General features: G+C 41.4%; 1 protein-coding gene across 1 annotated transcript; it reads right to left on the reverse strand.

Annotated features, from left to right (window-relative positions):
• Positions 1 to 30,771: 30,771 nt before the first annotated feature.
• On the reverse strand, positions 30,772 to 97,885 carry AMOT (angiomotin). Its single transcript, XM_025373264.1, has 14 exons — positions 97,397 to 97,885; positions 89,201 to 89,278; positions 81,921 to 82,069; positions 79,108 to 80,041; positions 72,150 to 72,666; positions 68,010 to 68,154; positions 66,638 to 66,730; positions 61,143 to 61,288; positions 47,966 to 48,115; positions 46,704 to 46,894; positions 38,672 to 38,794; positions 36,769 to 37,001; positions 34,917 to 35,636; positions 30,772 to 34,588 (listed from the first exon to the last, which is right to left on the reverse strand). Exons 4-14 carry the CDS (start codon positions 79,977 to 79,979, stop codon positions 34,491 to 34,493), a joined length of 3,288 nt encoding a protein of 1,095 aa, XP_025229049.1. The 5' UTR covers positions 79,980 to 80,041; positions 81,921 to 82,069; positions 89,201 to 89,278; positions 97,397 to 97,885; the 3' UTR covers positions 30,772 to 34,490.
• Between the last annotated feature and the right edge of the window lie 46,294 nt (positions 97,886 to 144,179).

Raw genomic sequence — 144,179 nt, forward strand, 5'->3', positions numbered from 1 at the left:
GGCTCAAGTGATCTTCCTGCCTCGACCTCCCTAAGTGCTGAGATTATAGGCATGAGCCACTGCACCTGGCCTCTTCCTAAATCTTAAATATATATGTGAGTGGCTGCTGAGAGAATGTAATAATCAGAGGCAGTCACTAAAGGAGAATGTGACCAGCCAGGAAATTACCCTGAAAAGTAAAAATACAACTCTCTTTTCTGGCGATGGCTTAGCAGGTAAATATGAAGAGGGAGTGAGAGAAGTGGGAGACAAAAACAGATGAAGGAACAGAAGACAAGAGACAGAGCTGAGGCAACGGGGAGGAATGCAGGGTGAAGGACAGAGTTGAAGAAATCCAGCTTGGAGTCTTGGGCTTTAACATATCCAGCAGGTGCTTGATCCTGTAGCAGACATGGAAGAGGTGTATAGATTTTTAATTCTGTTTGTTAAAAGGAGAAAATAAGCATTTGGCTCACATGAAGACAGCTTGTGATTCTTTAGTCATCAATGCTTGCCTTGGTATGGACACCAAAGGGTGTTTTTTCTGCTGTGAACTGGCTGTACTCCTACTCCGAGTCTTTCCCATTCCCTAATCTTTGAGACTCTCAAAAACAAACAACCAAAACAACAGCAACAACAGCAACAACAAAAACCAGATGTGAGTTGGATGAGAAGGGACTTCTGGTCTCTACAATGGTTCACTGACTGGCCCGCAGAACATAGTAGTTAAGAGCATGGGCACTGAACTTGGCCAGACCTGGCCTTGCATCCTGATTCTGTCACTTACCAGATATGTGACCTTGAACTAGTTGCTTCCTCTCTCCATGCCTCATTTTTCTCACCCATCATGGAAATATAATAATAACTTCAATGTATTAATGTCATTGTGAGGATTAAATGAGTTAGGGCAAAGAAAAAGCCTGGCACAGGGCTCAACACATAGTAGTGGGCACTCAAAAAAAAATGCTCAACATTGCTATCATAATTTGGTACAAGAAAGAGCTGCCCCCGAGCCATATTTTGCAGAAATTCTCCATTTCATTCAGAGTAATTGCTGGAACCAGACTAGCCTGTACCTTCTATACTTTTTCAAATGCATTATCCAAACGCCGAAAAGACTTCCCTTTAATCAATCTCTCTCCCGCCTTAGTGCCCTCTCCAGCTCTCTCACGCTCTCTCATGCTCTCTGTTTCTCGTCTAACATCTCTCCTCCCCCACCATCACCAAAGAAGTCCCCAATGTTCCAAATAGATAAAAAGATGTGGCGGGACACAGGCCCCACTCCATTTGAATCTGGGTAGACTTGTCCGAAGGGGATGACAATATTGCTTTTGTTTCTCAGATACTAGAATCTCCCACAAATCCTTAAGTGGACATTCCAGTGCCTCTTCAGCCCACTCTTAGCTACTTCCGCCTAGGCTCTCAGGAATCCAACAGTGCCACCTTTAAGGCCTCTCTCACAATTCTGACACCTGCATCCTGGCTCCTATAGAAACCCTTTCCCTCTTCTCAATGTATGTGATGTTGAGAAAACTGGAGGATGAATAGGGAAGGCATAATCATAATGTTAATCAGACTTTAGACATGCAAATGTGTGTCCTGAGCATGGATGAGCTGAACAAAGTCGATGTGAGGAACAGAAATGGACAAGTGCCATCAAAGCCCCAGATGTGTGACACTGGGAAGAGGGGACCTAGAAATGATGACAGGAACACAAGGGTTATTTAGAAAAATGGGGCGTTTGAAGGACTTGGTGAGAGGTGTGTAAATGAACAGACAGCATGAGAAAGTAGGAGAAAGAAATCTAAGTGCCTGCTAGGAGCATAGATCACAGAGTTCTTCAAAGCCAGAGGGTAGAAGAGGAGGAGGCTGGGTGGGAAACTGCCAGTGACTGGGGGCTTTGTGCTCAAAGAGCTTTAGAAGAGGAGACTATGGGGGCCTTGTTTGGTTGAGCTACCAGGTAGAATCAGAGCACTTTCAATCTGGGACCAAAGGGCCCACCTAGCAATGAAGCTGAAAAGATCTCACCTCCCGTTGACGAATTAGGCCACTCTGTGAACTTGGCCTTCTTCCACCTGCATAGCCGTTGGACCTTGAATTTTTTCCCACTGTAATAACACATTTCAAACAGCTAGTTAAAAATCCTGACAGGGAGGTCCAAAAGAGACTGAAAGTATATGGGAAGGACCTTGGGCTTGTGTCTAACCTACATTAGTGCCTATACCTTAAGACATTGCTCTCCTCTTCACAATGTTTTTTAAACTATCCCCTCAGAAACTTTTGTGTTTTGTGAACTAAATAAGAGTATTCTGCCACTAAAAATGAAATGAAATGAAATGATGGTCTTTCCACCAAGTTTTTCAAGGAAAAGCAGTAAGTTTATGGATAGAATGTGCTCCCATAAATTTTCCTGAAACCCTTGGTCCCTGCTTCCGTGTGCCTATACTAGAATGAAAAAGTTAGCATCTGATTTAACATAGAATTATATTTTGTAAACATTTTATGATTTAAATATGACTATTTTATAGTTTTCCACGGAGAACTCTATGATTCCCTGTGCTGTGTTACTGGAACAAAGTGAGAAACTCTAGAATTAAGGATTGGAATCATTACCTTTATTCTTCATAATTACTTTCTCACTTTCATTTTTGCTCCCTTCCAACTCATTGTCCACACAGTAGCAAGAATGAACTTTCAAATATGTCAACCAAGTCATGTCATTTCCCAGATTTAGACTCATTAATGGCTCCCCATTGCCTTTAGACTGAAACCCAGACTCCTGTGCATGGCCCATAAGCTTTGCATGAGCTGACCCCTGCTCACCTCTCCAACCTCATTTTGTCCCACTGTCCTGCTTGCTCACAACATTCCAGATACACTGTCTTCTCGGTTCCTCAAATATGACAAGCTGGAGTCCATCTCAGTGCACTTGGTCATTATGCTGTTCCCTCTGCCTGCAATACCCTTTTTATCTGTGGGAGGCAGAATTTCGACTCCCATAACCTTCACTGCCTGATATCAAACCTATTGTCGTGTGCAGATATAATCACGGTTACTAGTAAACTGACTTCAAGATTGAAAGATTGTCCTGAATTAGCCAGGTAGGTCCAGTTTAATCACATGAGCCCTTAAAAAGCAGAAAAAAAATGCAGCAGAAAAGGAAGTCAGAGATATTTGAAGCATGAGAAAGTCTCCAGACACCCTTGCTGGCTTGAAGATGGAAAGAGCCATGTGGAAAACACAAAAAGGAAATGAGCTTGGAAGTGGATTCTTCCCCAGAGACTCCAGCAAGAAATGCAGCTGGCTTACACCTTGATTTTGGTCTTGGAGATCTTAAGCAGAGAACCTACCTCAGCCATGCAGTACCTGGACAGCTGCCCCATGGAAACTGTGAGATAATAAATCAGTATTGGTTTAATTCACTAAGCTTGTGGTGATTTGTTATGGCAGCAATAGAAAACTAATACACAATCCTTCCCTTTTCATAATTATCTCCTTTCAATCTTTTGGATCTTAGCTTAAATGTCACCATATATCAGGGTCATACCTTGACCATCCTGCTCAAAATGATTCTCCTCTCTCCCATTCCCCTTATTCTCCTTCTCTGTGTCCATTCTTTGCTTCCTTCATGGTCTTTACCATAATTTTTGCTATTTTATTTATAGAATTTCTAACTATTTTTTGGATGTCTCTCCCACCAAATTGCTATGAGACAAAGGGCCACATTTGTCTTGTTTTCCATCTTAGCCTCATTGTCAGCACAGTAGATCACATATAATAGGAAATTAATAGAAATGTGCTGAAGGAATAAGTGAGTGAACGAATAGTGCTTGTCAGAGTAATATTCACAGTATGAGCCACTGGAATGTAAACTCCACGGGACCAGGAATTTTTGTTCACTGCTCTATCTATGGAACATAGAAGAATGAAAGGCATTAAGTGGGCAGTCAATAAGTATTTGTTGAATGAATTAATATTTATTGAGCCTCTACTTTGTGCCAGGAACTATGTTCTGCACTTTACCTACCTTATTTAATTGGATCCTCACAATACCAACTCAAGTTGGGCACTGTTACTTTCTCCATCTTATAAATTACGCTCAGAATGGTTATGCATTTTGTTCAAGGCCACACAGCTAGTAAGCAGAAGAGCCAGAATTCAAAGCCAGGCCTTTCTACAAGCCTATGCTTTCCACTGTGTCATGCTGCCTCCTGAGTATTAACACAACCCACTACCTTCTGGCTTGATAAGAGCTTTACAATGTGTAAAAAATGCACATGTGGACATTCACATGAAACTCAGCATACAGTGTTAGGGAACTCATAGAAGCTACTTATAAACCTCAGGTTAACTCAATGAATGCTAATAACACATCAAATAATGCTCATGCTTTAATACAGATTAACCGGATTGGACCAGATGAACTTCATGTGTTTTTCTAGCTCTTAAATGGGCATTCTTGAAGATGGAAAAATAAAATCTTCAAGACTCGGGCATCCAATACCAATAATAAGATGACAAGTGTTGGTTAGGCCAGCATTTCAGGGATGAGGCTCTGTCTAATATTCCTGATGACTAAACACCATGTAAGTCTCCAGTCCTGGCTGCGGCAGTTCTTCTGGTGGTACCTAATCTCCCAAGTAATTGTGAAGTCATCAGAGAGTTGACAATAGCATGAAACCAAAAGTAAAATCTCCCCACAGAGCTGTGTACTTTAAGGTAGGGCATGCTTCATACCCTTTGACTAAAAGCCCCCACCCAGCCCTCACTCAGAGGAGCTTGCCAATCCCTCTCTGAGCACTATGTCTTCAAAACCAAGTATTGATGTTCTGTCTTAGCTTTATGTAACACTTAGAATTCCTTCCAGATAAACGACAGGATTGTGGCCAAGAAGGAGCCAATAAAGAAGTTAGAGATAAGACCTAAAGGTTTGATTTATGAAGGCAAATATCTGAAAATGCTCATACCCCTCGGTGGCTGGGCAGCAGTCGGCTGGCTTCTTTCTTCAAGACTTCCTGCCACCACCCCAGGGATTGCGGGGACTCTTCTAGTGCCCACAGCCTGAGATTGCTACTCTTCCTTTCCCTTATCTCCAGTCACCCTCCTCGCAGTGAGTCATTATGACAGCCACAGACTCTCAGGACAGGCTCCCTGAGCGCAACTGAAACTACCCTGGGACAGACAGCAAGGATAGCATGAGCACACCCAGTTCACATGCAAGACTGGCTTGTTCCCCACAGATACGGGCCACCCACCCCAAAGCTTATGTGCTTTAAAGCATCTGGACACTTTCCAGCTAAATCTTCTTCCCTTTTCTAAATAGGCTCCTTGCTCCCCAAGGCCTTGCCTGGGTTTTTATCTTCCAATTTGCAAGGGGGCTAGTGTAATGGTTAAGAGTGCAGGCTCTGGAGCCACACTGTCTAGATTTGGATCCTGGTCTACCATTACTTGCTAACTAAGTGTGTGACCTGTGGCCAGTTATCCAACCTCTCTGGATCTCTTTACTCATCTGTAGAATGGGGATAATGATGATAGTCCTGCACTCTTAGTGGTATAAGAATTCAACATGTTCATAAAAGGAAAGCACTTAGAATATCACCCTGACTCATAGTTAGGACTCAGAATGTTACCTATTATTCTTTATCTATTCTGGAAGGCAAGGTATCTTTTTGTATATTAAAAGGACAAAAGGCCTTGCCTGCTGCTTTTGATGTTATTACTATGTACTACATCACAGCAATGGGTGATGGCCCTAACTTGGGGCTATATAATGCCTTGCCGTGAAAATAAAAACCGATACGACTTATTGAACACTGACTGTGCTTCAGGCACTCCCCTAAATGCTTTACATGAATTATTTTATTTAATCCTCACTAAAAACCTAGGAGGTAGGTGCTGTTATTTTCCTCATCAAAGCACAGAGAGATTAAATAACTATGTAATATAAAACTTAAATAAGCTTTGTGCAAGGGATAATTATGAGTTGGGGGCAACAATGGAATGGTCCATGGAGGATATAGAACTCTAATTTGATTTTGAAACGTAGATTAGAAGTAGGGTAAACAGAGAGGATGAGGAGGGGAGTCCGAGTAGAAGAAACCACAGAAACAGAAGGTGGAAATTAGCCTGGTGTGTGTGGAATAAAGAGAATAGACTGACTCGAATGCTCCAGAGGCTACAGAATGGAGAAAGGTAGGAAGTTGGGCTGAACAATTGAGCCTTGGTACTGGAACAGCCCCATTCAGAGACTCAGACCCAGAAACAGCAATCTTTTGCCATCCCGGCCTACTCTGTCCACTTTAGATGATTATGTTTTTAAATCATACTTCAGGGCTCCCCACAAGATAACTTCATGGTATACCATCAGTTTCCAAGGTCGTGATCTCCCCTTCCCAACTTGGCTATCCCTTTGTGTCTCCCTTTGTGCACCCCACTGAGATGCAGTAAGATGTATAGGTTGGGTCAGCGGAGTGGGCATTGTGAGGTCTAAGCTAAACTTGGTCCCTTTCCTGCCTTAGGACTTCAAAGCAAATTCGATCTACTCCAGAATCTTACCATAGCTCCATACTTGTCCTGATCTAGATCACTTGCTTCACTACTGACTCTTGGGTTTTGTCCCAGATAAAAAAGAGTCCTTTAAGAATAATAACATTTAATTTTGCTATAAAAGCTTGTGAATTGCTCAGCCATGTCAGACTGTTAGTGAAATTCTGTGGGGTTATATAGAATCAGAAGAGAGAAGTAAGGCAAGTTAGGTTTCAAAGGAAGGAGATATAGCTAGAATAAATTTTTCCAGGCTGGGAACGGTTAATGGCAGCATAGTGTCTTATATTGCAAGTAAAATATCAATGAAAAGAAAAGCATCTCTGCCTCCCTCCCTCCCTCCTTCCTTCTTTCCTTCCTTCCTTCCCTCCACTTCAAAAATGATGATACTGCAAACAAGAAGGGAGTGTCTACTTCACCATCACCCCTGTCCTCCCCACAACTTGACAGCTGGAGACCCATTCTCTTGGAGTGATGAATCATACCTTGACAGGAATGAGTGGCCAGGCAGGATATTAGTATTATATCTTCTCCCTTGAGCCTGAAATGCATGCCCAGATGTTGCCATGGTAACTCATTAGAACACAGCTCCAATCTACACAAGCTAGCACAGCTTTTCTAGCGACCACCTGGTTCCACATGCTTTTATGTTTTGTTTCACTTTTCCCAGACATCAATAACATGCTGGAGTCTTATCAGATCACAGGCTAGTCTGGAAAATGAATATATCATCAGTAAACACAGAAAGAAGAGTAGTCTAAAACTGGTCTGTAAGGTGGAAGACTGGGTTTTATTTGGACCTCTGCACCAGTGGACTATGTGACATGGCAAGGTGTTTCACCTCTCAAGACCTTGTATTCCTTTTCTAGTGTATGAGTAGGGTGGGCTGGTTGATTTCCTCAAGCTTCTCTCTCCCCAAAATGATTCTGTGCATGTCTTTAACATGCACAGAAATGTCAGTGGTAACTATTTCTAGAGATAGAGTCCTGAGCATTTTTTAAAGTGGCTGTTTAATGATAGGCCTATGAAGGGAATAGAAGAGAGAAAATAAATGGGTTGGGAATGAGTGGAAGACAAATAGTAACTTCATACATTCCAGTTTGGTGGTACCTGTATTCCACGAGAGCACATTCAGGGTCAAATGTAAGGTGGAAATGGAGCCACCTTCACTGTTACTTGAAGGTAAAAGCTCCCTTTTACCTTCAAGATAGCTGGTATCCTTCTGCCTACTTAGTCTCCCACATTTTCAGGTGACAGTAGTTCATTCTTCCTTTATTGTCTTCTTATGGACGGCCTTCCGCATTTGAACTCCCTATCATGTCTACCAATTGCATCCTAAATATGTGTTAAGTCTAGCTCAAGTCCCATCAGCCCCATGAAGGCTGTCTGGATCTCTCTCAGGTTACAGGGACCCCTCAGACTTCTGTGGCTCTTGGGATATGCACCTCCTAATTCTTACCATAGACTGCTCTCCCATCATAGGTACTTTCGTTTTTATTGTTTTAAATGCACTTTTTAAAAATTTTAATTACTTTCATATTGATATTAAATATGGAGAGCGATAAAGGAGAAACTTCAGCCAAATGAAATTTGAAGGAGTTGAATTGAGCAATGAACGATTTGCGAGTGGGACAGCCCCGAGAATCAGAGCAGATTCACAGAGACTCCCTGCCTCGTGGTCAGAACACATTTATAGACAAAAAAAGGTAAAGTGATGTACAGGAATCGGAAGTGAGGTATAGTGAGGCCTTATTTGAATACAGTTTGAACATTCAGCAGTCTTTGAGAGGTTGAAGTATGGCCCCTGGGATTGGCCAACACTCAGCTATTGTTACAGGTGTATAATATTAATTTAGTTTTTCAATTTTTGTCTGACTATTAAGCTAGGTTACAGTACATCCACAAGCACTCAAATATAAAAGTACGGAGTCCTTTTCAGGCCATAGTTTGCTTTAATAAGAGATACAAAGAAGAAAACAAAGTGGACCATAATCTTCATCCTTATGACCCTGCTGAGTTGGGCGCGGTGGCTCAAGCCTGTAATCCCAGCACTTTGGGAGGCCGAGACGGGCGGATCACGAGGTCAGGAGATCAAGACCATCCTGGCTAACACGGTGAAACCCCGTCTCTACTAAAAAAATACAAAAAACTAGCCGGGCGAGGTGGCGGGCGCCTGTAGTCCCAGCTACTCGGGAGGCTGAGGCAGGAGAATGGCGTAAACCCAGGAGGCGGAGCTTGCAGTGAGCTGAGATCTGGCCGCTGCACTCCAGCCTGGGCGACAGAGCGAGACTCCGCCACAAAAAAAAAAAAAAAAAAAAATATATATATATATATCAAGGTAACACATGGCAGGGCCTAGGGACTGGGGAGATGTTGATAAATGGATACAAACTTCAGTTAGACAGAAGGAATTAGTTCAAGATATCTATTGTGTAAAATTATGACTATAGTTATCACAGTGTATTTTATACTTGAAAATTTTTAGGAGAATAGATGTAAGTGTTCTCACCATGAAAAAAATAATTATGTGAGGTAACACGTTAATTAGCTTGATGTAACCATTCCACAATATACGTATATTTTGTAACATCATGTTCTACACTGTACATATACACACTTTTTTGCAATTTAAAATTTTTAAAGGAATAAATAAGTAAATAATGTGCATGTAAGGTCAGAAAATTCAAACTACAGAAAGGTACAAAATGAAAAGTAAAATCCACTCCCCAAAATTCCTAGTCCCTTTCCCAGAGATTGCTATAAAATATTTCATGCAGTATCATCCAGAAAAAATGAAAACAACATAAACTCACATACACACACACACACTCACACACACACACACACACACACAAATGTATCTGTACTAGACATAATTCCTTATTCCAAACTCTTGAGGTCAGAAAAATGTTGGAATGCAACATTTTTAGGATTTTAACATGATGATATAGTGCCTGTGACATTTAGTATGTCACCCCCTCAGCAGGGTTTGGGACAGCAAAGACGTAAATTAGACATGTTTAATATTAATTGAACATTAAAATTTATGGGACAAGGTGTTTGAATAATCACATTAGGTGTGATAAATGAAGAATACAAATACCTACATGTCAGTTCATACGAGGTTCCCCCACATGAGTTTGTGCCAGATTTTGAAGAAAATATTCAATGTTCAGATTTTTTAGAATTAAGGAACAGCAGATAATGGAGTGTCTTCATGTTCATCTTCTCTTTGTCTCTCTTTATTGCTTTCTCAAATATACACATGCACACAGACGCACAGACACAAAGAGAGCACTATACACACTGTTCTGCCCTTGTGGTGGACATTTTGGTAATTACCAGGCTTTTTTTTTTTTTTCTCTGAGACAGAGTCTCACTCTGTCACCCAGGCTGGAGTGCAGTGGGGCGATCTCCGCTCACTGCAAGCTCCGCCTCCCAGGTTCACGCCATTCTCCTGCCTCAGCCTCCCGAGTAGCTGGGACTACAGGCGCCCACCACCATGCGCGGCTAATTTTTTGTATTTTTAGGAGAGACGGGGTTTCACCATGTTAACCAGGATGGTCTTGATCTCCTGACCTCGTGATCTGCCCGCTTCAGCCTCCCAAAGTGCCAGGTTTTTGTTTTTATTTTTTGCTATCTTTGTTTCTTAGTTTTTGTTGTTGTTGTTGTTATTGTTGTTGCAGTGAATATCCTTCTTCATATGTCTTGGTGAAATTGTGCAAGTATATCTACAAGTGAAATTCCAGTAGAATTTGGTGTTTGGGTCTTATCTTTTTGGATAGCCTGCATGCTCCAAAGAACTCAGTTTATACCTTTGAATTTTTTGTAACCACCTCTGAACTTTGACATATAGGAGGTGATGGTAAATGTTTACTAAATGAGTAAAAATAATGAAGACGCTGAAATAAAATAATGAAGACAAAAAAAGAAGATCATTAAAACCTTCATGAAAACTCCCATACAGATCTTTAAAATCAGACAAAAATATTTAGCAATAGTTAAAAAATATTGTACCATTTAACCCTGTAGTTCTACTTCTAACTATATTTTTCCTAATGAAATCATTTAAAATAAAAGCACCACTTGGAACATTATTTCTAATAGCAAATCTTTCAAGCATGCTTAAATGTTTAACACTGCTGTTGCTGAAGTGCAGAGTGGGAGAATGGGGAATATATATGTATACACACACATATAATTTTCAAAAACCACGTTTGCAAAACAATTTGAATGATATGGAAAAATTTTTAAATCAAGTGAAAAAAGCAAGCTAAAAATCAAATACATAATTATCAACCATGTAGAGGTATTTTAAAGGCACTGGAATAAAACTGGACCAGAACATGAACAGGAGCTTCATCTAGGTGAAGAAATAATTAGTAATGTTTTTAACTTGTTTTTTTAACACTTTTCTATACTACCCATATTACACTTCTACAGTCAATGTGTGTTGTTTTGATCATTGGGACCAAATTTTTTTTTTTTAAGTTAGTTACAAAAAAGAAACCTGGCTGGGTGCAGTGGCTCACGCCTGTAATCCCAGCAGTTTGGGAGGCTGAGGCAGGCAGATCACAAGGTCAGGAGATTAAGACCATCGTGGCTAACACGGTGAAACCCTGTCTTTACTAAAAATACAAAAAATTAGCTGGGCATGGTGGCGGGCGCCTGTAGTCCCAGTTACTCAGGAGGCTGAGTTAGGAGAATGGCGTGAACTTGGGAGGAGGAGCTTGCAGTGAGCCGAGATCACGCCACTGCACTCCAGCCTGGGAGACAGAGCAAGACTCTGTCTCAAAAAAAAAAAAAAAAAGAAAAGAAAAGAAAAGAAAGGAAAAAAAAAGAAAGAAAAGAAAAAGAAAAAAAAAAAGAAAAGACCCCCATTTCCATCTCACATAGAGATGAAGAGACATCGAGACATCTTTTGGTACCTGCTCATATCTTACCCAAACTGGTACCCTTATGGATTCTCTGACAAGGTCCCAGGATGTGTTGTTAGCCATAAGGTGAGTTCTGTCGTCTACCCATTTTACAAACTCTAGCCCAAGTCAAATAATAACTTTCCACCTTCCTCAGAAAGCCTCTTTCTCCCCCTCCCCTGCCACATGCATCCACTCTCCAGACTCATTCTAATTCATATCAGTCAGGTTGACGTTGATCATTTTAACAGCTTTTTCATTATGTAGTAACATAATGAAATTTCATTATGTAACAAATTTCATTATGTAGTAACATAATGTCCCCACAAGGATTGGCTAGTCTCTCTCTCAGGTGCTTGCCCACCCAAAGTCCCCTAAGACTTGGGGAATAGTCATGCTATTTATCAAAATGAGGAAATCTGAAGCGGTTAACTAGAGGGGTTGCCTGATTTGGATTGCTGTTTGACACCAGCCTCCCTTTGCCTGATTGGTTTCAGATGGCTGTCTTTTTCTGGGTTCTTTACTCTTGCATTGCCTTTGGCACTTCCATAGTGAACACAACTCTTTATAAAGCCAGGTCCCACACCTGGCCATTCAAAATGATATACTCAAGCCAGTCTTGCCTTCCTCATAGTAATAACTATATCTCCTCAGTTCTTTTGCATGATCACATGTCCTAACTGGGGAAATGAGGCTTTTGGTTACCTAGGCTAGGGTCAGCAAACTACAACCCATGGGCCAAATCTGCTCGGCAGCCTGTTTTTGTGTGACCTATGAGCTAAGAATGCTTTTTACATTTTTAATGTTTAAAAAAATCATAAGAAGAAAAATATTTGATGACATGAAAATTATATAAAATTCAAATTTTACAGTCCTTAAATAAAGTTGTATTAGGACAAGCCACACCTATTGGAATACAAATTTGTCTATGAATGTTTTCACACTACAACGGTAGAGTTGAGAAGTTGTGACCAAACTGTATGGTCTGCAAAGCCTAAAATAGTTACAATCTGTCCCTTTACAGAATAAGTTTGCCAACCTCTACTCTAGTGCATGCTCATCTATTCATTGCTAATATGCTCTGAAGTTCTGTACTTGGCAAATGCGAGGCTATTGACATCAGTGATTGACACAGCCTGGAAATAAAGCAATACGGGAGGGTGCAGAAAATTAAAGAACACATGTCTATCTAAAGGTGGCAACCAGGATTTATAATCATTCACAGTGCATGCCCAGCTTTGCCAAATCTAAATTTTTAAAAGAATACAGAAATCCAGATTGTTATGTGAATTCTCCTGATTTTTATATGTTGGCACACACTGCTAAGGTTAAATAAATCACATCTGCCAGCTACCAGTTTACTACTGTTCTAGGGCTCTGAACACACATGGAGCCAGTTCAGATTTTAAGTCAGGGCCACGCATTCTACCATCCTTGTAAACCACGGGTGCAAGCAGAGAACAATTTGAGCTCATTAAAATAACTTGTTCCACTGCAGATGTCACAGTGCTTGGGGGTGAAGATCAGAAATGAAAATAAGGAGAAAACTCCAGCACTTGCCTCTGTTGCCTTATCTTATGTGACTTCTCTTGTGGCTTTCAACACTGATGACCAATCTCTTCTTGAACACTCTCTGGGTTGTCCTATTAGCCTGTCTTACTATTTATTTCTTTGGTTCACCTTCTGTTCTCTTGTGTTTTCTCTCTTCCATTAAACTGGGGTTTCTTTTTATCCTGTTGCCACTTTTTCAGGTACTGGTAGATAAAAGAGTCACAAAATTTGCTCTTGGCTTGGTTGCTCTTGCAGCTTCCTCCGAATTCTACCTAGAGAGTGATAGGTTTTAGCAAGAAGTAGAAGCACTACTTAACGCCTCTAACCTTAACAATGTACTCCAGGTTTCCTAGAGAGCCATGCATTGAGTTTTCATTTATTTTTTCTTTTTATTTTCCTTTTTTTTCTTTTTCTTTTTCTTTTTTATTTATTTTTTGGGGGTGGGGGCAAAGTCTCATTCTCTCATCCAGGCTGGAGTGCAGTGGCACGACTGTGGCTCACTGCAACCTCCGCCTCCCAGGTTCAAGTGATTCTCATGCCTCAGCCCCCTGAGTAGCTGGGATTACAGGCATGTGCCCCCACACGCAACTTTTTTTTTTTTTTTTGTATTTTTAATAGAGATAGGCTTTCACTATGTTGACCAGGCTGATCTCAAACTCCTGGCCTCAAGTGATCTGCTTCCCAAAGTGCTGGGATTACAGGCATTAGCCGCCACTCCCAGAGTTTTCAGCTTTTCTATTAAAGTGATACTTTGTTCACCCTTTGGCTACTGATCCTTGCACATCTTTCCATACAGGATCTTATAAGGGGAAAGGCTGGTTGGCAAAGCAAGGTTTTAGCATTCCCTGGTTTTATAGACTAATGCCATCTAAATACTAGCAAAATTTTACCCCAGTTCCTAACAGAAAGCTTCTCTCCTGGTTCTCTTTTTTATCTTAGGCTGTTCCATCCCAGGCCCCATTACTAACCTCTTTTTCTTTTGCTCACTTCTTAAGTGCTGCTGTTCTTTCCTTGTCCTTTTTCTCTTTGCACTCTGTATACACTTGATGCAATTTCAACTGGGCCTGTGGCTTTAAATACAACATACAGATGGATGAATCAAAAATCTTTATCTCTAGTCTAGAGCTCCCTCCTGAGCTACAGACCCATATATCCATCTACCTACTTGGCATCTCAGCTTGAATGTGCCAAAGGGGCATCGAATGTAATGTTTCCCGCACGGATTATCTCTACTCCTGACTCTACCAGCCTTCTCCTCCTGTGTACTTGTAGTCCATTGTACCACTGCCCCTACAAAGTGACTCAAGCCAGAAACACCGGGATTCATATTACATTTCTGTCTCCACTTTCCCCCACTACAGTCAATCATTCACCATGTCCTGTGAATGCCACCTCCTAATTGTTTCTGAAATTCATTCCCATTGCTAATACTTGCCCTAGTTCAGGTACTCATTACTACTCTTTGAAAGAGAGAGAGACAGAGAGAGAGAAAACTATTGTCACAACTTGCTTTAAGTCTGACCCTTTTCAATCAATTCTCCAGGATACTGAGAGAATTATTTTCTAAAATGCAAAGCTGGCCATGTCCCTCTCCTGCTTAAAATCTTCTATAACTCTCCAGAGGGTCAAGTCCAAATCCCTGTATGTGCAGGTGAGACTCCTTATGATGCGGTTTCTGCCTACCTGCCCTGCTTCCTTCAGCTTTAAACACTTTTTCAAATACATTCTATCCCAGTCATCCTGAGAATCTTGCAGTCCCCAACTCCAAACACACCATGCTACTTCTGAATTTCATGCCTTTGCCTGGAATGCCGTTTTTCATAACCCCCTCCCACACAAATCCTCTAGTACGTCTTGTCAGAGCTTTGCTAGGTGACAAGCTAGCTAATACCTGATAGACATTCATACTGAGATGTGTGGTGATGGCTTCTTTTGGACATATGAAGGAATAATAATAGTAATAGCCAATATTTATATAGCGATTACCATGTGGCAGGCATTCTTTATTTACTTTCTTATATTAATCCATTTAATCCTCATGACAGCTCTGTGAGATAGATACTGTTATCATCCTCATTTTATCAATGAGGACACTGTATCATGGTCACACAGCTTGTAAGTGATAGAGCAGGTAGAATTCCAGGCATTCTGGCTCTGGAGTGTGTGTGCTTTTAATCACTGCTCTCTTGCCATCGCCTTGCCTTAATTGTGTCACTAGTTTCTGGAAGGCAATATGATATAGCAGTTGAGTGTGGGCTCTTCAGACAGAACTTGTTTCAAATCAAAGCTTTACCACTTACCAGCTATGTGACCTTGAGCAACTGAATTAACCTCTCTGATTCTCAGCTTCCTCCTTCTAAAATGGGGATATTTGTTGTAAAAATTAAATGAGATAAGCAATATATTTAAGTGCTTAAAACAGTCCCCGGCACATACTAAGTATTTCACAAATGCTACCATTGTTGGTTGTTACAGCGATTAAGAGCAATGATTCTCTAATGGTGGGGATTTCAGACATCAAGGAGAAGAGACTGTAGCAAAGCGATTAAGAATAGGATTTTGAATCTTAGCTCTGTCTCTTAATAAATGAGTTAATCTCTCTGCGTCAAAATTTCTTCATCTGTAAAATGAGGATAGCAGTATTTCTTTCTTAGCATTATTTTGAGGATGAAATGAGTTAATAGATGTAAGACACATAGAACAAACCAGGTATTTAGTAAATACAGTAATCTCCCCTTATCAAGCAGTTTTGTTTTCCGTGATTTCAGTTATCCATGGTCACTTGCTGCCCAAAAATATTGAATGGAAAATTCCAGAAATAAACAATTCACAAGTTTTAAATTGCCTGCCATTCTGAGTAGCATGATTAAATACCTCACCACCCTGCTTTATCCTGCCCGGGACATGAATCATCCCTTTGTCCATGTAGATGTCAGCCACCTGTTAATCATTTAGTGGCTGTCTAGGTGATCAGATCAACTGCCATGGTATTGCAGTGTTTAAGTCACCCTTGTTTTTCTTTATAATAATCCCAAAATGCAAGAGTGATGATGCTGGCATATCATTATAATTGTTCTATGTTATTATTAGTCATTGTTGTTAATCTCTTACTTTGCCTAATTTATAACTTTACCATAGGGATGTATGTGTCGGAAGAAAACATAGTATATCAGTACTATCTGTGGTTTCACTGGGGGCATTCACTGGGGGCCTTGGAATGTGTCCCCCTCATATAAGGAGGGACTACTGTACTACATAACTGTTGGTGTATAATAACAAATAGATTTCTTTGAAGCCTTTGCCTCTTTTGCCCATATATATGGTTCACCCTAAATGCAACTTTGTTTTGGTAACATCTGTGCCAGACTGCTGCTGCTGCTTTATTTTTTTTAATCATTAGCACCCTTAAAGGCAGAGACTTGACTTTCTCATTATAATCCCATAGCCAGCACAGTCTGTGGTACATAATTTGATGAATGAATGAATGGGTCTGTATGGAAATATGAATACATAAACAAAAGAATGAAAAATTGGGCTGAAGTTCTGTGGCTGGTATAACATCTACAGATGGGACCAATTTTTTTTTTACCAAATAGTAGAATGGAAATCTCCCTTCTGCCCACTGTGGGGACTTATTAAATATTTAATAAATGTCCCTTAAATGGCAACATTCAAATGGCATATTCCATTTCATTTAGCTCAAAATGCTACTTCATATTTCTTCATCTGAAAGCAAGCATGACAGATCATTTATTTTGCCTTACATATCAAGCATCTCCCTGAAACAGCTGCTTTTCTTCAAAACCTGGCAGCCTGAGGGTCTGAAACTGATGTAACTAAAGAAAGGTGATGTGGACTTTTGCGCCACTCTGTCCACCTCTTCTTTATGGAGACTCTTGAAAACAGACAGGGCTTTTCAATCCTGACTGTGTATCAGAATAATGTGGGGAGTTTATTAAATATGCAGATACTCAGATCCCATGCCAGACCAACTTAATCATATCCTCTGGGAATGGAGGCCCAGGAATTTGTATTTTTAGATACTGCCCAAATGAATTTTAAGCAGTGCTTTAAAGAAAGTCAAGGTTGGCCAGTAGATGTCACTGAATCTTTCCTAGCCTATACCACCTACCTGTCCTGCTGTCCTAAACTTTACACATTTACTTGAAAACGATGACTATAGAAAGTAGTTCTGACTGTATTCTAGAGGCATCCATAGCTCAGGTCACATGGACCATAAGAAAGAACAAGTGCTCTGTCATACATAGCATCTGGAAACTAAATGTTTTCCTAGGCAGGTTGGTGAAGCAAGGACAGCAGCCAGTTTTGCCTGTGCAGGAAGCAGCCCCCAAGCCTGTGGTCTTTCGTTCTGTCTCCATGCATTGACTTGTAAGGTGATGTAGTCTGAAGAAGCCCCCGTTCCTCTGCATCCCTGGAAATAAGTCTGCTCAATGGAACACAGAATCAAAAACAGCAATATCAATAATTTACAAATAAAGAAAAATATCTTTTAATTTTTAAATTGACTTCAATTTCTATTTATACTTCCAGTTCTGGAGAAGCAGGGGAAGAAACATACCAGAAGAAGGTGCAGAAATAATCCCATCTGCTACAGAAGGCCTCCACAGAACTTGACCACTAAAAAAAGAAACAGACTGTTCCTTGCTTCAGCGACTCAGCTTCTCATGGTTCAACCTCGCCAGCTTTACCACAGAAGGATTCGGCAATTTGCTCAGAAATATGGCTTTGGTTTAAAACACAAACGACCCCCTGCTGGAAAAAAAAAAAAAAACAGTTGTGGATTCCACCAACCCAACACTGAATTTCAGCTATCCTTGTCTGGGGACATAGGCGCCAATTGTTCACACACCACACACCACTCCTCCCTGTGTTTAGGCACTGCAGATCAGGCTGGGGTTTCTGTTCCTCTTGATTTGTAGCCACTTCCTCCACGGCTCCTGTGTGCAAATCTGCATGTACCTGAAGTGTGATGGGATGTTTCTTAGCTCAGGATGCCATAGCAAATACCATAGACCAGCATACTTGCATCGACTGGATGACTTAAATAACAAAAATTTATTTTCTCACACTTCTGGAGGCTGCAAAGTCCAAGATCAAAGTCTGTCAGGCAAGGTCAGTCTTCTCACTGTGTCCTCACATGGTCTTTCCTCAGTGCATGCTCATGGGAGGAGAAAGAAACAGAAAAGGAGTGGGAAGAGAAAGAGATAGAAAGTGCTCTCTTCCTCTTCTTAAAAGGCTGCCAACCTTTTTGGATTAGGGCCCTACCTTTATGACCTCACTTAACGTTATTACCTCTTTATAAAAGCCCTGTCTACAAATGCAGTCACATTGGGAGTTAGGGCTTCAATATATGGGTTTGGGTGGGAGTGGACACAATTCAGTCCATAGCAGGAAGTACAAAGTAGGCTCACTGTGCACCAGTCACCAACTTGTCTGAGTCTGCTGAAATAGAATACTCACACATGCAACGAGTTGTATGAAGCAGATTTGTTACTTACAGGTAGGCAGCAAGGGACAACAGATGCCTAGAATTCATGATGGACTGGTCCTCCAAGGCTCGGAAAGCTGCCTGGGGTGGATGGAGTCTTGACTGAGTATGCCCTACTTTCACTGTTAAATCAGAGACCCCAGAAAGCAACCCACCCTGGGTATTATACCTGGAGTCACAGGATTCACTGGGCTAAAGCATCCCTGTTTCTTGGGGATAGGGAGGTGCTGAAACAGCATCTGGGCTGCTCCAGATAGCTCCCCACTTATCTCAGAATGTTGCATTCCTAGCACATTCTACAGTTTTTCTGGAGAACTATGAGTGAGAAAAGGGGAAGGAATGATTAGGTCCAAGGCTATTCAAAAAAAAACAGTCCTGCAGGAAGGCAGTGTAAAAACACTGAAAATGGACACCTAGGCCAGCCTGCAAACAATTTCTGGAGAGGTCCAACCAGGAAAGAGGAGCACATATTAGACAAGGAAAAGAGTTATCTGCCAACACGCCAGTCAGTCTGCACTCTGCAACCCTCACCTCCCACTTCTACACTCAACCAGTTGCCATCCCCAATGGATAGAGGTGTACCTCTGCCAAGGGGTGTCGCTTTAGCCCACATTTCAACAGGTACCCCAGGAAGTAGATGTATGCTCACTAGGGCTCAATTATCTTCCCTTCAAAAAGAAGGAGAAGGAGAAGTGGGATGATTTGGGTATCAATTATTAGCATGATAAGTAAGAAAAATGAGCATTAGCTAGGTATCACAAGAGCAGATAAATGAAATGCTTGTATAAGGATGATCATAATTGCATTTGTAGAGTATGGTTTACTTTGACTAAGTATATTCTGGTACATTACATCACTTGGTCCTCAAAGTAAACCAGGAGTTATTATTCTCATTTATCAGATGAGGAAACAGATGCCAAGGAGCTATGACAGTGTCCAAAGTCACAAATCATGTTACTGTTGAAGTCAATACTGAAGTCTTAAAGAATGTCAGCAGTCATCAACAAAGTAACAGGGCCACACTGGCCCCTTGGGCATCAGAAGTGCTGTATGTACACAGCACCACACAATTTAGCACTGGTTTCCTCCAGTTACTTTGTTTGCATTTATTTGGTTTCTTTGAACTGGAAGTTTCTCAAAATCAGGGGCCCGGGCTTATGTATTATCGTATTGCCCATAAGGCTTACTATAGGATTGCACTAAGATGATGAGCTTTCTGAAAATACCTAATGTTTTGCTTGCTTGCTTTCTTTATTCTTTTTTAGAGACAGGGTCTGGCTATGTTGCCTAGGCTGGTCTCGAACTCCTAGACTCAAGTGATCCTTCTGCCTTGGTATCTCAAAGTGTTGGGTTTACAGGGGTGAGCCTCCATGCTTGGCCCAATACCTAATGTTGATAATAACACTCTACATTTTGCAAAGGGCCTTCACATATTTGATCTTTATGGAAACTACAAGAATAGCATGTTTAAAAAGGTCACTTCGTCTACCAATCTTCATGATGCTTATTTTAATTCTATTTTAGTGTAGTCATTTTATAAAACATTTATTGAGAACTTACCATTATTTTTATTATTAACAACTAACACTCATTGAGCACCTACTATGCAGCAGGCATTAAATCAGGTACTGTGACAAATGCTGAGGACACCTAAAGAAATCACATATACTCTTCTAAAGGAGTGTGACTAAATAAGTACTGCAGTATGATGAATGTCTAGGAAGTGATTATTTGGCCTCTGGACTGTACTTCTCTAATAATGAGGATCTAATCCTTCTCTAAACAGCTCATTCCATTTTTGGAGCATTTAGACAGAAAGCTCTCACTGCAGAAATTTCACTCCCCTTTGGTTCCACCCGTTGCTCATAGGCCTAGCATTGGGAATATATAGTGTAAATCTTCCTTTTCACTTGACAACCCTTCAAATATTTGAAGATGACTGTCATCATCAGCCACCCCCTCTTCAGCTTCCCTGTCTCTGCCTCTGTCTGCCTGGACTACCCCACAGCTGGACCTACTGATCTACCCCCAAGGACTCTATCCCACCTCAGGAAGCAACTCAGGCAGCCTGCCTCAGGTTCCTCCATTGTAAATTCCAATTGCTGGGGCTTTGCGTTGGGACACTTTCCTTGTTCTATTCATTTCTGAATTGCAGCTTCTTCCCCATCCATGCCCTAGTTTGGAAAAGAAGGCTTCTCGGCCGGGCGCGGTGGCTCAAGCCTGTAATCCCAGCACTTTGGGAGGCCGAGACGGGCGGATCACGAGGTCAGGAGATCGAGACCATCCTGGCTAACACGGTGAAACCCCGTCTCTACTAAAAAATACGAAAAACTAGCCGAGCGAGGTGGCAGGCGCCTGTAGTCCCGGCTACTCGGGAGGCTGAGGCAGGAGAATGGCGTAAAAACCCGGGAGGCGGAGCTTGCAGTGAGCTGAGATCCGGCCACTGCACTCCAGCCTGGGCGACACAGCGAGACTCCGTCTCAAAAAAAAAAAAAAAAAAAAAAGAAGGCTTCTCGTTGGATCCCTCGTCCGAGCCTCTGGCCTTCGGAACGTGGCTGTGAAGAGAAGGAGATGAGGCTGCAGCTTGAGCACCTTGACTGGGGGAGGATCCAGGGAGGAGGGAAGAGGTTGCAGACAAGGGAAACTGGGAGCTTGTGGGTGGATTAAGGTGCCTGAGGAAGATGAGAAGGGGGTGAGGTCCAGAGCAAAGACTGAGGTGTGAAAATTAATCTTAGTCTGGAAGGATCCTTTATCCTCAGAGACCAGAGAAAAATGTGAGTTGGGTGAAGCTGTCAGTAAGTCTGCCATTGGAGAAGGTTGGATGTTGAGGTTATTCCTGAGGCAGATTTTGAGCTGGTAAACACCAGCACAGCAATAGTAGCTGTTTACAGCTGAACTGCTTTCTGATCGGCTCAACAACTGTGCTCTACCTATTGCTATATGTTTTTAATATGAGCCTCATGTTCCCAACTGCAAACTCTGCTTTCACATTGAAATGGGCATTGACTGCTATCTGTGAGTAAGGGAGGTGAATATTTGCAGGTTGTGTGAAAAGAATGCCATGTGTGGAATACTTGCTGAGGGGAACAGGACACTGGCCAAGGACAAGTACAGAAGGTCCCAGCTGAAATTGGAGCCTATGAATGTGTGATGGCACCAATCTGCACACCTTTCTCCAGCAACCACAATAGCTCAATACAGGAGTGGGGAATACAGTTTGCTAGATTAATCATTCATTCATTCATTCATTTGTTAAAAGCATTTACTGAGTACTTACTTTGCATCAGGCACTCTTCTGGGCTCTGGAGATACGGTAATGAGCAGATATAGACAAGGTCATTTGCAATACCAAAATGGCTGTAGAAGTCAGCATATTCCCTTTCATTTCCTGGAAATCATGCAAGAGCAACAAGGGGAATACAATAAAAAATCCCTACAAGTTCCATGCATCTACTAAGACAGATATGACGTACAGATTCAAAAATATATATAGTAGCTGCCAAAAGTAACAAAAATATGAGAAAAAAGGAAGAAACAGGAGGAAAAGGAGGAAGGGATGGGAGGCAGTGAAGAGAAGCACTGAGAATATAGAAAGGACAGCATAGATCTCCGAAAGCTTTAACAAAAATATACTTCCTGAAGATGAGGGATCCACCTGAGTTGTAAAAACTATACCCTAGTTTTCAACAAGTTCAGAAACTAGGATGAGTAGAGCAGGGGCAAATTCCCTCCCAGACTAAGTTTGGCTTAGAGTGGCTGAAGAGGTGGGACTAGACAAAGAACCACACAAAGGAGCCATATTTGCAGTAAGCAGTCTGTTTCTCTGCCTGTAGGGGAAGAGGTTTTTGATTGTGTTAAATAAAATTTATAGGAGGCTATTGATTTGGACTGAGCTCCTGCACTAGGCCCCAACAGACCAAACCAAAATGAAATCATCCATGCTAAAGATACACCAACAAGCTGAAACTAAGTTGTTTATCTGATCTTCCGAGAAATCAGGAGAGAAGGAAATAAAATAGCCAAATCCCCAAATAGGCCAGTTTTAGTCGGCGTGATAAGGAAGTCCCCTCTGCTTTAACCTTTCCAAGGAAGGTATGTTTCAAATGACCGAACTGCTTTTTGTTTCTTGTTCCTACTTTCTTCGGCCTTTTTCTGTCTATAAACATTCACTGACAAAGTTGCAGACTGGAGTCCTCTGAACCTCTTTGGGTTCTGTGTACTGCTCAATTTATGAATCATCCTTTGCTCAAATAAACACTATTAAATTTATTTTGTCTAAATTTTTTCTTTTTTTCAGATTGTGAAACATGGAGGACTACCTTGGTCCATTTGTCCATCATTGGAGCCACCTGTAAGTAGTTGGGCCAGGATAATCCAAATGATGCAAAGGTGGATAATGAAAAAGGGACTGGAACAATATTGATAAAACTACACTATTTTTTAAAAGGTGGAAAAGTGCAACAAAAACAAAACACCACAAAACTTTTGCTGCTCAGTAGATTAAAACATTTCTCCATAAAATTTAAAAAATAGTTAAGTAATTAACCATCTAAATGAAGAATACAAAGCAGAGATTAATGAACTGTGGAAGACATGTTGATATAACAGAAGAAGAGCTGGCAGAACTCAGTGGAAGTGGTCAGATTCTGGGTAAGTTGTGAAGGTAGAACTGATGAGATTTGCTGATGGATGGGATGTGTAGTATGAATTACATAGGACAATTTCAATATATATACCTATATACACATACACATATATGTATATATATAAACATAACCAAAGAAATTAACATATATATGTTATATTCCTGCCTGTATATGCTGTATTTCTTTGGTTATGTTTCTTGGTTATATTTCTTTGAAGATTCTTGACTAATACAAATATCATCTCTTTCTACTCTGATTTCCCTGTATTATACTTTCTCTCATGTTGGAGATCCACAAAGGCAAGGTTGAGTTGGAGACAGATTCAGTTTGTATTTAGTGAGATATGTTTATATGGTTTTCAGTCAGTCCTGTGTATAGATAAATCATTGCTTACCTATCCTGGTAAAGGAATGGCTTCCAGAAATATCCCTATGGTTTATTCTGCTAACTTATCCAGCATGGTAATTACAAAGGTGCAAAGCCAGAGGTCTTATCACTATATGAACGTGTCTTACGGTATTTGGCACTGAAAGTGTGTGGTATTGGAAAAGAAACAAGATTTGAAATGTATGGATTCAGATGCTAGTCCATGACTAATTCCTTCAATCACCTGATGTGCAAAATGGTATGCAGAGTATTCCGATCTCATTAATGCCTAAACACAGCGGAAGTTCTCTTCTATTAGGAATATACTCAATAATACAATGTATGCAACTATGAATTGTATTTTATTTAATCTGTGATGGGAATTGCATAAAGCATAATTTATCAGAATTCTTATGTTTGTAGAGCACAAACATGAATGAGTTCTACAAGCACTGAGAACATCTGTGTGTAAAGTTGTGTGCTTTAGCTTCCCAATATCAGTAATAATAATACATTTTTATCAACCATGCTTGTGGAAAGACTGAATTATCTCAGTATTGCAAAACCATTACCATATAAAGAAGGAAATGAAGAATATGAAACCAAATATGCCAGAAAAAAGTACTATGGAGGTGTGTTTGCTAGTTAATTAATTAAAAATTACTGTTTAGGGTTTTATATTGTGATGTTTGTGGTATTTCTCAGCTTTAAAAAATTTGTACTTCGCTGTGATTTCTAGTTTTACATAATTAGTATCTGGTTGTGTATTCATAATTTTTAAAATTATTTTTCTTAAAGAGGACCTCCCAAATTGTGTGAGCTTCAGGACTCACAAAGTGTGGATCTGCCCCGTGGGTGTGAAAGAAAGAAGAGTATTGAAAGATATGCACCACCCCAAGCCCCACCCCAGCCTTTTTCTATTAGATTTTATAACTTTGGTTGTTTCAAAGAATACCTAAGTTATATATCTGTCACACAACCAGTTTTCGACACCTGGCAGTTCACAAAAAAGTAATTTTCTTTTCCCCTTTTCCTATCTCTAGTTATTCCCATGGATATCATGGTGGCTCAGCAACCGCCACACTTTTCTTGACCATCTACTGAGATGACGAATGCCTTGAATATTTCCCTTTTACCCTCCCTTGTTTGTGCCACTTAGTCCTTATAAAACTGGATAAATGCAAATTACCATAGACTCATGGCTAAAAATATATACAAACTCTCCTGGCTTTCCTCTGTTATGATCTCCTCAGATTTTGGGGGTAAATTCATTCTTGTGGACCTGTCTTCTTTGGAAAATGATATACAAAGTAGGAGAATGGAGTAGGTATAGCCAAAATGGGAGACTAAAGTATCAAATACAGATACAACTAGTGAGGAAAAAAAATTGAGGCTTCATGGATAAATTTGCAGGCCTGTAGAATATTTTCAGTATATTCAGATTTTAAATTTTTTTTTTTATCTGTGCCACATAGCTAATTTGGGATCCGTGTGAAAGAATTTATGACCTCAAAGGCAGTATTTAGTCTCATGGAATCACGGAATGTAAGAGCCAGAAGGGACATTAGAGATCGTAATCCAGTGACCTCATATTACAGAACGGTCACTGGAGGTAAATGAGCTGGCCAAGATTACAAATGTGGTTGTGGTTGCCTCAAGAACTATAAGCCATGTAAACCAACAACAAAAGTAGCCAACAACATGACCTGTTTGATCAGAGCAGTAAATCCAACTACTTAGAGTCATATCTGGGGAGCTGAATAGGCAGCCATTTCACCATAGGTACTATGGGTGAATTAAGAAAATGAGGTGACTGTCCACTGAAGTACCGGGGTGTGTGATAGCTAATACCCACATCAGACTTACCCATTTGACAACATGCAATTGGGGTCTGTTATGTAGCAAGGGAACTGAAGAGATGAAGAGAAGTAGATAAATGCCAGGAAATCCTTGGTCAGTGTTTCTCAGAGTATGTGCTTTCAGAAGTAGTTACAAAGATCTAGCAATTCCACTACCGGGTACATATCCAAAGGAAATGAAATCAGCATGCTGAAGAGATAGCAACATTCTCGTGTTCATTGCAGCACTATTCACAATCGCAAAGATATGGAATCAGTCTAAGTGTTCACCAATGGATGAATGGATAAAGAATATGTGGGGTGTGTGTGTGTGTGTGTGTGTGTGTGTGTGTATGCAGAATGGAATACTAGTCAGCTGTAAAAAAGAAGGAAATCCTGTCATTTGCAGCAACATAGATGAGCCTTGAGGATATCATGTCAAAGTGAAACAAGCCAGGCACAGAAAGAGAAATACCGCATGATCTCACTCATATGTGAAATCTAAAAGGTTGTCCTCATAGAAGTAGAGAATAGAATGGTGGTTAACAGAGGATGGGGAAGGTAAGGGGAAGAAGAGATAATGAAAGATTGGTCAACAGATATAAAGCTATATAGTTAGATAGAGGGAATAGGGTCTGGTGGTCTATTGCATAGTAGGAAGGCTAGAGCTAACAATATATTGTATATCTCAAAATAGCTAGGAAGAGAGGTTTCTGGATCTTCTCATTACAAAGAAATTATAAGATGATGGATATACTAATATTCCTGATTTGATTATTATACAATTTGTACATGCATTGAAACATCACATTGTACTCCATAAATATGTACAATTATTTTATGTCTATCATAAATTTTTTTTTTAAATTCCCTGGGAAGCTTGTTAAAATGCAAATTCCTTGGTCTTACTCTAGAAGTACAGGATAAGCATCTCTGGGAGCAAGGCCAGAGAAAAGGTGATTTCAAGACAGATGATTTGGAGCACACTTCAAAAATAGTTGCCCTAGGTTAGTATCAGAGAAAATAATGATGTCATGTCAGTAGTATCCTTTGAGCATAAAGAAAAAAAGATATTCAATACATTGTGTGACAATGATTCTGATGGAATAATAGTTCAAGATATCTGCATCCTGGTTCCAAATTCACTAATTATAAAACTTTGGGTTAGTTGTTTTACCTCTTGTGGCACCATTTTACTCACACTGCAATTAGAAGCTTTTGATAGATTGTAAGCAGGGAAATGACATGATATTAATTATATTTGTTGCTGACTAGTGACTGGAATAAAAACAATGGGAAAAGATTGAGCATGGCAGGCTGGGTGCAGTGGCTCACACCCAGCCTGTAATCCCAACACTTTGGGAGGCTGAGGTGAGTGGATCACTTGAGGTCAGGAGTTTGAGACCAGCCTGGCCAACATAGTGAAACCCCATCTCCACTAAAAATACAAAAATTAACTGGGCGTGGTGGCGGTTGCCTGTAACCTGCTACTTGGGAGGCTGAGGCAGGAGAATCACTTGAACCCAGGAGGCCAAGGTTGCAGTGAGCCAAGGTCGCGCCATTGCACTCCAGCCTGGGCAACAAGAGTGAAACTCCGTTTCAAAAAACAAAAACAACAACAACAAAAAGATTCGGCATGGCATATCAGTGAATAGGCTACTAAAATAGACTAGGTGAAGGATAATGGTGGCTTAGAATAGGCTGTAGGCAGTAGAGTTGGAACGAAGTGAATGAATTTTGAGATTTATTTCGATAGGATCAGTAATAGATTGGATGTTAGCTAACAGAGAGAGAGAGGTGTCAAGGATGACTCCTAAGTTTCTGATTTTGTGATGAATGGTTGAGGTTCTTGGAGGGTATGAATTGATTGCAGGTTCAAGTGATCGAGTTTGAGGCCAAGAATAGATAGGTAAGAGCTAAAAGTTTGGGAGGAAATGGAGGCATTGAGGGATTTGAGGTCTCGTTGAAGTGAAAAAGTAGATAGAGTCAGAGCAGGCAAACTGAGAGGGTGGGAGACTGTGGTCAGAGAGTAGGGTACTGGTGGTATCCACAGTGGAGCAGTGCTGATTGATGATCAGCTCTGGGTTGGCCATGGGCACAGTGAGCTGAGGTGGAATGGACGTGGAGGTCAGTGAAGGTAGAGAGGCCAAGGAGCTGATGGGCCAAGATGCTGTCTGGGTTGTTTGGGGTAGAGAGACAACTGTGATCCAGGGCCCCAAACCATCAGTGCACTTGGGATAGTGACCAACTTAGTAGACGAGGGTAAACAAGGAACAACTGGATGACAGGGACATTAAGGGAGCCAGAGCTTTTTATATGAGTGAAGGAGAAATAATAGCTTGGAACCTATGCTGGGGAGCCTTTAAAAAACAATCCTGCCCTTTGATATGTGGGTTGTGAGAGAAGGAACCCCTCTGTTTTTGAGACCGTATGTTTCAATTTAAAGCAGAAGTTGTGGGATCAGATGAAGAAGCTTTGTAAGTGGCAAACATGCTGTCATTTTTTTCTGTGTGTTTGATGTGTTACATATTTTGGTTCCAGATGTAACACTTGACTTTTTCATTATTAAAAATTTTATCGTTATGCATATTGAAATATTTATGGACGAAACGCTATGATGTCCGGGATATGCTCCAAAATAACATAGGGTGGGTAGGGGTGATAAATGAAGCAAGATAAGCCATGTATTGATAATTGCTGAAGCCTAGAAATGGGTAAATGGAGGTGCCTTAGCTATTCGGTTTTTGCATATGCTTGAATTTTTCCTTAATAAAAAGTTAAAGAAACCACTTCATCTTTATAGATTCAGCCCTTTGCTTTGACTGGCATCTTTTTTTTTTTTATTTTTTTTTTTATTTTTTTTTTTTTGAGGCGAGGTTTTTGCTCTTATTCCCCAGGCTGGAGTGCAATGGTGTGCGACCTCGGCTTGTGGAAACCTCTGGCTCCCGGGTTCAGGCGATTCTCCTGCCTGCCTCAGCCTCCTGAGTAGCTGGGACTATAGGCATGCGCCACCATGCCCAGCTAATTTTGTATTTTTAGTAGAGACGGGGTTTCTCTATGTTGGTCAGGCTGGTCTCAAACTCCCTACCTCAGGTGATCTGCCCGCCTGGGCCTCCCAAAGTGCTGGGATTATAGGCGTGAGCTACTATGCCCAGCCTTGACTGGCATTTTCATATTCTTTGTTAGCCTCTCCTATCCCTTTCCACAAGGTTCACAGGGACAGGTATTTATCCCCATTTTACTGATAAACTTCTCCGACACTGTTAAGGAACTTGCCCACAAGTAAATATCTGTTTAGTGGCAGATGTAGGACTGAAACTTTATGTTCTCTTGACTTCTAGACTAGTACATTCTACCACCTGATTGAGTGAGTTTGTGTTTCCATTAGTAGGTTGTTAAAATTCAGAGCAGTTCTCTAGGGACTTTGATCTTGGAAACGGAGTCCTCATTTGATTGCAGGTCTGACAAAGTGAGATTGTCCTTGCACATGCTATTCCTTCTCATGGAATATTGATCCCCATCCCCTGGTTCACCTAGTTAACATCTACATACCCTTCAAAGCTCAGTTTAGTTCCTCTCCCTTTCCCTCTCCCTGTGCCATCCCAACAATCATTCCCTCCTTTGCATTAGTTCTGTATTCTTGTTCAAACCTTTGCTATTTCATATATCACAATGAATTATAAATGTGTGTCTGTGTGTGGTTTTCTGTAATAAACTAGAATCATGGACTATTTTTAAATTTTGTATCCTCGGGCCATCTACATAATGGCACCATCTAGTAAGTAGTTATTCAACAACCCACATGTGCCTGAATCCATTGGTAGAGGTTACTAGCAAATAAAAAAACATGGAGACGAAAATACATACCATGGCCTTGGTTAGTTTGTGCATCTAAAGAGTGGGCATTTGTAATGTGTTATAAAATTTTGGTGCTGTGGGGAACATTTTTCTTCTTGGAAACTAAGTCCTGTAACACAGGGCTCTTCACTGAAATACCAGGGCAGTTGCCAGTCAATGTAAAAAGTGATCTAAGACCAAACCATTTACATTTTTTCTCCAATAAAAACCTTCCTGCAGAACAAGATGGAGGTGGGAAGCAGGACATTTTTTTTTCTGCCACTGTGTAACTCATATAGGGTGTGCAGATCACTTATCTCAATAGGAAATGCACACAGAAAGGGAGAGATGAAGTACCATGCAGATGCCAGATCAGTTATATAACTGGATAATAATATCTAGAAATGCTCCTACAATGCAATCTAACACTTTTTTTTTTTTTTTTTTTTTTGAGACAGTCTTACTCTGTCTTCTAGGCTGGAGTGCAGTGGCAAGATCTCGGCCCACTGCAACCTCTGCTGCCTGGGTTCAAGCGATTCTCCTGCCTCCGTCTCCCAAGTAGCTGGGATTACAGGCGCCCGCCACCACACCTGGCTAATTTTTGTAGTTTTAGTAGAGATGGGGTTTCACCATCTTGGCCAGGCTAGTCTCGAACTCCTGACTTCATGATCCACCCGCCTCAGCCTCCCAAAGTGCTAGGATTACAGGTGTGAGCCACCTCACCTGGCCAATCTAACACATTTTTGAAGGAACATTGGCTTTTTCTTCCAACAAGTGACTGCCCCTTAAGAAATGGGCACAATACATTTCTGAAAAGAATGCTTTCCAAAGCTTTGTAAGAAGGTCTGGTGAACTTAATACCTTATCTTCTTTGTCCTGAAAAGGAGGGAAGGCTTTTATCCATACGGTTTTCAAAGCACTCATCATAAATATGGAGGGAATCAAGTCCAACTTTAAGAAAAATCAAATTTACAGTTGAATGAATTCTAGACCCCTTACCCTATCCCTTTTGCAACACCCATCAAGTCTATTTCACTGTGAAAACGTGTCATTTCAAAGTCCTTGGGGATCCTTGCCTCACCAGTCAGGTTTGGAACTCACTGGTAAACAGGAGGCACAGAAAGGGCAGTGTAAAGGCAGCCTTAACATTTTCAGTGAAGAGCCAACTCGTTTGTGGTTTTGATTTGTTTTTAATAACAAGCTCCCTCAACCAAAACTGATGAATTGGCATCAGAACAAGGGTACAAAAGGAATATCAAGGGGCCTTCCAAAATGCTAACCAAAGGATGAATTCTCTGCTTTGGGTGGCCATCATTTTATCCCTAGAAACCAGGAGATAAAAAGATGCAAAGCTTTTAATATATGCTGCCTGAGTATATAAAGAGACCGATTAGAGCATGTGGCCTGTGGTGTTGTCTTAATACTTTATAATCTATAATCACATTCCATACTTCAAGCAAATGCAAATTCTGCTGCACGCTGCCCTTGAAAGGCAATTTCACTGCATACTGAATTGAAAGTAATCACTGATACAGCACAAATAAAGCCTCTGTCGGGTAAACACCAAAGCATTTTCCACACGGTACTGCATTTTAAAATAGCTAACTTTATTGTCAGTGAAAAGATAGGCACAAAGTGGATTTAAACCTGCTTAACTTTATTGGAACTAGCTCAGTTGATTACAGAATGGGGTCACAATCATTAGGGGACCACATACATTTTAAACCAAAGGCGATTCTTCTCTAGCCATCTGCCAACCCCAGCTATCCATTTTACAAACACATGCCATTAATCACAAGGGAGGCCAGAAGGAGGTTTCATGGCTCCATGTAACCCATCGTTGCTACTGGAAAAAAATAAACAAACTCCCGACACTTGTCCTACTGATGATGGATGGCACTTGGAAGATACATTTCCAAGAATCGTGGCAGGCTGAAATTGGTGGCAATTAGCCCACAGCTGATATCTTCCTTAGAAAACATTTTCAGTAAGAATGCACGTTTTAAGTAACATACTCCATATGCGCATAAGCAATTGAGATAATAGGAGATTGTGTGGCTAACAGATATGAGAATACAATTGATCAAAGTTAGTGCATATGTATACACTTTAAGCTGCCGCATTATCAGGGTTTAGGCTTGTCAGAAAAAGTAGTTTGCACAATCAATCAGTTTGTTCATCTTCCAATTGTTATACCCACTCAACAGTGTAACAACAAAAAGAGAACATGACGGGTCTCTGGGTATCTTTCCTATGGCAGATGATGGCAGATATTTTAGGTTCCTGCTGTCCTATTACCTTGAAGCTCAAAAGCAGCATTAAAAGGAAATCCTTCATTAAATCAACAATCAAGATACATGATTTTAAAAGAAAGCTCAAGCTACTTTTATTTCAAAAAAGACTGTTAATAGGAGTTTCATATCAAGTAAAGTTTGTTCTAATGAAGTTTTTCTATACATGGAACATTGGGGTACAACTGACTTAGAAGGTCCTCAGAGACCACCAAGCAGTACAAGCTAAGACAACCTGGTCACCCTCCTTTCCTGAGGTGCCAGTAAAATGCACAGATAGGTAGGAGTCCAGAAAGAGCCCCCAAATGTTACATCCACACAACTGTGAAAAGGTGGCTAATTGAGATTTCTCCCATAAAGTTGAATTTTTGGATCAACAACTAGTGGAGATCTTCTGAAAAGGCTCTATCTATCTTCTGCATAATATACTGACATACTCTTCTTTCCTCTCTTAGATGTACAATGTTATTTTAGCAAATTATCCGGGATTGGAAACTGAGCAGAGAGGAACTGTCTCTGGTATGAGAGGACAGATAGGTTCTGGAAAGTTCAAAATAGTACTTAACCAAGAACTTCTTCCTTTCCCCCAAACACATGAGTCTACAGAGATGGCTACCACACAATGTGGAATGTATGACATTTGTCACCTTGCAGAATGTGATTAAAATCATGGTTCCCAGAGCCAGCAAAAAGTCTGCCAATGTGTTATAACCATGAAAGGAGTAGGTGAAAAGTGTTTTTAAATTATTTATTTGGATAGAAAGTAGCTCTCCTGAAGTTTGCTACTTGCTGCTTCTACTATTTGAGGTTATTTTTCTCCTTACGACTAAAGGGTAGTATGAAAGAGTCTTAACACCACTGCATTTTTAATTTCTATCTGAGATTCACTTTATAACTGAGGACTAATGTGTATGTAACATGATTACCTCATTATTGAAAATGTGAAAGGACTAGCTGAAAATCACATCACCCTTCCTTTATGTCTCTCTCTTTCTCTACACACACACACACACACACACACACACAGAATAATTCCTTTGGAAGATAATTAGGAAAGATATCATTCCTATACTCACAGAGGAACCCCAAAAGATTATCTAAGATACCCAATCTCCTAGTAAGAAGTGGGATTGGTTTCTTAGGGGGGACATTTATGTGACTCGATGTTGTAATGCAGATCAGAAAAGGGAAAACCTTTTAAAAGGCACTGAAGGAGAGGCAAGACAGAAATTCAGTAGTTTGTCAAGACTGGACAAGCTACTCCAGCCAGGGACATTTTACAAGATACATATTCCCTGGACCATGAAGATGTCTTTTCGTAAAATGGAATTAAAAAAAAGATAAGAGTTTCCCAAAATAAGCATGGTGATTGGCATAATGGTTAGCTGTGTTGTGTGACTTTTAAAAAGTCACTGAACCTCTCCAGTTCTCAGATTCCTCATCACTAAAATGAGGGGGTAGGGCTATATTGCTAAAGTTCTCTCCCACCACTATGGCTCATGATGTAATATAACAGGCCTACTCTTCTATTAATCTGGTTTCTAACTAAGACATCCCAAAATCTCTACCCCCCCACCCTTACCTAACACCCCCCCCACCTTCCCTCACCCTCCCTATACCCCTTAAAACTGATCTTAATGATGCTATCTGCAGATTTGTCACCTTAATGAAGGGCAGACAGGTGACACAGGGCAGGGACCTGTGGCAACTGGCATCCTTCTGTGTTCTTGGAGGCAGCCCTATGGCAAGGCTTGGAACCACTGCCTCCTTTGATCTCTACCCACATGCACATTTCCCGCTGCTTCCCAAAGGTATTCCAAGATGGAGTCACTGACAGTGAGAAGAGGTAGTTGAGGATACTGCTGCAATCCACCTCTCCCCCGACTGCAGCATAGTGCTTTGGGTTTCTCATGTTATTCCCTTGGAGATGATAGTCAAAAATGCCTTTTAAGACATATGCTTAGAATTTGACACACAAAACAAGTTATTTCAAAGTAGTCACCAGAAATTCAAAGCATTCAACCTGTCAACAAAGATCCTTCCTCACTTTGCAAATGATTGGCAATTTGAGACTGGAGCCCCAGCCAGTGAATCTGTGCTGTAGAAGAAATAAACACTAAGCTGATTGGTCTTAATAAATGCAAGCAAGCTATGTTCATGGCTACACACAGACCATGAAAGTCTGCATATAGCACCTCACGCAAGTCTCCATCGAGGCCTCTGATGGTCTAACTCCCTAAGAGAGAGGAAGTTGTGCATCACTCAGTTAATGTACTCTCCCAGCATCTGAAAGCAATATATTAATTATCCAAATGCATAAATTATTCCAGAACATATATATGAATGTATGAACCTCCAGGAGGGAACCAAAAGAATCCATTTCCAAAGCACCACTGAAATGAAGACAAACACAATTCCCTGGGGCAGGGTAGCTGGGAAATTGGAAGAAAAAATTAGCTCCAGCACCCTTCTGCACCCCAAAACTCCCTACCTTTTTTCCAGCTTACATAGCTCCTGAAACTATTCCCTTTTAGAAGCCTGAGGTGAGAGCTTTCTCCGGCTGCTGCACAGGATAGTAACTATACAAGACAGCACACACTCAATTCTCTCCAGCTTCCCGCTTCCAAACTACGTGTTACACACTGTCTTCCACACATACTGTGCTCTTCAATGAAAAATGATCTAGAATATGGAAATTTTAAACAAATTTAAGCACATTGAAAACACTGATGTATGCCCACCCGTTAACAGTCCCAGTATTGGTATAAATTCAAACAATAAGCTTTAGAGCACATTCTGATTAATCTGTCTTTAGAGGTACTCCCTAAGCATACCAGAATAGACTGGTGGTTCACATGGTATTACTCAAGTAGTACATTGTTCCAACAAAAAGTCCTGTTAAAAAACATCCCCTCCCCCCAACCCTTGTCCTCACCCCCAAAACAAGAACCAATAAAAGGGGGAAATGATTAAAAGCATTTTTGCTGAGAATCTGCAGCTCTTGATTTGGCCGTTTAGATGAGATATTCCACCATCTCTGCATCAGGCTCTTGTCCCAGGATCTGAATGGGAGTTTTTCTTTCCAGAGTATTGGAGTGGAACACAGGCCCATCTAAATGGAAATAAGGGTTAGAAAACACTTAGGGATGAAGAAAAAACCTGTATTTCTAGAACTAGACACCATCAGAGCCCTCATGAAGCCAATGGCAAAGTGAGACTTGTCACCTCCCTCATTTACTTCTGCTACGATAATGGCCTCTACTCATGCCTGTTCCCATCTTGGTGGATGAGAAGTCATTTACAGACTCTCTTCTCTCTCCCTTAGAACATGAAAAATTCAGTCCAAAGGATAACTCTGCCCAGACATCAGGCAACAAGAAATAAATCTGTATTTGAGAGCAGAACTAAACCAAAAGTTACCTGCTAAAAGGAATAATTACCTGCTTTGTCTGGATTGCAGGTCAAACTTGGTATAGACAAACGATGTGGTCCAGGACCGGTAGCTGGACTTGCAGGAACCTCAGCCTGAGCCACAGCTGGAGTTGGAGTTGGAGCTGGAGTTGGAGCCGCAGCCGTAGCTGAAGTTGGTGCCTGAGTCTGAGCAGGAGCAGAAGCCTGAGCCGCTGCTGAAGCCGGAACTGGAACCAGAGCCGGAGCTGGAACCGGAGCCGGAGCAGCTGGAGCAACCTGAACAGCAGCAGCAGCAGCAGCAGCAGCAGGAGGAGGAGGAGGAGGAGGAGGAGGAGGAGCAATGGCAGCAGCTGAGGCAACAGAGGCAGCAGCTGGAATCTGACCAGCAGCAGCTGGAGAAACAGCAGCAGCAATAGCAGCAGCAGTGGCTGGAGACGGGGCAGTAGCAACAGCAGGAGCAGTAGCTGGAGCAGCAGCAACAGCAACTGGAGTAGCAGCTACCATGGTGGTGGTGATAGTGGCAGCAGTGGCGGTGATGGCGGCAGCAGTGGCAGCAGCAGCAACTGGAGCAGCAACAGAGATGGGAGCAACAGTTGCAGTTTTGTTCGATTCCGTCCCACGTTCAGTTTGGGTACTGCAGTCTCGGCTGCCTGTCTTGGAGTGAGCTGAGAGCAGGGGAGTCGAGGGGGGCACAGGCGAGGGTGTGGAAGGGACATATTCAGCACGGTAGTCTCCACCCAAGAGAATGCCTACAAATGAAAGAGGAACAGACATTAGAAAAAAATAGGTGATTCAAATCCAGACATCTAATTACCTGTTCTCCCATTCAAATTTCAGAAGAAATTTGAATGTGTCTAAATTATTTATTTTTGCCTCCAGGGAACCCAGAAATCAGTGTGTGAGGCTCCTCCAACCATGGCTAAAAGTTTCTTACAGACTTCGAAGATCCCTTCTGGTCCTCATCCATCACCTGGCACAACATATTAAGCCTGTAAGTGACCTAGGTATCTGTTTTGATTTATTTTCCCAATGGTGATTGGGTTCCACCAAGTTGTCAGAATGCTCCTACTCGGCTCCACTTATAAACCATTACCACACATTACCAGGGAGCAAGAAAGGATTTGGAGAATAAGTCTATTGACACAGATTAAGTGTGGTAATAATTGTGTGATCTAAGGTTCTCACCATGACCATAGTCTCCAAAATGCTTATTCTAACCAAAAGATATTATAAGTATCAGAGGACCAAGAAAGGAATTAAAAGCAACAAAAAGGGTTAAAATAAAAATACATATAAGCTTCCTTCCTCAGGCTCTAAAAATGTGCCCGTGGTATCCACAATATGTCTGGGGTTTTGATTAGAGGGGAGGGAATGGACAGGAATGGAATGAAAAAGTACATTCTGTTCTCATCTCAGAACACTGTGGGAACAAAACCTGCTACCCAAACGATTTAGCGTAACTAAAACTCTGGGTTCTCCTATTATAGAGGAGGAAGGAACACAGAAATGCTGGAATTTTGAAATTCTGAATGACAAAAAGGCCACATGGGTTCTGGAGAAAGATAAAGGTGCCACATGGCAAAGGTCAAATGTGAGAATATTTTAGAGGAAATTAGAGTTACCTTCCTTCACACCCAAATGAAACTCAAGATTCTTGTCCTCTAGGCTTTGGCCTCAATCAGTAATCTCACCAGGAGACTTCAAAGTGTGGAGGAGCTCCAGAATGTGGAACTAGGGTCTCAGGAGGAATATGAACCCAAAACCCTGGTACACCTTCCTCTCCAGAACCTGGACCATCATCCCTTTTCCTTAAGCATGGGTGCTTGTCTCATGGCTCTCTTTGAACACATGACTATAATCTTCCTTATTTACTGTCATTACCTAGGCTCCCCTTCCAGCTCTTGTCATCTCGCTTTTCTTCCATGATGGGGGTGCCAGTCAGGGTGGATGAGTGGGAGAGCAAGCCTGATCCAGCATTGGAAATGGACATCAGAGACTTCGCTGGCCGCATGCACGACAGCTGCTCTGTCTTGCTCGGCTCCTTCCGGGAACGCTGTTGGAGTACTTTGATCATGGCATCCTTCTCAATAATCTGGGCATGTAGGGTCTTAATCCTAGGAACCAAAGACAAAGAACATATAAAGACCTTGTTGCGGCCAGGTGCGGTAGCTCATACCTGTAATCCTAGCACTTTGGGAGGCCAAGGCGGGTGGATCACAAAGTCAGGAGTTCAAGACCAGCCTGACCAACATGGTGAAACCCTGTCTGTACTAAAAATACAAAATTTAGCTGGGCATGGTGGCGGGCACCTGTAGTCCCAGCTACTCAGGAGGCTGAGGCAGGAGAATCACTTCAACTTGGGAGGCAGAGGTTGCAGTGAGCCAAGATAGTGCCACTGCACTCCAGCCTGGGTGACAGAGCAAGACTGACTCCATCTCAAAAAAAAAAAAAAAAAAAAAAAAAAAAAAAAATGGAAAAAAAAAAAAAATATTTATTTCAAAACTCCCAAAAAATAAAAAAAAAATTATGTTTTTCTTTATTAAAAAAAAAAAAATAAATTTTGCTAAATAAAAAAAAAAAAAGCCCTATGCCCTTTAAAAAAAAAAAAAAAAAAAAAAAAGATGTTCTTGCTACCTCTACATTTTGGTCTAATTGACTACATGACTACATAGAGTTCCCATCATCTTTTTGACTAAAGGTTGATCTAGTTAGTTCTGAGTTGGAAGACAAGGGATGGTGTGCTACAGTTTTTAAAACATGTTTTTCTTAAAGTATAATAATAAAAAATATATATAATATATATAAAAGATGACTTTTCATTCATAAAGGCAATAGTGTGAGAAAAAAACAACAACATGTTTTTCTGCACACCCAAATGGATACAGCAGAGCATCAGGAGCCGTTGCTTAAACCTTAGTAAGTCACAATAAAGTACCAGTGAAAAAAAAGGGCTGAATATGAGAGAATGAACTGATGTACTGGGTGCTGTAGTGAAGAATCTCAGTCAATGGAAACAATTTACTCAGTAAGATGAGATCTTCTATGAATGAGTGACAACCTTCAGGTAATAAGTCAATGATCATATGTTTATAAAAGGAATCAGGTATCCTACCTCCCACTTTGAGTAGATGTTCTTTTGTTGTTGTTGTTGAGATGGAGTCTCGCTCTGTTGCTCAGGCTAGAGTGCAATGGCACAATCTTGACTCATCGCAACCTCTGCCTTCCAGGCTCAAGCGATTCTCCTGCCTCAGCCTCCTGAGTAGCTGGGACTACAGGTGCCCACCACCGCACCTGGCTAATTTTCGTATTTTTAGTAGAGATGGGGTTTCACCATATTGGCCAGGCTGGTCTTGAACTCCTGACCTCAGGTGATCTGCCCGCCTTGGCCTTCCAAAGTGCTGGGATTACAGGCGTGAGCCATTGTGCCCGGCCAAGCAGATATTGTTTTACTCTTTTATTAAGCAATCTGCTGTACCACAGGGTTGCAGTGCAGTGCTAGAAAGAATACCCCAGAGTGCACATGCCAACAATTTAAGCTCAGGCAGAGGGCAGAGGAAAAGCAATTAGGAAGGCCAAAGGGACAGAAACCCTACCTGGAATTCCATGTTTAGTGGAGAGTATCAAGGTAAAAGTCATTGCATCTCACACCTTTAAGTGATAGGCTGGCAGGGGTGATGGTGGAGGGGGGAGACTGCATGATCAGATTTCCTAGTTGTGAATAAAGATCCTATCTGGTCTCTATATCAACGTCTCAGATTCCTCAGGGTCCAGAACAACATTTTACCTGCCCTCCATGTCAAGGCAACGCTTATTGGCCATCAAGATTTCTTCCTCTTCTTTCTGGATGCGAGCTTCTAGAGCTGTGTCATAGCTGGTGTTAGGAGAGTGACTGATGACTGTTGTGTCCCTGGGGAGGAAAATGGAAGTGATGAGATGGGAGCATAGCAAAATCAATGAATGTTATCTTTCTTCTAAGTCAAGAAAGGCTTTTCTGGAAAGTCCTACGCTGAAATCAAGCTCATTTGGAACAGATGGTTTCTGGGGAACTAATCCGTAAGAACCTCCAAAATAGGACAGTTCAGCGTTCAGGATAGAAGACAACGTTGTTAGTATAGAAGTGGCTGCAAAAGTCAGTGAGGGATGAGATAGGCACAGGCTTGCCTTCAGAACTGAACAGGTATCATCCCATGTTCAGTTCTGGCAGAGAGCCCCTTCAAGTTTTTAGATCATGGCCAAGCAATAGGAATATGTATATATTGGGCCAGGCATGGTGGCTCATGCCTGTAACCCCAATACTTTGGAAGGCTGAGGCGGGTGGATCACCTGAGGTCAGGAGTTTGAGACCAGCCGGGCCAACATGGAGAAACCCTGTCTCTACTAAAAATACAAAAATTAGCTGGGCATGGTGGTGCACGCCTGTAATCCCCGCTATCTGGGAGGTTGAGGCAGGAGAATCACTTGAACCCAGGAGGCGGAGGTTGTCGTGAGCTGAGATCGAGCCACTACACTCCAGCCTAGGCAACAGAGGGAGACTCTGTCTCAAAAAAAAAAAAAAAAAAAAAAAAAAGGAATAAGTATATATTATTTCCATTTTATTCTTATGCAAGTCATAAAGGGAGAAAGATCAGACTTTCAAGAAAGTCAGAGGGTATACTAAGTAACTTATTGCTACAGATGAACATTGGTAAATACACCTGAGTACTAGAAGCAAACAATAGACACATCAGCTAAGATCAGGTGGGGCATGTGAGCTAATAAATAGAGCCTTTGAGCCAGTCCCACTCCATTCCTAGCTAATCTACATCTGAAACATTCTAGCACCAATTCAATGGGTCTATCCCAACAAAGTGACTGTTCTCTTGCCAGAGTTCTAACTGCATAAAGGACCATGATGTTCCATCTGAAAGTGTCTCAGGCCATTAACTCAAAGACCAATTAATAAGGAAAAAAGGCGTGCATGTGTGTGTGTGGTGGGGGGCTGGGGGGGGCGGTATTAGGATTAGGGAGAATACTGATGCAATTATATTGGTCTTAAAGGAAATCAGACAATAGACCGAGAAAACAATGAACTGGCACTGCTTCATTATACTTCCTAAGAGAATGGGGATCTGCAGGAGAACTCCAGGCATGTTTTCTGTTGGCAGCTAACTATGTTCTCTTAGCTTCAAGATTATGTCCAGTGCCGATGAGGATGAAGTGGCAAGAGAAAGAGGCAGAAAGTTGCTATTAAGGTTGGGGATTTGGGTGAGCCTCTATAAAATTACTGTTCCCCAAAATATACATGTACCTTATATGCAAGGTTGAAACCATGTATGGAATGATGAAATAATTGGAGAGCAAGAAGGGGAAAGAATACAATGGCTTTCATCATTTGCTAAACTCAAAGTATTTTACCATCTCAGCATTCTATACTTTCTCTAGTGCAATTCACTGGCTTGTAGTCCTACTGGGTACCCAAGAGGAAGCAGCATTTGCATAGTGCTTGACAGCACAGGCTCTGAATACAGACAACTCAGCAGGTCCCAGCTTCTCCAAGTATTCTCTGCCCCTAACAAGCTTCATGACCTCTGAAAGTCAAGTTACCTGCTCTAAGCAAGCCGCTTCATATGCCAAGTGGGAACAATATTTATAACTTCATCTCATAGAGGATAAAATTATGCAGTAAGACAGTGTCGGTCATGGTAAAAACACTCAACAAAGCTATTATTAAGAGAGAACCACATAACTCAGGAGGCTGAGGCAAAAGGATTGCTTAAGCCCAAGAGTTCAAGGCTGCAGTCAGTTACGACTGTGCCACTGCATTCCAGCTTGGGTGACACAGCAAGACCACTGTCTCTAAAAGGAAGAGAGAAGGAGGGAAAGAGAGAGGTGGAGGAGAGCGAGAGTGAGAGCGAGAGCGAGAGCGAGAGACAGAGAGAGAGAGAGAGAATGAATCACATAGATGGATAGATGGAAGGAGACTAACATACAGAGATTACAAGAGATTCTGACTTGAAAGAATTCCAGCTCTTGGTAAAATCCTGGAAGCAATTCCTGTACTGCAGAATTCCAATGTGAAGGTTGGGGCTTTAGAGCCAGGACTGTTGAAAAGTGCATGGTGTCTACGGACACTGGGGAATTGAGCATACGGTTTGTCACTGGGGGAACTAGTGCTGGCCTGCTGCCACTTTCATCGCATAAAAGACCATTTTGGGGACTCAGAGCCCTGCCAGCTAATTGATATGGACACTGTGAACTCCTCAGGAATGGAGCCTGAAAATGTGGGGCACTTACTGAATTCCGACAGGGCTGCCAGGGCAGCCCTCAGCATCAATCTTCCTTCTAGAAGACTAGGGCTACTAGGCTAATGGCTTAGGCAAAAGCAAGCAAGCACAATATTTGAATGAGCAACTTGACCTGCTACCTTCTAACACTCCAAGACGTTCTCTAAGAACATCAGGAGAGAGACGCTGGGCTACAATCTGAAAATAAAACCTGCAAACCCCAAGCTGCATATTCCTGATTTTGACATCCTCCACCTCAAATTCTTAAGTAAATAGTTTGTCATCTTCTTTCTACTTCTTTTCTCCAACAAAGTTATCCCATCACATTGCTCAAACTGCTTTCTAGCATGTCACCAATAACCTCCTAATTAAAACACCTACTGGCCTTTCAAACTTCAAGCCTATCTTTTCCTATCAGCATCATCCTTTTGTTTATTTAATGTGTGAACTCTACACCAGTGGAGCACTGTGTTTGAAGTTCCTGGGAGGCTGGAGAGGGGAGAGGCATGGATAAGACTAGTCCGTAACTGTAGGAAACTTACAAGGGAAGACAAAAAAGTAAATAATTAACTAGTACAGAAGTGAGTTTGGACTTTATTCCAAAAGGCAGTGAAAATTATTAGAGCTTTCCAAGGGAATAAAATGATCTAAGCCATGCCTTAGGAAGACGGCCTTATCTCTCTTAGAAATGTGACAGAGAGATAAGAGAAGTGAAACCCTGGAATCAGGCAGACCAGTCAGCAAGGTGATTGTAATAATCCCAGCAACAGATCATGAAACTATGCACCAGCGAAGTGGCAAGAGAAATGGAAACAGGCTGTAAGAAGTAGAGCTGATACAATTTGGAGACAATATCAATGTGGGAGTTAGGGAGATGGAAGAATGAATGACAACTTTGTTATTTCGAACTCAAATGCCTAGAAAAAATGAAATACTGTTTGCTGTGAAAGGAAACTGAGGAATGGCTCTTTTGGAAAGCACTGCAATGGGTTTTGATTTTAGGTATACTGGAGTGAAAGTGACTTAAGAATTGCCATATGCCAATATCTAACAAGTTGGCCAAAATTCTAACTTTAATTTTAGAGATATCAGAGTTACTATTACAGTTATTATCATTGCTATTATTACTGAGAAGCTAGAGCAGAAGATATAACTAAGACAGAAGGTAGAATGAGAAGAAAGCAGAGGAAGGAAATTGAGAAATGCCTACAAAGAGGGAATAGGTAGACATGCATTATGTGTGTGAACAGCTTCTACCTTCTGCTTCCCCCTTCTTTACTTCCTTCTTTCCAGAATTTACTTTTGCTCAAAATAAACATGAAACATTACACATTCTGAGAAAGGCAGTAACCTAATTCAGTAAATGCAAGCTGATAAAAATTACATGGTTGATTGGGTGCATTATCTTGTCATCCTTTTGCTGCTCTTCAGGAAAAAATTCATTGTTTATGAGCTGAAACTAAAAATCTGCATTGCCAAATTGGTTCTTCTGCAAATGAACAGGGACTCCTACTCAGTAGGAATTTCCCCTCATCTATATTAAACATCTAGAGAGGACTCCCTAGGGACAAAATAATATGGAGCCTTAATTCAGGCCATATTATTGTGATTATTTATAATATTTCCAGGTAACTAAATAATTAGCTTCAATTAGTATCTTACTGAACAGCTATTACCACCTTTGAGCTATACCATTTCTAAGAAGCAGCAGAGTTATAGCAGCTAAGGTGACAAAAATATAGATTTAAATCCTAGTTCTTCTGTCATTTAGTAGCTGTGTGTGATCTTGGGCAAATTATCTAACTAAAATGAAAGAAATAAATGTCCTGTTATCACTTTCAACAAAACAAATATTTTAAGTAACAAATACTCATTTTAGATATGCCAAAATATCTTAATTTACTATCTATCTATCTATCTATCTATCTATCTATCTATCTATCTATCTATATCTCTCGGCCCTCTTAACCTTTCATCAAGTAAAATTCACCTAAACATACAACTGACCAATCTCACAGAGTTGCTGTATCTGATGTTTAAGATGGATCTCAGGATAAAGGACAATGCCAGCACTTTCCATATGCATCAAAATGCCTCCTCCTGGACTCTTTAAGGCTAAAAACCAATATCTAAGTGTTGGAAGGGATATAAATAGACCACCTAATATGACTTATCACCTGAGAAAAGACACTTGCCTATTCTTATATTATATTTTATTATTCACAATGGTCAAAAACTGGAAACAATCCAAATATGCATATATCCAAATATGCATACATAAACTGTGATACATCCATACCATGGAACACTATTCAGCATCAACTTGGATGGGTCTCAAAATCATTGTGTTGAGTGCAATATGTCAAACAAGAAGAGTAAATGCAATATGATTCCTTTTATATGACATTCTAGAAAAGAAAAGTATAATTTTGTGACAAAATAACAGATTAGTCATTGCCTGGGGTCAGGCATGGGAGGAAGCGATCAAATTCAAGGGCACAAGAACACTTTACAACAGGTCCTCTATGTTAATTGTAGTGGTGGTTACACTGTTGTATACAATTACCAACATTCATCAAACCGTACACTTACAACAGGTGATTTTTTAATATGTAATCAATATCACAATTGAAAAAAAAAATTGTTTTCTCCAACTATCGTTGATACCACCAAAGCAAGATGTCCTAATTGTGAAATCTGTCATTTACCAATGAGCCATTAGGTTTGGAACATATTAAGCTTGAGATCCTGGTAGAATACACAGAAACCAAGCAGATCATTAAAATGTGGCACCAGATTTAGGGATATAATTTATACATTTAGAAATTGTTTCCTTCCTGCTTTCACATCTTCCTTTCTCCTTCCTTCCATTTTTCTTCTTTCTTTTCTTCTTTCCTTCCTTCCTTCGTTACTCAAATACACTTGAGCACTTTCCAACTGTAGCCAATATCCTAGACACTTAAAAATTATTTTGAGGCTGGGCGCGGTGGCTCACACCTGTAATCCCAGCACTTTGGGAGGCCGAGACGGGTGGATCACAAGGTCAGGAGATCGAGACCATCCTGACTAACACAGTGAAACCCTGTCTCTACTAAAAATACAAAAAATTAGCCGGGCGTGGTGGCACATGCCTATAGTCCCAGCTACTTGGGAGGCTGAAGCAGGAGAATGGCGTGAACCCGGGAGACGGAGGTTGCAGTAAACTGAGATAGCGCCACTGCACTCCAGCCTGGGCAACAGAGCGAGACTCCTTCTCAAAAAAAAAAGAAAAAAAATTTTTTTTGAAAGAAAAGAAAATATTAAACTTTTACCATGGAAAGGGGCAAAGGGCAGAACCTTGGTCAATAGGTACATTTAAGACTGAGAGAAAGAAGAGGAAAACAGGTAGACAAAAGGAATAAAAAGAAATGTTGGAAAGAAAGGCAGAAGAGCCCACAGGGTTTGAAATAAAGTTTTTTGAATGTTACCACCCAAATATAAAATCTCATTTGAAAGGAAAGAGGAAAAGAAAACCAACCTCCATGGTAGAACATAAGAGGCACTATCGTTGGAAGAGTAATATAATCCTAGAAATAGGAAGGTCTGAAGGAATCACCTAATCCAATTCGCTTATTTTACAGAAATTTCAATACAGTCTGTCTGCCAGTGTCTCCTGTGGATTAGATTAGTAGCATGCCAGAAAGACACACAGTCCTGATCTGGAATGTTCGCCTGTGGGACTATCAGAAAGTGTTCTTTCTAGGTGGGAACAGGCTGTGCTTTATCCTATTGAGTGATAGGCATGCACATTTTGCCAAAAACAGTGATTAGATGAAAAGTTTCTACCTGATGATTAAAGGGAATTCAGTTTAAATTAAATCTATCTTGTGGGAGCCAATAGATTCTGAAAATCCATCTGAAAGGGGTTTCCCCGAATACACAAAGCTTTCAAAGGAGGAAGGAAGGAAGGTAGTTTCTTTATACAAAGCCCCAGTGACAACCCCCTAAGCTCTCCTGCATTTTGACCTGGAGTCTATTCTGAAGCAGGAACCATGAACCCTAGCTTTCTAGTGTTTTCTCACACTGCACACTCTCGTGACCTGAACATTTCTAAGCTTCTCCCTAAAGGTGACAAAATTACCCTGTATCTTTCCACCTCTCAATAATAACAACGTTTTTTTAACGTCAGCGTTTCTTATATAACCTCTGAACAAGCGCTAGACACAGGTGTTTCCTTGGGAGCTAGCAGGTAAAATTACATTTAATTCTGCTTCTAACCTGCCTACAAACTTCGAGACCATCTTCTGGCATAGCTGGGCCTTCTGTGCACTCTATTGCCACACTGCCATGTATTGAGTATGCCTTGCTTAGGAAACAAGGCCAGCAAGCTTAAGCCCATGAGGACTTCAAAATCAAGCCACACGCAGCTTCCATCCATCTGAGGCATAGATGGTATCTAATGAAGACAAGCAGATCACATTAGAGAGACATGTCTTCCTAAAGAATCGAAGTGGGCTTACAAAGCACCGGTTCAGCTCTTAGCACTGAACCTCCCCACCTCTGATTTGGCATGAGGCGGACTCAAAAATAAATGTATCCACCACCCCCTCCACACGCATATACCAACCCAAAGTCTGGCAAGCACTTCCAGACTCTGCTGGCTTACCATGATTAGGAGAATGTTAAAAACAACACTGTGGTTTTTAATAACTTTCTGGGTAGAGACCTATCTGGGTGCAATATGCTGTAGCCTGCCTTTCATACCCAATTCCAGACCAAGGCTCTGTTATCGCCACAACTCAAGTCATCACCTGACTTGAATTCAGTTTTTGTTGTTTCTCTCTCTGTCTTTCTTCCTTTCTTTTTACCCCAACTGATGATTATGAGCAGTAGCAAGGTAGACACATGGAGTAACAGCAACTATTTCCTCCAAAGGCCAATAATGAACTTTTATAATTTGAAAAGGGGAACAAATAAGAAGCAAAAAACAAAAATCCTTCGGCCACTTTCTCTCCCTTACCAGATGAAATGTGACTGCTCACACGTGATGAGGTCGTGCACATAGAGAATGCGGCCTTCAAACATTGACCTTCCCAAAGGGCAGGGATGGGTTCAAGTTCAGCACAGCCTTTGACATACCTTGGACAAGCCAGAGCTATCAAATGACAGCAGCAACTCCTCAGTGACATTTAGTTTCTGAGTGGTAGTTTCTCTGGAGGGGCTTTCACTCCAGTCCTGGGGCTAAACAACCTGCATATGTGGCTGAAAGAATCTTGTGGCGCTGGGGAAGGAGGGGTGCAAATTTACAGCTGATCCCATCTGCAATTATTCTGGCTTCTGGGGAAAGCTGAACTATGATTCTAATAAGTTTATAAGACAACTTTTATGTTCAAATCGCTGACTCTCTGTCTCTACAGCCGTTCAGTCCCTGCATAATCAGATGAAAGAAAACACACTTAGGCAGAAACGGGGGGAGGGAACCCAGAATATTAAAGAAAATAAAACACTGGAAAAATCTATGAATCAGTGACCTTTCTGTTCTTCCCACTCATGCCCTACCAGCTAACTACTTACCTCTGAGCAGCCACGGTTGCAGCAGCATCCAGAGCGAAATGTCTCATCACATTCTCCTCCAAATATTTCTGCTCCCACTTTGTCATATCAGCTTCCAGAGCCAGAATCCTCTCCTCTTTCTCCCGAAGGAGCTCCATCAGCGCAGCGGCATTGTATTCTGAAACACTGGTGGGCTGACAGTTGCCCTGACGCTGTTGGGCCAGATGCAGAGAATCCTCAAGTGAGTGAGAGAAGAACCATGGTGTCTGAGCCCCTATTCTTGGAAAGGATTACTGCCCAGCCTACTTCTGTTTCGACTCTGATTCAGAAAGAAGCAGGGGGAATTCAGATCTCCTCCTAAGGCCACAGGACTTCCTATCATGGGCTTGAATGTGAGATTCCCTTGGCCAGGAAAGGGGCCTGTCATATCAAATTGTCATGCTACTCAGAAAGTGAATTAATGGGCTAAAAACTGCCATCTCTGCCTGCCAGCATAACACACAACAGAAACGAGAATTTTAAAATCTGGCCAGGCACGGCGGCTCGCACCTGTAATCCCAGCACTTTGGGAGTCTGAGGCAGGCGGATCACCTGAGTTCGGGAGTTTAAGACCAGCCTGGTCAACATAGTGAATCCCCATCTCTACTAAAAATACAAAAAAAAAAATTAGCCGGGTGTGGTAGTGCATGCCTGTAATCCCAGCTACTCGGGAGGCTGATTCAGGAGAATCGCTTGAACCTGGAAGGTGGAGGTTGCAGTGAGCTGGGATCATGCCACCGCACTCCAGCCTGGACAATAGAGTGAGACTCAGTCTCAAGAAAAAAAAAAAATCTAGGATTTAGTTCCTATCTTGCCCGTAACTTGTAGTTATCATTAGCGATTTATGCCAACTTTTCCTAGTCTTGATTTTCATTCATCTAAAACTGAAGAGTGGTACGGCCAGATGATTTCTGAAGACCATTTCTAGTTCTACAATATCAAGGCGTGTATTTGTGTAGCAGCTCTAATTCTTACAGCATCTACTGTTCCTGGAGTTCATGTGAAAATAAAAGGTGCAAGATCATAGGCTTAAAGGATATTTCTGGGATAGGAAGCTAAGGAAACAGACTTTGTATTCACAATTGGGAGGCACTCTGGAGTAAGATTAGGTGGGAGAAAAATGTAAAGATGAGCAAGTGTGTGCTTTCAGTGTTCACGTCAAATGCCAACTGAAAAATAAGCAACCAGGAATAATGTCATTTTCTTGACTTTTTTTCCCCTTTCTTCCTTTAAGTTCTCCATACCTGCTGGATTCTCAGGGATTCCAGTTCCCTCTCCAGTCGTGTCCGGAGACGGTGCTCTAGCTGCTCACGTTTTTCACATGCTGCCTGGAGCTGTACAAGGGCCTGCTGCATCTTCTCCACCTTGTCAACGTACACTTGCTTCTTTTTCAGCTGGAAATCCACGTTGGGTAATTTGCAAGGTGAAAGGAAAAACAGCAAGCAACAGGGTCAATTATGTATCCCCCAAATCCAGCCTTGTGTTTACATCTCTTCTTGTTTTAGAGTCCCGCTGCAAAAAGGAATGGATGGCGAGAAGGTCCTTCACGGTGAGTAGCAGGCTGCCTTGTATTGCTCATACAGAGAATGTGAAGGAATCGAGAGTCCCTTTTAAACCTCTTCCTTCTTCCCCATCTCTATACCTTTCCAAAGTCTACTCCCATCAGTACCATCTATGTTAGAAGGCCAAGTTTTTCAGATTCCCGATTACGCACATCCTTATCTCTGGTCTTTTTCACTCTCATATGGAATATTCTTGGGGAAGGCATATCTTATTTTGGTTACTGCATTAGGCAAATGCTTTAAAAGCGGGGATCTCCAGGAAGAAAGGTTTGCTTTGGTATGGAAAGGAAGCCCACCCCCTTTTATGTAGCTGTCTCTTCTCCAAGTGGGAGAAAAAGAGTGATTAACTGCTGAAGGTACAAGGTCAGAATTGTCTTTTTGAAGTCTTTGGTCCTGGTAATCACCCCATATAATCCATCACTGCTCTCCTGGGAAGTTTCTGCTTCTCAAAAGTAAAGGTGTCATGTGATGGTTCAAAAGCCTTTACCCTCCACCTTGCCTAGCACTGCCTTGCTAGTTCTTTAGGTTATTTGTGATTGCTACTTCGTGAGCCTGAATTGGAGACCCTGGGTTATAGTCTCATAACTTTTATTCTGGAACCATAAAAGATCCCGAAAGCCTCAAACTAATGACTCAAAAGTGAAACTAAATGAGTCAAACATTATTATTTCTCTTTGCAAGCCTATAAGCCATACCCAAAAGCAAATGAAGAAGCAAGCAGGGAATAAGAGTGTGAGTTCTTTGTAACCTTGTAGCTTAGAAGCAAAAGTTTGGCTCTATGCAGATAAAATAATGAGAAAGATCTCAGAGCTCTTTAAAGAAGATATGTATCTTCTTTAAAGATATATATAATCTATATCTTCTTTAAAGATATAGATATAGACACATCTATATCTTCTTTAAAGATATAGATATATATCTATATCTTTTTAAAAGATATCTTTAAAGAAGATATACACACACACACACACACACACACACACACACACACCCCTATGGTGTATCTATCTATCTGTCTGTCTATATCTTTAAAGAAGATATGGGGAAACTACAGGCTTCCCAACTTGTTAACAAATAAGCAGATGAAGCTTCTTGTAACACTTGTGGGGCCCCCTCCATGCTAATAAATCAACTCATAGCTGTTTCCAAAGCAGAAACTCTTCCAAGTGGGGCACGTCTGTCATTATCCTTCTGATGGAAGTTGATGTTAGGGACACTTTCACTCTTCAGATAAAAATATGAAAATATTATTGATAACCTAGTCAAAAAGAAATTCAGGCATCTGATTCTGACTTTTCAACAAATTCCCAAGCTCTTGAGTTACCTAGGTAGATAACTGCAACATAAGAAGTTATCCACCCTACCAGCATTGCCTAACAGCCACTTAGCTGGGGCCCAGCTGGCAGAACCAACCTGACTCCCTCATTGCAGAAACCTTCATGGTAATGAGTCCAAATCACTACTTGGTAGAATTTCCAGTCAGACAGCACTAGCATGTACTGGTGGAAAAACCTTCTTGTCTTATAATGGCCCCCTCCTCAAATTAGAATTGCTGAACTTTCTCTAAGTCGAAGGAATCCTATCTTGTATTTTCCTACCAGACCTGTAGTATGCCTTGCCTAGGTGACTGGAAAACAAAAAACTTTTTCTACTTTTGTTGTACTTCCTTGACATTTCCTTTCATTCCAAGTCTAGTTCAATCTAGCCTTATAAACCAGTTGAGGTGAGTTCGAAGCCTAGATGTTTTTATCCATTAGAACATTTCCTAGGAAATAAAACAAACAAAACACCATCACTCTCTTGATCTCAATAAGTTTAAACCTTTCTTCCCCGGGGTTTGTGGCTGTTTATAACAACATTGACTAGGGCAACCAAAACTTTTGCCTCTGTCTTCCTATTTGCTAAGCTTGGAATAATTGGAGAGAAGGAAACATCCTCTATCCTTCACCTTTTGGGTCTTATAATCCTTATGAGCAATTTAAAGCTGAATGCATTTATTTGTGGATCGCTCTGAAAGCCCTAAGGGAGCAGGGCAATGTTAATACAGAGAAAGTTAACTATAATTACTAAGGCTTACAGCAGTTATACTTAAAGGCAATTAAACTTAGATAGCATGCAGTTCTTGCCTTGGTGGTAAACTACTGCAATGCAAGCTCAGAAAACTGAAAAATAAGCAATCCAGGGCCATGTGGATTTCTTGAGAAAGGAAACCAAAGTATCCTAGCAAAAGCACCCCTGCAATATAAGTCACTGAGCCAACTCTCTGGAAGGGAAATGCAATAAAGGCCCGGGGAGTTGTCTGAGTTGGCTAAAGATAGGCATGCAGGTCAGATAAATACCACAAAGCAAGCCAAAAAATATCCCATTTTGATTTGCCACTGGGATGATTTTCCACAAGGTAGCAGGACCATTGTGGCTGGCATAGTTCTCCCACCTCATTTAAAATGAGAAAAAGTGCAACTCACCCATTAACATCATAATCACCTAGTAAATGCCTACTCTCTAGATAAGTTAGGGTAGAAAAAGACAACTCTTGCATGTGACCAGTGCAAGATCCTAGAGATGCAATCAACAAAGCCAACCATCTTCTAAGTTACACTCTCTACATTTTCTAGATCTTATCTACATGTAAAAAGGAACAAAGACCTACATGCTTTATTGACTCCACTACTATCTTGGACGTTATGTGCTTCACTTTTACCTTAGTCATGACAAATCACCATGTATCTTTATATGAATCAAATGAGATGATGCATTAAGTGCTTAGTAGAGTATATGGTACAGAAAGTACTCCAGGTTGTTTGTTCTTTTTTAGAGAAAAATTAATACCAAGTCATACACATTCCAGTCCTCTGAACTTTGAACACTCACTCCAGATATCCTTGACATGGCTATCATTCTCTTAGTAACTCTAATGATCACCTCATTGTCTAATTAGTCAACACAAATATAGCGATTTCCCCACAGGAAGACATATAACATTAGGCCTCAAACACTTTATGCTGTAGATATCTTTGGATAGCAAGTTGTTCATTGGAAATACAATTAGAAGCAACCACTGAGTAGCTGCAAAGATACCATATTTCTCTCCAAATGACATGATTTGCAAGGTACCTCTACTTTAGGAGAAAGAAATATTTTACCTAAGATCAAAAGTACTATTTAAATAAAGACCCTTAGGCAAAACTAATTCTCTTTCTCTCTTTTTCATTCTCTCTCTCTTCCCTCTTTCTCGCTGTGTTTGTGTGTGTGTGTGTGTGTATGTGACACACACACAGATATACATATCAGAAATTTCTATCTGACAGCACAATGAAAGGTAAAGGAACAAGCTGACAATCAGGAGACTTGGGTTCTAGTCCTATCTGTGCTATTAATAGCAACTTGCTTCTCTATTCTCAGCTACAGAGATCTCATTTGCTTAAAAAAAATGAAGGGGGTTTCAGGAGTCAGCAAACCAAAATGGTCAGCAGCCGCCCAAATCCAGTCGTGTCCATTGATTTTGTCCATAGCTGCCTTATAGCTACAATGGCAGTCGAGCAGCTGGAGTTGCAACTGAAACTGCATGGCCCACAGACCCCAAAGTATTTACAATATGGTCCTTTAGAGAAAAGTTGGCAAACCGCTGGAGAGGTCTTCAGATGGTGATGCAGAGTCCTAGTGTTTGGTGGAGGTGCTTTAGGGGCCACTATAGTGGGTGGGTTACATCAGACGGTTCCTCTTTTATGTGCTTTACGTATTAGGGTTCTATTTAAAATTTCACTTGAAAAAACAATTGCCAGAGCTTTGTATGTGTTATATTCATGTTCACTTTTGTTGTCTTGTATCTGTCTTCCCTAGAGAATGGGCCTCCCACCTTATTTTGCTCCATCATCTTTTCATACTTGATGCTTCAGTACAGTTACATAGCTTAAGGTTACTGAATAGCCCATAATATTTCACCCCTCACTGCCTCTGGAGGTGATATTCTCTCTCTTAGGAATGCCCTGCCCCACCAGGATTTAAGAAGTTAGAAAAAAAAAAAAAAAAAAAGCAGGGCTAGATGCGTGATCTCAGAGGATCTATAAGAGTCTTTAACTCCCAAATAGGTTATGAATCAGAATCCCCTTCTCACCTTCAACACTGACCAATATCCAAGAGGGCTCAGCCAAATGGGGTCCTAGAATTCTGTACTGACACATTCTTAGAGGTAAAAACAAAAGTTTTGCTTTAGTTTGTGTGTATGTACATGCAAGAAACATACCACATAATGTGTGGTTTTGTCATAAGACCCTATATGATTTATTTTTCTGTCTTCAGTGTTCAAAGAACTGAAGGTTCACTTAAAAAGTTTCCAAAGCCAAGATAGTGGTTCGAGTGTTTGTGCATAATATGAGTTGTGAGGACCACAGATTAGTGACTCTAGTTTCTAATCTAGAGACCAGTATCCATGAGCCCTAAAGATTCTAAGTAAATCTATCATTTAAGCCAAATCCCTCCTGAACATTCAGTGAATGGAGGGAATCCTTTATGTATTAAAGTTTTCTTACAAAATGCCAACTTTCAAGAAGTTGTCAAATCCTTTCCTTGCTTTCTCTAATTCTGTGTTTTCTTAATGTACACCCCTACACCACTTTTACTCCCTGGCTTGATCTTTAGATCCACTTTCTCTCTAACCCTAACCTGACTCCCACCTCCTACTGTACTCCAAGGTCCAATCTATGGTAGTTTCCTTTTTTGGCTTTATATGAACGGTTTTCAACTGGGGACAATCGCTCCCCCACCCCCTACCATGCCCAACTCTCCAGGGGACATTTTAGCAATGTGTGGAGACATCTTTGGTTGTCACAACTGGAGGTGGGGTGCTACTGGCATTTAGTGACTAGAAGCCAGGAATGCTGCTAAACAGCCCACAATACACAGGACAGCATCCTACCACTACCACTAAAGAGTTGTCCAGCTCCAAATGTCAGTAACGCTGAGGTTCAGAAACCTCGCTCAACACTGCAGCACTACTGGAGATCTCCTTTGTGCCACACTAATATTTTAATGTTATCATGTTATCCTCAGTCACAGACCTCTAGGTGACTGTAAGATTTCTAACTCTGAAACTTAGCATGCCCCACAGTTTTCATCTTTCCTCAAAATGTCATCCTTTTGATACTTCAGTCATCATCATCACTTACCTAATTTTTCCAGTCTCAGAATCTTGGAATTATCATTCTTCCCTCTTTCCTTTGTCTACCATATCCAATCTACCACTATGTCTTAATTCTAACATCTCTCATGTTATTTCATTTCTTTATATGTTCATAGCCAACACAGTTTAAGCTATAATAACACCTAACAGATCTTACTTTCATTTGCTCTCCTGATCTATACACACATGCATACGCATACACACAGACACACACACATACACCCATGAGTCCATCCTATATAGAGCTGCTGTAACAGACTTCCTGAAATAGTCATTTAAGAAAAAAAGCAACCGGCTGGATGCAGTGGCTCACGCCTGTAATCCCAGCACTTTGGGAGGTTGAGGCAGGTGGATCACTTGAGGTCAGGCATTCGGGAAAAGCCTGCCCAACATGGTGAAACACTGTCTCTACTAAAAATACAAAAATTAGCTGGGTGTGGTGATGAATACCTATAATCCCAGCTACTTGGGTGGTGGAGGCAAGAGAATTGCTTGAACCCAGGAGGCGGAGGTTACAGTGAGCCGAGACTGCACCACTGCACTCCAGCCTGGGCAACAGAGACTCTGTCAAAAAAAGAAAGAATGACAAGAAAGAGAGAGAGAGAAGAAAAGAGAGAGAGAGAAGAAAGAAAAAGAAAGAAAGAGCAACCTACTAACCTACTGCACACCCATTCAATTAGTGTTTATTAGGTACCTATTATATCCAAGGCACTTTTAAACCTACCTCCTCTCTTCTTTAGACCAGAGCTGCTCTCTTTCATCCATACCTCAAACTACTTGATGCTTTTATGTTTACCACTCAGTCTACTGTCACACTCTCCTCTGTTCAGCCTAGATATGGCTCTTTAAAATGCCCTCATCAATCTAGGGTCCTACTGCCTTAAAATTCTACCACGTCTACTATGCAAATACTCAAATTTCATATTGGTCTGATCACTTCTTATCCCTCCTTACTAAATCACTAAACTCTCCAAGAGTTCTTCCTTGAATAATCTTACCTGATCCTGATTGCTGCTTTTCTCGATAGCTTCTCATCATGTGTACTGTATTAGCAGTCATTTTTTAAAGATTTCATTCATGTGTGGATTTATTCATTCATTCAACAGATATTTACTGAATGCTTATTATGCATCAGGCCCTATTCTGCAAATGAGAGGAGAAGGGATGTAGCGGGAAACAAGACAAAATTTCTGCCTCAATTGGAAGGCAATATCCATAGGCAACTTAAGGGTAGAGCCCTTCTATTTTCCTTGGTATCTCTCTTAAGTTCTAGTTCTAGTTTGTTGGTCACTATATTCTTGGTGAACAGTTTATATTAAATAACTATTACATTCAAGAACAAAAATGAGCATAGTATAGCTTATCTGCAACACTGTAAATATACAAACAACAAACACACACCTCATAAATGTATTCGCTTTGGCCCAGTCAAGATAAGAGTTTCATATCATTCCTATTCAGAGGTAAGTTTTTAAAGGAAAATCATAAAAGTGGGAGGAAGAACAGTGGGAAGGCAATCTATTGAAGCATAAGGCAAATACTCTTGAGCTCAATCAATCATATGATTTTCCATTACACTTCTGTAATATTTTGAACCAGTTCCCAAATATTTGGCAGATCTCTTAACCCTCTTCTGACTCAGGAAAATCTGATCCCTGCAAATGAATACCACGTGATGGCATCTCTTCCCTCCTTCCAACAACTGTGGGTGTCTTTCAAACTTAGTTTTTAAAGGATGGCTATACACAAAATTGCTTCTAGAGCCCCATTTGTTTTAGCCATTTGCATGGAAGTGACTTAATCATTTAGCTTCCCATTTATTCACTAGTGGACAAAGAACAGGGGTAAAATGCTTTAGATTTAAGAGATCTGGGATTTTTCCTAAATGTATCATTGACTGTATCACCTAATCTGTCTGTACTTTAATGTCTTAATCTGTCAAATGAGGATAACACTTGCAAGGTTCTTTGGGGATATACTGATATATCTGTAAATATTTTTAATGTTTAAAAAATACAAACAAGAAAATACAGATCAGTAGGCAGAAAGGACAGACTATTAATACTAGCTGGATGACCACCAACATACACAAACACTCCATTGGCTAAAGGACATTAAGGCTAAAAATATAAAACTAAGTCCAGTGCCTTCATTGTCTAATTTTCCTCTTCCCTTGTATTGTCCACAACTCCAAACACTATTATACAAATGTCACAACTGAAGTGTATTTTTACTGCTATTCTCCTTCATACCACGGGTTATATGTTGCTCCATGAGCCTGATTTTAGTTTGAGCTGATTTAGTCTTATCCAGGAGCCACTGGATCCAAGTAAGGGTTCATGCTGAAGCAATTTGGTAACACTACCCTGGTATTAGCAAGCTGCCTCCATCCATTGCCAGTAGGCTGTGGTCCACTGGTAGATATTAAAAGAATTGAAGAGTAAAAAAACCACCTCTAAAAACTTTCTACCTCAGGAATAGGGCTCATGTTGTAAAGGCGACTAAAGAGAAACCCACAAAGCTTCCAATTTAGGAATTTCAAAAGCCAAAATCATAGGAAAGACTGAAAGAATTGAGCTCAGAGAGATCACTCCATCTCTATTTGGGGGTAGACATAATTTCTTTCTTGTAACACATTGGGTGGAAAAACACCTACTTAAAAGTAAATGCGGCCAGGCACGGTGGCTCACTCCTGTAATCCCAGCACTTTGGGAGGCTGAGGTGGGTGGATCACTTGAAGTCAGGAGTTCGAGACCAGCCGGGCCAACATGGTGAAACTCCGTCTCTACTAAATACAAAAAATTAGCTAGACGTGGTGGCACAGGCCTATAGTCCCAGCTACTTGGGAAGCTGAGGCAGGAGAATCGCTTGAACCCAGGAGGCACAGGTTGCAGTGAACCAAGATCATGCCACTGCTGTCCAGCCTGGGCAACAAAGCGAGACTCCATCTCAAAAATAAATAAATAAATACATAAATAAATAAATAAATAAATAAATAAATAAATAAATAAATGGAGGAAGGAAGGAAGGAAGGAAGGAAGGAAGGAAGCAAGGAAAGAAGGAAATACACTGAGATAAATATGGAGAATGCCATCCTTAGATGAAATGATCTTCAAATAAATCAATAATGCACCAGCAGAACACCTTGGAATATTCCTGGGGGGATATGTATTTTATCTGTATCCTATCAATACTCTAAATGCACACATAATTCACATCCTTGGATCTTCCATCCAAATCTATAATCCATCAAAACACTGGATAAGATTTACCTTCACCAATGAAATCCTATTGTTGTTGGAAAATTATTTTGGAGTATTAGACATATAAATATCTATGCCTATGACATCTTCCTCTAATATCAGGGAAGGAGGAAATTGGTTATGATGCTTTGTGGATAGGTGTGGTAGCAGAAAATTATGTATCTCTAAAACCAAAAAGACAAATCAAATAAGTAGTAAGAGATCTAGAAAGAAGGGAAAATATTAGCCCTTAAGAACAATGGTGGAAATGGAGTAAAACAGTATGAATTTAGCTTTAGAGAACTGAGTAGAATTGCAATGGGACTCTAGAAAATGCACTGGCTACTCTAATACGAGCTATCAATGTGACATCTAAATCATCACTAGCCACTGCAGTTCAGAAAAGGTTAACATTTGGGCCCCTTCTTGTTGAATCTCCATGGCTTTCATTCTAGCCTAAAGCCAAAGAACAAGGCTCACTGGCTCTCTCTGCCAGCCCTCTCACATTCCACACTCTCCCTTCCTGTGCACTCAGTTCAGTAAGCAGCCCACCCGCAGCATCTTCCCTCTTTGATCTTGCCAAGGCCTTTTTCCCACCATCCCTGAAACAATTACCCAAGCCGCTTCCACTCCAGATCATCATAAGACAGCAGCCAGCCAGAAGCCTGGGCTGCCTTGAGCCTTGTGAGAGGATATGCCAGGCATCCATCGAAAATCTCCAGTGAGGTCAAACTGGTAGGGGGTGGGGAGGCTGTCTTTGAATGGGAGAATACCGTGGTTGCTGTAGGACACAGAGCTCTTTTGACTTGGAGTTTAATGAGCCTCCACTTCAATAGGACCTACGTGTCCCGAAAGATAAGGGCAAGGACGGAAAGGCACCATTTACCTCGTTCAGCTGCTGCTGCAATAGGGGCACAGGGTACACCCTGGTTCAAGACCTGGATCAGAGTGACTCACCAAGAAAACAGGTCTGATTTATAATTACAGTGCTATCCCCTCCCCAGCAAGATACCTCCTTCCTGGATGCCAGCAGAGCCAGGTCCATGAAAGAATGCACTGAACTTGGGAGCAAATGGAAGCTGTGATTGCAGCAGAAAGTTCTTTGTAAGCCTGAGGCAACATTTCTATGTAGGGTTTAGAGCACAGTGATTGCAGAGAACTTCAGGCAAGAGAGTTAATGAGATTAGCAAGAAGGAATGAATTTCAGGAAAAGAATCTAAATGAGGTCTTTGTAAAGAGAAAGACATAAATAAATGCAAGGGTCCTCTGACCATTAAAGTAGTCATAACCTTTCCCTGACCACCTTAATGCAATGAGAAGTAGTTACCTGAGTGACCTTGTACTTAGAAAGCTGAGAAAAATAGTATCCTAACAAAAGGTCTAATTTGAGAAAGTTTCCCTAATTTTGATTTGCTAAGTAGGCCAGAGAGGTTTTCCTTGGAAGAACTTCTAAGGCTCGAGAAAAAAGGAAAGTTCATGATGCCATTTGTAAGCTATCACTAAATTATCTGTTTATATGGGACACAGGCAGGTTATCTAACATATCCATCTGCCTTCAAACACAGCCTTACTTGAGCCATTTCCAACAGACAGAAGGATAACTCTTCTATTCATGAATACCTTTCTTGGTTTAGAAATGTTCAATGATTTTGTGAAGCAATCACAATGAAGGCTCCTTCTTAGATCTGTTCCAGAACTACCTGCTTACACCAAATACCTCCCTGATGATGTTCCAAACTTTGAAATTTCAGCCCTGAAAGAGCAAAACCTAATGAAGACTGAGTCACAGCAGAAAAGCAAAACTTTAATTAGCAATTTCCTATATCTGAGGATAAGCAAAAGGGATGTTTTCCTTTGAACAACATAGAGGAGACATGACAAACAGCACCCAGGAGCAAATCCAGCTCTCAGAGACTGGTAAAACAAAAAGGGAAATAAGAACCAGTTGATTTTCTCTGAGATGTGGTCTTCCAAGGCTTTATATGTGCTAGAAGTGAGCCGGCTTGAAAGTCGGGAAGACATCACATGGCCTCTGAGATTCCGCTGGGTAGAGAGGGTGGTAAGCCTGCTCTCCCAGTCCAAGGTTTCACCTCCTTTAGCAAGAGCAACTCAGAATTTCCTAACAATTAGACTCCATGTGAAAGCACAAATTGGATGAGGACTAAAAACTTAACCTCATTTGAAATAAATGCCATCATTCAATCCCAGCTCAATACTTAGAACTTCTTTATGTTGTAAAGCTACATACATATTTTGGGGAGGGCCCCTGGAAAACTACTAAAAATCTCTAGGACTAATGCCCAGAAAAGCCTCAGAAGTCTGAAGCCAGAAATATATTTCAGGCAACCTTTTCAGCAAGGGCTGCCCAGTGGGAACTAGAAATGAACATTTTCTCCCAAAACATATATTATTTTCATTATTTTCAAACCACCAGTTACCACTGTGCCCTCAGATGTTGCAAAGAAAAATGGTTGCAGACACTCTGTCCCCATTTATCTCCAACTGGCTGAGCACCCTTCCCGGAGGGGCAGCAGGACTCTCTGTACACCCCAATCTCAAAGCAGTCTGGACAAGTTTCTCATAGTCTTTTGAAAAAAGAAAGGCCCAACGAGTGAAGCAATTTTTTAAAAACTTAAAAGATGCAGAGGTTACTAAATCTGAACAAGCACCCACATTTTCTTTTTGGGAGGTGAACCAAAGGATGATTCAGACAGGCAGAAAGGCAGCAGGGTTTAGGGAATGAAGAGTCATGAGATACCAGTTTTATTTCTGGCTCTACCCAACACTGGCCATGTGACCACCAGCAAGCTACTTCTTCTCAGCAGGTCTCTTAGCTTGCCCTTCTCTAAAAGAATTCAGTCTTACCCCATCCTGTAATTTTCTCTGGAATGTCCTCACAAAAATGTGAGGGAAGGGAATATATGAGGTGTAGCAAAAGGATGCGATAAGCTAGACATCAGGTAAATACAAGTCTTCTCATTTTCTGTTAAGCAACTTAGCATAGTTCTGACATAGACAACTGATGAAGCAAGACATTAACCTGATTTTATACCACCTGAAGTTGGTATTTTACCAAGTCAGGCTAAGGGATATCATGAATTAGATGGCACTACCCACTGGTAAAGTGTGTATTTATAGCCCAACTCCAACAAGCATTTTAATATCCAAAAAAGAAAGCAGAGGAAATTGATAAGTTGGGAAATCTCCAGGAACTAGACCTATTCTTATTGAGGGAAAGGAAGCAAGCAATGAATGAAGGCAGTATAGATACCTCATATACAATAGTCAGAATGCTTTTTTAATGCTATTAAATTTCTTTTGTTTCAAATCTATTTCTCAACTTTGTATGATGAAGGCTACTTTTTCCCTTAAAACAATTTAAATTTCAGAGCAGAATTCTGTGAGATATGAAATTTTCTTTACCAAGTTACACTTTAACATCAATTTTTGCTGGAACACACCCATCCCCTGAAGGGCAAAACATCTAAGAGTTAGTAGTCCAGTGCAATAACAACTGACATCCAAGATAAATTAATGACAAGCCAGCAGCAAATTTCCCTCTATTTCACATGAGTACAGTTTGGTGTTGCAATCAAATAGCATCTATGTCAAGTCTAATCAGATACATATTAATCATATGCTTAAGAGTTTTGGGGCCCTTGCATTTGTCAAGGGAAAGCTTCATCTCTGCACACAAATAAATGACAAGCATTCCTCCACGTAACTATTTTCTAGAGCTAGCCACTGAGAACCACAGCACAGCTCTTGGACGGTGCATTTTTTCTGACATAAACTGTAAACTGTCCCTGGGTCCCATCCTGTCTCAGACCTCCCAAGATTGCTTCTATTCAAAAACCAATCTGCCAAGTAAGTCCAAGTAAGTAAAGATATGGCCAGCAAGAATCATTTCTGACCTGAGAGGGGACTGACTTCCCACTAAGCCCGGGTAGACAAGGGCTGTTCAGATTTCAAAATCCTTAGAGTACTTTAAGCTACCTCGAATTATTTTCTAGTTGTATAAAGTTTTAAAATACCTGTACGTGCAGAAATTAAAATATACATCTATACATATACATATCTATACATTTATATCTATATATACATTTATATATCTGTCATAGTCTTAAGATAGGGCTAAGTATATAGTAAAAGCTTGGAATATGGGGGCAGTGAGCTTATCATACAAATGAACAAATGGAAATTGTTTCTTGACCCTGGTGATTTCCTATTTTGGAGCAAAAGAAAAGAATTTACCAAGAAGAGAAAAGAAAGCAAAGCAAAGTCCACTCACATCAGCACAGTGGAAACTAGGAGCAGCAGATGGCACCTCCCTATTGGGGATTATGCAGCTGCCAATTCACCACAATGTGGAGCCCAGTGTCCCTGATTTCCCAGCCCTCCTACTCCCAGGCTCATATGCTACCTGAGGAAACCATACCTCTTCTTCCAGCTTTACCACCTTGGCCTGGGCGTTACTCAGGGCCTGATCTCGGATTTCGATGTGTCGTCTTTGGTCCTCATTGGTAGAACGGGCAGTGGCCAGCTCCGCTTCCAGCTTCTCCTTCTCACGCTGGCTTTCTTTATCTGTCAGGACATTAAACGTCAACACTGCCAGCCTGGAGCTGGCTCAAAGCCTTACCTGAGCAAAACTGACACATCATACCCTTTACTAGATAGCCTACTGTCCTAGTGCACAGCTGAAGAACCAGTATACCCAAGATCTGGACTCTATCACTGGCTCTACCACTAACTTGCTGTAGAAATTCAGAAAAGTCACTTAACACCTTAATGGTTGTTGAGCAGAAGCAATGAGAAAATAGGTGCAATGTGTCCCAAAAAGTATTAGGCATTACACAAAGAATACACACACACACACACACACACACACACACACACACACACACACCCCTCAGAAGAAAAGGTAAACTCGTCCCCTCAATTTTATTTCTTCCAAATTGTCTTACACTGGCAAAAGAGCAATTGAGCTCAAAACATTTTCCCCATTGTTTCCTCATGACAGTACATTAAATAGAACTAAAAATGATATTTCATAAACTGGATAACAGTTCAAGCCCACCCTTCATGCACTAACATTACTTTGTAACTGAGATAAAATCTACTTGACAACATGTCCTCTCCACGGAAAACGTAACCCAACATCACCCCCTAACCCAACTCACTTTATCTCAGCATCTGCTTCTCTTGGGAATCCAATGTCTTTTTCTTTTAATTTTTTTTATTATACTTTAAGTTCTAGGGTACATGTGCACAACATGCAGGTTTGTTACATATGTATACATGGGCCATGTTTGTGTGTTGCACTCATTAACTCGTCATTTACATTAGGTATATCACCTAATGCTATCCCTCCCTCCTCCCCCCACCCCACGACAGGCCCCAGTGTGTGACGTTCCCCTTCCTGTGTCCAAGGGTTCTCATTGTTCAATTCCCACCTATGAGTGAGAACATGCAGTGTTTGGATTTTGTCCTTGTGATAGTTTGCTGAGAATGATGGTTTTCAGCTTCATCCATGTCCCTACAAAGGACACGAACTCATCCTTTTTATGGCTGCATAGTATTCCATGGTGTATATGTGCCACATTTTCTTAATCCAGTCTATCATTGATGGACATTTGGGTTGGTTCCAAGTCTTTGCTATTGTGAATAGTGCTGCAATAAACACATGTGTGCATGTGTCTTTATAGCGGCATGATTTATAATCCTTTGGGTATATACACAGTCAAAGATAATACAGTAAAACTGAAAGCCATGTTATGCTTTTATCCTACTCCTTCTCTGGTAAGATAGGCTAGGTGTGGAGGGAACACTGTAAAGAACAGGGCAAAGTTAGATGGAAAACATCAGGATCAGAGGAAGAAAGGCAGCCATTTCACCTGAAAAAAACATCCTCTATTTGCGAATCTCCTTTTCTCCCTTTAAGCCTATTAGCGTTTGAAAGTTCAGTTTTTTTAAATAAAGTAATCCAATATGGCTGGGCAGGGTGGCTCATGCCTATAATCCCAGCACCTTGGGAGGCTGCAGTGGGTGGATCATGAGGTCAAGAGATAAAGACCACCCTGGCCAACACGGTGAAACCCTGTCTCTACTAAAAATACAAAAATTAGCTGGGCATGGTGGCGCACGACTGTAATCCCAGCTACTAGGGAGGCTGAGGCAAGAGGCTGAGGCTGAACCCGGGGGCTGAACCCGGGAGGCGGAGGTTGCTGTGAGCCGAGATCGCGCCACTGCACTTCAGCCTGGTGACAGAGCAAGACTCCGTCTCAAAAAAAAAAGTAATCCAATATGCTTGTGTGCTTACACACACACATATATATGTATATATACATATATTAAAAAAAAGTGTGTATATATACATATATAAAAAATGTGTGTGTGTATATATATACTTGCATATATACAAAAACATGTGTGTGTACATATACTTGCATGTGTGTGTCCATGTGTATACAAATATACTCTCTGACCTTAGAATGGAAGAGCTTAGTGGGCACATAATGGTCTTTCTGGCTTGGGTTTTAAAGAGAGCTCAGATGAGCAGCATCTATATGAGGGTTTAATAAATATCTGTGTATGGATATAAGAAAAATAGAGGAAGAAAGCACCAGTATGAGACAGTAGCCAAAACTATAATTTTTAGGAGAATGAAAGAACATGATCACAAGCTAGCATTTGTATAAGTTAATAGAGATTTATAAGTAATCTCTAAACAGATTTTACACTTTGTTCCATATACTATTCTTATCTCAATCTGCCCTCTTCTAGTGGCTGGCTGTACCTTGTTCCAGTACCCACAGCTAATGAGACTATCAGAATATTATACCTGAAGTGATATCACTGAATTCCAACAAAGTAATTCTCACTCTTCCCAAATGATCACTTAAAGATTTCATTGCTTATTCCTAGTTGTAGATGTCTGTTAGTGAAATGGACCCCTTGTGATTCCAGCACGGGGAGGGAAAAATGAACCATCATGAAACACGCCAGGGCATTCTGTTCTTAACAAGGCCTGCCCTCAAGAGAAACTATTTAACCAGAACCCAATCTATGAGTTTTTGGGATTTTGTTTGCTTGCTTGTTTGTTTCCAGAGCCTAACTGACCTAGGGGAAAGGAAACATCCAACTCCAGTATGCTCTGGCCTTCTACACGAGAGAAAGAAATATCCAGCTGAAGCCCTTTCTAGTGATCCTGCACCACCTAAAGGGGTGAAAAAAAAACCGAGATGCACTTGTGAAGTTCAGTCCAGAGGTACAGGCTCAGTAAAAGACTGAGATCTAATCATAGGTCTAGAGCATTTCCCTTTCCCCCAGATTTTACCATCACATCCCGAAAGGCCTATTTACCGCAGAGCCTTTTACCCCGTACATCAGGTCTGCCATTTCACACACGCAAAAAAAAAACAAACAAACCTGGAAGCCATACTAAAAGGTGAAATATACAGTTTGAAAAGACAGGGCAAGCATCAGAACCAGACCCCGAGATAAGGCAGGGATACTGGAATTAACAGACTGTGAATTTAAAACAAATATGATTCATATGCTAAGGGCTCTAATGAAAAAAGTAGACAGCATGCAAAATCAGATCAACAATATAAGCAGAAAGATAGACATGTTAAGAAAGAATCAACAATGCTAGATGGTAAAACAGAGGTAATTTTACCATCTTGTTTAACCTCACAATATTTGTAAGGATCAAATGAGATAGAATATTTATTTAAGTGAAAGAAATGTTAGAAAGCACAACCAAACACCAAAAGAACTTACTACATAAAGCAGATGATGATCATCATCACCACGATTAATAATGAGAATCTGTAGATTCAAAACCTTTCATTGTGATACAACAGATTGTGTATACTAATTTTTAGTATGAGAAGGTTGAGAGTCACCTGACCTATAAAATTAGCAATTCCATGTTTCTGAATCACTTCATTATAACTACAGGGGACCATGACACAAGTAGTTATGTCCCATGTCTTTCCTCTCCTCTTAACTAAGACAGACCTCACACCAGAAACTCAAACAAGTAGTTTTGATTTTTTGGAGGTTAAGTGCTCTTCATCTTGAGACTCAAATCTTAAGTTATAGGAGAAACTTCAATAGGGCAGCCTCACCTTCCTTCGCATTCTGACTTTGCATTTGGAAAGAAAGGAACATTTGTTGAATACGTATTGCATACCAGGTATTGTACTAGCTTAATCCTCAGAACAACCATACAAGGAAGGTACTATTCTCTTCTCCCATTTGCATATGAGAAAACAGAGACCCAGACAGCTTGACCAACTTGCACAAGGTCCCACAGTGGGTAAACAAGTAGTGGAGCCCCTATTTACACCCAGATTGGTTCTACTATACTAGGCTGCCTTCTTCTAGGGTTGAGTTGGTTTGGTTTCTCTAGGATTCCTGCACTACATTCTCCAGAGAGGCTTTTCAAGAGGGCTTTCCTTTCTCCTGCCACAGTTCCAACCATGCAGGGCCTTGTCAATGTCCCAAGCCAAAAGAAATTAGGAGGGACAAGAGTCATGCCCTCTTCCCTGGCTAGTTGGTGAACTTCACTTTTCCCTCCTAGAGCCATTTGACAGTCTTTTGCTCTGCTGGTAATACCGTCTGATTTACTAAGTTAGCACATTGTATAAACCTGTAGAAGAGCTCCTAGGACACCTGAAATACCATCTCCATACAGAGAGGAGTATGATCTAGCTGATCCAGAACAAAGAATCTATACGTTTTGTTTGTTTTGATCTGAAAGTCTGCCACCCTCTTTCTGCCAGTGAACTAGCTCTGAGAGCAACTGTGATACCACAAAAGCAATTTCACAAAAATTTGTACTAGGCACTGATGACACCAGAAAAACGACATTCCTTACTCTAAGATATGTTGACAAAGGAACAGGAGGTACACGGAAAAGAAAAAGAAAAAACCTGTTCTGAAGCCAGAGCACAACAGAATAACTCAGGAAGGGAGGGCGGTATTGTAAGTGAAGATCAAACGAACTTGTAAAAGCTCGCTAGAAGCTGCATGGAATGAGTTGAAAGGGTCATTTGGAGACCCAGCAAAGATGGAAGAGACTGACAAATCCCTACTGAGCACAACTACAGCCAGAGCTACACTGAGGGAGGCTGGGGGGAGAGGAAACCAGCTGCAGGCATCTGCAGAAATGAGAGCAGTTCATCTGTTTCTCCCCGAGTAATTCTCCCTGTGGACTCAATCCACTACGAAGTTTTTATTGCTGGTTTTATTAAGGCAATTGGAAATAATTAGACATTGTCTAGCTGGGTGGGGTCCATTAGAGACCGATAAAGAAGAAGATTAATTCATTGTCATGGTCCTAGGAGTATTTCCAGACAAAGGAAACACTATTATGAGGAAGACACAGCTCTGCCCTCCCCCACATCCTCCAACTGTGCAGCCAGAGTCACTAGTTCAGGCCATAGGATTAGCTCCCCTTGCAATCTGCCACTGTGTAACAATAAATACTAGATGCCTAACAAAGGGAGCCCCAGATACAGGTGAAGTATTCCAAACACTATCATCAATCCTGCACATTAAACCTATCTCTACCAGAGCCAGCACACGGGATCTTCTAAGAAAATCCCTTCAACATGAAGGGACCTCATGTTCAGTAAGGCTCTTTATTTAGGTAGCAATGACACTAGCAGGGATTTCAACAGGCTTCTCTAGTTTAATGCTGAAGGAGCAATGTGATGTGACAAGATGTTGTGGCAAGCAGCCTTCTTGGCTTAGGAGGAAAAGAACAGAATCTTCCAACTTCATGCCTGAATAGGAAAAACAATCCTTAGGTGATATTGACTCTGCCCTGGCTGTTCTAAAAGGCTAAAGAGAACAGTGCAATCTTTTCACGCACCTTGCTCCCATCCACACATTAATACCTGTTTCTGCAGCTTGCAGACTTACTTTTTGCAAAGAGCTGCGAGATGGTTTTTCTGGTGTCCTCTGACCCTTCATATTCCTTCTCCGCAAGCTGCTTGTTGGCAGTCTCTAGACGCTCTGTGGAATTTGGAGACAATCAACAGGGTCTCAAATATAAACTATCATGCACATACTATTGGCCCTCTAAATACTGACCTTTGCTAAAACAAGCCTGTTTCTTCTTGTTAAACAGGAATGGGTGACTAACATGAGTTTGCAAATGTGAATCCCAAAATAATACTAGACCATGGCCGGGGAGGAGGAGGTAAGTATTTAATGCTTTCACTCCTCACTGCCAAAACCTAAGTTAACTGCAGAATTCTAAATTTCAATGAAATTATCCTTCCCCAAATATATAAAGATATCTTTCATTAACCAGAGAAAAAGAGCATCACAGTTACTATAAAGTCTTCAAACTCATGTAATGTCAAAGCTAGAAAGGGACAACTAGCAGCACGTAGTTGGGCTGCCTGACTTTAAAGATAAAATAACCAAAATTCAAAGATAGATAGTAATATCCCTGACCGGGCACAGTGACTCATGCCTGTAATCCCAGCACTTTGGGAGGCCGAGGCGGGTGGATCACCTGAGGTCAGGAGTTTAAGACCATCATGGCCAACATGGCAAAACCCCTTCTCTACAAATACAAAAATCAGCCAGGCATGGTGGCACACACTTGTAATCCCAGCCAGCTACTGGGGAGGCTGAGGCAGGATAATCACTTGAACCTGGGAGGTAGAGGTTGCAGTGAGCCAAGATTGTGCCAGTGCTCTCCAGCCTGGGTGACAGAGCAAGATTCGAACTCAAAAAAAAAAAAAAAAAAAAAAAGAGAGAGAGAGAGAAAAAGCAATAAAGAAAGTACCATCCCCAAGTCAGTAGTTTTGAACGTGCTGAAGGCACTTTAAAGTAGAAATATTTCCCAAAGTCTTCAATATTATCAGATGAAAGTCAAAAATAAAAGGAGTCAGTGAGTCCTGGAAATAAGAGAGGACATTATACTTCAAGCTTGCACGGTCCAAGGGCATGCCTCTGCAAAACCTGTTAAAAAGAAGAGGCAGCACCTATTGTGGGGGTGGGCCAGGTGGGTCCAGGGGTCCCAGCAGGGATCCTGCCTGAAAAACACATCAGCTCATCGCTCAGAAGACCAGTGAGGTGCATCCACACTTTGATCAATCAAGCTTGGGACTGAGCACTATTGCAGTCATAAAAAATTAGCCTGGCACATGCCCAGCCATTTACTGCCCATACCGGTGGGTTGGACAGCCCCAAAGAGCCTAGTTGAATCTTGCTCAGCCCTTCCCTTCACCACCCTGCAGTTGCTTCAGAAGCACAAAGACAAGTCCTTTGGTTCCCTCACCTCTCAGATCCCTGTTGAAATCATGCATCCTCCGAATCTCGCCCTCTAGCTTGTTTCTCATGGCTTTCTCTAGGGCCTCTCTTTTGGAGGATGACTTCACGAGGTTCTCATATGCCTCTGAGACGCGCTGGATTTCTGTCTCCACCTTAACAACAACAGAAAAGAAGATGGTGGTGATGGTAGGAGGTTGATGGGGAAAATGGTCTGAAAACAAACATGCAAATCCTCGGTGACAGCTTCTTCCAGGGCTCACAGATGGCCAGGAGGCAAGCATAACACAGTCAGACGAGAAAAGTTTCAAGGAAGGATCTCCACCTTCAACCATAAGCTTAGTAATTCACTCATGGTGTCATGGTCTTTCCTCGGGTTAAAAAAATAGACACTTTCTACCTTCAGAGGAGATGGTAAGACAGAATAAATTTTATAAATGGTTATAAAGAATTTTAATTTCTGAAGAAAACTCTTAATTTTGAAAATATTAGTAATAATATATATAGTATATAGATACTTTATTCCAAAGCATTCAAAGGGCTTTCACACGTTGGTTCCAGTCTGTACTGATTAACTGCCTAATAAGCAGGATACCTCGTCTCATTTTAGCAGAGAGAAAAGTTAAATTGCCTCTGAAGAGCAACTGTCAGCAGCAGAGACCAACCCTAAAAACCCCAAGCTTCATGAAGCAGTTCAGTTCAATGTAACAAACATTTACCAAGGACCAAATATTTATACCAACTCTTTAAAGTACTATTGGGGGTGTGTAAATATGAATGAGAACATTTTCACTGCCCTCAAGGAGGTTTCAATCCAATCGAATGAAAGAATACAGGGCAACATACATCTTTAAGAAAAGTAGAAGTAGTGCCATAAAGTACAGACAAGGAAGAAGTTATTCCTGTTTGGGGGAAGTGGGGAGGAGAACAGTATCTGGGAAGAGATGGCATTTAGAGTCAGATCCTGAAAGCTGGGTCAGATTTCAATGAGCAGAGGTGAGGGGAAGGGTATTCTATTCTGAGTAAGCAAATGCATTCCCAGAATGACCAGTCATCTAATTTGGCTGGACACTGTGGGGTACACAGAGGGAACCTGGCGAGATATGGCTGCTAAGATAGACTGGAGTCAGATCATAAAATGCTTTTAATGCCAGGCATTTGGGCTTTATCCCATAGTCAGTGGGAAACCAGTATAGATTTTTGAACAGAAATTCACAATCAGAGTTGTGTTTTATGACACCCCTGCAAATCTCATAAAATGGGGAAAATAAACTCAAAGAGAAAGAGTCTTGCTCTGAATCAGCCACAATCAGGCAGAAAATGAGAAATTAGACTCCACAGTCTTTCTGTAACTAGTATAGCTCCATTGCACATATAATAACCACACAGATATTTGCATATAATTTGTATAAGACAAATAAACCTATGGTCTATTAAGCAATTTTCAGATTAAATTGGACTCTGCAACCATTCTGCATTCCTTCTGTGTTTTCCACTATCCTGTTTAACAAAGCTCAGGGTACTTTATGGGGAGAAATATCAGGCCCCTAGTGGGACACTAGAGGAAAGGTAAGGTTGCCAAACCAGTCAGATTCAACACGCCTCCATGTCCAAAATTCTGCCAGAGACAGGACTGCCTGCAAACAAATAAGGCTTACACCACGGAAAAGAGCAGACTCAAAAATGTTTTTCTCTTCACAGATGGCACCAAGATAGCAGCACAGAAGGTGAAAACTGGTGAATGGCATTTAGAGACAAGATCTGCAAGGCCTGCGCCTGATGAAGCTTTTGCATGAAACTCAAGCGCTGGGGACAGAAAATAAACATTTCTATCTGAAAGAGCAGGCTTGGTGTTGGTCTGCTCTGGGCAGCACTTATAGTTCAAGGCTGTCCAGTTGTGCACAGAATGCAACACCTGGAAGGCAGTCCCTTTCCTCAAGGTGTGCAGACTGCTATTTCAAGATCTTATACTAATCCTTCCCCTACCCACTGTATAGATAGATACTCTATCCTTCAAAAGGGCAAGTCCCACAGCTCTCAGTAGGGCCTTCCAGGAAAAGCCATCACAGAAGGATAGATCCACTGGTTTGGGCTGGGTGATGGTGGGGGCAGAGAGGAGGGTGGCAGCGGGTTTTCCAGACTTACTCTGTCTACTTATTCCCCTCATGAGCCTCGGGCCTTTTCATTTCCTCCAGCACTACCTGGGATCTACCTTAATTTTCGCCACTTTTCTTTTCCTCTCCTGCTCCACCTTCCCCTCTACTCTACCTCGACACTGGGTCAGCCTCTACTTTCCCAACACTCAAGCTGTTCCAGTTACACTTATTTGAGGCATCTTTTCCCATCTTGGGGAACAAACAACAGCAATCCTATTCTGTTCCTCTTCCCTGTCACTGGCTGAACCCACTCCCACACACACACATACACACACACACACACACACACACACACACAATCACCCTGGATCCTTTGGCAAAAAGGGTCTGTAGAAGAGCTGGGTTCATTCTTCAGTGATTGTATCAGAGATGGGCTGGGATCACTCTGAAGAGAGAGTTTGGAGAGGGGGTGTCAACTGCTAACCTAATCAGCCAGGTTGGGTTTCCAGTGTATGGATATAATTAATTTATTCCACCAAAGTGATGGGGGCAGGGATATAGTTAAAATGAGGGGGTGAAAATACAAAATCAGGGAATAGCCGGGAAGAAACAATTCTCAGAGCACTCCAACAACCCTCATCCAGATTTAGGAAAACTAAGAGACAGGGAAGCCATTTTCCTATATAAAAATCCTGTTTGCCAGGCGTAGTGGCTCACGCCCGTAATCCCAGCACTTTGGGAGACCGAGGCGGGCGGATCACCTGAGGTTGGGAGTTCAAGACTAGCCTGGCCAACATGGAGAAACCCCGTCTCTACGAAAAATACGAAATTAGCCAGGCGTGGTGGCACATGCCTGTAATCCCAGCTACTCAGGGGGCTGAGGCAGGAGAATTGCTTGAACCCAGGAGGCGGAAGTTGCAGTGAGCCAAGGTTGCACCATTGTATTCTAGGCTAGATGACAAGAACGAGGCTCTGTCTCCAAAAAAAAGAAAAAATCCTCTGCTGATAATAAGCCCCCATCTCCTTTAGGCCCCCAGATTTGATGTCTGTTTACAAATACTCAGCTCCATTCAGGCCTCTGAAATTTCTACTCCTGGTGTTTCCTAAGGACAGAGTTTCTGGACAATACAAGGCATCCCCCTGTCCCTTCCCCACCTTCACCCTCACCTCTCTGAACAATTCACATTGTAGGGAGACCAAACCACATGAGCTCCACAATGACAAAAGCTGCAAAGAAGCTGCCAAAGGCATAACGCTATTCACCAGCAGCCCCTGGAAGCCAAGAGCTAAGGTTCCTCGCTTGGGGTACTCCAGAGCTAAAGTCCCAGCTGCAGGAGCGGGGCGGGCAGAGAAGAATGTGAACTGGAGATACAATCCTTTTTCTATTTCCTCAGCCTAGGGCTGTCACCTGTCACCCAGCTGTGGTGTTAAGCCCCTCCTGCCCCCAACACACACCAGAGAAAGAGAGCAGATGTTGAATTTGAGCTGCAGAGAGGGACCAAATCAAAGGGTGGGGAGGAGGGATTGTTGAAAGAGAGTTACTATGAGAACTCCCACTAGGAAAAGTATTCTGAGCCTTTTCCAGAACAAGGCAGGACCGCTCTAACTTTAGCTGGTGAGATTTTTCTAGGAACTACATTTATTTTTACATTTAAGATTCAAATTCATATTTGGGAAAATGTGACCAAGACAATGAGCCTTAAGGTGCTGTCAGATCCTTTACCTATACAGGCATCACCAGTATTCTTATCAAAAAGTATCACTGCCTTTTGGAATTCTAAAAGAATCAATCACGTTTTCTTTAGGACTATGGCATCTGGAAAAACTGTATAATTATTTTTCTCCTTGCGTAAATGTAAGACATTACTTCTCCTAGGTAGACAGGTAGAAGGCTTTTTCCGAAGTTTGACCCATATCTAACCTCCAGATATAAAAGTCCTGAAGATCTGCCACAAGTAATGCTGGGATTCACAAGTGGACACTTTAATGTGGATATTAAACAAGTCCCACAAATAAGACTTAGAGGCCCTAATATCCCAAAACGGAAGCCTCACCTTCTGCAGTCTTGCCACCTTCTCATAGCATCCTTCCAACTCCTGCCGCAAGTTCCGATTCTCATCTGAGAGGATCTCAACCATCTGCTGGGCTCTGGAAACAATGGCAAAAGGGTCTGCTGGCACTGGCTGATAAGAAGCAGAGGATGGCTGAGCCCGAGGCATAGCTGAATAGGCCTCTCCTGGCTGCTGCTGTGGCTGCTGCTGCTGCTGTTGGTGGTGATGATGATGATGGTGCTGCTGCTGCTGTTGCTGCTGCTGCTGACTCAGGCCAGGTTGGGAGAGACGATAGTGATCCCCCTGGTGAGCCTGATTAGGAAGGAAATGCTGCTGCGGCCTAGGCAGGTGAGCTGAATGGTCTCCCTGGTTTGGGACCAAGGGGTGTCGGGCAGGAGACAATCTAGTGGATGCTGGAGATTGTAGCAAGGGCAAGGACCCCCCAGAGGTCAGAGAAGAAGTAGGGCTGTGAGGCTGAGAGCTCCTGGTTGACAATGGCAATGAGATGTCCTGCGCTTGCCTGTAAAACATGAAGGGCAGGTGCGGGTTAATTTCTCTCCCAAGGCACCGGGGGAGAAGGGCTCACAAAAGTGAGATGAGGAAGCTTCTGATGCCCCCAGGACACCTGCAAAACGAAGAGCAGGCAGGGTCTGACTATGGGGAAGTCTAACCCTGCCTGCTCTATCTCTGCAAAGACTACAGCCCTTTTCCAGCCTGACCTTCTGTGACTCTGCCTGACAAACAGAGGTGTGATCCCATGAGGGTCAGAACCAGACAACCTCCATGGTCACTTTGTGAAAATCATAGTGATACACACTTGTATACCCATTTGCTCAAGTCTAAACATTTCAAATCATTCTTCCACAAGGTAATTTTCATCTCATTATTTTAAATTAAACCTTTTCTGACATTATACATGTGGTACAGCACACATAAAGATCCTAGTTAAGAAACTATGTTCCATTTGCCAGGAAGGAAACAATGAACAGCCATAGAAACCACCCCTCATCTTGCTATCTGCACCTCCCTTTAGTAATTCATACATTCACCAAAAAAAAAAAAAAAAAAAAAGGCAAAACAAAACAAAAAAAAAAACTATTCAAGGATTGGTAGATACTTATATTACAGACACTAAATAATTATTGTTGCTTCCAGTTGTTAATGATTTAATGATTCCCATTAGCAGTAACCATAAAAAGACTTGAAGAGGGTTACAAGCAATGCTAACATACTATTTTTGGTGTAATGAATCACAAAATGTAAGAACTGGAAAGGCCTTATAAGAAAATTATTTAGTTCAACCCCATCACTGGACAGATGGGGAATGAGGTCCAGAAAGGGGAAATGATCTGCCAAATATTAGAGTGGTAGTGCCAGGGTAGAATCCTTCTTTCCCAATTCCCATTTTCTGGCTTTTTCTACTACCATAATATATTGATTTCTGTGTACTGATACTCAGATTTCCAGCCTATTGGTCATAGAAAGTTCCAGAAAGAGACCTTTGGCACATTATTTAATGTGGCTCTCCCATTTTTGTACCCAATTACCAGGTACAAAATGCTAACATCTAGGTATAAACAATTCCTACCTAATGACTATTAGCCATTAAGGGAAACAATTAGAGTATGTGGATGGATCACTTCCACTGTCACCACTACCAGGAATAATATCTGTCAGTGTGCACTGAAGACAAAAAGCTTGTTCATCCCCTAGCTCATGCCCAATTAACCTCATATGCTCCCATGTCCTGTGGACGCTTGTTCTACCGTTGGTATTTCTCAATCCAGGGAAGACAGATGGCTAAGTGCATGGGATCTGGATCCCAACAGAGGGAGTCTGGAGACCTCTTCTGCTGCTCACGAGCTGTGTAACTTTGCGCAAGTTACTTAATCTGCATGAGCCCGTTTTATTCTTGAGGTCACAAATAAATTGCAAAAATACTGAGGTCTTCTCATTTTTGGCACAATAGGAATTACAAAGAGTCACTTCTCTACCTCCCAGTGAGATAAGCTGATCTTGTTAGCTTGTTACTTAAAGGATATCCATTTAATCTTTGCAATAAATTGCATAAAATTCATGGTGGAACTGGGACAAATAACCAGGAGCAATTAACTTTTAACTGGCATTCCAGATGCTAAAGCACATTCCTCACACACACACTCCATTTACCATTACTGTTCATTTATCCATGTTTACAAGGGATCTTCACTATAAGGGCTTTGTATAGCTATAAAATCATTCCAAACACTTTCTCATGGATACCCAATAACCCAGATCTTCCCAAGAGTCCTCAAACCTGTTCAAACCCTGGATTCTGTCGCTCAGCCCCATCTATGCCTCTGGTGTACCCACATTCTTCCAATCACATACATCTGTCATTATAAATAATTGCTGAATATTGAACAGGGCATGCGAACTCTTTGGGCAAAGAAGAATTGACATGGTACTCATGAGTACAACTGGAAAGTTGCTGCCATACATAATATTTTTCCCCAGAGCTCAAAGCACTCATTCAATCAAAAGCCTGGGAGTTATTTATACATTTATTTGGTGAAGAGTTCCTATTTTCCAGTCTATGGATCTTCAGTTTCCTCACAGGTAAAAGACTACGTGCTCTTCTCTCTCTTTGAATGAGAGCTATTATAATTTCTACATGTCTACAGTGTTAAAATATAATGTCCTGAGATTTGTTGGGGCTTGTGTGCCTCTTTTCTGCTTTGTGGGCAGAAAAGAGGGGCTTACGTTTCATGTTCTCCAATGCAGCTCTCAAATTTTAAGGGGAAAAAAAAATCACTATATTAACCTTCATTTTTGTTCCCAGAATTTGCAAGTCCAAGGCCTGGAAGGTATTCTCTTTTAAAGACTGAACGCCCAGTTCTGAATTGGGCTTTCTCTCCACAGCTCCCCTGGGCCTCATCAAGCAACCCAGACCTCTCTCTCAAACAAACTCGGCCACTGGCCTCCCTCCTGCCTGGAGACTGAAAGGCCCCTCCACTCCCTGGACGACAGCACATGGCCTTCCAGGGACCTTGGGAAGGAGGAGACCATGAGGTCTGCAGAAGGAGGTCTCTGGGGTCAGATAAGCTGAGGATGAAGATAAACAGAGACAAGGCAGCTGCCCCTCAGTTCCCCAGACTGGAAAAGGAAGCAGATCTCAGTGCACTGTGATGTTGGGAAAACCAAGGCAGCCCGTCACTGGCTGGTTTGCAAACAAGCAACGGCTTGGGCAGTCGCAAAGGGAGAGAAAGCCCTTCAGTGAAGAACTCAATCTGGGCTTCAGCATCCTCTCACCAGGGAAAAGCAGGATGGAATGAACACTGGGGTGAAGCTCCCCCTGAGAAAAAAGGATTAAGGAATGACAGGGGGTAAGGCAGAGTGTGTGTGTGTGTTGGGCGGAGGGGTGGGGGAGGGATGTCAGAGGAAGCCAAAATACACCCCAAATTAAATAATAACAGTAAGAGTAATGACAGTAATAATAAAGGTGGCAGCCACATGAGCAGCACACTCTCCAGGTCCTTCAGCACACAGCAGCCTGAATCGCTCCCCACTGACACGTTAACCAGGAACAACAAGCCGCCTGCAGACAACAGAATCACATGATTCCATGCAAGCCCTGACCTGCCTCCCGCCACTTCCCTCCCTTTATCCTGCTCCTTCCTAAGGCTACCTGGGCAACTGGGGCTCTGCAGAAAAGGGGACATAGCATACATGCAGGACAAAGGCCAGTGACTAAAATCAGGATCCTCCCCAAAGTTGGGGGAATGGGGTGGGGTAGGGGGCACACTCCTCCCAGAGACAGTAGTAAGGACACAAAGGGAAAGTAAAAGCCACTCCACCCAGCTGACATAGCACCTTCCACCCTGCCACATCGATGACTGGGAGTCCTCACCCTCTGCAGCCACACACACATGCACACATGTGCATGCACACACACTCCACACTCCTGGCACACATGTGCAATCCTGCACACACACTCTCACCAGAGCAGGTGCCACCCAATAGCCTGGAACTCGACTGATCCTCACCACAGAAACTGCCTTTCCCAGGCTCTGCAATGGTGAATCGGTGAATCTGTGAATCCTGGAGCAGGCTGCAAATTCCTGATGGTTTCTCTTGCACAACCAGCTCTGCTCTGAACTACAGAGTTAGGTCACCCTTAGATTCCACTAAACAAGGATTTCAAGAAACCTCAGATCTGGGCATGATTTCAACAACTGAAAGGAGGTGGCTGCTTTATAAACAGAAATGATTTAATTTTTAAAAGCAGTTGATAAACATATAAACCCAGGATGCAGAAAAGGTTCAGCACTTAGAAAGACAAAGACTCTGAAATTTTAAAATTCTTCAGATGGCTTGGCCTTGTTTCTCATCTGGAGTTCTGGGCATTCAAGGTATTTATTTTTTAAGTGGGGAGAGGAAGACATAAGAAAGATGAAGTAATAAAAGGATTGTTTATAATTTTGTTCATTTTAACAGCAAATCTCCAGCAGTTCACTGCATCTCTAAAAGCAAACAAATGTTTTCTTAACAGCAATTTGTTCAAAAAGCTTGCTTTGCATCCTGATCTGTAATTTGTGGATTAAGGGCTCAGAATGTAGTCTTCTAATTGGCTGCTGCTAGCAGCAGTTACTTGGAAAGGTACTCAAAAACTGTATAGCTAGTTGGTTAAAGGAAATGGAGGAGGGAAAATGTGTCACCACCTTAAAGCAGTACACTTCTGGAAAGCAGTTCAACTACCTCCTTTTGCCAGTAATATGTCAATAGGTGCCACTCCCTCACGCAGGGCCCTGCAACAATTTTACAGCCAGAATTTGCCTGATGCAGACCCAAATTTCATATGGAGCATCCTCCCACTAGGGCCATTTTAGGTTTGCTTATTCATCAAGCATTATCAAGCACTCTGCTGCTCTCCCATAGAGAAAAACTTGTTACAGCAAAACTGTGTATTAAAATGTTGCTCAACAAGGGTAGATCAGCATGGGCTCTGTTGCTTTTGAGGACAGAAAGAAAGAGAAATCCACAGATAACTTAGGTGGGAGGATAAAAAAATATGTATCTTCCTGTAAAATACATGCAGCTAAATTTCTCCGGTGGTTTAATCAGGATGGGAAAAAAGAAAAAAAAGAAAAAAAAAAAAAAAAAACCTCTTTGGGCTCCCTATTATTTATTTAGGGAGATCAAAGGGCTTTTCCATCTAGCTTCAAACACTGTGGGAGTCATTTCAGATCACAAACAATACTGGTGAATGAGTTCTGAAAATAGCTTTCCTAGGAAGGCGGGCTGTGTGCTGAGTGGGGCTGTGGCTTCTGCTCCACACCCCAGCCAACACACTCCCCTCCCACAAGGCAACAGACGTCAGCCCATCAACAGACTCTTCCATACTGATGGGAAAAGTAAAACAGAAACCCCCAGCTTCATTGATATTTTGCTGGCTTGAATGGGTTTCCACTAAGTGAAGCAGTCTTGAACAGATCAACCTTTCCCCGGGTCTTCCGTTTCATTGGTCAGATGGGAATCTGGTTCCTGATCTCTTTTAAATCTGAGTGGCCCTGTCGGTTACCCCATTTCCTGTTCCAAGACACTTATCAGAACATAGGCTCCTGCCCTTTGAAAGCTGCACAGAGGAGGTTGAAGGGTTAGGAAATCAACCTGGGTTAAGAGGGAAAAAAAAATCCTAAACTGGCAATGTTAGGGGTGGAGTCCAAAGCGAACTGCCTCTGGCTAAAAAAACAGGACCTGGAGGGCAAAACAAAGAAATACCAGGAAATGCTAGGTGCCTTCTCTTACTTTCACCCTACTCCACCCCATGACTGCCTTCTCTCCTGAGTCACTCAATGAACTTCAAGCCAGAAGGTTTTTTCCAAAATAAGCAAGTAGGGTACAGGAGACAAAGAGGTAGACATCAAAGGACATCACAGACCTAGTCTGTGAGCTGCATATAGATGAAGGCCAGCCTAGGACCAAGCACTTCACACCTGATGGCCACCCATCATTACTCATGGTCATGGGGCAGGATACCACACTTAAATGCCACCATTGGTGCCCACAGTTTAAACTTTTTCTCCTGCCCTATATGTTGAAATACTACTGATCAGAGACATGGCCCAAATACTAACAACAGGAACAATGAACAGAATCATAGAATCATAAGATCTAGTGAATATAGCAGTGGGACAAAGGACCTCTGAATAATTAAGAAGTATATATAGGAACAACTAAGTATATAAGACAGAAATGGTAATATTTTTCCTTCTGTATTTTAGCATCTGACTAAAATTTCTATAGGATGTGATGGGAATTTAACTCAAAGGTTTAAAAATGTGACAGGCAACTAATAAATTTTCTACCAAAAAAAGATACAACAGTCCAGATTTCATAAACTGCAAGCATAAGGCAAGTAACATTCTGAACCTACATACATACATAGCTCCCCCACCATAACATCTGGGTATTTGTTTAGTGTCCAAAAGAATAATGGTAATTCTATGGAAAAATGATAACTGACAAGAAATACACAGATTTGTTTGCAAAAATAAATGATGAGAACTTCATGGAGGGGAATATGTGCAAGTGATAGGATGTTCCAGACTAATTAAAGTGCAAGGTAATTTGCTTCTACTTCTCAAGGAGGGCTTATGAGAAACACAGACCCCTTCTTTAACATCCTAGGAGACCGGACAGCGAATAGCTGCTGAAATCAAGACTTTTGCTCCTGTTCATCCACTAGGCAGTTGAGGCCATGCTCAACCTACAAAGCTAAGGGATTGTTAATACAGTGCTAATTATGGCTACAGAGGCTACAAATTCAGGTTGGCAGGCAATTCTCTAAGCCAGAAGCCTGTCATGCATTGCAGAGTTTGTTATACCAAACAGCTGCCCATTCCTTCCCTAAGATTCCCAACACACAGCAGAAGCTGGTTGGGGATGAGGTCAGGAAATGACAGAAAGAGAACTCTCTTACCTGGCTGCTCCATACTCAGGGGGATGCTGATACCTCATCAGTTGCCCCTCTGTTCTCCCTGGCTGGTTCAGGCGATGCTCACTATAGAAGTGCCCTGGCTCTTGGGGCTTGCACACTACAGATTGGGGTGGCATGCCCTTGAAGGGATACTCTGGTGGGGGGCCTCGGTGTTCCATGCCCTTCAGGCTATGCTGGTTAGGAAGTGGCCCTTGGGCCTTGTAGAATTCACTGGAACTTGTGGGATTCTTGTACAGGTCATTGGGTTGTGGTGGGGAGAGGGGAGCACTGGTAACAGGTGGATGGGCCTTAACTCCACTGGTGGCCAGTGACATCTGCATTAGTCGTTCACTCAAGGAACGGACATGCCCTTGCTTAAGGTCTCTGAGTCCTTCATCTTGGTGCATCTTTCCAGGATTGAGCCGCTGAACTGATGGGCGTCCCTCGGTCCTCATCTTCTGGTTGGTGACTCCAGTGACATAGAAGGCAGCTCCAACACTGGCATGCTGTTGGCCCCGAAAGTACTGGGACTGAACCTTGGCTTCTTCGTAAGTCGGGAGTTCTTCATTATTCTGCATTCTAGGAGACAGTTGCTTCTCCATGATGATGTTTTCTGACTGGATTTCCTGCCCCTGGGGTTCTTGTCGAGCAGCATGAGCCACAAGCTGTTGGTGGTGGTCTTGGGGACTCAACACATCACTCTGAGGGCCCAGGTTCCCACTGCCAGTGGGGAAAGGAGGGCCATTCCCTGTGGCTTGCTGGTGTATGGCAAGTAGGCTGCGATTCTCACTAGGATTGCCATAGCGAAGCTGCTCTTGTAGCAAACGCTGCAATACTGTGGTCCCTCCACTTGGCTGTTCTTCAGAATTTCTCATCTCTATTGCTGGTGGTGCCTTGTGAAGAGAGAGAGAAATTGGGCACCTGGGCTGCCCTTGACCTGGGAAGGGGAAACAGGAAGCTTAACACCCAGTTGATGGATAAATTAGTCCCCTAAAGGGAATGAAAATGGATATTGGAGGGTGAGGATTCTATTGCAGAAACAAAGTAGAGAATGTAACCTAAAATTAATAGATTTTTGGGGATTCCAGGCCCTAGCACTGATATGATGAGGAAAGTGGAGGCATAAGAGCTCTAGGTTTCCTCTTTCACTTTTAGCATGAGCTAAATATTCAATCTGGACTTAACTCCTAAGAATGCTTGAGAAACCTGGAACAGTCAAGTAGGGTAATTAAAGTGAGTAACTTTTCAAGGTCCATATTCACAGGCTTCATCTCTCTGTATTCTATTTAAGGTAAAAACCCAAATCTTATTACTGTGGAGGTGGGGGCAGGACAGTGGGGAAAATTACCCCATAACAGGATTTGTAAAGCAGCTCAGCATATGAAGCGAGCTACAAAATGCAAAATAAAGACTCAAATAAATAAAAGGTGAAGAGAGCTTGGCTTGCACCAGATAGTAATGATCCCTGCCTCGATGCAAATCTTTTTCTCTGATCTCATAAGGCTCTGAAACATCTTTTTAAAAAATCATTTTTGTAGTATCCATTTTGGATGCTGCTTGGCTTAATAAGAGAAGGACTTGGAATACTTATTACTGACAAAGTTGCCTTTCAGCCCTCCCGAAATAGTCATCGAGATGTGTTGTTGTTGTTCTTGGGTAGGAGAAGCTTAAAGGGGAAGCCTCTTTTATTTGAAGTGCGCCTCTGACAAAATTTAGAAATTGAAAAATATAAAGACCATCCTTCTGGAAAGGGTGTATGATTAGCATATCCCCTCCCTCACCACCAATTCTTCTAAACAGGTAATATGGGTTGACTGAAACTGATAACTTTAGTAACACAATTTAATATTCAAATTCTAATCATATTATTGGTTTACAGGGTATACAACTGATTCCTCTTTTCTTGACGTCTATTTTCTCAACTGAAAAATGACTGGTAGATGACTTCTCTCTCTCAGCACTGTACAGTATCCACTAATTCATTAGAGATTCAAAAATTCTTTGGACAGAATCTGTCATGTTAAGTATTGGAATTAAATAATAACGTTCAATAATGAAACTCTCACTTTAAGGATCTTTAGTAATTGGTGGAGAATGAAGATAATGTCACACAAAAAGTCACAATAAAGGTCAATTTAACCCGCATCACGTTTCTAGATGGCAACTGTGGATCCCTGGCTCCCAGGCTCTTATTTCTATGATATTAAGTGGCCTGCAATCTCTCTGGAAACATGAACCCCCTTCCTTTGGTCATGCAGAGACAGAGTGACCCAGAATGTATATATAGTATATGAAGAAAGTTCATCTTCTCTCTTCACTTCTTGTTGGTTACCGCTACCTGGCTTCCAACTGTTGTGCTGGGCAGTCTGACAACACGAAGGGACCCTCCAAAGTCCCCTTCATCATATTCTCTTGGGAAGTGCACACCAGTGGGGTAAGCAACCAGTCCCTTTTCCATTCCTCCCAATGTGCCTCCAGGACTCCTGTACTTGAACTGTCAAATTGGGATATTCTGATAGGTTGACAAGCATAATATATAAATCTTTTTGGTGCCCAAAACTAGAGAGATGACTACCAAATTACTTTTCCTTGCTCAAAAAATGGAAACAGGAACATGTATGGTGTTAAAGCAAAAATGACTTACATACGCTCCCTGCAAGGCAGGGAAATGCAGACACTGAGCTGCCCTGGACCCTGAAAAGTATACCACCCCCTCCCATGTCACATCCACCCCACCCTGCATGCACGCAGTCACACATGCATACACACATGCACACGCGCGCGCACACACACACACACACAGAAATATTCCATACCTATTTCTGCTTTCTTTTAGGCTTAAAGCCTTGATCAGGATAGGGAATTCTTGCTTATGAGCAGCTCCAGAAACCGCAACGGCAGATTCCCTCTCCCCTAACACTCAGGTTCAGGGTAAGCGCCGCCAAGAGTCCAACCACTGGTCACTCTGAAATGTTCAGGAGGGGAAGGGAGGGAGAAATAAAAACGTCGTTTCTATTTTGCCACCAATGGCCAGCAGTTAACCAAACCAGTTCTTCCAAGAGAATGACTTGTCCTCCTATGGTGCTTGGCTTTTAAATGAGTAGCAGAGTCCATCTCCACTAGGGCAGAAAAGAAACCTCAGTGTCCAGCAGCTGTGTCCGGAAAGCCAGGCCGGTCTCCAGTGATGGAAATGTTCAGGTCTGAGACTAGAAAGGCTTGCTCTGTTCTGACCTCACAGCCCTAGAAAGCTACCACTTCCATTCCAAGTTGGAAGGGTGGATGATGACAAAAGCCAAAACCACTGTCGCCTTTAGGGTGCAACCTTTAAACTGCTATTAGTAGCAGGGGAGGTTAGTGAGGCTCACTGTCCCACATCCCAGAAGGGAGTGCAGTCATCATAAGGTAGGTTTTTGGTCAAAAAAAGAACACTCAGTGAGGCTCCCAATTTGAGTGCCTCAAGCTCAGATAGGTGGGGCGGGAGGGGGGCAACTTCTTTTCAACCAAGTCATTAAGTATTTATTAAGTATTTATCGACTATTCCACACATGTGTCAGCCTCATGCTAGACATAATAAGGGCTGCAAAGACACATAAAATATAATCCCTGCCCTCATGGAGCTTACACTCTGATCATCTAATCAACGGTCCATCCATTCTTGGAGTAGGAAAGTAGACTGCCCTTCCCAACACAGAGTGCAACCCTTCTCCAAGCAGAAGATGCCTCCACTTGCTTTCTTGGCACTTCCATTGCCCCGGTGTCTCAGCAAAAAAAAAAAAAAACTCACAGACTTACATTATATAGACTAGATGCAAATGCATAATAGACCTGGATTTGAGATAGTCCTTACGTCTAATTTCTGCTTGGACTCTCTGCAAAGCCTTGTCAGCCTAATCAAAATGATTCTAAGACTCAGGAGTTTAAGTGAGATGCACATGAACCACATTCCTATCTTCTGTCCTGGCCTATCTATGATTCATTCATATCACTTAAAGGAAAGGCTTAATCCACTCCATGAGAGGAGGAAAGCAATGCAAAAGAAGTACACAAACATCTCTGTATTTTGAGAGCATGTTCAAAACATTCAAGTTTTTAAAAAATCCACAAAACCACAAAGTGATTAATTTAACATTATTTCCTTGCAATGTTGCCAAAAATAAAGTGAACAGACATACAGTGAACAAACACGGAAATGTGTCTTTCCATCTTGTTTTGGCACAACATATAATCATGATCAGAAGCAAAATCATCTCAAATCTGCAAGGTAATTATTTTAGGGTGTCTCCCCTAATTTTGAAGCAGAGGAACAACTTCTAATTGGAATCAAAGCTGGACTTTTGACAGAGCTATGGTACATAACCACCGGCTTCTATTGTCCAATTCTGAACAAAACATTCATCCTTTTTTTTTTTTTTTCCTTTTTCAACTGAAACACCAGAAAACCGCCCAAGGCTTTTAAACTTGAGTCCCTGGAGAGAAACTACCATATGATTATTTTCCAGTACGATTTAGATTCTTCAGGCTGATATTACTGATTTTCTCCTGATACTCGGCTCTTCACTGAGAAAACTTTACTCGTGCAAGGTCTTTCTTCTCTCAATTTTGTCCTCTGTATCCTTTTCTTATTTATTTATTTATTTATTTATTTAATCTATTTTTGAGATGGAGTCTTGCTATGTCACCCAGGCTGGAGTACAATGGCAGGATCTAGGCTCCTTGTAACCTCTGCCTCCCGGGTTCAAGTTATTCTCCTGCCTCAGCCTCCCATGTAGCCAGGATTACAGCTATGTGTCACCATGCCTGGCTGATTTTCATATTTTTAGTAGAGTCGGGGTTTCGCCATGATGGCCAGGCTGGTCTTGAACTCCTGACCTCAGGTGATCTGCCTGCCTCGGTCTCTCAAAGTGTTGGGATTACAGGCATGAGTCATCACACTCGGCCCCTCCATATCCTTTTCAAAACCCAAATCACTTTATGTTAACTGGACACAGATCGTTCCCCTACCCTCACCCCCCTCGTGCCATCTTTGTCTCTGTTTAAAACAGAAAAAGAAATCAGCCTAAGGAAAAAGCTTTGCAGAGTCCTCTCCAGTTTACTATTTTCTTCTTGAAGAACTTATGTTCATCTACATGTCAAGAGTCACATAATGAGGAAAACACTACTCCATGTATTTGAGAAAGGAAAGGAAAAGACTCCTTGTTTCATGCACAAGAACTAAAATAGTATGAACTCTGTAACCTTTAATCTCCCTGTAGCTTTAATCATGCCACTGCCAGGCGTCTGACATCATCTTCAATCAATAAAATAACTTTGTTTTTCCTGGGCACACAGACTGTCTCTGAGAATATTTGATAGGAAAAAAAAGAATAATTGTGGTTCTGTCTTTACAAATGCAATTTGAATCTACATAATCAACTGTTCTATAACAACAACAGGGAAGCAAGGCCAAGCTAAATTCTTACTCCATTTGCAGTCATTGGCCTCTCTCAATACACCTGTGAGGTTGAGCCAAAACATATTAATGAAGGCCTAGATGTTTCCCAAGACAAGTCCCAGAAAATCCACATTACAAGGTGGTCAGGACAGACCAAATTCCCACCCTTCAAATAAATTTTGCAATATGCCTATAAGATCTTCTTTCTATCTCCTCTTCTATACCCTCCCGCATTCTGCCCCTACCTCTCATTCTACCCAACCAGGATAAAGAATCTAAGTCTAAGAAAGCTGTTTCTCCGCTAAATCTTGGTCAACTTGTTTCATCCAATTTGACTCCCTTATCTGGGCCAGTTCAAAGTTTTCCCTGTACCTATGTGTATGTATTTGTGCAAACACACACACACACACACAACCTCTCACAAAAAGCGAGAGGCCCCAGTAAATTCTTACGTTCTCTCAGGTTGGTCCATATTGTAGCCAAAGTACCCTAGAGAATACCTGTCCCAACACTCTTGCAACCTAAGATACCAATTCACTTCATTTGGGATGTGAAAAACAATGGTCCTTTTGCAGGTTATCTCTAAACTTTCAACAGGTAACGGGTAGGCATCATAAACACCGTGGCACAGAGTCTGGGCCTAGAGTCACACTGCCCAAGTTTAAATCCTGGATGTATGGTTTACTAACAGACCTTGTACATGTCTCCTGATCTCCCAAGTCTCAATTTCATCATCTGCAAAATAGGGATAATGGTGCTCATACTTCACAGGGTTGTTATAAAGATTACGGGAATTAATCCATGTAGAGTGCTAAGCATGGAGACTGGCACATAATAAGGCCTCAATAAAAGTAAGCTATCACTGTCACTGTTATTTCAAAGTAGCCTCTTTTTTTTAGAAGTGTACAGCAATTTTATGAAGGTTTTTTTTTTTTTAAAGAAACTTAAAAAAAAAAAAAAAAAAAAGAACCTTTATTTGCAACTCAGTCTACCACACAGGGGTCCTTAGATCATTGAAACCCAGAACTGGAAAGGCTCTTGGGAGACAACCCAGTGGTCCCACCCTCTTCTTGTATAGATGAAGATGCCAGGGCCTCAAAGGGTAAGAGAGAGCCAGGACCAAAATGAAAGTTTTTATAATGCCTAGGGCAAGAACCCTTCCACTACAACATATTATCTAGCATTATTTGCCTGTACAAAGAAGATGCTTAATAACTACTTATTACATAGAATTGACCCTGGTTTTAAAAGACTATAAACCTGCTTTAATGCCACCACTGATTTTCCAGTTCCATTGGAAGTAAAATGTTAATGGAAGGAAGGAAAATTCAAGGAGGTAAGGGGGAAGTGTTCAGCTAGAAGTACTACTATAGAAAGGCTTTGCAAATCCACTTTTTAGGCTAAGATGTGAGGTGGATTGAACAGCAACATGAACCTCCACGGATTGATGTCTCCAGGCCCCCAATTTCAGGTCTGTTCAATATCATACCAGCTTGGCATTGGCTCTTACTTAATTCTAGCATTAGTTCAAGAAAAGGCTTAAGAGAAGAGTCAGCCCTGACTCTTCTTTGTTCTTATCTCTACCTCTACGATACAGTTTGGAGGTATGTCCTTGCCCAAATCTCATGTTGAATTGTGAGGTTTGGTGGGAGGTGATTGGATTATGGGGGCAGATCTTCTTGGTGCTGTTCTGACAGTGAGTTCTCATGAGATCTGGTTGTTTAAAACTGTGTGGCATCTTCCCCCGTTGTCTCTTGCTTTTGCCATGTGATGTGCCTGCTCCCCCATCGCCTTCTGCCATGATTGCAAGCTTCCTGAGGCCCCCACCCCAAAGCCAAGTAGATGTTCGCACCATGCTTCCCATAAAGCCTGCCGAACTGTGAGCCAATTAAAACTCTTTTCTTTATAAATTACCCTGTCTCAGGTATTTATAGCAATGCAAGGACATTGCATTGCAAATACCGCAATTATTTTTGCACCACCCTATTAGATTAGGTTGAAAAATTATTTTAAGAACCACAGCAAGGCCTTGGCATTTCCAAATCTTACTGAGGATCAGTGTGAGAGATCCGTTTCTGGGACGGTAACTCAAGGTCTTGGTCGTTTTTGGTCCCAGTTTGACTTTGCCTTGTTCTGAAGCAATTACCTTGAACATGTTTATAGGCAACAAAAGTGATCAACCCTGAAGTGGATGTGAGCAGTGACATACTGTGTAGCAAGGAGAATCCTGTTGCCATCTCCCTCTATCCCCCAGCACACACATCCATTCCCAAAGAGGAGTAGACTATGTCTTCACATCCCCTTCTTTATTATCTCAGGAAAAGTATAAAGGGTCCCTGTAATTAGATGGAGCCTAAAATGAGAAAAGTTTAAGCATATACCTAGAAGCTGCCTGCTTCACCAATCTCTAACCTCCAATGCCAGACCGCCCATTTTTCATGTCTACTTATATTTTATTTTACAAGTAATATAAGCACAGCATGCACATATTTTTAATAAAGAAAAAATCACTTATAATCCCAGCACCTCAACTTAAGCATTGTTAACATTATATTTCCTTTAGTGTTCCTATGTGTATTTGTGTTTTTACAAAGCAATGAATTATTAGTAAGATGTAATTTTGGATCCTGCATTTTACCTCATCATAAATACTTTTTCCATGTTGTGGCATAACTTCATAACATCGTAATGGCTGCATAATAGTGCATTAAACAAGTGTATCAGCATTCACTTACCCATTCTTCAATTATTAAGACATGTAAATTGCTTCCAATTTTATGCTAGTCTAAATAATGTTACAAAAACACTGTGTGATTGAACCTTTTTCAATACTGTAGGTTGTTTCTTCATGATAGAATCCTAGAAGTGAAACTGATGGGTCAAGAAGCATAAATGTTTTTAGACAACCCACTAAAAAATAAAATTAGCAAAACACCAGAGTCCCATGAAATCCCTCCCTCATTTAACGAAAAATTATCCTGCTCTCATTTTTCCACCAGGGCAAAGCAGGGCTCCTGGGAGGGAAAGAAGCCAAGAGAAGCAGTGTAGTATCCCACTGGCTTGCGAAATGGCAGAGTGGAATGTGGGCTCCCCTGTGAATCCAGCTTGCATGCACTTGCCCCAAATTACCACCCAGCCAAGAAGCTAATTAGTAAAAGCATCAGGTGGGTGAGAACAGGTTCATGGCCTGTAATAGCTTATATCATCTTTCATTTTTGCCCTTGGAAAGATCTGACAGTCAGCTTGAAGACATTCAGTTCTTGTGACCCAACCTGCTTACATTCTGAGAACCGAATTTGTCAGTTTTTAAATCCCAATCTTCAATATATCTTAAGGGACATTTTGCTTTATAGAACTAAGCAGGCATGATCAATGAGCCTGTGAGTGTAGCTCTATTTTCAGCCTCAGTTAAGGTGGCACATTTAAGGTCAGCCCTGTTTAGTATTATATGACTAAGTGACACCTGTCTTAAATGGTCAATGTATTATAGACAGAGGTTTATTTTGCAGACCTGACCATAAAAGTCATCCAGTCCTAAAGCAGGGGAGGCAATAGGTCAGAGATGCCCCTGGCTTAGCAAGAGTGGACACAACAGGCATTCTTTCCGTGACTTCTTAGCCAGAACTCTCAAAATAAGGCAGTTCTGCTTTCTACCTTCTCTTTGAAGATTCTTCCCTAATCCCTCTCCATCTATTCCTGACCTCAACTCTGCTCAATATGGAAAATTAATTCTCTATGATGACACTTATCACAGCAAATTTTCCATAAACTTTTATTGAGCACTTAACTGTAGCCAGACATTGTGCTAGGTAAGCCCGAGGGTGGTAATAAATAAATAAATAATAAATAAATAAATAAATAAATAAATAAAACAGAGCCCAGTCCTTGAGGAGCTCCCAGTCAGGCAGAGGAGGCCCAACTCAACAGGAGAACAGAGGTATGAGCCGATAGCTCCAGCAACACATAGCGCTCTGGAAAAAACCCTGGGCTACCTGAAAAAGCTTCCAAGAGGAGGAAAACACCAAAAACCTATGAGCTGAGTAGAAGACATGGAATGTGATAACCAACTTGACATCAAAGATAGGTTGAGATATATCTTTGGGAGTCATTAGCATATGGATGACAGCTAAGGTCGTAAGAGAGGACTAGACCATATTGACTAGGAACAGAACAGAACCCAGGATGAAACTAAACATGAACTTCTGGAAAAAAAAAAAATGGTCATTTAAGGGTTAGGTACTTTGCAAATGTGGGAGGGAAAGAAATTCCTTTATTTGTCCCCATGGCCTTTCCTCCCATATATCTCCAATCTAGACCTTGGAATACTCAGCTCCAGGGACAGAAATCCCCAGCTGTAGTGCGGAGAGAAAAAAAAGTTAACTCTCACCTTTTAAGCTTCTGAGTGCCCCGGTAGCAATCACCATTACGGGTTGAGCCAGAAATGGAAATGGAAGTTGCTAGACTGTAAGATCTTAGAGGGCATGGGCTGGGTGTGTGATTTTTCATTGTATCCATCCCAATACCTAAAACATTAACTGGTACATAAAATGTGCTTAATAGTTGCATTCTGAGTAAATAACTTTCCCAAAACTTTGCTAGAGGCCACAGCAGGAGAAGAAAACAAAGAAAGACATGGAATAACAACAATAATAATGTTATTGTTACCTTTAGTTTCTCAGCCTTCCTTCTAAGGAAACAAAAGCTCTTTCACTTCTGCTATTTTATTTGTCCTTCTCGGCAGCTCTGTGGGGAAATAAAGGCAGATGTGATTAATTCCATTTTAGAACTGGAGAGGGAAGCTCAAGTCCAGAACAGATAGCTAATCATAACTAATTGGAACAGAATTTCACTGCTGCCCATTGGTAGGGCCAACATTGGAACCCAGGTCTTGTGACTTCCTTGGTTCTAAGACATAACCCTCCACGGAACTGCCTCTCCAGTTTTTAAGAGGACAGTTCACAAGAGAAATTCATTAGGAAAGCAAACTCCTGAAGCACTCCAACAGTATCTTGAGCAAGTGAGTGAGCTGCATCTAAAAGAAAGTAATCTGTTCCCCCACATCAACACTGGGATGACTAAACCCAATTCCCAGTGGGGCTCTACTAACATAATTGAGAGCTCCCTGTTTTGCTGTGCCCCTTTTCAAGGGAGCCCCATCTGCCTTCAGTCTGGTTTTTGTGTCTGAGTGGGGCTCAGGTGCTGACTGCAGGTGTGGCATCCAGCAGGTGCATGGACAGGAGCCAGCATTTCATATCTTCATACCGAAGGGTCTGAGTCACTCTCTGAAGGCAGAAGGCAGCCCCTCCTCCTCCTGCTGTTGCCTTGCAAGCACAGGGAACCTGCCTTGCCTGTGGTGCCATTGCAGAACTGAATCTAAACCCTGCCTTCCCAAGAAGGACTAGAGTGAGATTAAACCACAAATCATATAACCCAGCTAACTTTCTCACTTGCACAAACTACTGCAGGCATACACCTACGCCGTAGGCACAGCGTCAGAGAACCTAGGTACAGAATGACCGTCACCTAAAGTGATGGGGGAAAGGAGGGCCACAACAGGCCCATATTTTGTATTTAGCTACACAGCATGGACTCTACTGCAAACGACCCTGAAATCTCAGAAGCAAATACTCACCCCCTTAAAAAAAAAAAAAAAAAAAAGGTGGAGTACAGTAAAAAGAACCTGCTAGAAATCTTGCACTCCTGTTCTCACCATAACCTCTCTCCTTCAGGCTTCCAGGGGAGAACCGCTTAGCCTGGTCACAGAAAGCACCAGGTCAGAAAATTCATCATATTTCCCTAACAAAAGCCCAACTGGCAGCCTGAGGCAGATAGAATGTTCCTGGGAGTAAAGGGGGTCATCAAAATTTTCTTAGCTTCAAAAATTGTTTGCTTTTAAAAAAAAATCTGCCTCCCCCACTCTCTCTCTCAGGCACACACACATAGACCAAAGAGAAACTAATTGTACATGAAAAAAAAAAAAATGAAATCTTACCTTAATAAAATGGTTTATTGTCATTTGTTCTATTTCTCTAATTCATACGGGAAATTCAAATAAGCTTTGGTTTACAGTCCATGATCCAGAAAGCAAAACTGGCTACCACACTAAAATGTGACCATTGTATATAAACATAGTAAAACGAAAATCTGAACTGAAAATCTAAATGTAATAAAGAGGAAATTAGGTTTCTTCAAAACAGGCAATCTAAATAATTTTCCCCATCTGTGATTTTTATCTTAGTTTGCTATCACATGGAACAAATGTCACTAATTCAATGCAAATACATGCCCCTTGAAAACAACCAAAATGAATAAGGGATGTACTAATTAGCTTCTAATGGGGAAGGTTTTAATTGAGCTATTCTTTAACAATCTTCATCAAAGTTTCCAGGGCAACTTCATAAAAGGATGTCAAACCTGGCCCATATTTTTATTCCCTTAAAAATAATTTTCAAAACACAGAAACACAGAAAGCTGATTTCTCTTCCATGCTGTTAACACTCAGGCCACTACATTTTCTGATGTCAGCAATCCCCTTCCCACAAATATTCCAAGTATGCACCACCGTCATTCTCCTTTCAATTATGTGGTTTCTCTGCTCCTTTACTGATTGAGTCCAGGCCTCTCGGATAATGAGAAGCATGTGCAGGGAAAATATGCTCTTAAAAAACACATACATCAGTTTTATCTGCATTATAAAGGGGAGAGCAGATCATTTGTCCACATCAAAAAGACTGAAATGTGAAGTTTGCTATGGGGTATATATAAGGGGAAAAAAGATCTGTATCAATGCCTAAGGTTGGTAGAGGGGCGGCACAGTTATTGTGATCTGATGTGACACCAATAAGAATAAGGGAGACTCTCCACCAAATCCACCCTTTCTAGCTTGGCCACATTTATATTTCATGTTATCTTAATGTTTCTTTTGGGGGTATTTAAGTTCTGACATACACATGGAAATGAGCCACGAATTGTACAGCAAGCATAAATATTCCATCATTAATAAAAACCAGCTGTGTATAAAACGCTACAATGGCTGGGTTTCAGTTACTGGCTATCATCAGTATGTGTCACAAGCAAATATTACTGAAAACTTTCTCCCTTAAAACGCGCATGCGCACACACACAGAAGTGTGCTTTTTATTCTTTTTCACCTTTTGGAGGAGCTTTGAAGAAGTCACTGATCTCTATAGTCCTTTTCAACTAACGTTTCTTTTTGAAGCTATTTTTCACCACCCTGTAAGATACTAGAGTTCTCTTATTTGTACCTCAACTTACCACACAGTACAAAACTGTTTAATTTTTTTTTGTTCAAAAAGCCGAGAGGGCCAATAATACAAATGTTGGGTTAATGGTAATTACAGTTAGTAAGGCAATGGGGCACCAAAGGGCACTGTATGTTATGAGAGAGCAAAGCTCATTAAAAAGGAACACCTGCTCAAGACCCTATAATAAGCCTGCTTTGCCATCATGCAAACACCTTTCATCCAATGACCTCAAAGCATGTGCCCAATATGAAGCATGCCGAAACACCTCTGTGAGGTATTAATATCCTTGCTTCCCAGAAGGGTAACTGAAGCTTAGAGCGGCTAATTCATTTACCCTTGGTCACATGGTAAGCCAGAGAAGGGCCGGGCAGAGAAAACCAGATCCCGGCTTCAAGTCACACAGGCTAATGATATTTCATAGAGTTAGGGCAAGAGGGAAAGTGCCTTTACAAATGTCAAGGCAAGCCCACAGACTTAAAAGGTAGATTTTCAACAGCTGCCTTAGGAAACATTGGCAAATACATCCATTTGCATTTTCTCCAGGATCATATATTACCAAAAAAAAAAAAAAAAGTTCCTGTTCCTCATTTGGTACTTTCTAAATACTAAAAACCTGTACCGCACTTTCTACTCCAGTTAGAGAAATTTAATCTAATTTATGATGAGCCACTGGTTTCCAGGAATGAATCCATCAATTTTTTTTATTTTTTTATTTTTTTATTTTTGCTCTTGTTGCCCAGGGTAGAGTGCAATGGCGTGATCTTGGCTTACTGCAACCTCCGCCTCCCGGGTTCAAGCAATTTGTCCCTCAGTTTCCCGAGTAGCTGGGATTACAGACATGCGCCACCACACCCAGGTAATTCTGTATTTTTAGCAGAGTCGGGAGTTTCACCACGTTGGACAGGCTGGTCTCAAACTCCTGACCTTAGGTGATCTGCCCGCCACTGCCTCCCAAAGTGCCGGGATTACAGGCGTGAGCCACCACATCCGGTGAATCCATCAAATCTTAGAGATCACATGTATACCATACCTTTGTTATCAAAGGAAAATTAAAGAACTATGAAACTGAACTTTCACTACATGGTGAAGACCTCAGATGAAGAACCCATTACACGTGGGCCATTCTGCTGCTGCACGTATTGTCTTTTATTTAACTGTCTAAAATCCTTAGTTTCTTTGCTATCTTTTAGTCTAATTTAAACGTATTATTTTCCATGCTATAAAACAAGTATATCTGTGCTGTCCTGCTTCTCCTTTCTCATTCTGAAGATTTCATAGTCCACCCAAATTTGTACTCACTTGATGGCATATCACTATACAGTGATTTAAAAATCATTGCCAATGATTTAGACAAGGTAAACAGTGGACCTAATTTTTGTTGCTGTTGTTGCTGTTGTTAACAAGAATGGGGGAGAGATAACAGGAGGTCAAACGAATTAAATTGACAGCCTTGCTAGATACATGAACAATTCCTGAATCACAGAGTGTTTAGGGATTACTTATTATATCCATCAGCTTCTCCTGGCATTTGAGAAACAAAATATATGGGAGTCTTCATGTGTCCTCCATTAGATTCTGACTTCTTTCCTCCACATGGGTTTACAAAGCTAAGTCTTAGGTGGGCTCTTATTGAAAAGCAACATTGTATATATCTGTGGCTCCAATTTTCTAAAATTCATGTTAGTACAGGAACCAGGACTTGAAAGGAACTAGAAAAAATGAAAGCAGGTGATCTGTTAGGATGACGGAATTCTTGAAGTTTTGGATAGAGTCTTAGCTTCTTAATGTTGGGTTGTTAAAATATAAAACATGATGCATCTATATTCATATATCCTTACAGGATCTTTTTTTTTTTTTTTTTTAACATGATGACTAGATGATTGAATTTCTAACAATGGTTGCACTTCATTCTAGTAGCAATCATTCACATTCATACTCGATATTGAGGCCTAGAAAGAAAACCATAAACTTATGAGAACTGGCTCTCAAAATCACCCTGTCCAAATCCACAATTTACAGTGGAAAAAAAAAAAAAAACTTAACAGAGGTAGTAAACCCAGTTACGGTTGGGCCTAGAGCCCAGGTCCTTCTCACCAGTAGGCTCACTAGGAAATCTTATTGCAGATTCTTAGGTTAAAAGTGGCATCAGTAGCCATTATTTACTAGAAATAACTTTCTAGATCCCTGGGTTAGTAAAACACAGTAACTGGAAATAAAATATTTTACCTAGATGGGGTGGATAGTCTCATCCTTAGAATTGTTCAAAATCTATAAAGTCTGATTTATTTTCAAAAAGTAATACTAGCTTTCTTCTGCAAGCAGTTGTAGGCCGGAGCTAACGTGGCCAGCATTATTACAAGCCAGGATGATTTAGACAATTAACTAACTCCATTCCATATAACAAAAAGATTTCAAAGGCCAAATAATGGCCTCACTTAATTTAAGTGATAATCATTACAAATTCTTATGTATTCCTTTATGCAATACATATACTTCCGAGAAGGCCCAGTTAGAGTGAATTTTTATATATCAAGTCATAGTTTAAAGGCACTAACTAGGAAAGCTAGTACTTACAAAGAAACCTGTTGTGGATTCTTTTATAAAGCAAATGACCTCCTATTTTCTTTCTTTCTTTTTCTTTTTCTTTTTTTTTTTTTTTTGTTCAGATTGTGTGTGTTGTGTGTGGAAGGGGCGACTTCCCTCCTTTCTCTGGGTTAAAAGGGGTCAGAAGCCCACCATGGAGGAGAGTAATGTAGTATGGCTAGCCTGTTTAATACCCCCTTAGTTCCTGGGACAAAATTCTAACCTTTGACTTGGGGGTGGAACCCTAGATTTTGGACCAAAGTCCACAAAAGGCGGCAAGGAGGGAAAAGTAAGTAAGACTAAAGACAACACATCATAGTAAAACACCAACAAAAATTCCTGGGGACAGGAAATCAATGGATCACAATTCTAAACAAATTGGTTTAGTCCCCAGCTAATTAACTTGTCAAGCAGATCACTAAACCTACTGAATCCATGGGAGAAAGAGATGATGTAATAGGAGATTTGGAAACATTTACCCATTTACCATCCTAAAAGGCTCCACTACGACCACACACACCTCTCCCCACCCCTTTCAGTGTGTTTAAGCTGGGCTTAATGGGTGCAAAGGACAATTTCTACCAGACAGTCCCCAAGAATAGACTGTTCTCATGCATTCCAAATGCTCAGTCTCCATGGAGGAGGCTACCTGGTCGCAAGCATTTCCCAAGAGGGAATATATCCTCTATTTCTCCTCATTGGTAACAACTCCCCCACTCCACCCCCACGCCCCAAACAAAACAAAACAACTTCTAACCATCCTGAGAACTTCAGGCGACTTTTCTGGGGTAAAGGAAAAGAAGCGTTAAGAGGGGAACAGGAAAGTGTGAGAAACCCCTCTTGTCTCCAAATGGAAAAAAAGGCCTTAAAAAGCTGGATCAAAAGAAGAAAGGGGGATGGGGAAGAAGGGCCGCTTAATTACAAAGACACCCTTTTAAAGAAGGCGCAGGCCCTGGGAGAGGGCTCTTGGGAGAGGCACAGAAGCAGATGTACCCACTTAGAATTCTGGCACTCAATGGGACCTCAAGGTCATAGTATCCATCCCCCTGCCTTCTGATTAGGCTATTCTTAAAGCATTCTAGAGTCTGATGCGGTCTTTACAAAACCTCAGAAAGAAAAAGCAACTCTACAAATGTCCTAGTTGGGAATTAGTCTAATAAATCCAAATTCATAAACCAGAAATGAGATTTTAATTTCCAAATCCAAAACTGCATCGACTATGAATTATTAAAATTCCCTTTCTAAAATCTTTTAAATAGGTAAACAGATCTGCAAATTTCATGTAAAAGTGACTCCACATCCAATCGTGGTCAGAGGCTTACTTCACATCTAGACCATGAAGGTAGAAAAAGCACTTTCAATTTTACAAAGTCACAAACTTTTCCAAGGAAAGAAGTAATTTAAAATGAAGTATGATGTAGTGCCAGAAAGTGTCTGTCAATGACGCCGGATAAACCCATACAGAATAGTTGGAACCTGAGTTATCATCTGTAAATAGAGGCAACTACTCTACAACCACCTGGCTGTTAAAATGTCCCAGGCTAGTTATAAAATGTAGTTTGGTCAGGCCAGCTTTTCCCTCCCAGCTGATCTGAAACAGGATAGCCTTTAAAATTGTCACCCTGTAACGTTCCTTCTTTACCTTCCTACTTTCCTTTCCCTCATTAAAATCAACCAAAGTTAGTTTTAAATGTATGTAAATAATGTGTTCCCAAATAAGCAATAGGTTAAGGACATCTCAGTAATAAGTCTTTGAACACCATCACTTACAAACTTGACACACTTGTCCAATTGAAGATAGGTGGGAGATGGATGAAAATGTATACCACATTCAAAACGGCATTTCAAACTATTCTTAGCTACTAAATGAGGGTGCTGAAAGGTCTAACTGAGAAGGCTTCACAAAGGCTGGCCTGAGAAAGAACTTTTCACAAAGCGTAGCTCAAGGAGACTTAAATACCCTTAGCCCTTCATCATTGAAGATTATGGTGACTAATTATCTTCCTCTCTCAATGGGAGAAGAGGGTTATATTCATAAAAGTTTTAAACTGCCTCCCAACTTCCACTCTTCATGGCGGGGAGGGAGGATAACTGAACTAAACATCCCAGGTTGTTGAAAAATTCGTTCTAAAACATACACTAGAGATTGAAAATGCTGTTTCTCACCAACTTTCTCTTTCCTTGCTCATTTAATTCTATTTAGTCCCTTTATGCAAATTATTACATTATTATTAGTGGCAATTTACCAGGAACTGCTCACAGTCTATTGAAGACTGTTATTTTCCCTCCCACTTTTCTTTCTCTTGATTTTCACATACCCATGAAGCCCATCTTACTGTCGAAGCACCAACGTGCAGTGGCCCAGGCTTGGACCCTCAAGACACCTGCCTGATCCCCCAAAACTATTTACTAACATCTTTGGATCTTCTAAGCAGATAGGGGCAACTCTCTCCTCACCATTACTATCACCACCACAGGCACCACAAACACCACCACACATCTCAAAGAGTAGCCTTGTGTTTTAGATTACACAGACTTTAAAACTTCAAGAATTCACGGTCCTACCCCTCCTGCTCCCGCCTCAGGGAGTGTGAGTCCCCACCCCAAGCCTAAGCACTTAGGAGAAACCTATCTAGTTATCTGAGATAAGCACTGACATGCATGCTGGGCTAAATGTAGATTTCAGCTTCCCTCGGGTCTTTAGCTCCTCCATGCGATTAATTACCTAGAGACCCACAAGAACCCCAGGAGGTAAGGAAGTAAAAGTACCAACTAGTAGTGGTACCCACTAGCATCTCCTCACCTAAGTAGGACGGGAAAGCAGCGCACACTCTAACCGATTTAACTTGCTGCACATCCAAAAAAACTAATGGCGAGCTGCAAAGAAAGTAGAACACACGGACGTTCCCACACGCGCCTAGATCGATTCACTCACGCCGAGGGCACGACCAAGTTCATGCCACCATGGATTCCTGCCCCAGTTCCCCGCGAAAAGTAACCACGCGTCTCCTACCCCTGAAGGCAATGAAGACAAGGTGACGACTCTCTGCTCGCTCAAGTGGCTTCGGTCCCGGGCCAGCGGCCAGGGATGGGCAGGGGGGAAGCCCCAACTCCCGGCTGCTCCCCTCCTCGCTGCTCCGTCCGGGCTCTCCTTGGTGGCAGTGGACAGGCAGGATACCGGGCCAGAGGGTGGAGCAGCGGATGGTCGGAGGCGAGACTGACTGGAGGTGGTGGTAGTTGGGGGGGAGGCGGAGAGAACTAAGAGAAGAGGAGGCGAAAGAGAGAGGAGACGGAGGAGTAATTCAGAGGGTCTACCAGTTTAGGCAGCCAGAAAGCTCCTCGGAAGGAAGGGGCGTGACTGCCAAGGCAGCTCCTGGGCAAAGGATGGGAGGTAGGGGAGGGGGACGAACGGGTGGCTTTTCTTCTTGCGGTGAGCGGCTAGGACCGCCCCGGAGCAGGGCGGGGGGGTGGACTAGGGAGGAAGGCGGAGTAGAGGGCGGGGAAAGAAGGGCGGGAGCCTGCCTGGACCCTAGAAGTGAGGAGTGGGGGGAGCGCGGAAGAGAGGCGGGGCCGGGGGGCGGGGAAGTTTCAAACAATTGAACCGCGGGGTCCAAGAGCTCGGGCGAAAGCAGGGGACCCTGGCTCTGGCCTTCCCACTAGAGGGGCACGACTCGGTTGCCGTAGCCGTGAGAGTCTGCGCCGTGACTGGCTGGGAAGAAGGAAAGGGTTTTGCAAAAGACTACAATAATAATCTGCGGCAACTGCGCGGCATAGTCGCGTGGGAGAGGCAGTGCAGCTCCCCGCCCCACTGCTGGAGGAAGAAAAACAAATAATAGAAATGCTGAAAAGCACCTTCCACCAAAGCCTGCTTAAAATAATGCAGGAAAGAGCAGTGCTGCTTCGTTTTCCTTCCCCTCTTGCTTCCTATTACCAGCAGGCCCCCACCCAGGTCACAGCTCTGCGAGACACCCTTCTTTCTTCCTCCGCTCCCCCACCCCGGGCGCTTGCCGGGCTCCCGTTGGCGGGCCGCAGAAGCTGAGGGGCGAGGGAGGAGGGGTCGTGGGCGGGGCTCTGCAGAGGCTCCGCCCCTGGGCGGGCTGGGAGCGCCGGCCTGGGCGGAGTGGGCCCCTGAAGTGTAAGTCCCGCCCACCATTCTTTTGCAGCTACCCGTTGGCCCGGCCTGGCCTAGTATACGCTTGCGATTGGGCCCTGGAGTCGCCAGTCTGATCCCTTTGTCCCACCCGTCCTCAAAATTAATAAAACTAAACAAGAGGCTATTGTGTAGTTCTGTGTTCTACCCCAGCTACTGCTGGGAAAAGAAAGATGAGACGCTTTATTTCTCAGTCTCATAAAAGAATGCAACAGTGTGTCCGTCGACTCTGGTACGCCTTTATGTTTATGGTAGTGTCCAGCTCTCTGCGAATAGGTAACTTTTCTTCCCCCTTAATTCATTAAATCAGGAGGGGGGAAAGTACATGAAGTGTCATTGTGGTGTTCTGCTGGCTGCGAAAAAAAACTGACATTGGTTAAAAACAAGAGAGGGCTGAGAACAGCATCCTGGGACACGGAAAATCTACCATTTTACATCTGGGAAAACGAAGGCACAAAGAAACAGTGTCCGGGTGGCAAAATAACACGGAATTTGGAACCAAAGGAAGAATTCATCTGGGGCCCTGGCACTTGCTAGCTAATTGTGTGACTTCTGTTAAGTGACTTAACTTCTCAGCCTTAATTTTTCTACCTGTAAATAAATGCTATAAGACATGCCCTATTAACTTAAAGGCACTGGTGTGAAAATGTGTGTGAAAACTATAAAGCACTCCACATATGTATGTGTTCCTACTTGTGTATGACACATAATGGAGAGTCTTAGATGTGTTAGGGGACCAATATTCTGCTCATCTGTTTTAAGCATTTACATCCAAGGTCGTGTAGGTTTTGTGGCTTTATTTTAAAAAGTCAACTCTTTTCCTACAATTTTGGGGTGGATATGAAGTTGACTCCCTGCAGTTAGAATAATAAATTACCCCTTTTCTAAGCAGGGTGGGTGAGTTCTTTTTTAACGTTCAACAGTTTCATGACAACTTAAAGCTATTGTGGTTCTGGTACTGAAAGAGGAAATCATGCTGTGTATCTCCGAAGTGAACTTGAGAAAACAAATATGAAGGAACATTTACCATGGAAACCACCATTCTCTACAGATCCATATTTCCTAGAAAACATTTCAAGTAGGAAACAAGCCTAAATGTAAAGGCCTTGACAGTGCAAGGCTATTATAATGACTCATGCCAATGAAAGAGTGACATCCAATTCAAGCCTGCCTAATGGGAGCCATCTGGGGGGCCATGGATCAAGGCATGCAAGAGGAAGTGTGCTTAAAGGAAACACTATCACACAGTAAATAGGGGCTCAGAATCCAACTCTGACTGCAGGAAAAGTAGTGGACGATTGCATGTCATGGAGTGTGCAGGAGCTGTGGAAAGATTCAGAAGCAGGAGTGTGCACAAAATGATTATCGTTATGGTTCTGTTTATGTATGAAGTGAGGTTATTTGGGTGATTTTTCATGGAGAAAGGGAGTTTTTGAATGTTCAAGATATGGAGACACCTGGTTTGTGAAGCAAGGAAAGATTATTTCAGCCTTGTTATTTGGAGTAGACAGGAGAGCTAGATGGGGGGCCAGGTATATGCTGCAGGACTACTACCCTACCTATCACAGTGGCAACAGGATATTTGTTAAAATCAATGCTGTCCAAGTGAAAAAAGTTAAACATGCACATGGAAAAATTCAGATAAAACAGTACTGGTCTGGGCACGGTGGCTCATGCCTGTAATCCCAGCACTTTGGGAGGCTGAGGCGGGTGGATCACTTGAGGTCAGGCGTTGGAGACCAGCCTGAACAATATGGTGAAACCCCGTCTCTACTAAAAATACAAAAATTAGCCGCAGGTGGTGGCACGCGCCTGTAGTCCCAGCTACTTGGGAGGCTGAGACAGGATAATTACTTCAACCTGGGAGGCGGAAGTTGCCGTGAGCTGAAATCGCGCCACTGCACTGCAGCCTGGGTCAGAGAGCGAGACTCGTCTCAAAAAACAAAACAAAACAAAACAAAACAAAAACACCAAACAAAAAAGTACTGAAAGACTACAGTGAAAAAGTTCTTCTCCACCACTCTGCTCCCATAGTCCCATTCTCTTTATGACTGTATGTCATCTTACAAATAGATTATTTGCATATTCAAGCGTGAGTGCATATTCCCTTTTTGTTCCTTACAAGTGGAATCATTAATCATGGCACACCTTGCATTTCTATACTCAACAATGTATTTGAAATATTCTTCCATCTCAGGATAACTATGTTTACCTTATTTATTTTATTATAACTTAGTATTCTATTGCATAGCTGTGCCAAAATTCCTTTACTCATGACTCATCCCCTTATTAAATAGGGATTTGGGAGCCAGACACGGTGGTGGCACATGCCTATAGTTCAAACTACTAGGGAGGTTGAGGGAGGGGAATCCTTTGAGGCCAGGAGTTCAAGGTCAGCCTGGGCAACATAGCAAGACTCTATCTTTAAAAAAAAAAATGGAGGCAAATTTGGGCTATTTCCCATATTTTGCTACTATGGAAGATGCTATTTAAAAAAAAATCCTGGTAACAAAGGCCTGGTGGCTACATTTGTAGTATGCCTGCCCCTAGTCTTGAAGTTACCTTCAAAACACTTTTCTAACATGCTTTCCTTTCCCCACAGTGACTGGTGCTGTAGAGCAATGGACTGGAGCAATGGAAACCTCTAAAACACTTAATTCCTTTAACATCCACTCCTCAAACCCTGCTTGGTTATTACTCTTCTCCAAATTTTGATGGAGTAGAGTTAGCAGAACTTTGAACTTAATGGTGAGTCACGCTGTGTGCAAGTCACTTCTTAACCTGTGGCAAACAGTTTTTTGGCACTTCTGTTTAACCCAGGTCTTCCAAGCCTTCTATCCTGCCACGCAAGACTTCTTTGTTTTCACCCTGAAAACCTTTCAGTTTGTTTAAACCGAGTTGAGTTTGGATTTAAAGCTATGCATTGCCTGCGCTACTTAAAAGAGAGGGGGAGGGGGAGGCCAACATCAACAAACATTGATTGAGCTGCTATTATAGACAAGACTGAAAAAACAGGCATGAGACTTAGCTCCTGCCTTCAAGGATATAAAAAGACAACTAACAAGCATGTGCTAAGTGCCAAATGAATGGTATTGACAGTAAAAGCTGTGGAAGTTAAGAGCAGAGAGTGAAAACTAGTTCCAGAGAGTTAGTTTTTACAACAAACTGTGCCACACACATTTGACTAATCCCCACAGCATCCCTGTGTCTTCATATCCTGACTATAAAGTATAGAAAGCCCTCTGGGGAAGACCAGGAAAATTAACCACTAGCTGTAAAACACCTGTGTAAAGACACTGGGTTGCCTAGATACTATATATTAAAAACCTCCATATAACGATATGGAAAAAAGGAGGATCATTTTAAGCTCAGAAGTCAAGATTCCTCATCCCAAACTACCTGTCTTGTTTGACTTTTATTTTTTTATTTATTTTTTATTTTTGGGGGACAGAGTCTTGCTCTGTTGCCCAGGCTGAAGTGCAGTGGCGTGATCTCCTCTCACTGCAAGCTCCGCCTCCCGGGTTCACACTATTCTCCTGCCTCAGCCTCCTGAGTAGCTGGGACTACAGGCGCCCACCACCACGCCCGGCTAATTTTTTGTATTTTGTTTAGTAGAGAAGGAGTTTCACCGTGTTAGCTAGGATGGTCTCAATCTCCTGACCTCATGATCTGCCCACCTCGGCCTCCCAAAGTGCTGGGATTACAGGCGTGAGCCGCCGCACCCGGCCGACTTTTTTTTTTTTCTTAAAATATGCCTTTATTGCACAATAAAAATCAACATCTGTGCTGTACAAAATAAAGTCCATTGAAAAAAATCAAATGTCTACCTTGAAAACATTACACAAAATGAAATAAGCCAGATACAAAAGGACAAATATTGTATGATTCCACTTACATGAGGGATCTGGAATGGGTAAATTCATAGAGATAGAAAGTAGAGTAGTGGTGATCAGGGACTGGAGAAAGAGGGAGTGGGAAGTTAGTGTTTAATAGTACAATTTCTGTTTGGGATGATGAAAAGGTTTGGAACTAGATAATTGTGATAGTTATGTAATATTTTGAATGTACTTAAAGCCACTGAATTGTACACTTAAAAATTGTTAAAATGGTAAATTTTGTTATGTATCTCTTACCATACACACACACGCACACATACACATGCACACACACACACAAGGTAATAACCCTTAGGCTTAGTGTCAGGAGACAACGCCAATGATAGGGGTTGCAAGAAGGCAGAACCCATGTGAAAGGGGCAGCCTGATTGCCACTACAGGGAAGTGCAGTCCAATGTGACCAGCTTCTGAGTTTTCAAGAGAAACCAGAAGTCAAATGTTTTTAATATAAAATCTCCAGTTTTTCATGTTGCCAACTAATAAATGTCTTAATTAAAAAGTCTTCCCTTTGTGTGCAATATTTTTGTCTAATGTACAGGAAAAATGGGAAGGAATGTATACCTTATGGTCTATTTCCCAATCCCTGGCTAGATTCTTCTTGAAGGAAAGATGATGAAACCATAGTGCTTTGCACTGAATGGCATTCTCTCCCACTTACCAAGTGAACTAGGAGTATGGAATGTGCACATCTTCCTCTAGTTGCCTAGTGAACAACTAAATGATTTAAATGCATTTATGAACAAAAGCAGAGGCAAGCACGTATACTAGAAAAAATAAATCTTAAGGATTTATGTCTCTACGCATAACTGTCCCTCTTAATTCCTCCAAAGACAAACGTTGAGAAGCAGCCTTCTCCAGAACACCTCCAAAAGTCAGCCTCCTATTTATTCATAAGGACACTAGCCCTGTACATGCAAAAACCAGCTTATCAGAAAATAGCAGGTTTATCTGAACAGGAAAGGAACAAAGGGACACATATGCAATACAAGACTTCAGTTAAATGATCTTCCTTCTGGATTCCCTCCCTCCCCCCTTCCACCCTTCGCAACCACACACACACACACGCACACACGCACACACACACACGCATGCACACACAGTCCAGACACAGGAAGTTTGAAGCCCGATCCATGTGTGGAAAACAGCAATGTGGGAATTCAGGAAACAACACTAGAACTGTGCTCCAAGGCCAAGACCTGCTCCAGCGTTTGGGGGCCAAGTTACTCCTGGGGTATTTGTGGGCCCCAGCATTTTGGAAGTAAATCGGCTGTAGAAAAATAAAGCTGCCTACAAGTCTATTCCCCAAACACCTCCTAAGGTCTTGTTTGAGTAACCTGGGCTCGCCTCTTTATGATTTATGCAGGGATTCACTTCAGCTTAACTAAGTAGCATATCTCCTTCAGCAGCTTGAGTTTCTGGAAAGGCCCAGACTGTCCATACTTCTCAGTAGGGTTTATTTGCAAATTCCTGGGTTAGCCGGAGCAAGTGGGAAGTAGGGAGGCTGAGGAACGTACATCAGTCTGTACCCTGGAAGGTGGTGGACTGAGAGGGAAAATATAATGTAGTCAATGGTAAAAAAACAAATCTCTGAAAGCAAGTCAGAGGAAAATCAAATTCCTGAACCAGTAAAGCACGTTAAATGTACAGAGTTAGCAGGATTTAGAGGAAGTTCATCCTCTGACATTACCCTTTGCAAATAAACTCTTGATTGATTCAGAGCTCTCTCTGTTTCTGTAGTTGCCAGAGTGTCTGAGAGTTGTTATCCCAGTTGGGGGAGAAGAAGGCTGTGACTGCAGTAGAGATTTATCTTCTCTGGCTTGCTGCCCCACTTTAGGAACTCCAGGGAGAAGGCAGGTCAATGCCATTCCAGTGTGATTTAAGGCAGACCCACCTTGTAGGCCCCAATCAGCCTTCTCTTCAGGTCTACCACTGTCCTGTGAAATTCACACAGGAAAGACCCTTGTTAAAGTGCAAATATTAACCTGGGAAGGATTAAATAGTAAGCCATCCTTGGTGTGCTCTGCGGAAGGGGTATAGACTTTTGGGGTTACCCAAGCCAAGATTCAAGTCACAGCTCCACTACTTACCAATGAGGCAGATTCCTTAACCACCCTGGACTGCAATTCCCTCATCTGTAAAATAAGGATAATAATTTTTCCACCATAAGGATTTCTTTGACGATTAAATGAAATAACACATTTAGAGGTCCTATCATGATGCCTGGCATATAGTAGTCCCTTAACACAGTTTATTTCTTCATGCCCCTCCATTCATTCTTCTTAGGGCATTCCAGGGTGTAGGACGATGGGTTTGCTTGGTGGCTTATAGAAATTAAAAGCACCTAGCTATAAGGCCCTCACAATCACTCTTCTCTACTAAATCTGCTCCACAGGGCAGTGTGAGGCTAAGCTATGGGCTTCAGCACTAAAAGGACTTAGTTTCATAGTCCTCGTTCTATTGCTCACTAGCGATGTGACGTCAGGAAATTTTGAGTGTCAGTTTCCTCATTTGTAAAATGACAGCATCGCCGGGCGCGGTGGCTCACGCCTGTAATCCCAGCACTTTGGGAGGCTGAGGTGGACGGATCACGAGGTCAGGAGATCGAGACCATCCTGGCTAACACGGTGAAACCCCGTCTCTACTGAAAATACAAAAAATTAGCCGGGCGTGGTGGCGGGCGCCTGTAGTCCCAGCTATTTGGGAGACTTGAGGCAGGAGAATGGCATGAACCCGGGAGGCGGAGCTTGCAGTGAGCAGAGATCAGGCCACTGCACTCCAGCCTGGGGAACAGAGCGAGACTCTGTCTCAAAAAAAAAAAAAAAAAAAAGTAAAATGACAGCATCTATCTCAGAGGATGGTTGTAAAGGTAAAATAACAGTTGCATACAAATATTAGCTGATATTATTACTTATAATATTTTGTACAATGGACTGACTAGAGTTTACTTTTTCTACCAGCAGTTTCTAATTTAAACCAGTGAATTTTTTTTTTGAACAGAGTTTCGCTCTTGTTGCCCAAGCTGGAGTGCAATCATGCAATCTTGGCTCACTGCAACCTCCGCTTCCCGGGTTTAAGCGATTCTCCTACCTCAGCCTCCCGAGTACCTGGGGTTACAGGCGCGTGCCACCACGCCTGGCTAATTTTTTGTATTTTTAGTAGAAACGGGGTTTCACCATGTTAGCCGGGCTGGTCTCGAACTCCTGACCTCAGGTGATCTGCCCCCTCGGCCTCCCAAAGTGCTGGGATTGCAGGCGTGGGCCACTGCACCAGGCCAGTGAATGGTTTTTAGTAAGAGTGTTGAAAACCCTTAAGCAAACGACAGTTATATGTCCCTGGCTTCCTGATCTTGGCTAGGGAACTTGGGATGGTATGGGGCAGTCGTAGGCATCTCAGTTCTAGGTGTTGGACCTCCTGCCTCCAAGATTCTCACAGGGGTTTGGCAGGATGTGAGTGGAAAGACAGACTCCTAGGAGGTGCTGCTGCAGGAGATTGCAAGATAATAGAACATGTGCTCTGTGAGCATGGGCCAGGGACACTCAGGCCTACTGCTGTTTTAATTCCACACTTTTCCCCTGCCTTAGAACCCTTGTGCACACCACTCCTTCTGCATACCCCATCTTCAGCCCCACTCTCTTCCCACTCCTCACCTCACTAATTCAATTCATTTCTCAGGCTTCAACTTAAATGTCATCTTTTCAGGGAAATATTCCCTGAGTGGTAACTTACTCTCCCTTCTCTTGTTTATCTTTAAACATTATGTGCATTCTACATGATAAACTATATTGGAAGTGGTTTTAATATAAAATAATATTTAAAATATTGAATATGTAAATTATTTAACTTTGTTTCCCAGTCTAGAAAATATCAGGTCCAGGAGGAGGCTTCATGCGTACCCTGCAGCTCTGTACACCCCCTGGCTCCTCTTTCCTACCCCCTAAGGAATTCGTAATTTTTAAAACTATTCCTACACTAGGTGAGGGCATTGAACTGGATCATCTCCAGGGTTCCTTGCAACTGTTAACTGCTAACCATTGTCAGAATGCTGACAAGTTTTCTGAATGCTGGAGTGGGAAGCTGTAGCTGAAGTGGCATCCTCCTGCCTGCCCCGCCCCCCCAAGTTATTTGATCTTGGTGTAAAATGGGGAGTTTTGAAATATATCTAGGAAATGAGGGTGTGAATGCTTTAAGCAAAAGGTGGAGTGTTTATTTGCTACTAGCAAATGAGAAAGACGAGTGCAGGCATGAGTGCTAGGGAGTAAAGTGTGACTGGCTGACTCAATGCCTGTGATGGCAAGAAGATGGTTCCAGATGACTTAACAGATGTTGTCACTTCCTGTTCCCCCATCAGAGCTGTGAAGTAGTACTAGATTTACCAAAAGTGAGCCAAGTATAGTGGAAGAAACAAAGATTTTGAATCAAATAGAACTGGACTAAATTCCCCAGATACAGCTGGTTGTGGGACCCTGTATAAATCACTTCTCAAGTCTCAATTTTCTAATTGATTGGTTGAACAAATGTGTATTGTGCATCCACTATGTGTTAAACACTTTCTAAGCACTTGGAGACACATTGGTGAATAAAATAGGCAAAATTCCTGCCTTTGTGGAGTGGGACTTATATTTTGGAGGGATATGGGAATAGTGGGGAGATATTTAAAATCTGTGATAATTCATGATATCCTTACAGTCCTGGAATTGGGTAGGTACTCAATAAATACTGGCTGTTACTATTACTATATTTTAATAAAGCAATTACCATCTGTTAAAACTCAGGTGAAACTGGATAATTTCTATGCAAGGGACAATAATAGGTGGCTTGAAAAAAGTACTTGAGATTCTTGCAATATAGTAATAGCAGGTGGCTTGCACGGGTTTTTCCATTCTAAGTACCAGTACTTTTTTCTACTACGGTTTCCTCAGTAGTAATCCCTCCTGAGGTAAAATGTAGCCCAGGGTGGCCCTGAACAGTAGTAGGCTTAACGTTTATTTGGATAAACTTTCCTGCTTCATTATCTCCAGGAGATCAAAGAGCATGCATCTGGGTTAATGACATTCCCCTACAACCACTCCCATCATACTCTTATGTGGATGACATTAACCAGTTGAACTTTCAACATAAATTCTATGTCCCACTCCTCTAGTTCCATAGCCCCCTTTCTAGAAGCATAGTGTGTCAGAATGGGGGAAGGAGAAGATGCTGCTCATATTTTTTCATGGTTCATAGCATCTAGTTTGATTTTTTTCAATTGCAGTTTTTACCTTATTGCAGAACAACAGAACTATGACTATGTTTCACACTTTATGTGGTTAATTTCACCAAGTGCCATGTTTCATATACTATCACATTTCCAGCATTTTAATTACTATTTCCCTTCTCCCCCAGGGATGGAGCAGGCATTAACTCAAGGTGTTCAAGGAGAGATAGTATGCCTTGGGCTAGCTGTGCATGTCCCCCTAGCTTCCTTCCTTTCCCTAGGTTTCTGTTCTCATCCTAGTTCCTATCTCTATCAGATTACTTATCACATTGTTTTGTAACAATTTATTCTCTGTATTGCCAGCTAAGCCGTAGGTGCCTCCTATCTCACAGACACTATCTCAATTCACTGCTGTATCCCCAACACCTAGCACAAACTATCTGGCATGTAGTGGGTACCCCACAGTTGTTTGTTGGATGAAGGAAACATGTATTTTATGATGCAGGTTTTTGTGTAAATGAATTGTTTATCATCCTTTTAGATACCCCATCCTACTTTCTGTTTAAGTCCAAAATCAAAGCTATTTTTTTTTTTGTATTTTTTTTTTTTAGTAGAGATGGGGTTTCACCATGTTGGTCAGGCTGGTCTCGAACTCCTGATCTCATGATCCGCCTGCCTCGGCCTCCCAAAGTGCTGGGATTACAGGCATGAGCCACCACGCCCGGCCAAAGCTATTTTTTTCTAACATCTGTAGTCAAGTCAGCAGGCAAAGTCATTGCTCTTCTAGAGTATTCCTCTGCCTTAGATGAAAACCCCTACAAGCCATCCTAATTGCATCTCAGTAGCTTTCCCAGGTAGCCCTCAATTTTTAATTTTAATTTTAATTTTTTTTTGTAGACTCAACTCTGTTTCCTTGGAACACAAACTCTGGAATCAGAACTGTTTTAATTTAAAAGCCTTTTAAACTTCCAGGCCTCTGAAAGCCTTGTTTTTCCTGACTCCACCATCCTTATCTTTCCATTGTTCATCTGCATTCCACCCACTCTAACTCCCAAGAGGGTCACCTATCCTAAAAATGTTGTTCCTTGCCAGTCACTTCCCACCTTGGTGTAAAAGTAGCATTGGATTTGGAGGATATTTGACTGTAGTGTTGCAATTTACAAGCTGTGCACACTTGGGCAAGCATCTTAACCCTTCTGAGTCTCAACGTCCTTGTCTGTTAAAAATGAGAGAATAACTGCTGTCATGTCTTGGTACCTCACTGGCTTGCGAGCTTTAGATCAAACAATGATTGTGAAAACAACTTGGAAACTGAAATAGATGGTTATTTTCAGGACACCTGTGGTTAACATGATTACCACCCATACTAACTCTTCCTCCCCCATTAGGCACCAAGCATTGATTCCTTCTTAAACACTCTAGCCCTGGGCTATCGGTGGGTGGGGAAAGCATTGTTCTTCCTATCTTCTTGACATGTTGATCTTGGCTTAAGACTTGTTGCCCTTAGGTCTTTTCAATCAGTATCTAGGGGTAGCCACTCCCTTGGCTTCTCAAAAGCTTCTTGTCAGGTGCTCTTTAGATACTAGGTAGCTTCTACCTTCAGGCCAGCTTTGTCCCCTCTAGTGAAAAGTGGTTATTGTGGGGGAAGGGGAAAAGGGAACATTTCCAACCTTTTCCTCCCTTGCACCAGAACTCCCAGGGTCCCCAGACTCCAATTTTTCAGGCATAGTTTCTTTACATCCATCAGAGTCTACCCTACAAGATATTTTAGACTGATCCCAGGCAGGTAAGTTACATTTTGCAGATATTTCACTCATTCCCAAAGTGGTGTCAGCTGGTTGGTAATTACAAAACCCAGGACTTCCCCTGCCTTTGTGGTCAAAAAACACCCTCAGCATTTGCCTCTCTCCTTGACCCCAGCTTCCAGACTGCTTTCGAGTCTGCACTGAAATCTCCTGAGGGAGTTCCCCAGCTTTAATTTGGCCAGATGCTCAGTGTCCTGCTCAAATTGCACTCAGCATTTATTTTTTTTTTCACTTTGAATAGCTTTTGCGCAGACTGTTAGATTCACTCAAACCTGCCCCTCTCTCCAGCTAGTTCTTCCTGCTCCAAGTAGTTGTCTTATTGCAGGCTGAGGAACCCTGATTAGTTTATTGCCAGGTTTAGTCTTTTCCTCATTCAGAATCCTCTTTATATTTATCATAGAGGGCTTCCACCACTGGCTTTGCATAGTTGATCTTTTCGCGGTAGGTGCTCAGTAAGTATTCCTCAAGTTGAAATGGAATTGGAATTTACACAAAAAACCACCATCTTCTAGAGCAAGACCAGGGAAACTACTGTCCACCAGTGGCTGGTTTTTGTGAAACCTCAGCTCGCTCTCTCTCTCTCTCTGTGTATGTATATGTATAAAAATGTATATATACATATACATTTTTAAGGGGTTGTTAAAAGAAACAAAGATTATACAACAGAGACGATAGGTATGTAGCTCACAAAGCCTAAAATATTTACTGTTTGGTTCATTACAGAAAAAGTGTGCTGACTTCTAGAGTTTTCCTTAGTATCCAAAAACAGAGTTTGAAGCAGTTTTAACCCTATCACCTTCTCTTCCAAGGTTACAGGAAATTTCTGACTTTATTCGCCCCATTTTGCCATCTCTATCTATCCCTTGCATTCAGTTCCCAGTCTAGTTATGGAGAGTTTAAAAGTTTTCTGTTCTACCTCCTGAACTCACATTTCATTTCTTTCCCAGCGAGTAACTTCCTTCGGTAAAACCAGCTCCCTGCTCCCTCCCCTCCTGCCCCTAATTAATATCCCTTTGGCTTTTGTGGACACTTCGGAAAGTGAGAGCTCCTTGCTCATTTTCACAGTCTCAGAAAAATGCTCAGGGTAATTTGAAGACAGAGCAGATGTTAAATATGGGGAGATTTTTGTGGACGACTAAACCATGGAGACACTTAAAATCCCCCTGCAGATGGAGACTAACTCTGTTTCGCCCACAAGGTGATTTATTTCCATAGGTCTTTGGAAGAAGGCAGGATCAGTTTACTAGAGCTCAGCTTACTCAGCAGAAGGGCTAATCTTCTCTGTTAAAATGTATTTTCTGCTGAATTTAATCTTACTCTCATTGGTTTTCCTTGTGCGCTGCCTTCCTAGTTACCAGGGTAGGCCACACCTAAAGAATGTTGCCAGAGTTGAACAAAGAACATTAGCTATTAGTCCAAACACAGATACTTACTGAATAACTGTTAGATACGTAGCATGTGATTGGTGCCATGTAGGGTGCAAAGAAGTCTAAAATTGGACTCTAAACCTCCAAAAACTCCAGTGTAGCTGGAGAGACAAAATGTTTAAATAACTACTCAAGGGGTTCTATGATACAATCCTGATGAGTGAATGGCTTTAATTTTTAATATATGTAAATATTTACATATATTAAAAAATATAAAACTCTTACTTTATTCTGAATAAACGGTCACTGTAACCATGCCTTCTGTAATAGAGAAGAGAGAGATCATTATGAGCTTTGAGTATCAAAGAAAGTACATAGTAGGTGTTCAATGCAGATTCTTTGAATGAGTTTATGAAGAGAGGTTGGGAAAAGCTTTCCAACCTCATAGAATAATAGCATTACCAAAGGTTTATAATCAGAAAAAGTTTGGATTGTTTGCAATACAAGTGAGCAGCCTGGCCTGGTTGGAGCAGATAATTTGTTAGAGGTTAGGAAAAGTTAAGTTTAGCTCTGTAAAGTAGGACCAAATTTTTGAGGAACTTGAATGCCAACTACAGCAATTGGAACTTGTTCTTTTAGAGCTTTTGGAGACTGATGGGAGTGGTATTTTACACGGAGCACCCTGGTGGTGTTTCAGAATGGTTTAGAGGGTGTGTATAAACAAGAGGCTAGGAAGACTTTATAGACCGTTAAGAACCAAGAAGATTAACGACAGGAGTATACAATATCTTATTTATTCTGTTCAGTTCTCCTTGGTGCATACATACTGTTTAGCTAGGGAGAAAGACTGACAAATACAAAGTTTGACTTCCTTGAGTCTTTTACCATCCTCTGAAAAATACCTTAGCCGCTGCATACCTCAGATTTTGCAGCCAAATCGACACACCCATGCTGGGTTAAGAGCAGCTAGACTGGGCTGGCAGTGCATATTCAGCAGGTGGCAGGACCATGAAAGTGTTTTAAAGATACCTGGAAGTTTCTCTCCCTTAAAAATGCCTCCGGTAGCTGCTCTTGAAGATTCAGAAGCCAAAGATGTATTATGGCCTCAAAGAATGACAAGTGAACATGGTGGCTAATAATTCCAAAGTCAATACCACCTGCTAGATCTCTTATAAGATCCATGTATCAAGCTGCCTGCTGGAACCCTCTGAATGTTTGATAGGCACCTCAAATTAGAATATATAAAACCCGCCAGGTGCTAGTTTCAACACTTCAACATTTCTGAACATCTGAAGTCCCAGCTACTTAGGAGGCTGGGGTGGGAGTATTGCTTGAGTCCAGGAGTTCAGGGCCATAGTATGCTATGCTGATTGGGTGTCCACGCCAAGTTTGGCATCAATATGGTGACTTCCCAGGAGTTGGGGACTACCAGGTTGCCTAAGGAGGGGTGGATCAGCCCAGGTTGGAAATGAAGCAGATCAAAAACTACTGTGCTGGTCACTAGTGGGATCACGCCTGTGAGTAGTGGGCAATATAGAGACCTGGGCAACGTAGAGAGACCCTGTATGAAAAAAAAAAAAAAAAGAATATATAAAAACCAAACATATAATCTGCCTCCATCTCTACTCATCAATCTCTTCTGCCTCTACCTGTATGCCTCATCTCCATGAATGGTACCACTAATTGCCTAATTACCCAGAGAGATCACAAAACACAGATATACAAAAATCCTCTTCCTCACCATGCATAATCAATCACTAAAATATCTCAGAGCTTTGAGATATTTTACAGATTTGAAATATTTTACTGATTGATTAAATATGAGTGGTGAGGAAGAGATATTGATTGAATATTTTAGTGATTGATTAAATCTTGCCACTCCTCCATGTATAGGGCTTAAGTAGTGCCCCATATTCCTCTCAAGATAAAACCCAGACTCCTTAGTTTGGCTCACAAGTATTCTAGCGTATCTCACTCTTTCCAACTCATGCCTTGTGTTTCATTCACACAGAACGGCTTTTCCTTCCTTAAGTGCCTGCTCATGCCCCAGTGCCTTAGCATATACTGTGTGCACACTCTCTCTCTGGAAATTCTTACCTCTTCTTTGCTTCTTTATTTACTACTTGTCATTCAAGATAGCTTAACCATCACTTCCTTGAGAAACCCTTCCTGAACCCTCCTAGTGTGGGTCAAATGTTCCTCTGTGGCCCCTATGGTACTTTAGTCATACTTCGAATAGAAAAGGAATCACGTTCCATTATATTATAATGGTCTGTTTGTCTCTTCCAAAGGAAAATTAGTTGTTTGAAGGAAAGGGCCCATGTCTTTTTTTTTTCTATCAACAATATCTACATCCTTTAAAGTATTTGTAATTGGAATAGATAGATGAATGAATTTAAACATGTTCAAAGTGACATGTAAAGGGCCGATACCTGACCCTTTCTGGAGAACAGCAGGTTTGATAGGTACAGAGCAAAGAAAGCAGGAAGGTGGCAGAGGACTTAAAATATGAGGAAGATGTTGTTATGTGGAACATTAGGGGATGCCATGAACAGAGAAAAAGTCACACTGAAGGTCCCACAGAAACTGCCCATCATTGGAGAGGGCAAGCCCTGGCAAGATAGGAATCTCTGTTCCAACAGAGAAACAGTCCAGCCTAACCAGGAGAAATAGCTGACTTCCTGGGAGGGTAGAGCACAACAGGATGCTGGAGGTGAACAGAAGGCTACTGCTCACCCAGGGGAAAATAGACATTGCATATAGAAGGAAAAAGATTTTCAGACTTTCGGTCACAAGAAAGCATCTGAATGAAAGCATCATTAACTACCTTCCCCTTTCCCCTAACCTGAGTGACTTGGAATGAGAATCCTTTAGACTTGGGCAAGATAAGGTATGAGATAGTCTGGTTTTGAGGCACTGCCTGCATGATACGATTTGATGGAAAATGGGTTCTAAGTTGCTAGAGGGCATGGACGTGCTGTACCCTTTTCTGCATCATCCCATAAGGCTCAAGGCAGAATCCTGCACATAGAAGGCATTCCTTCCATCTGTGACATGTCAAATGAGGCAGTGTGGTATAGAAGAAAGAGTACCGACTGGAAATCAGAGAGGCATGAAGAACTTGTTCTAACTTTGACGCATTCCTGCTTTCTGCCCGTGGGCAAGTCACTTCAGTGGTCTGGTCCTCAGTTTCCTTCTCTTTAAAATGAACATGTGAATATCCACTTCACAAGGTTGATGTGCACAATACAGTAAGCTAGATTCGAGAGTTTTTTTCATCTCTAAGACATCCCACTTTAAAGATGACTTTTCTGAAGGATCGTATCTCAAGACGTCACCATGTTATAAGTTACCGTAGCCAGCCAAAGGAAGAATATGAGAAGGACCCAACGTAAGAAGCACCTTACTAGGGTAAACAGAGGGGGAAGGTAGAGCATGATAGAAAATGGGATCTCTAATCATGAATATGGGAATCACATCAAGGTCAATACAGCCTACTTCATCAATTTGCCAAGGACTTCCCATAATAGCAGCACAATATCGCCAAGTGATGAGGCGTAGGCTCCATTACTGAGGTAGACTTTTAATTGGTCTTAAATGTGTACCCTACAGACACTCACACCATAAACCATGAGGTGAAGGCCTATCTTGTGATATAAAATGAACTGTGTATTTTATTAAATTTTGGGAATGAAACAGTGCCACAGTGTGGTCCATGTACAGAGTTTGATAAAGTGTGTGAGGAGCTCCTCATTTTAGAGCAGGGGAGATGTCATTGGTAATATGGCTTTACCAGGAAAGCTATGGACAGGAAATAAAATGAAAACTATCCTGCAACATTCTCCCTTTCCTCTTCCCCATTCCCCTTTCCTTGGAACCTTAAAAAGAAGAAGGAGCTGTCTGAATGACTGCGTTCCTGGATAAATATTAAGCAGAGTAGTCAGAAATGCCAGGAGACATCTTGTCTTTAAAGCACTTACATACTCTGCATACATGAGCAAATAAGACAAAAACTAGATATGGTTGCAGGTCACAGGACAGAGAAAGGCATCTGTGGGGCCCTAGAAATTACCTACTCCATCATAGAAAACTGAAGTCAGCTTTAAAGCAAGAAAATGGCCTGTCTTATCTTTGTATTTTCCCAGGGCTTAGCATAGTGCCTGACACGTGCTAGTTATTCAGTAAATGTCTTTTGGATTCCCAAGTAAGGGCTGGTATTAGTTTTCTAGTGCTGCCATATGAAAGTGAGAAAAACTGGATGGTTTAAAGCAACAGAAATTTATTTTGTCACAGTTCTAGAGGCCCTAAGCCCCCAAATCAAGGTGCTGGCAGGGCCAGGCTCCCTTTGAAGCTCCTAGGGGAGGATCCTTCCTTGGCTCTTCTAGCTACGAGTAACCCCAGGTATTCCTTGGCTTGTGGCAGGATCACTCCAATGTCTGCCTCCATCTTTACATGGCTGTCTTCTTTCTGTGTGTCTCTGTGTCTCTGCATGGCATTCTCCTCTTTGTGTGTCTCTCTGTTTCTTCTCCTCTTCTTAAAAGGACATTAGTCATATTTGGATTAGGGCTTACCCCAGTGACCTCATCTTAACTTGATTACATCAGCAAAGACCCTATTTTCAAAATAGGTCATGTTCACAGGTACTGGGATTAGGATTTCAACACATCTTTTTAGTGACACAATTTGACTCACAGGGCCCAGATGAACCCAGGCTCCTAACAGCATTTTTTGGTTATTAAGTTTAGGGAACATAATCTTTTTCCAGACCTAGGTTTGGGCTTGATCTCTATTATGGTCAAGCTCTCACTTTTTCTGTCTAACTTTCTTTGTACAATCTTTTTTTGAATGGTCATGTTTTCAATATCTTAATTTACTTGGACAAATGGCATAACCTCCCCATTGTTTAAGATTTGTTTACTTTCTTTGTTCAAGTGTTCTTTGTTCAAATTCTTTCGGTGTAACTATGTTTATTTTCTCTAGTTTGCAAATATTGATGGTGGTGGAAAAGACGGCTCTTGAGGAAGCAAGAAGGACTGAGACGCTATGAAGTGCAGAGATAATGTTCCAGCCCTGACCCTTGATTTGCTAGGCCTGGCTAGTTAGGTTGTGTTTCCTGAGATCAGCAATATCTCATCCCATATCTGGGCCTTGGGGTTGCCACCATCAGCCCTCCCTCCCTCTAGTTCAACACCTAGCTGTGGATCTATCTGAATCTGGTTCCTGATTGGTAAATTATAAAGTAGGATAAGAGTAGGGTTTCTCAACCCGGCATCCACAGACTAGCTGAAGTCTACTAAATTGTGAGTGAATATGTGTATTTGTATTAATTTACTGAGGCTACTATAACAAATTATCACAGAAATTTATTTTCTCACCGTTCTGGATACAAGAAGTCAGAAATCAAAGGGTCAGGAGGATCAAGCTTCCTCCAGAGGCTCTAGGAGAGAGTCTGTTTCTTGCCTCTTCCAGCTCCTGGTAACTGCCAGAATGTCTTGACTTGTGGCTATATGACTCCAGTCTCTACCTCCATTTTTACATTGCTTCCTTCTCTTCTGTCCTGCCTCTATGTTTCCTAGAAGGACACTTGCCATTTGATTTAGGGCCCTACTGGATAATCCAAGATGATCGCCTCATCTCAAGATCCTTAATTTAATTACATCTGCAAAGTCTCTTTTTCTAAATAAGGTCACATTCACATGTTCTGGAGATTAGGATGTGAACATATCTTTCTGGGAACAACCATTCCCACTACCGTGTGTGTGTGTGTTTTGGGGGCAGGCAGGGAAGTCTGTTTATAGATTTTTACCAGATTCTCTGGGTGCTGTGATAAAAATAAAAATTAAGAACCCATAATCGTTAAGCTCTTTTTAAGTCCAACATTCTATGACTTTGTAGTTGGTGTGGTACATATGACTCGATCTTAGTAAAATATTTTGCATGTAAGAGGTACTCAGTAAATTTGGGTATGTTTGATTTGGCATTGGAATAATAATAATATTAATATGTAACATTATTGAGCACTTACCATGTGGTAAGCACTTTCCAAATGTCTGGTGTGTATTAATTTATTTGATCTTCACAACAACCTCATGAAGTAGCATTATCAGCCCCATTTTTTATGAAAAAGCTGAGGCACAGAGACATTAAGTAACTTGCTTAAGGTCACACAGATAGTTGGTGGCAGGGGTAGGATTCTAATTCAGCCAGCCTGGCCTCAGAGCCTATGCTCCTAACTGCTATACTTTGTGAAAGTACTCAGTTTCAATTTTAAGTTATGGAACCTCCATTGTCATAAAAGACAAAGAACTGCTGTGGAAATGTTCCAGATAAAATGGGGTTAAAGAGACATGACAATTAAATGAAATACCTTATCCTAGACTGAATCTTGTATAGGAGGGGAGCAATATCCTTTAGAGGACATTATTGGGCCAACTGACAAAACTGGAAAAGAGTTAGTAGACTAGATAAAATATTGGACTGATGTTGATATTGCTGAAATTATTAACTGCACTGTGGTATATAAGACAATATGCTCATAGCTAGGAAATATTCATCAAAGCAGTTAGAGGCAACAGGCCATGATGTATGCGATTTACTCCCAAATGATTTGGAAATTTAGATAGATAAAAATGATAAAGCAAATGGGGTAAAATGTTTATAATAGTGTTATTATCATGGGTAAAATATAGGTGAGTATTCTTTGTGCCATTTTATTCTTGTAATTTTTCTAAGTTTGAAATTATTTCCAAACAAGACGCTCATTTTTAAAAATGTATGGAACAGTTTTGGGAAGCTAGATGGCTCCCTTTTGTTAAAATATTTGCATTTGATGCTGAATGTACAAATAACATATTTTAGCCTTATTTTTATTTTTATTTTTATTTTTTGAGACAGAGTCTCACTGTGTCACCCAGGCTGGAGTGCAGTGGCGTGATCTCGACTCACTGCAACCTCTGCCTCCAGGGATCAAGGAATTCTCCTGCCTCAGCCTCCCAAGTAGCTAGGATTACAGGCACCCGCCACCATGCCCAGCTAATTTTTTTTTGTATTTTTAGTAGAGATGGCGTTTCACCATGTTGGCCAGGCTGGTTTTGAACTCCTGACCTCAAGTGATCCGCCTGCCTTGGCCTCACAAAGTGCTGGGATTACAGGCGTGAGCCACCGTGCCCAGCCTGATTATTTTAGCCTTCTTATTCAAATCTGCTAATGTTTATTGAGTACCTACTATGTGCTAGGGACAGTCACATATATTGTATTATTTAATACTCTCCCAAACACTATGCTATTTATTACCCATTCCATTTTTCTGATGACAAAACTGAGTTTCAGAAAGGCTCGGTGACTTGCAGAAAGTCACAGGACTATTTAGTGACAGAGCTGGGATTTGAACCCAGCTCCTCTGACTCCAGGCCTCCTGCTTTTTACGTGACCCATAGCTACTTCCAGTTACAAATAGCCCATTTAAACATTTCTGAACATAAAAATCTTTATTGTTAGCCTAACTTTCTGATCCGAAGGTCAGTGGGAGGGTTTTTGCTGTTTTCTTGGCTCCACTAGTGATGATAGTCTTGGGCCATGAGGAGCCAAAAAGGGAGGATCAGACTAAAAGAATAATGTTTCTATCTTTATTTGATAAATGGAATTAGCATTCCCACGTGAACAGGAAATGTTGACTTGTTAATATCCTCCCTTGGGTTTATTACATGCAGTCTATTTACATACTTTGAATATACTCAGTCAGGAGGTATTCAAGAAAAGCAGCCCCATCTCAAAGTGATATCCTCTTTTCTATTCCTCTGTCTACTGACAAAAAGTAGAGAATATTGGCCGGGTGCGGTGGCTCACGCCTGTAATCCTAGCACTTTGGGAGGCCAAGGCGGGCAGATCACGAGGTCAGGAGATTGAGACCATCCTGGCGAACACTGTGAAACCCCGTCTCTACTAAAAATACAAAAACATTAGCCGGGCTTGGTGGCGGGCGCCTGTAGTCCCAGTTACTTGGGAGGCTGAGGCAAGAAAATGGCCTGAACCCAGGGAGTGGAGCTTGCAGTGAGCCGAGATCACACCACTGCACTCCAGCCTGGGTGACAGAGTGAGACTCTGTCTCAAAAAAAAAAAAAAAAAAAAAAGTAGAGAATATTAAGCATACTGACTAATTTTATTATATTACAACATGGCACAAACATATAACGTTAGTTACATGTGGATTGAAATATTCTTTATGATTGGATGGACATAAACCAGTGTATATATTTATTGAATGTCTATAATTTTCATAGTGCTGCAGCACTGTACAGTAGGTACAGTAGGGGTCATATGGTAGATGTAGACTATGTCTTCAAAACCATATAAACTAGTTAGAAAATGAGACTTAAGAGCAGAAAATATTACTACAAGGTGATACTCAGGAAAGGACTATATAGGCAAAAAGTGCTACCAGTGTCCAGAGGGGAGATAATCACTGTGGTCTGGATTCCTTAGGGACTGCTTTTGTTTGTTTGTTTGTTTGCTTTTGTTTTGAGACGGAGTCTTCCTCTGTCGCCCAGGCTGGAGTGCAGTGGTGCAATTTCGGCTTACCACAACCTCCACCTCCCAGGTTCAAGCAATTCTCCTGCCTCAGCCTCCTGAGTAGCTGGGATTACAGGCATGTGCCACCACGCCCAGCTAATTTTTTTTTTTTTTTTTGTATTTTTAGTAGAGACTGGATTTCACCATATTGGTCAGGCTGGTCTCGAACTCCTGACCTTGTGATCTGCCCACTTCGGCCTCCCAAAGTGGGGAACGCTTTTTTTTTTTTTTTTTTTTTTTTTTTAAATAAACTGAACCTTAAAGGGCAAGTAAGATTTGGATAAGCAGAGGAAAGGCATTCCAGTGGATGGTCATTGAGGTGGGAAGGCATAGGTTTCATGAGCTAGTATTGAATCAGAATGTAAAGAGCCTTGAAATTGGTAAATGGGGGGTTATTAAAGTTTTCTGAACCGGTAAGTTACATGATGAAGCAGTGTTTGTAAATGTCCTGACAATAGTGTGTAGAGAGGAATAATCATGGGTTCTCAAACCTGACTGCACATTAAAATCAACTGGGGAGATTTACAAAATACTGATGTCTGGCTCCTAACCTCAGAGATTCTGATGTAATAGTATGGGATATAGCCTTGGCCTTAAGATTTTAAAAAGATCCCCAGATATTCTTAATATTCAGCAAAGTTTGAGAACCACTGCAATCGAGAAAAGAGAGATACTAGCATAGAAACTAGCCAAAAAGCTGTAATAACATAGGCATAGTAAGAACACGAGTCCTGGGACTGCTGAGGTTAGTGGCAAGGGGAATAGAGAGAAAGGTTTGGATACAGGTGATATTTCAAAGGAAGAACATACTGAGCTTCAGGTTAGACTGAATCACATAGAAAATGAGAGGAAAGATTTAAATATGCTAGCAAGGGCCGGGCGCGGTGGCTCACGCCTGTAATCCCAGCACTTTGGGAGGCTGAGGAAGGCAGATCACGAGGTCTGGAGATCGAGACCATCCTGACTAACATGGTGAAACCCCATCTGTACTAAAAACACAAAAAATTAGCCAGGCGTGATGGCAGGCACCTGTAGACCCAGCTACTTGGGAGGCTGAGGCAGGAGAATGGCGTGAACCTGGGAGACAGAGCTTGCAGTGAGCCGAGATTGCGCCACTACACTCCAGCCTGGGCGACAGAGCGAGACTCTGTCTCAAAATAATAATAATAATAATAATAAAAAATAAATAAATATGCTAGCAAGATTTCTGGACTCAATGTCTCAAACACCCAATTAATATTTGCTGAAATAAACTGAATTTAATGTGAGAATATGGAGACTCATGCTCCATTAGTAGAAATCAGAATGTCAGGGGAGAAAAATGAGTTTGGACGTTGGAGGGGGATTTTATTCCTAGGCCAAGTATGAGATGACAGAAAATTACGCAAGTCATCGGGCAGTTTTGCGAGGTAGCACTGGAATTCTAAGAAAATCAGGGCTGGAGATTGCCGTTCACAAACCATCTTCATAGTTGATTGTTGAAATCCTGAGAGTGGATAATATCATCTAGGGAAAGGAATACAGTAAGAAAAGAAGAAGATTGATGACAAAACATTGGGGAAGGCAGAGTCATGTTTTTATTGTTGTTGTCTTTTTAATCAGTGAGAAGGTCCTGTGCATGTTAGCAAGCAAAGAGAGAGTCAAAACATCCAGCAGAAGCAGGAAGAGAAGAGTTACCCAGCATTGCACAGCTATCCTGAGAAGTAGAGGACAAGGCCCCTCTCTTCAGGTAGGTTATGATCCAGCTGTGTAGACAAGCCATGGTACTAGCTATATTAGTCAGTAGAGTTGTCCTTGCTGAATGTGACAATAAGCGTTAGAAGTGTTCATAGGAAAGTCAGGAAGGTTGAACTTGGAGAATGACTAGGTGTACATCATGCTTTGGGATTGGAGAGAAAGATGCTTGCATGAATTCAGAGGTAGAGAGAAGCAGAGTTTGAGAGGACAGGTGTCGTCTGTTTTAAAAAGCAGGCCCCAAGGCCCATGTTTTCTTTGTTACCTTCCCTGAATACTTCAGGCCATTTCCCACTCCTGCTCTCACCAGGACCCACATTTAATATATCCTTTTCTTTTAATCCAGCCATGCCCTGAGTCACCAGACAGACAGAGCAATTCTCTTAATTTGCCATAGCCTAAGATTTCCCTGGGGGAACATTTAAGAAAATATTGCCGCTGTTTGAGTAGTTCATTCCTTGAAATGTGCGTGAATCGGTTGGTTAAAATAGGAAAAAATCTAGGTGAGTTTAGTCCATCTCAGAAAGATCTGAAAGTCTTTCCTCAGGGTTCATTCATGTATTTAGTGAATGAATGTGTTTATCATGTTCAGTACTGTGTACCCAGACAAGATGTGGGACAATGGCCCAGACAATCGCTCAATATCACAGTATTATCATGGGGTAGGCCTCACTGTGCCTCTCAGAATAATCTCAAGTTGCCAACCTACTGTGCAGCATAACCTGAGACACTCCACAAGTTACTAAATCAGCTCATTATTTGTTTAGTGCCCTACCATTTGTTTGACATTATGTAGACACAAGGCTCTATTGAATAAGGAGAGCATACTAGCTGGTAGGTCATAACTGGGACCTTGGAATTACAATCCAAACAACCTGTCACACATTTCAGCCACACATAGCAGCAATATAATTCTGTTGCTTTGGAAACAGTTAAAAGCTAGTTTTACAATAAGAAGACAAGCTCTTGAAAACAGGGAGGGGTGGGGTTGGGTGTGATTGACAGACTGTCATTAGTATTTGACAGATATCCACGATTGTTTTTTGTAACAGGAAAATGGGTGGTTCTTAAAAGCAGTTTTAGATTCTTCTATTTTTTTTTTTTAAAGAAAGCCTCTTTCTTCAACTTTTCTGTGTAGTGTCAGCAAATGAACTGTTTCCTCTCAAATCATGCATATTGCCTTGCAGCCTTCAACTGCATAGTAATATATCACAAACATTTGGATGTGGGAAGGGGAATGACCAGAAATAACCATATAGGTCATATGGGTTTCAGATGCATCTGTTTACATACAGAGGGTTCCTACAGGAGACTGTTTCATTTCAGGGAATATTTTACCCTGATGACAAACTGTAAGTTGGTGAGTCATTTTCATGGCCTGACATTTTGCTGTGAAAGTGCTTGAGAGAGGGTGCACTGCTTTTACAGGCTGCTTGTATCCTAAAGCAAGTTGCAGACATCATGTATGACACAACACAGGTTGTATTGGATGTTGGACCTTTATGAGACTGGGTTTAAAATGGAAACTTGCATTTTAAAACTTTATTTCAATTACCTTGTTACAGAGTTTAAGACTAGTTGTAATAATGGGTAATTTGAGAACTACAGAATAGGATTGGTATAAATTAGTCATAATGCCTACAGTGTTACAGCTAAATATTGCCATGATCACTTTTCCCCTAATTAAAACTCTTCATTTTTGTAAATCTCTAGATTCCTATTGACACACTTATTGTATTTTCAAAAAGAATTCAAGACGTCCTCATGTTGAGTTCCAAAAGTTTGTTTTTTTTTTTTTTTGACCTCAGAAACAAATTTCCTGTACAAACAATGTTATAAATTATGGTTATATTCCCAAACCAGTCCACCCAAGGCTACTTAACCTATAATGTGCTTGAAGTAAAGCTTTATGTACATCATATATAATAACATTTCTATGAAAAACAGTTCTGCAATGAGAGCACATGGACATAGGGAGGGGAATATCACACGCCAGGACCTGTGGGGGTTGGGGGAGGCTAAGGGAGGGAGCGCATTAGGACAAATACCTAATGCGTGTGGGGCTTAAAACCTAGATCATGGGTTGATAGGTGCAGCAAACCACCATGGCACATATATACCTATGTAACAAACCTGCACATTCTGCACATGTATCCCAGAACTTAAAGTAAAAAACCAAACCAAACCAAACCAAAACAAACAAACAAAAAAACAAAAAAAACCAAAAGGAAAGAAAAATAGTTCTGATCCAACATAGGAAGACCAGAATAAATTCCCCTTTCCTGGGGTGACTCCCCTCCAGTGCTGTTCCCTACCCTTACTCAATCCTTTATCAGGCAGGCAGTGTGAAAGAGAACAAACCCTGACTCCAAGATAGTGGTGATCTCTTTGGGAGCAGGAAAGGAGAAGGAAGGCAGACACTTTTAGGCATTTGAGGCTGCTCCCACCCCTTTTCTTTTCTATCACCAGGTGTTGGTCTGCCTGCTACCCTGAGAACACACAGTTTCTTTAAGGATTTTTTTTTTTGGGGGGGGGGGATTTTTATTGATAGTAGCAGTGAAAACAGGGATAAAAGTTCTCAGATATGTGCTTCCACTTCTATACATTCATTTACTTACTCAACAACAATGTATTAATCAATTCCTATGTAGGAGGCACCTCGCTCTAAACCCTGGGAATACAAACATGAATGAGCCCTTGAGGTCCTCTCAGTCTACTGGGGGATGCAGACACATAAACAAACCATTGCACTACTGCATACTACCTGCAGTGATAGAGTGCTCTACCAGGTAGAGTGGTGATACAAAAGAGGCAGTGTTCTCCTTGGTCAAAGAAAGCTCCACAGGGCAGACACTAAGCCTAGTCTTGAAAGATGAGGTGTTCAGCAGACATACAAAGGATTCTGAGAAGGCATTTTAGGCAGAGACAAGAAGTCATGAAATACCACATTTTGAAAAGAGCAGTGTGGTATGGCTTGATCAGAGGCACAAAATGGGGCAGTGTTAGGAGATGGAGCTAGGTGGGGGCTTTAGTTAAAGAGCCTTGCATGTCAGGCTGAAAACTTTGCATTTTATCCTATAGTCATTAATGGGGAGTACTATGGTCAGATTTACCACTGCAGTGGCAATATGGAAAATAGGTTAAGTGGGAGACAAAGGGTAAACAGAGACTTTTAAGCAGGACAAGAGGAAGGGAGAGACATGTTTGCATTTATTTATTTTAATTTTAATTTTTAAAATTATTAATTGGGATAAAATACATATAATGCAAAATTTACCATCTCAACCATTTTTAAATGGACAATTTAGAGGTGTTAAGTACATTCAGTTTTGTGCAACAAATCTCCAGAACTCTTTTCATCTTGCAAGCCTAGAAGTCTTTACCCATTAAACACTAACTCAATACTTCCTCCTCCCCATGTCTCCTGATAACCACCATGGTATGTTCTGTCTCTGTGAATGCTCCAGGTATGTCACATAAGTGGAATCACATAGTGCTTTTTTTCTTTGTGATTGGCTTATTTAGTTATTATAATTTTTTAAATGAGGGTAATTTAAGTTTGTGGCTTTAAAAATTCCAAATAACACCGAAGTGTATAAAATGAAAAGTAAAAGTCTGGGATGGATGTCGGCTTTGTTAAAGAAATCTTTGACATCTCTTTAGAAACTAACATTTACTGAGTATATGCCAAATGACACTGTGTTGAGTGTTTTACATGTGTAATTTACCTTTTAAAACATAGGCCATGTCATTTACTCATCATACTTTATCACTTAACCATCAACAGTCCCCAAGGAGAGGAATCTGACAAAAATTAAGCAAGAGGTCAGAGTTAATGCCATAAAGACTGGAATGCAGAGAAGAGTTTCTGTGCCAGTGGGAGAACAGGAGTGTGCTCTGGAAACAGGAAGCCCAGCCTCTATCAGTGAACTCAGCACAGCAAGGCCTGGGGAGGGTGTGTAACCTAAGTGGGCCCAGAGTTCACAGGACCTTCCTCAGACACATTGGTTCCTGGGCTTAAAAGACGTTTTTCAGACATGCTGTGTGGTGAGGAAAGCACTCTTATCAAGCTTTCTCTGGGTTAATGCAAGAATTTTGGGGTTGGCTGCCAGAAATATCTAGTTCTTGATCTTCCAGTATGGATACCAATTGGTTTGTGTCATACCTATTCTTATACTAGCCTAGACCAGCATCCTCTAAACAGTATTTCATGGAAACATACTGGTTTTCTATAGTATACTAGCACATAGTCATCAAAAACAAACAAGGAAACAAATTCCTGGTCAAATACATTTGAAAACACTTCATAGTAGATGCTTCTAAAGATTTATTAGTACATAAGCTTATTACAATCTCTGAGAATTTAATACATAATAAACTTGTTGAACACTTATTTTTTTTTTTAAAATTTTTGAGACAGGCCCTCGCTTTGTTGCCCAGGCTGGAGTGCAGTGGCACAATATTGGCTCACTGCAGCCTTGACCTCCTGGGCTCAAGCTATCGCCCACCTTAGCCTCTTAAGTAGTTGAGACTATAGGCATGCATCACCATGCCCAGCTAAGTTTTATATTATTTTGCAGAAATGGAGTCTCACTATATTGCCCAAGCTGGTCTTGACAATAGACCTGGGTTCAAGCAATCCTCCTGCCTCGGCCTCTCAAAGGGTAGGGATTATAGGCGTGAGCCACTGCACCTGGCCCTATTGAACATTTAAACCACTGTTTCCCAGATATTCTGACCACCACATATATTTTCTTTTCCCTCTACCAATATCTATCTGTCTATCTATCTATCTATCTATCTATCTATCTATCTATCTATCTATCAATATATATGTGGTGGGACTCTAGTGTTACATGAAACACAGAAGCACAGTGTGTAGGTAGCGTCTTGGCTTGGTTATATCAACCACATGCCACAGGCCTCCCATGCAATGTTGGTAACATCCCATGAAACCTAGAAAGACTAGGTACTATATGGTATATTTTTGGTGCTTAGAGTATGGTATGGTATTTTGGAGTTGATGTCTGAATTCCCTACAAGATTAGAAACCTGACATTAGAAGGTTAAATTGGCATTTCTGGAGTTCTTTATAAAATTGATGCTGCTACTTGATCTGTCCAGAATGTTTTGTTCTATTCACTCAAGCAAGAACATTGAAGTACATACCATTATTGCTAAAGTAGACTGATAACCCCACACTCTTCTAGTACATAATGAAATACAACTTTCATGAATTTCTGAAAGACTTCAAGGCTGTTATGGGGAGTACAGTGTCTGAATTGGTGCACATTGTATTCAGTCTGGAAGATAGTTTTCTTCTAATCTTCCTTCCAAGTTTATTTCAATTTGAATGTCCTTCAGAGACCGAGCTGAGAGGAAATGTAGTCTAAGAAGTCATGGTTAAGAAGTATCAGTTATCTATCCTGGACAGTGATGACATTAAAGCCTCAATAATACTTATGAAACTGCAGTGAGAAGTAGGAAGTGGTAGACTGTTGTACCTAGTCTTTCTAGGTTTCATAGGCTGTTACCAACATTTCACGGGAGCCCTGTGGCATAATGGTAAGAACACAAGCTTTGGAGTCAAATAGACCTAGGCTAAATTTCAACTCTGCAAATAAAAATTTATGTTATCTTAGCAAATTATTTAAAATATTGTAACAATATTGATCTAAATAGGATTATTGTCACATAATGTATCTAAAATACCTGGCATGATGCCATGTACACAGTAATAATAATGAGAGAACCATTGGCTCTCATAATTATGAGAGCATTTAATATGTGCTGATTGTGTGACTGGGCGCAGTGGCTCATGACTGTAATCCCAACACTTTGGGAGGCTGAGGCAGGCAGATCACGAGGTCAGGAGATCAAGACCACCCTGGCTAATACGGTGAAACCCCATCTCTACTAAAAATACAAAAAACTAGCTGGGCGTGGTGGCGGGCACCTGTAGTCCCAGCTACTGGGGAGGCTGAGGCAGGAGAATGGCGTGAACCCAGGAGGCGGAGTTTGCATTGAGCCGAGATCACGCCACTGCACTTCAGCCTGGGTGACAGAGCAAGACTCCGTCTCAAAAAAAAAAAAAAAAAAAAAAAAAAGTGTTGATTTTGTTAAGCACTTAGTGTGTATTATATAATTTAATATATCCAAAACTGTTTAGAACATGGGCCTTCATAATTCTGGTTTTGATCATGGATGACTCATGACTTTGGGGCTATGATGCCATCCATTACCTTGAAACTAGATTCTCTTAAAAATAGGTTGCACAAATATGCATCCCTAGGTAAATGTTCTGCTTTCTATCTAAATTCAACTCTTGGATCTAGAAAGTCTCTCTTTGACATCTTACCGATTACAAACTTATCTTCTGTACATCAGTCCCAGATTTTTGAGCAATGACTTAATTTCTATACCTGCTATAGCAAAATATGCAGGTAGCCTTACCACCCTCACTGGATGTCTCTTACACTGACCACATTACATATCTATCAAGAATACTTCACTCTACACCAAATGTGGTTTTCATCTTTGTATCTTCCAATTCCAACCGTGTCCAATGCTGTTTTCATCATAGATGACTACCTGACAAATATTCTAACAGCACAAATATCCTTCAGCAAGCAATACCTTAGAATAAACTTAGTTCCAATCCATGACAAACCCCCGGATGACATCTCAATAGAGGTCTGGACCTGTCTGCTCAAAACAATTAGATTACAAGTGCTTGGATGCTGTAGTGGATATATCTTGGTTTTTCTGTACAGCACCCTTACCTCATTTGGTGGAACTGCTCCTCGTGCTGTACCATCATGTAATTTTGTTGAGGCAGCTGCTAGTCATAGTGCTCTATCTCATTGGTCACAGGGATTGGGTGCTGACCCAAGCCCATTCAAACGTAAAACTCCATTTCTGTAACTACATTAATTACTCTGGGTTGAGTATGTGACCAAGCTTAGCCCATCAGATTCCTTCCTTGAAATTTTCAATTTCGATCTAGAGAAAATTGGCCTTACTTTTGAAGTCATAAATCTAGAAGAAGAAAGGTAGCCACAAACAGGCACCATTCCTGCCATATGGAAAAATCTATCTTAGGAGTAGAGAATGGGGCCAACAAACAAAGGAAAGCAAAATATGGACAGAAATATTCTTGATGGTATCATTTCAGCATCTGGCTCAAATATGCCATATCTACCTTGGACTTCCCAGTAGGATAACCCAATCATTTTTTTTTTTTTCCCCAAGTGACTTTAATTTGGGTTTCTGTCATTTGAAAATGTACCTTCCAATAATGGCCATATTCAAACTGGTTGTCTGGCTCCCTCCGTATCCCAGATAGAGTCTGTGCTCCAGCAACCACTCCTCCTTTTGTGTAAACAGGGCAACACTTCATACCTGGCTCTCTGTGGCCCACCACCACTGAGCACCAATCTAGCAGTATTACACTCCAGCTAGTAATGGAGCAGATGTTTTGGACGTAGCCATCCAGTAAAGGAATTGGTCTTTAATATCAGTAGAAGCAGATAGGGTTTACAATGAAACAATGGGGTGTCCTAATAGGGGACATATTACAACAATGAGGAAATAGAGAGGTGGACAATGATCAGAAAGTGGGAATAAGAAATTAAATTGGAGAGAAATGTGTTTTTCGGTTTTTTTTTTTCAGTTTTTTGGGGCTGCCTCTAGTTATTCTTGTTATCTCTAGTTAATTATTTACCTATTTACCACTACTTATATCTAGTTACTCACAGTTATTTAAATAAGAAATAGGATGTTATAATTTATTGGAATGTGTGTTTCTGATCTTCTAAACTTACTTCAGTGATTCGTGTTGTCTATCATATTTAGCTATTAGTTCGCTTGTCACTAGTTAACTAATTGTATCACTTCTCTATTTTTTGTTTTCTATACTTCTTACTCGCTCTTCTAACAAGAAATGCAAAGTTAGATTTAAGAGGAATACTTTAAATCTAACTTGGTTTACTCTAGTTATCTCTAATTAATTATTTATCTAATCAATACTAGTTACATCTAGTTATCCCTAGTTATTCAAACAAGAGATGAGAAGTTAGAGTTGAGATGAAAATATCATCCTGAGTTTCTTGGCTTATTCCAGTTATTCTGATTATCTAGTTAGCTAGTTACTAGTTAAGATGATCCTCTATTTTTTCTAGTTTTCTATAGTCATCACCATGATTTTAAGATGAAATAAGTTAGATTCAAGAGGATTTTGGTTTTGTTTGTTTTTTTCATCTTGGCCTCTTCTAGTTATCTTTAGTTACCTTTAGTTAACAAGTTAGTCACTACGAGTTACATCTAGTTATCAATAGTTGTCCACCAAACTTCTTTCCTTTTCTTGGGAACAGAGCTGAAATATCTCTCCCAGTCTCCCTTTGTCTAAGTGGGGCACTGTGACTGGTTCTCCCCTATAGAATGTGAGCAGAAGTGATGTATCCCTTCTGGGCTGAGGCAGGTAGGAGTGGATGTGTTTTCTTCACACTCTCTCTTTCCTCTTCACAATGACCTTGGAGACCATGCACTGAAGATGGTAGCATTATAAAACTGAAGGAGTCTCGGTCCTTAAATGACTAGCTGGATTAGACACTCATCTGCTCCTACTGACCACATTGGGCTTTGACTTGAATGAGCAAAAAAATCTTTACTGTCTTAAGCCACTGAAATTGTGAGGTTTGTTATAGCATTTAGCCTATCCTGACAAAACCACTGTATCATAGTACTTATCATCCTCTCTTGTATGTTATGTTTCTGTACTTTGTCTCTTCCATTAGATTGGGAATTCCTCGGGGGACAGGACCAGCATATCTTTAGTCATTGTACCCCTAGTTGTTAGCACAGTGTTCAGTACACAGTAATTACAATAATAAAACTTATTGAATGAATACTATAAATGGATACAAGTGCCCTGACAGGATCCCCCTTACTATCTTACCAATAAGGACCACTCTTTTATTTAAGATGTCCGAATTTTTTTTTTTTTTTTTTGAGACGGAGTCTCGCTCTGTCACCCAGGCTGAAGTACAGTGACACGATCTCGGCTCACTGCAAGATCTACCTTCTGGGTTCCCGCCTTTCTCCTGCCTCAGCCTTCTGAGTAGCTGAGACTACAGGTGCCCACCACCACGCCCGGCTAATTTTGTGTGTGTGTGTGTGTGTGTGTTTAGTAGAGACAAGGTTTCACCATGTTAGCCGGGGTGGTCTCGATCTCCTGACCTCGTGATCTGCCTTCCTCAGCCTCCCAAAGTGCTGGGATTACAGACGTGAGCCACCGCGCCCAGCCAAGATGCCCTAATTCTTTACTAAGGGAGATTCACTCATTCCCTCTCCCTTAAGTTTTGATTGTAGGTAGGGAGAAGAACTCTGTAATGATTTTGAAAAAAGTGATAAGGTTCAAAGATCAACTAGTTACTCACACACAATAGATTAAGACCCTTAGTTTACCTGGTTGAGCCACATTTTAAATTGCTCATAAGCAGCTAACAAGATTTTTCTAAAAAGCTGAATTTCTCTTATGGGGTCCATAGATGTCAGTATAACCTAGAACAAATATATTAAAAATGGTTGCATGGGATATCAAGTGTGCATAGCAAGGATATTTTGAAATTCATGTATGTGTGGTCTATGAAATGGCAGTTTGATTAGTCATTCTGGATTAAAATCCAACCAAACAAGCACAATTAGCCAAACTACTATTTGTCAATACACAGTCCAAAAGAAATCTGTTTTTTTCCAAGAGAGTTTTTCACTTTAACAGCTTGAGCAATCATATATATAAATGAGCCCAGTGTTTTTAAAATGAGTGTTTATCATCCTTAAGCAAATTTAACCAAAATCTCATTGATCTCTAGCACATGTTTTGAAATGTGACAGGCAATTTCTGAGCTGGTAGAAAGAAGAAACTTGCAGTGTTGGGTGGAAACATTTTTTTGTCGAGTCTTAGGAAAGGTCACTGAAGAAATCTCTGAGAAACTTCTAGAATATTTTTAGGCTATGTCACTTCCTGAATGGGTTCCTCCAGTTCAAAAGGAAACTGAATTTAAAAGAAAAACCTGGGGGCTATCTCAGGGTCTACTTGATGCCAAATAACCATTTTGTTTTTGTTTTCATTTTTCAACTATCCTTGTGGCTTTGTTTGATGCAACTTGAGTATGTGCAGTATTACGCAGTGCTACAAGGCACTGATCAACTTTGCTATAATTTAATGCACTGGTTTTACTACTCTACACATACTCCTATAAACATCTTCTAAGGAAAGTACAGAGTGACAGGCAGCACACAAGACATTGCTACTAAAAGACAATGAGATAAGGTTGCAATTTTCAAAATGAAAGTTTTTAGTCCTAATTGCATATGTGGCACACTTCTTAACCCGCTTATGTAGACTATATACCAAATTACTTCTTAGAGTTAAAAAGGGACAATTAAGTCCATATTCATGCGCTAATAAGCATTACATTATTTAAACCTGCTTTTCTTTTTAAACTATGAAAATGAGAATTGAGGCCGGGCGCGGTGGCTCAAGCCTGTAATCCCAGCACTTTGGGAGGCCGAGGCGGGTGGATCACGAGGTCAGGAGATCGAGACTATCCTGGCTAACACAGTGAAACCCCGTCTCTACTAAAAATACAAAAAATTAGCCGGGCGTGGTAGCGGGCGCCTGTAGTCCCAGCTACTTGGGAGGCTGAGGCGGGAGAATGGCGTGAACCCAGGGGGCGGAGCTTGCAGTGAGCCGAGATCGCGCCACTGTACTCCAGCTTGGGTGACAGAGCGAGACTCCGTCTCAAAAAAAAAAAAAAGAAAATGAGAATTGAGCAGCGGCAATGGAAACATACAAAGTGGTAATTACCATCTTCAAAGTGCAGCTTTTTCACATAAACACATTTCAGCTAGCAGGTTTAGTAACTATTTTTCAACATTAAAATTTGGTGAGTAAACCTTATTTTTCCCTACAGAAGTAGCCTTTAAAACACAGAATATCAAATTACCTTAAAAATATCTCCAAGGAAAGCAAAGTTTTGCTATAAATGCTGCAAAACTCCCACTTTTTTATGTTTGAAAGACTGCCTTCATGGAATATGCTATAACTTCAATTTCATTTTTTTTTTCCTTTAAAAAAATTAGTAGGAAGGGGATTAGGAAGTATCCTGGTGTTCTCACTAATTGGTATTTGTTGCTACACTCCAGAGGCATTGGGGAACATGACCATTTTAGATCTTGAAAATTAATCCTAATAGATATCACAGAATATCTCAGCTTTGAGACGTGCCTCTCACAGTCTGGGAGACACATCAACAACAGGTTAGTTTTCAACATTTGTTAAGTGGGTTGGCTGATGCTGAGTAAAAATCAAGCCAAGAGAATAATTACTCCATGACTTGCTTGAGGGGCAGATGTTAATTTACCAAATTTATCAGTAAATAAGCAATCATAAAATCCATGAGAATTAATGCTATAAATCTGGATGTTTTGTGGTGCCTAGGCCACACTGCACATTGATTAAGTGGCAGATAATGTTGAGCATTAGTTCCTTATTGAACATTACCCATCACATTTGCATCATGCCAGTTTCACTGAGCAACCTGCAAGTGTGCTGCTTCTGCACAACGTTTTACATACTGAAAACATTAGTTGAAATAAAGATGAGCATGCAACGCACTGCTGTGGGATTTTCTTCTCAATCAGGACTCATAAAAAACAGAATTGAGAGTTCTTCAGATGCCTCCATTCCTTATCTATCTAGCACAAAAAGCAACATATGTATACCAACTTACAGTGCAACCTTGGGTAAGTCACTTAGCCTTTTTGTGCCCGATTTCTTCATCTGTCAAATGCCTACATTAATGAACATCTGTTCCACAGGGTGGGTGTATCAAATGAGATAATGGCTGTAACAGGTCATTGTAAACTGTAAAGTGTGATACTAGTGCAATGTGTTAATAATAACAATAGTACTCAGTTAAAATGTGTGTGACTTTTGTGTCTGCTGCTACCTTTTTGCCTTAGAACCTAGACATTTGCTCTCTTGCCCTTTAAAAAAATATCAGAAATTCTGAATCAGTCTATCTGCCTATTCCATGTTTATGAGTTTGTTCCAAGACGAATTGCTGTCTAGCAAATTGCACAAGCTGCGACGTCTAGCTCAAACCAGAAATAAGCTGGAAGATATGCTCTGCTCTTTGGCATTTGAAGTCTGATGAAAGTTATCTCTCTATATATGCAAGACAGGGTAACATAGTTAGAGGAGAACTACATGTGCAGATTCTGCTTATTAGTGCCATACAAGCAGTAAAAGCAAACAAACAAACAATCACATTTTGAACCTAGCAAGTAGTGCATGTGAATGAAAAAGGGCTACTTTTCATCTGTGCTTTTCTCCGTGAAATAATCTTAGATATTTATGAATTCTGTAGTGAAACCCAGAGTTAGCATGGAAATTGTTTTAATTAACAGGAGAGTGAACAACAAGCATAAAAGGCTTTGTAAGCTGTGAAATCTCAATGAGAAATACATTGTTAGGTCTGCTTGAAAATATTGCTTTGGAAAACCAAGCTCATTGCTATCTAAACTCTATGATTTCACAAGTACCAGGTGAACCGACTAGTAGTCCTCAGGATTGTGTCTCTCAGTTGACTCCATTCTGGATGTTCACTTTTTGTTGGAGCTTCGTTGCAGGAGCTTAGGAATTTTACACTTCTCATTATTTTTCTTATTAATATATTGCAAGTACTTAGGTGTTATTTAAAATTATAGCAAAACAGACCAGTTGTCATTTACAAGTGAAAGTTAAAAACATTGAGATGATTTCTTGACAGACTAAGAAGTGATTCTCTAGGATGTTAAGGGGTTCAAATTCTTTTGTGAGAGCAGGATTTGAAAATGAAATGCATATGGGGAAATAGCCTGAGGTTAATACGAGCCCCATGTAAGGGGTAAAAGTTGGAACCCAGAGAGGCCTCACCTGCTTCAGCCTTTTCCCCTTATAGATACATTCAGGAGACATTTTATGACTGCAGTGACCTTGGAAAAACAGGATTGCACCATAGACACACACCTGTTACAGTGGCAGCCTTTAGAAGTTTGCTTCTATCAGGCATCTGGCCAGCTTAAAAGAATTTTAATCAGGAAGAGGTTTATGAGGTAACATTGCTTGGACACTCTGCTCTCTGAAGCCCTTTTGATACCAAGCAAAAGGTTGTTCAGTCAATCAGTTGCTTATCAGGCCTATTTTAATTATACCTTGGAAATCAGTATGCAAGTGAAATTGTCGTTAGGCTGTTACTATACTTTTAGAAAGTGTGCACTCTGTCTCTTCATTTCTGAAAGATTTTCTTCATCCTGAGAGTCACAGCTGGAGTAGAACTAAAACCTAACACCAGCAAGGAAACCTCCTGCTGGGTGCCGTTTCCTAGCTTTCAGCATAATTATGCAAATTCATCTTTGACATTAGAGAAAGGCCAATGACAATGTCAAGCAAATGTTATCCACTTTTCACTTAGCCCCATTTTAGGTATTCACAGAGCTGATGTTCAAGCACTAAAATATGTGAGTCATGTAAATGTCTAAGGGAGTTTCAGTTTGGTTCCTGATACTGGAGTGGTTCAATTAAAAGGAGAAAATCATCTGCACAAAATCCTCTCCACTTCTGTCTCCTCAACCAGCAATGGGGCTTTCAGTTTATGTGCAAATCTTGTAACATTCATAGGCAGTTTCCATGACACTCATCTGCTTTTCTGGAATTAGGCTGTGTCTAAGTGTAAAAGAGAAGCACCTGCAGCCAACCTTTTATTCTGATTGCTTTGTTTTGCTTATTTGTTTGTTTTCATATCGCTCTATCCAGCACAGCCACAAAGGTCCAGGGAACCATAACATTATGGGGCTTTTCAAGTAGAATAGAAAGGGTACCGAAATCTGTCTTATTGGTTACAGAGGCACAGAAATAGAATCGTGAACATTATAATCTGGAAACAACCATGTTTCCAGCTAGACTGGCCTCCACATTATGCATATGAGTTACCTGAATCCTGTTGCAAATGATTCAAAGTCTCTAAATAAATCAGTGACATAGCGAGAAGAAGGATCCAGATTTTCTGACATCCAATCCATTGTTTGTTCTACTACATTACATTTTCTAGAGGATGTTTCATGACTGGGTGGCAGCCTTCCACAAAGGCAATATGGACATCTTTTTATGCCATGAAATTAGAGGGAGTTTCAAAACCTCTTGGTGAGGATCAGAAACCAAAGACTTACCCTTACCAAAGCAAGACTCTTTGATGTTTGCCTAATAACAGTGATCATGAGGAACAAATGACCCAGATGATGATGTTTTTTAAAAGACTGACTATTGAAGAAGATTCCCACATTCCAGAGAAGATCAGTTAGCTTTGAGGGACTCTGATGGCTTCACTGATACAGGTTTCTCTGGTTGGTCAAGCTGGACTCCATGATAGCTGTGGCAACCCTGGGATCCAGGAAGTCTGGAAAATATGCATACTCCATTAAGAAATGTATTATGGGTTTTCAGGTCTTATCATAGAGTGACTTGGGATATTACCAGGGTTGATCACTGGGCTTTAAAAGGGTGCTGGTTAGAGGACAAAGAGCGTAAACCAAGAGGAATGGAAGGGGAGAATTAGATCAATATGGAATAGAGGATAATAGGACAAATAAGAGATGTAAGGGCAGGAATTCAAATAAAGGAGGCAGGGATCCTATCATAGTTTTCATAATGGAGCTACGGACAGTTGAGCTCTTATTGCTGAGGTAGAAATAGCAAAGCCAAATGGGTAGACTCTATTATAGACAGGATACAGGATACCAAAGACTAGATGTAGTATAAAAGCAGAATTGCTGAGGATCCCAGCTCTGATAACCAATTCAAGAAAATATATCTCCAAGTCTGAGCAAGAGCAAACAAAACGAGAGTTGGATGGACAAGTCCAATATAAGAACCAATAAAGCAGAGCCAGGACAATTATCTCCTGACCAATTTGTGTTGATGGCTATTATGGACTGAATGTGTCTCTCCAAAAGTCGCATGTTGGAATCCTAATCCTCATTGTGATGTATTAGGAGGTGAGGACTTTGGGGGATAATTAGGTCATGAGGGTGGAGCCCTCCTGATGGAATTAGTGCTCTTATAATATGCTTGCTTGCCCTCTCTCTCTCTTCACCTTGTGAGAATACAGCAAAAAGATGGCCAGGAAGAGAGCTTTCACTAGAACCCTAGCATGCTGGCACCCCAATCTTGGACTTCCAGCCTCTGGAACTGAGAACTAAATGTTCATTATTGAAGCTACCCAGTGTATGATATTTCGTTATAGCAGCCCAAACTGACTAAGATAATGGTGGAGTAGGCCCCATTGAAGACTGCACTATGTGGTTTTGCAAACATTTGTATTTCTAGCACCCAGCACAGTGCTTGGGACGTAGTGGTTACTTGATAAATGTTTGTTCAGTGAATGAATGATTGAAGCATGTTTTCTCTTAAAGACCTACTGTTTTGTGTTGGATAATTGGCCTGAGGGACAGAAAAAGCAAATCCAGAGGATGTGTAGAATGAGAAGAAAATGGCAGAAGGATGTCTGGGTGGTGTCTGAGGGTGTAACTTACGGGATCTGGTTGGATGGATGCCTAAATGATAGACTTAGTGTAGTTTATTATTTTGCTGAAGGCAAGCTTCATGCTGCCTTTTCTGTGAAATGAGATGATGTCTCTTTGTGAGCATCCTTTGAAGTTTGGAGTGTCAATGTAAATATGAATTATCGTCATTGTGCACCTTGAGTCAAGATATGTTTGTTCTTCCTTATCCGTTCCCTTGGGGATTTCGTGGGTACATACTGTGTGTGGGATATCCACAGATTGGATAAATATGAATGTATTTCTTCTCTTTCCCCATTTGAAAAGGGCTAATGTCTTCACATTTCTTGTTAGGCTCATATGTCACTACTTGTATTCACATAAAAAGGGAGGCTTTAATGCCCTTAAGATCAAAGAGTACAAATAGAGTCACCGAATTATCATGCCACAGTATTTATTGGCCATGAAAATTCAAAAGCGCCCACGGAGTGTTCATAAAAGAGTCCCCCACCTCCTCAATTGTTAGTTTCTCTGTGTTTTCATGGCAAATTGCAGATTGACCTCAAATTTAGGCTCATAGGAGCTACTTAAACGAATGAATGGATGAACTCAGAGATAATTATGTTGTACAGTAAAGGAGATGATTAGATTTCTCACTGGTACCCATTAAAGAAAGAAAACAAGTATCATAACTTTCCTCCAGTCAACTTCTTATAACCCTAGCTATTGGGTCATAATGTCCTTGACATTTGACAGGATAGACTGTTTGAAAATGAATCATTATAAAGCATTAATATTTGAAAAACCAAAATTTCTGCTGCTTGGATTACTGGTCCTTAACAGTTTAACCTGCTGTGTCTGGGTTTGAAGCTTGCCTTCCTCACTTATTTGCTGTTAACTTTGTGGAAGTTAATTTTTAAGGTCTCCGTTTCCTGTTCTGTAGAATTATGATGATAATAGTGTCTATTCTGTACAGTTATTTATTATGAGGTACAAATGTTATTAAATGTACTTTTTTTTTTTCCGAGATGGTGTCTTGCTCTGTTCCCCAGGCTGGAGTGCACTGGCGTGATCTTGGCTCAGTGCAGCCTCCACCTCCTAGGTTCAAGTGATTCTCCCGCCTCAGCCTCCTGAGTAGCTGGGACTACAGATGCACGCCACCACACCTGGCTAATTTTTGTATTTTTAGGAGAGACAGCGTTTTGCCTCGTTGGCCAGGCTGGTCTCAAACCCCTGACCTCAAGTGATCCACCTGCCTCGGCCTCCCAAAGTGCTGGGATTACAGGCATGAGCCATCATGCCTGGCCTAAATGTAAATCATTTTATCATAGTGCTTGGCACATAGAAAACACCCAATAAGTGTTTTTCATTATTATTATTAAAAAAATTTTTTTCAGCAGATAGATGGAAGTCTGGAAAAAGAACTTCTAATTTTTTAGGAAAGACAATGAGTGTGTTTTTGGCAGATTGAGTTTAATGTGCAGATAAAATATTCTGTGATGGTCTTCAGCAATTTGTTTTAAATGTACAATGGTTCCTTTCCTTCCCTTCCTTCCCTTCCCTTCCTTTCCTTCTCTTTCTCTCTTTCTTTTTCTTTCTTGAGTTTTGCTCTTGTTGCCCAGGCTGGAGTGCAATGGCATGATCTCCACTCACTGCAACCTCTGCCTCCCGGGATTAAGCGATTCTTCTGCCTCAGGCTCCTGAGTAGCTGGGATTATAGGCGTGCACCACCAAGCCTGGCTAATTTTGTATTTTTAGTAGAGACGGGGTTTCACCATGTTGGCCAGGCTGGTCTCAAACTCCTGACTTCAGGTGATCCGCCCACCTCGGCCTCCCAAAGTGCTGGGATTATAGGTGAGCCACCGCGCCCGGCCTAGAATGGTTTCTTAAGATAGTAATTGAATTGTAGAGAAAGAGATTGAGGAGAAAACTGTACAGAGGTGAAAGCTGAAGCTAAAAGATAAATGAGAGCACCTTGGGAGAGACTATAGAAAGAGAAAAGGACAGCAGGCCTGAACCTTAAGAGACAATCCACATTTCTGGAGTCAAAGGAGAAGCTAGCAAAGCCAGTAGAGGAGAGTGCAGGAAAATAGAACTAGAATACGTCCACAAATGATAGGGAGAAGATGGCACTTTTTAATTCAATTTAAATTTTTTTGAGACGGAGTCTTGCTTTGTTCCCCAGGCTGGAATGCAGTGGTGCAATCTTGGCTCACTGCAGCCTCAACCTCCTGGACTTGAGCAATCCTCCCACCTTGGCCTAAAGAGTACCTGGGACTACAGATGTGCACCGCCAAGCCTGTCTAATTTAATTTTTTTTTTTTTTTTTTGGTAGAGATAGGGTATTGTAAGTGGGAGCTAAATAATGAGAATACATGGACACATAGAGGGGAACAACACACACTGGGGCCTACCAGAAAGTGGAGGGTGGGAGGAGGGAGAGGATCAGGAAAAATAACTAATGGGTACTAGGCTTAATACCTGGGAGATGAAATAATCTGTACAACAAACCCCCATGACACCAGTTTACCTATGTAACAAACCTGCACTTGTATTCCTGAACTTAAAAGTTAAAAGAAAAGAAAACAAAAACTAAAAAAAAAAAATTCTGATTTAGGATAGCAGGGTGTGGCTAAGGTGATGTTTGGAGATAGAAAGGAGGGGACATGGGACAGCACACTTCAGGTCGTCCAAGTCTTTTCTGTGTCTGGAAAGGATGAGAGTGCTGCTGTGGGTGGGGCTGGGGAATTGAACAGGAACGACTGGGAACAACTCTACAGAATGTTCTTTCTTTGATCTGTGGGGAGGAGGTGTTGGCCAATTGAAGCTACTTGCATTCTGAAATTATTTCTTAAGAATATTTTGTTTTCTTTCTTTTTCTTTTCTTTTCCTTTTCTTTTCTTTCTTTTCCTTTTTTTTCTTTTGTTTCCTTTTTTTTTCTTTTGTTTCCTTTTTTTTTGAGACAGGGTCTCTCATTCTGTCACCCAGGCTGGAGTGCAGTGGCACGATTTCAGCTCACTGCAACCTCCACCTCCTGGGTTCAAGCGATTCTCATGTTTCAGCCTCAGGAGTAGCTGGGATTATGGGCGTGCACCACCACGCCTGGCTAATTTTTGTAGTTTTAGTAGAGAGTGGGTTTCACCATGTTGGCCAGGTTTGTCTTGAACTCCTGGCCTCAAGTGACCCGCCACCTCTGCCTCCCAAAGAGCTGGGATTACAGGTGTGAGCCACTGCACCTGGCCTAATTTGTATACTTTTAATAAGTTTCAGTCATTAGTACTTAAAGCTGGAGGAAGCGTAGATAAGTCTTTTAAGAACCAAGCAGCACTTTTTTAAAAAAAGTGGTGTAAAATGTTGAATTCTAAGAATGTTCCTTATCAGTAGTCATTTTGGAAGAGCTTAGTTAATTTTATTTCATTATACTTTCTCAACTCTAAGACAATAAAATTTGAAATCTAGGAAAAGAGATGAATTGGTGTTTTCATGACAATAATTCAAATGCCTAAATTACTGTTTCATAGACACACAACGTGCAAATGTCAGTATCACATTTGTAGCCCTGTGGATTCCAGGTTTTGAATTTAATCAGACTTTGTTAAACAGTTAACATTTGTTAGGGTTTTCATTTTTGGTGGTTTTTTTTTTTTTTTCTCATTATTTTTTTCTTTGGAAGAGAAGAACTCGTTATGTATCTACATGAGAACAACTGGACTGAATCTGAGCCAAAAGTTTTAGCTTGATTTGGCCAAGTTTCCTTAGAGTTTTGAGATTCTTTTAAGAAGACGCTAAGCTGATTTCAGCAATAGAACACTACTATAGCTAAGAACTGCACAACCATGAGTCTCCATTTTTTTTCTAGCATACAAATAAATGGCTCCTAAAAACATATATACTCATCCCACCCGACTAATATAATCTTGTAACCAGGAAGGGTGTATTTGTCAGGGGCCAGGGTTGTGGGGAGGTGGGGTGGTGCATCACTGGGGGAGTACCCTAAGTACTCTAGCATGAGGATGTTTCTGCTAGAAGAGGTTGCTTAGAATTTCCATGTTATCCTACTTCAGCAGTTGTAGTAGTCACATGAGAAATACTACCTTTTTTTTTTTTTTTCTTTGGGGCGTTGAAGTTTCCTCAGGAAGTATAATAGGAAGTTAAATGACTTTAACACCTAGAATTCATCCACAGGATCCCTTTCCATTGCTTCAGAGGAGCAATTACTGTGAGTCCTGCCATTTTAGGTCCGAATCAAAATTAATATTTGGTGCTTTCTTCAATTCTGGGATAGCTTGTAGCTTTTGTCTTGGCCAATTTATAGAAAAGGTGATTTTTTTTCCTGCAGTTTCTTGTGACTTTTCTCCTTGCATTCTGCTCTTGGGCAATAAAAGTATTCTTTAAAAACTTCAATGTGTGATTTAAAATCTGAATTTCAATTGCTGAGAGTTTCAGGGTTTTTGCTTTTTGTTTTTGTGAGGCAGATATTTTGATTTTTTTTTTCTCTGTCTCTTTTTTGAGACGGAGTCTCGCTCTGTTGCCTAGGCTGGAGTGCAGTGGCGTGATCTCTGCTCACTGCAACCTCTGCCTCCCGGGTTCTAGTGATTCTCCTGCCTCAGCCTCCTGAGTAGGTGGGAATACAAGTGTGTGCCACCACGCCCGGCTAATTTTTGTATTTTGTGTTTTTTATTTTTTTGAGATGGAGTCTTGCTCTGTCACCCAGGCTGGAGTGCAGTGGTGTGATCTCGGCTCACTGCGAGCTCCACCTCCCAGGTTCACGCCATTCTCCTGCCTCAGCCTCCTGAGTAGCTGGGACTACAGGAGCCCACCACCACCCCCGGCTAACTTTTTTTTTTTTTTAATTTTTCATAGAGATGGGGTTTCACCGTGTTTGCCAGGATGGTCTCAATCTCCTGACCTCATGATCTGCCCACCTTGGCCTCCCAAAGTGCTGGGTTTACAGGTGTGAGCCACTGCACCTGGCCTAATTTTTGTATTGTTAGTGGAGACAGGGTTTCACCATGTTGGCCAGGCTGGTCTCGAACTCCTGACCTTGTGATCCACCCGCCTCAGCCTCCCAAAGTGCTAGGATTACAGGTGTGAGCCACCGCGCCCGGCACGATTTTTCTTTTTTTTTTTTCTATTGCAGATTTAAGTGCAAGAATGTTTTGGTTGTTAAGAATTCATTCATCAACTGATCAAGCTTATTTTGAATTTGAGATTACTTTTTAAGATCTTTGTCTTTTGTGTTCAGTGCTTTTAGCATGGACACTATTATTATGACCTTTTGGGTATAAGTACCTGAGGCTCAGATACTACCACATTTTATGTCTTAATGTAAAAAGACAACTTTAACTTTCAGGCACATAAGTACAAAGGCTGTATTCCAATAATTATTTCCTGCCCTCAGTAAATTTTATAACTGATCAAGTTTTCTTCTACATTTTGGCCAGTAGATAGCTTCAAATCAAATTAGAAGCCCACTTTCAGTAACTTAATACAATCATAGCTATGCATTTCTAGTCACTAATCTTCCACCAATTTTATTATTTTTCATTTACCTTGTTTCTTTAAACTATTTATCTTTTCTTCTTTTATACATGCTTATAACCTCAAGGACTTTGTTGGAGGAGGTAGCAGACAAATAAATATATAGGAGTGATTCCTATGGTATGGCTTTCCCTGTAACCTTCTGTTTTCTGAAGGACACTTTAGGAAATTTGTTATCACCTCGAACGACCAGTACTACTAAGGATACAAATGTTTTCCTAGTCACTTTCTAAGAGGTTTCTGTACCACCCTCTTACCTTTACAAGTGCAAACATCTCTGTGGAGTAGTCATGCTGCATCGACCTAAGGAAGCTTTCCAGCCACCTCAACTCTGTTATTTTACTCCTGAGGGTCAATAAGCTTGGAGAGTGGTCCTTTGAAACAAAGTTGTGGAAAATGTCTTAACAAGTTAGGGCCATGCCATCTTACACTCATGGACACTGTTTCCTACTGCTGCAAGTATTGCAGTGTTCAGAGCTAACTTGCTGTTAACTCTCTGACTATGCTACAAGTTCTGTCTTTTGTTTTCTTGAAGCATAAATGCTTACTTTAACTAAGATAATGAGAGATTATGTGATCCTGGTATGACATTTTAAGAATAAACTTTGAATGGCAAACTAAGAATGGTAACCCCTCTTTGAGAGGATTACCACTCCATGAACTTGAGTCAGCAAAAACAGCATTAATATCATCCTCCGGAGCCAGAACGGGGGTTGGCGTGTCTGAAGTGACCTGTAGAATTTTGGGGCCAGGTGCCACATGTGTTCTGTTGACTCATTTGGTCATAGTTTGGGCAGGATTAATATTGGTAACTGCTCTTTTGATTTAGAAGACATTCAGCAATGCTGTTTTGCCATCTAGGACCTTTCTCTGTTTTAACATCTGGGACCATTTTTTTGACACTAAAAATATAAAATAGAATCCAGTCAAGAGCTTTATCATGCCTTCCATATGCAAGGTGACTCTGCAGCATACTATCTGAGAAGTCATCAACCAATATTGAGCCTGATGGTGCAGCTTGGAGTTGTAAGCAGAGAGCTGTTGGTTAGTATTTTGATACTTAAATCTCTGAACTTAAGGCAGAAATGTGCTTTTTAAGTTTTTGATAATTTTACCCAATGTATTGATCTCAGGTGAACTTAGTAAGGTGAGAGATGTTCAAGTGGCATATATTTGGTACCCATAAATGGTCAGGAACATTGTATGAGTCTGCCCAGCATTAAAAAAATCAATTTCAAGGTCAAATGGAATCCCTTGGTACACTTGACCTTATTGAGCATGCAAAGAAACAACACTAACATAGCAGCAGAGTGCCTTCCCCACACCTGCTCCCCACATTATTCAAAACATTGCCTTGCTTATTGGGAGAGTAAAATTCAGTAGGCCCTGAAGGGCACAAGCTGAAACTTTTAATTAAGCTAGCAGTCTACATTTCAGAGTTATTAAGGCCCAAGTGGAGGAGTAGGCTGATGGGGCAACAAGTGATTGACCTGGCCTATGTTGATTAAGAGTGGGTGCTGGGGGCTGGCACAGTGGCTCACGCCTGTAATCCCAGCACTTTGGGCGGCCAAGGCGAGCGGATCACGAGAGCAGGAGTTCGAGACCAGCCTGGCCAATATGGTGAAATCCCATCTCTATTAAAAATACAGAAATTAGCCAGGTGTAGTGGCATGCGCCTGTAATCCCAGCTACTTGGGAGGCTGAGGCAGGAGAATTGCTTGAACCTAGGAGGCAGAGGTTGGAGTGAGCCGAGATCGAGCCACTGACTCCAGCCTGGGCTACAGAGTTAGACTCCGTCTCAAAACAAAACAAAACAAAACAAACAAAAAAGAGTGGGTGCTGGGGGTGGGGGTCAGCAAAGTCTGAACTTTCTGCTGGGAACAGGGTGGGCCTCAGAGTAGTCTATCCTGTTTTAGGCTATGTTTAGACTGTGCTTCT

Source organism: Theropithecus gelada, chromosome X (genome assembly GCF_003255815.1).
Source record: "Theropithecus gelada isolate Dixy chromosome X, Tgel_1.0, whole genome shotgun sequence".
NCBI classification, from domain to species: domain Eukaryota; kingdom Metazoa; phylum Chordata; class Mammalia; order Primates; family Cercopithecidae; genus Theropithecus; species Theropithecus gelada.

What these genes read in the sequence shown, in the direction of transcription:
- AMOT (XM_025373264.1), bottom strand. Translation starts at nt 79,979, where the DNA reads ATGAGAAATTCTGAAGAACAGCCAAGTGGAGGGACCACAGTATTGCAG. An exon ending in AATCCCTGAGAATCCAGCAG is followed by an intron (nt 46,895 to 47,965) that starts GTATGGAGAACT and finishes CTGGCCCAACAG; the next exon opens with CGTCAGGGCAACTGTCAGCC. An exon ending in TGCCTTGACATGGAGGGCAG is followed by an intron (nt 37,002 to 38,671) that starts GTAAAATGTTGT and finishes TTTGGTTCCTAG; the next exon opens with GATTAAGACCCTACATGCCC.